The sequence below is a fragment of the Lissotriton helveticus genome, chromosome 3_2 (genome assembly GCF_964261635.1).
Source record: "Lissotriton helveticus chromosome 3_2, aLisHel1.1, whole genome shotgun sequence".
NCBI classification, from domain to species: Eukaryota; Metazoa; Chordata; class Amphibia; order Caudata; family Salamandridae; genus Lissotriton; species Lissotriton helveticus.
In genome coordinates, this window is record NC_136062.1 from 495,724,805 (window position 1) to 495,868,983 (window position 144,179).

At 46.3% G+C, this 144,179-nt stretch overlaps 1 pseudogene across 1 annotated transcript; it reads left to right on the plus strand.

Moving 5' to 3' along the window:
- Positions 1-14,612: 14,612 nt before the first annotated feature.
- LOC144826103 (uncharacterized) lies at positions 14,613-110,892 on the plus strand (annotated as a pseudogene). The gene is made up of 3 exons (XR_013609688.1): positions 14,613-14,745; positions 103,927-103,998; positions 105,359-110,892. The product of XR_013609688.1 is annotated as an uncharacterized LOC144826103 (transcript).
- The last annotated feature ends 33,287 nt before the right edge of the window (positions 110,893-144,179 follow it).

A 144,179-nucleotide genomic window follows, 5' to 3' on the forward strand; every position in this document is an offset into this window, starting at 1 on the left:
TCACGGCGAGGGGTACGTTTCTCACCTTGTGGGACACTGGTTCTGCTCCTGCTTTGAGTACAATCTTGTGCGCAAACTTCTCTAGTCTTCCCACTGTGCCTCCAAATACCTTGGGGTACTCCTTCTTCCACCGGTCTAGGTCCGGCCACCTTTCCGGTTCGGTGAGTAATATCTGAACTTTCCCTCCCAGGTCCAGTTTGATGCCCAGGTCACCCTGGTCCAACCATCCCAAAACCGATGGTCCCTTTTCTGAGACGTACAGTTTGCAGATGGCACTGCGTCCTCTGAATTCGAACTTTAATGGACTGAACCCTACCATGGGTATGCGATCTCCATTGTACGTGACAGGCCTTATGTCCAGACGCTCAAGTTCTGGGCCCAATTGTGGTTTAAATGTCTCATTCCACACCGCCCTCTGGACTATTGTGTAAGGCGATCCTGTATCTGCCACTACGCTTATTGGCACTCCCCCAATCGTCATGTCCAGCACCGGCTTGGTCGATCTCTTGGTGTCCACGCATAGCACTTGATCGTATATGCAAAGCACAGTGTCCTCCTCTTCGTAGTTGTTCTCCTCCAGGCCTTCTTGTTCCTGGTCTATAAATTTTACCCTGTTCCTGGCAGACTTCCAATGGCACACCTTCTCGTAGTGCCCTACGACCCCGCAGAACATGCATTTGACGCGAAACGCGGGACATTTCCTGTCGTGGGCCTCGTGTGCCAGGCTTCCGCATCGTTAACAGGCCTTCTTGCTGCTTCCCATCTGTTTTCCCGGAGGTCCTGGATTTCCCTGCCATCTGTTTGGACCTTTCTGTGCGATCCCTTTGTTCTTGCCGTCTCTTCGGGGCCCTTCTTCTTCTATTCTGTTTACCATCTGTCTGGCCAATGTCTCTTTCTTCGCTGCTTCCGCACATCGCCGTGCAACTTCCGCTTTTTTGACTATCACCATGACTTCCTTCATCATGGCGTCCCCACTTGCCCATAACTTGTCTTGCTCGTGGTGTGCATCACGATTTGATCTTTAATGAACTCATCCTGGAATGTGTCGTACCTGCACGTGGATGCTAGCTTCCTCAATGCCGCCACGTATTCTTCTACCGATTCCCCAGTCTCTTGCTTTCTCTGTTGAAAATTGTATCCATCAATTGAGACACAAACCGCAGTTCTGTAATGTTCATTCAATTCTTCAATTGCATGGGCATAGACATCATCGTCGGTACTCGCTCGTTGTTTGGGTACTAGGTTTTTGAAAACTCTGAGCCCCTCCGGGCCGAGGTTGTGTAACAGTATCCGTTTCTTCCTCTTGCTTGTAAATTTCTCCTCTTTTTCATCCTCTAGTACCTCAATAAAGTTATCTATGTAGTCTCTCCAGTCTTCCCACCTCATAAGGGGTTCACCTGGCTTAGGTAGGAATGGTACGGGCGCCGTTGCGGACGATGCCTGTGCGCACATGGTTTCGCGCCTTTCCGGAGGGGTGGTCCCACTTTGGCTCTTGGGGCTGCCCGGTGAGTTGTCCTCCTCCTGCTTCTTAGGCTGCCGCTGGGGACTTTTATTGTCTTCCCCTTCACTTTTCCCTGAGGTCGCCAGCGCTCCTGCCCTTGGGGTGTGCTGTGCTGTGGGGCGTCCCTCGCAGTCTTACCCCTTTGCGTGCCCTTTACGTTCTTCTCGGTGTGCTGTGTGGCTCCTATATGGGATAGTGGGCTCTGCCACGCCCTCTGATGTCCCTCTTCCACTGTGTGGCTGTGGCTCTTTCAAGCACGTCGTACTGACTGATGTTTGCTCCTGCCCGGGGTTCGATGCTTGATGTATCCTGTTGTGCAGTCAGTTTTTTTTTTTCATCCCAAGCTCGTCGCCATTGTAATGTTGCTAATACTTCCCAATGATGACAGGAGACTGCATGGAGGTTGAGGGGTTTTATTAGTAAGATTGCTGATCAGAGAGCGCCGAGCCAGTAACCTTCCGTGCTCCGGCACTCGCGCCTATATCTCTGCGCTGCGCGCGCTTCTACAAACTGGCCAGGGAGCGCGCCACGTCATTACGCGACGTGCGTCAGCTAGAGCGCTGACACTACAATTTCGACATCAGAGCGAGGCTTGGAACTAGGGACTCATTGCTGCCCAAGCGAGGCTTGACACTAAATTGGTGAGATTACAGCACGATAGCGAGGCTTGGGACTCGGAATTGAGTGGTGCTAAAGCGAGGTTTGACATCCGCCCCATTGTGTGCACCAGACCGAGGCCAGAAACGCGGAAGAGGAAATAGGACGGAGCCTAGGTTGCACCGAGCGGACCTCGATATGTAAAGCAGGTAGATGAAAGGAAGAGCATGATAGGAAGGAGATACACCTGCTACCGTTGAAGAGCAACCAATGGGGACCAAGGTAAGAAGGCTTTCAATATACAATGAAAAGCGGTTAGAAACCTAGCAGGCGGTTTCCCTACAGAAGGAGGACAGGGATCCTGCCCGAAAATGGGAGGGATAGTGCAGAACTCTGGGGAACCATACAAAATACTAACAGTGCCTCTGTATGTTTAAATCTCAATACAGAAGTGAAAACCAGTAAGGGACAGGAGGGGATTTTCACACCAAGGATCTGAAGGGTGTATGGACTATTGTAGAGCTATAAATCTAGCCTGGTAACAGATACATATATGCCTAGAGTGAACAGCGTTCCATACTCTTCATCATTTTTTAGAAGAGAGTAACTGAGTGATAACTCCACAACTAGAAGTAAGGTTGAATCTTCAGTGCAGCTCCCTGCGCCTTTTTAAGAAGAAAAGAACCCAACGGGACTGTTTTTAAGTAGGTATATGAGTGAGACCATAACGCTAAAATGAACCAGCAAGTGATGTTCATTTATGGTCTAGATAAAATCCAAACCTTAAACCTCCCTCGAGATAACACGAAAGGATATCGCAGAAGGGAAGTATTCGTCGAACATAAGCAATTCCTGACCAATCAGAGGAGAGTAAGGGAATTATCTGATAAAGCCGTAGATGTAGCATAACCAGAATGGCCATGAGAAATAATTCACAATAGTAATAATAGATTTTATTTGTGTTACAGAACCAACGTATGGTCATAATGGTCATAGAAATAAAAACAGGATGAATAAGAGATATGCAGCAAAATGATATGCGATAAGGTAAATAAATTAAGCTACACATTGCCTGTATAAACAGTCCCTGTGATTTAAATTAAAGTATCCACTGGGCACCCCATAAGGGGGAGGTGATTTTGACTGAAACTCTTATATGCTTAATCTTCAGAATGAGCATACAGGGTGTTTTGAGCATGTCCAAGAAGCCCATATATTAGAATTGGAAAAACATGACCGTATATGTGAATATTGGAAAACTGGTATTGCTTTTCTCGGAATAATACGCTCTTGGGGCAACAAAGTATTGATATGCAAAGAGGTGCACCAAGGATCCCCTAAATACCATTGAGAGGGTTAGATAAATAATTGTAATGTTAAAGATAAAAGATAACGTGAATGTGATATTTATGCAAAATACTCATGTAAAATATGTTTATCTACAGGTAATCTTTTAAGGGGCAACCAACCAGTGCCCTATAAGTAGGAGAGACTATTTTTTCTGTCTTGAAAAGATGGCAGAGTATTATTAAAAGCCATCGAAACGCGTTGACGCCCACACTTGCACAATCCAGGCACAAAGTCTATCCAGCAGACAAGATCAATTAAGCGGGTCCAGGATTAGTACTGTTCGAATATTGGATCTTCTTGATGTGCCAATTCTTTATGACAAATATAAGTGTCTGTCTATCCCTCCCATCTTTGTTTGGTTTTTAGGATTTAGTGTGAAAACGATTTTGTCGTCCGACAATTTTATTTGCCTGCAATATATTCGTGTAAATATGATAGGGATGATACTGTGTGTGTTTTTAATGAAATTGTATTTTGGTGTTTTTAAGATTTGTAGTACTGGTGATATGTGTTTTTAACTAAAAAAAATAGAAAACGTGATTTATAGAATCTTTTGTCTGTGTAGTGTATAGCGCTAGAGACCATAGCTAATATATGGGCTAACGTAAGTGAGATCAATCTAGTGCATGATTGATTTCTAGTGGTGTCCACCAAGGGATTTCCCCCTTTTTTTCACCACTTACTCATAGACTCGCCCAAGGCTATTTGTAGCTGGAAAACATCATGTTTAGTTGAACTTCTTCAGCACAGACTCGAGTTTCTTGTGATCAGCAAAGGAAGGGGATGTGAGCAAACAGCACGTGGGAGCAAGAAATGACAGAATGGCTATACATTGTGGGACATAGGTCAAATGTTTAGCTGATGTTCACAATGTAGGCTACAGGTTAACAACTCAATGTTATTTGAGACCTCAGCTCGTGCAGCTAAACATAATACATGTATCTCTCCCCAAGAGGGTATCAGCATCTTCTGTATGTTTTAACTGCTCCTTTTTGAACCTCTTGGTCAAAGTCCAATTCCTATTTATCGTTTTATCTCAGGTTGAACATTTGCCTTATTGTGTCTTTTACTATCCTGCGCTGTGTGTGATGTCTAACCTGTTCCAGCTCACGCCTTGACTGCTTGGCCTTACTACTTCAAGAGTCATTTACTCAAAGGAAGCAGCCTGGTCATTCAGTTGAAGTGCTGTAGCATTGGTGTCCCTGCGGAACACTGTGCCTGCCAGTAATACTGCCCCATCACCACTGACTGATCAAAGGACCCCAAGAAAAGGCATCTCCAGCCCCTGTACCTGACGACTCCTGCCTGAGAGTACCCAGGGGGTGTGCCCGGGACAGTGTTTTCAGCTATTCTGGTCAGCACTTCCTCCTGTGAGAGCTGAGGCGCCATATGATATATCTCCATCTTTGGAAGTCTCAGTCCGCCTGAAGTAGCGGCTTGGAGTTTGGACATGGCCAGTCCTGGGGTCTCACCTTGCCACAAGTATGTTTTAATGGCTGCGTCTAGTAGGCATAGTTCTGATGCCGGGACCATTATAGGCAGCATTCTGAAAATGTATTTAAACCTCGGGCTACCACCATGTTCACAGTTAGGACTCGTCTCCCGTAGCGAGAATTGTAGCTTGCTCCATTTAGTGAACTCCCTGTGCATTCGATCAGCCAGTGTAGTCGGTATACAACCTTTACAACGCAACTTTTACAACGCACTACCATTACAACGAAACTTTTACAATGCAAAATCTATTACAACGCATGCATTTACAGCGCAGTCATTACAACGCATGACACTACAACGCACACCACTACAACGCATACCATTACAACGCAGACATTACAACGCATACCATTACAACGCAAAACTAACCATCCAACACTTACCCTACTGTTGCACCCCCTGGAGTTAGAATAGTAATTTTAACCCCTACACTATCCAACACTTACCTTATATGCAATGTAATGTAATGCGTTGTAATGGTATGCATTGTAAAAGTAGTATGCGTTGTAGTGGAATGCGTTGTAAAGGTAGTTTCAAAGAATTCGTTGTAATGGTATGCGTTGTAATGGTGTGCGTTGTAATGGATGTTGCGGTGTAAAAAATGCGTTGTAAAAGTGTGCGTTGTAACGTCATACCTCCGTGCAGTCATATTGTCTTTGGTCATCATTGGAAAATCGGTAGTAATCTATATTCATGATATTTAGTTTTGGTGGGATTTGCTGAAGTGGATGCACGGAGGGCTTCACTCTTGGTCCAGTTCATTTTGTACCTGGTAAATGCTGTGAACTCTGATATGGTGTCATCGTGCTGGCCGTTGTCCACATGCAGCTTCATTCCCAGGTTGCGGCTATGATGTCCGTTTCCCAAAGGTCTTCAGAGCAGCTTATGGTGAATGTGAGGGGGTCCAGGGCCATCAGGAGGAGTTTGGATGAAAGAGGACATCCCTGCCTTATGCTTTGACCAATTGGTTTCTTTCCATCCCTTTCCCTTTTGCGCTTCTCCACTTCTTTTCTTGTCTGCCATCTTTTTGTTCTCATCCATGTGCACACGTCACGTTATGTGTTGTATCCATGCTCAGAAGTTAGATTTTCCTGAGTGTAGAGTCAAAGTCTCAAGTATTGTGCATTACATCCCCAGCTTTATCAGCTTCCACTTTGTTTTTAAATAGTGTTTATTCATTTTTCCTCTAACATTCATGGCCTGTGAGGCAGTGGAAGGTATGCACAATATGCCACGACAGCTTAGACAGCAGTACATTTCCACATCTGTTACAAATACACAATATGCCACGACAGCTTAGCCAGCAGTACATTTCCACATCTGTTACAAATATGAAGCTGGTGACCGTTCTGTCGCATTCCATTGCACCACTATTAAACATTGCAAACTTTACAGACTTGAGTCTGAACGTGCTTACAGTCATGAAGTGCCGCGTGGGTTTGTTGAATGGGCTGGTGGGGCGGTTATGTCTACGCATTCAGCGTGTTGTGGTGTGTCGGGTTGTGGGCTCTGTGTCCGAGTCATTGATATTATACGTGGGAGGGATTAGTTGGCGGTGTAGTCCTTTCGGTGCACGGGTAGCAAGACTGCTTCTCGCCCTGGTTTGGAGGAGGGAGAGGCGTGAGGGGGAAGACTTAAGTGCTGAAAGGGGTCAGTCCCAGTTAGGGGGGGCAGCGGGGGGACAGATAGTGGCAGGTTTGAGGAGTTGGATTCATCTTGTATGGGGTTGGTGCTGTGTTTGTCGTGGTGAAGTTTTGATTCTACGTATGTTAAATACTTTTGCCAGCCTGGAGAGTTAGTACTTGTGAGGTTCTTTTGTGTGTCGTCTTGCAGCAGCACCTGTTCTGCGATCAGTGCCCTATTGAGCTCTACAATCCATATGTGTTTCTGTAAATAAACTTTTATTTCCATGACATGCCTAACCTGCGTTTGGCTGGCCAAGTGCCAGGTCCAAGAACCTATTGATGTTTCACCGTCTAGTGTCGCGCTTGGTAATGCTCAAGAGTAAGTGTGGTCCTAGCGCTGCCACCATTGGGCCTCATTTATGAAAAGTGACGCATCGCTGCGTGAAAGCAGCCATGCGTCACTTTTCACTGCGTCCTCCTTGCGACAACAATGATGCGTCATATTTACAGCATGACGCATCATGGCGCAAGGAGTTACAGATACGTCAGTATTTCTGACGTATCTGTCTGGCGCAAAAGTGACGCATTACTGGAGTGTGGCACAAAAGTGACGCAACTCCAGCAATGCGTCCTTTCACATGGGGCAAGCCCCATGTGAAAGGGCTTGCGTCAGTCTTACGCCTGCTGTGAGGCAGGCGCAAGATTTTGACGCAACAGCGTCCTAAAAGTGACGCAGTGCAATCTCATAGATTGCACGGCGTCACTTCTACGAGGCTTTTTGCGGGTGAACGCCCCCCTTGCATACATTATACCTGACGCAGGTATAATGTAGCGCAGGGGTTTACAAAGTGACGCATCTGCCTAGATGCATCACTTTGTAAATAGTGCGCATCAGGAGGCATGTTTTACGCCGCCGATGCGTCACAAAAAGTGACGCATCGGAAGAGCAAAACTGACGCAAGGCCTCATAAATGAGGCCCAAGGTCTCTGTGGCCTCCGAAAGGATAGTTGCTACCTCATTCGTATAGTAGTAATGATTCAGGAGAGATTCCATAGTCTTCCACAAGTGTTGTAAATTCACAGAGAGTGGATTTGACTAATACGTCGCCCCAAGTCGTTAGGCCAGCGGAAGACAACTCCGCCATCTCCGGGCGTAACATCCCCACTTTTGAAGCTGGAATGATCCCACGAGAGGCAAATCTGGGGCGTAAGGTGGAGGTGAATGTCTAGTCCAGAAACAACAAAAAAAGGGGACCACCGGTCTACAAACCTTGAGACACAAGAGATTGAGCAGGAGATCGTGATACCTGGAATAACACACGCACAGCCTCACTGGGTTGAAATGAATCGCATCAGCCCACCACATGGCGGAACATCGTCATCTGGGAATGATCTTTCATTGTATGAACTAGTGCAGCCCACACCTGTACAGGGGGGAACAAAACGGCACTTGATTCATAACCAGTGATCGATCCAACCGAAGTGAAATCTCACTCAGTGGTGCTGGTGATATGCAGTGCAAAAGAAAAATATGAAAAAGTTAAAATTGACTACTAAGACACAGAAAAACTTTAATAAACGCTATCTTAGTGTCAAGGTTAAAAACACAAGCTGATAGTTTGAAAGAATAACTATCGACAGCAATAGGACATAGGTCGACATGTTTCAGCCTTGTAGGTGTCACTAACCTGGCTTTCGTCAGGACTAAGTGGTGATAACGCTACTGCAAAATTCTATAAAATTACATGCAAAAGTTGAGAAAAACCATCAAAATAATCGATACAGTACACCCTACCAGAACCTGCGATTCAGAGAATAAATTTCCGTTTTCACAGGAGGTGCGATTTATTTCCCAGCTTTATGTGGGAGTACTCCTCACCTCACCCGGCCACTGCTCAGTAGATGAGGCCCAGCTCTGTCCGTCGGTACCCCTGGCTGGAACCAAGACGAAAGGCTTGGTTCCAGCCAGGGGTACCAACGGACAGAGCGGCCGGAAATCTTTTGTAATCTAAGGTACATAGTCTGTCTAGCGTCTCCTTGCGTCTCCTTGTGTGACAGTCGGATTTGAGCTAGCGTAGGCGCTGTCTGTGGGTTAGTGGATCGCTGGCATTTGTGTCACCACATCTCATCCTCTAGGCCTTCTAATTCCCTGGTACGTATCATACGGGCCCCATATACCACTATTATCATATGCCAATGATGACCAAAGCATCTCATTCTAACCCGACATTGGATGCTGTATCCTCGTTATCCAGAAAGTATTCTGTGATAGTTTGTGTTAGTACGGCGGGCAGTGGGTCATCTTTTAGCGCTTCCAAGGGAAGGCGCCAGGTCGGGATGCTGGATCTAATTGGAGCCAATGACTGCCTTTGTTTGCTGGGGTTTGTGATCCGATAATTCGGTAAGGGATACTGCGGAGAGGCCCTAATGAGAGAAGTACGCCAGATCTATTCTCGTGTGTAGATCGTAAAGCCCAGGATAGTGGGTGACTCTCTATGGGTAGGATACAGGTCACGCTACGCATCCTGTAGGTGTGACATAGTAGCCCATGCCTGTATGTGCTGGGAGAGGCTAATAGACTGAGTGCCCTGTATTGGCGGGCATGAGCGAGCCAGTGCTATGTCCAGAATATAATTAAAGTCCCCTCCCCAGTATGTTTGTGCAGAGGGGTAGTAAGGCTGGTGTCAATGATTGCAGAAACTGGGCTTGGCCAAAATTAGGGGCATATAATGAGATCAGTGCTATTGGCTGGCCATCCTGTATCCCCTCTAGTATCGCATAGTGTCCGTTTGGGTCAGTGCAGGTGTGTTGTACCTCCATTGGAGTCCTGTGTGCCACCCATATCAAGGCCCTTCTTGCGTTTCCGGAGTATGTGGTCCCCACTATCGTGCCTCTCCATCTCTTGCGTATGGAGGCAAGTGTTTGTGTGTTCAGATGATGCGATAGTAATCCCTCTCCTCTGTAGTAATTGGTATACCCGTTGGCGCTTAGTACATCCCGCCAGCCCACGTTCATTCCATGTCAATAGTGTAATAGAGGTGTTCTGTGCATCCATTTACTTATGGTTGGTGTGGAGTATGTTCCACTGCATCAATGCTGTACCCACGGTCCACCCGTGAGTGTGTGTGCCCTTCCTAATGTACGGGTGATAGTGTTCGTTCGTAGTAATGGGCATCGTCGCAACTGATAATATTCCCCAACTCCCACTCGCAGGCCTCAGCGCCAACGAGCATCCGGCCATCTGCTCTTAGCTGCAACACAGTTAAACTTTAGCTTGAATGAATATAAGCAATACAGTGGAAAACTTCAGATAATAGCTCTGGAACAGTCACACAGTGTGAGTGGGAGGGCAAGGACTGCGAGATAGTTTTGGCGTGCCCGCCTGTATAGATTGTTTGTGGCCCTGGTGTGATATATATGTTAGCTTTCAGGCAGGGACGGTGTGTCTACCCTGCATGGCGCTCACATGGCTGTGTGCATCATGTAGCAAACCTGTATGTAGCATGTCGCAGCAGGTCGTCAGACATCGGAGGGGTGTGACATCTGGGCCTCCATACCCAACAGCTGCCCGCTGGGAGTCTGTCAGAGAAGGGGTGTCTTCTGCCGGGCTTTCGACTTTGGACCTTGATGATGAGAGAGAGTGAGGCGCCACGTGTCTTTTGGCATTTCTCACCGCCTGCACTCTTTCCTTTGCCACTTGGGCCATGGTAAGTCCCTGCAGTTGCCGTTTGGGCCATTGCACTCATCTCTGCGTTTGCCACCATTGTTGCGCTGCAGACACTGATTCCCTGCTCGTGGCCAGGCCGTTTTGTTATATCCAGTCCCATGCGGCCTCCAGGGGGTGCAGAAGTTAGTTTTACCAACGTGCTGAATTCTTAAGGTGGCTAGAAATTGCAGAGCATATTTCATATTATATTCTCTCAGGATCTTCTTTACTGCGAGGAAGGAGGAACTGCGTTCTTGTACTGCTAAAGTATAGTCCGTTTTTTTTTTGGATCGTGACATTTTCTATCATCCACCATACCCACAGTATGTGGTCCCTGTCACTGTAGTTGAAGAGTCATGCCACCACAGGCCTCAGCAGAGCTCCCGGGAAGAGGGGTACCAACGGGTACTGTATGAGCGCTTGCCACTGAGAAGAACTTGGATTACATGCCTTGCAGGATCGTGTCGGCAAACCATGTCTCCAGGTATAGTTCCATGCGTGGCCCATCCGCGTGTTCCGGTAGACCCACTATGCAAACGTTATTCCTCCGAGATCTACCTTTCTGATCTTCCACTCGATCCGGTAGATATTGAACTTCTTTTTGTAGGATCCTGAGTTGTTTGTCCGTCTCCTTTACCGTGGGCCTCAGGGCGGCAGGGTTAACTCGGAGTTCTCCATCCTGTCTTTTAGGTGCTTGTGATCTTCACACAGGAGGCCCAGCTCTATGCAGAGTGAGTCAATTTTGGGTTCTATGGTAGATTTGATGTCCAGGATGGCTACCATAAGTTAGTCAAAGCGGTGTGCGTGATCAAGTGGCGCTTCTGGCAGGTGTCCTGATGTTTGGGCTGTGTCCGAAGACCTTTCTGCGAGGTTGGACATACCCCCTGTTTGCGCCTGTGGTCTCTCCAATTTATTCATGCCCATATTGGCGGAGGGTGGGGCGGTTTATTTTGTGTCTGTGGAGGCCAGTGGCCGCAATGGTGCGTGCTTGGGCTAAGATACCGTTTTTCTTGGCGTGGTCGCCTTTTTAAAATATCCTCCCCTGTGTTGTCCGGCCGGATTAGCTGGCTGATTCTACCTCTTCCAGAATGTGGAGAGGGCACTTCCTACGCACTGTCCTGGCAGTGCAGAGTGTTGGGGACCTTTTGCTGCCTTGTTCAGGCCCCCCCGCAGCCCTCCTCGGCGGTGACTCTTCGAGTACACCCTGGGGTGTTAGGTATTCAGCGTCCCTGTGTGTCGTGCGTGAGGCCTTGTGCTTAGGAGGGATGCTGGCATATATGTTTCTTCTGGTCACCTTTACCAATTAAAAAATATTGTTGAAGGTACATACAGTCCAGCATGCGGTGTCTCGGGCCTGTGCATGCCCATGCTGGTGCAGTTCATGAGCTATCTTCAGGTAGCTGCCTCCAGTATTGGTGCCCCGGTGTTGATATGGGGGGGTCGCGTTCTTGTTATCTGGCGCTGATTATGTTGGACTGGTGGTATGTCTCCCTCTGTGGGCCTCCAGCTCGCTCCACAGCTGCTTTGCCCGCATATTATGTGCAGAGGATAAGGGGGAATTAGTTGCTTTCTCTCCCGATTGCACAGTTGTTTCTCGCTTCGGGTATCGTCCGAGTGTACCCCCCCTCGGTGAGGGGCGCGGTCTCACAGTATGGAAGTGGTGGGAAGGGATACGGCAGTTTTGCAGGGCAGTGGCATGGGCCTATTCGGTATTTTGGTGGACCTCACCCAAGGCCATGTTTGGTAGGCCATTGAGATTGGCGGCCCGCCCCCGCGATCGCTGTTCTCCACCTTGTTTTTGCTGCAGGAGCAGCTGTGTTGAGGATCCCCCGTTCCTGTAATTCAGATCGTGGTCTCTCTGGTGAAGGCAGCCTCAGATGCCTGAGTCCTGGGTCCCAGCGCAAGGCACCTCCCAGCCAGGCCCCGCTGCTGTAGCCAGATGCGGCAGCTCAGGTACCTTGAAACGCTTTGAGCAGGATCTCAGGGCCCCCAACGATAGTCATAGTGCCGTTGCTGGAGCGCATCTCAAAATTTCAGCATATTGTGGTTGGTCACGATGGAGCAGATTAATGCACATCTGCTCCGGTCGCCATCTTAGCCCCACCCCTCAGCATCCACCTGCCGGAAACTAGAGAAGAAATGACACAGCGAACAAAATCCGAACAACCGTGCAGCACACAAGGACGCCATCCGCAACCACCACCACCTCATCAGGGCCACCAAGAGAACCTCGTTCAAAGACCGCCTCGACTACAATGCACACAATAGCAAGGAGCTCTTCAACATCATGAAGGAACTCTCCAACACCAACGACATCCCGCCGTCACAAGCCCTGTGCGACTCCCTTGCCACCTTCTTCCACCGCAAAATAGCAGACATCCATGACAGCTTCAACACCCAAACAGACTCAACAGACAGCAACACAACAGAACCTCTGCACACCAGCAACCACGACCCTCTGCTAGCCTGTTCCAGAGTGAGCATCGATGACACCATCAAGACCATGAGCACAATCCACTCCGGGTCTCCGTCAGATCCCTTCCCGCACCACGTCTTCAACAAAGCAAGCAGCTCCATCGCACCTCACCTGCGCAACGTCATCAATCTCTCCCTCGAGTCCGCGACCTTCCCAGACAGCTGGAAACACGCCAAGATCAATGCCCTACTGAAAAAACCCAAAGCTGACCCAAGAGACCTCAAGAACTTCCAGCCCATCTCTCTGCTCCCCCTCCCGGACAAAGTCATCGAGAAAATCATCAACAGACAGCTAACCCGATACCTCGAACAAAACAGAATCCTGGACCCTGCCCAGTCAGGGTTCCGCAGCAACCACAGCACTGGGACCACCCTCATCGCCGCCACCGACGACATCAGGACCCTGCTGGACAACGGCGAGACCACAGCACTAATCCTCCTAGACCTCTGAGACAAGGCGCTAGAATGGACCACCTCCTTCCTCTCCGGCACAACCCAGAGCGTCAGACTCCCCCATTCCGGTCAGAAGTCTCCAAAATCATCTGCGGCGAACCCCAGGGGTCCTCCCTCAGCCCGACACTATTCAACATTTACAAGGCCCCGCTCGCACACTTTGCCCAACAGCATGACCTCAACATAATCTCCTACGCCGATGACACTCAACTGATCATCTCCCTCACCAAGGACCCCATCTCCACCAAAGCCAACCTCCACGAAGGAATGAAGGCCATCGCCGACTGGATGAAGACCAGACATCTGAAGCTGAACTCTGACAAGATGGAGGTCCTCATCCTCGGCTCCAACCCTTTAGCCTGGGATGACTCCTGGTGGCCGACGACACTGGGAGCAACCCCGACACCCACCGACCACGCACGCAACCTGGGAATCATCCTTGACTCAACGCTCTCAATGACCAACCAGGTCAACGCGGTCTTCTCCTCCTGCTTCAACACCCTCCTCCTGCTCCGCAAGATCTACAGATGGATCCCGACATATACAAGTAAGACAGTCACCCAGGCCCTCGTCAGCAGCAGACTCGACTACTTAATCGCCCGCTACGTGGTAGCCCCGACCAAGCTCATCAAACTACTACAACGTATCCAAAACACCTCAGACAGACTGATCCTTGATGTACCACGCCACGGCCACATCACCCCCTACCTGAGGGACTTGCACTGGCTCCGCTTCAGCAAGAGGATATCCTTCAAGCTCCTCATCCACGCACACAAGGCACTCCACAAGACCGGCCCAGCCTACCTCAACAGACGACTCTCCTTCTACATCCCCAACCGCCAGGTACGCTCCGCCGACCTCTTACTCGCCACCGTCCCACGCATCCGAAGAACAACCACCGGCGGGAGATCCTTCTCCCACCTTGCCGCCAAGACATGGAACACCCTCCCACTGAGCCTACGACAGACCCAAGACCTGCTGTCCTTCAGGAGGATACTCAAGACCTGGCTGTTCGATCAGTAGCATCGTCCCAGCTCCTTGAGACCCATGCAGGTATAGTGCGCTTGACAAATTATTGATTTATTGATCCACGTTAAACGCAGTTACAAAAAGTCTGTACTTCCCAGAGCCCTTTGGAATGCTTGAGTACAGAAAACTGCACCTGGTGCACCATCATGGCACACTAGATCTCAATCTCATAATTAGTCCTCTTCTCGGATAATGCACATTTAAAACAAGGTGCATAGGTTTTTCTGTTTTCAGTTTCTATGAGTTCTAAATTGTGGTGTTATTTTTCAGTTTTTTAACAACATTTTAAAAAATGTTTACTTTTTTTGCTCTGTAAAAATTCACAAAATGTTGAGTTTATTTCCTTCTCCTGTTTGTCCCTATTGCCATTCCTAATATCCATCTATCTTCTCCTAACTCTCTTTTTTGAGTTTGTTCTTTCAGGTAATGTTACAGTGTTTTGCTCACCTCCACACCTGTCTCATTTCCCATTGATCTCTTTCCAGCAGTCTAGTCCCGGGATGTGCAGGATGGAGGTATGTTTGCATCTCATTATCTCATAAATATTTGATTGCAGCTGGCGAAAGGTTAATGGTCTGCATTTAACACACATTGTGGAGTAGTGTGGCTCACTGGTTAGAGGCGGCAGACCCGGGAGCAGAAGTCAGCCCGGGACCAGGGTTTAATTCCCGACGCGGCAGGGTCAGCGGACTCGATAATTCTCGCTTCGGTGCTTACTCTAATCAGGGGTTCCACTCAGCAACTCTGGGCATTAGCTTGCCTAATCTCCACAACGGCCCCATCAATTCCGGGGATGCCTGGCTCCACCTTGGGGACTCCCAGCAGGGACCATCCCACAGGGAAAGCCAGGACGGGTTCCCCAGAGTTATACAGCGCCACGAAACCTACGGACGGGTAGCAGTGCGCTTTACAAGCTCAAATACATTTACATTCCCAATTGCTTTATTCTTCAAACAAATATTAAAGATTGTCTGAAATGGTGTTCAGTGCTGTGTTATTGGAAGCCATTGTCCTACTACTCAGTTCTTTATCTCAGAATACTCCTGGGCTATAATTGTATTATTACTGTCTGTTCCCGGTCTGTACGTGCTCTACCTGGTCATAGAAGAGAAGCTACTGAGGGATTAGCACACATGCTATTACAGACTCTTCGGACATAATGCAGTAACAATCCACTATCCAGCTACCTCACCTATCACTCGTTGACTTTAGCACCTTTTTAAAGATGGAATACTTTGGTGCCAGTAAGCGGTGCTGCTGTAGAAAGGAGCAGCTGAAATAGTAAAGACATTTGGTGGCCGGCAGCACTCTTTAGATCATTTGCCGGTGCGTTTCACTCCATGAATTCATTTTATTCTACATTGTTAAGCTGTACCTATGGGATTTTGTGTGTATTTGAAAAGCAGTGCTAAGCATGTGGGCCTTTGTAAAAGCTGTGTAGAGACTGCGTACTTGTCGGGCATGTGTGAGTGTTGCAGTAGGCATTCTATCTTTGTGCACAGTTGTGGTGCATTCTCCATCTTGTGTAAACAGTGAGCACACCTCAGTATTGTTCCATTAAATGTGGCCACACTGGTTTGTAAAGATTGAGTAGGAGGAGAGACCTATGGAAAGTCATGGGAAATACGTGGTTCAGAAATCTGGTTCTCAGGCTTTTGGCTGGAAAACTAATGTTGAAAGCAGGAATATGCTAGCGAGGTGCAGATGAATAAATGTAAGAACCGGTCCTACCTTTATGGATGAAAGCGTGGAGGGCAGCCGAGGTGTAGGACTTCTGGACAGAGCCATTTGACTTAAGAGAGGTTTTGAAGAGAGTGTTTCGCGTGCTGGGCTTGGTCCAGGAGTGAAAGGATGCTAACAGGCTTCGGCACACCATCCGTGCACTCGCTACACAGACGCACCACAGCTTTCAACTAGTAGACAGCCAGGCTGGTGTGCTATCTCACAAGTTAGAGGTGTGACAACTGCACAACAGACCAGCTCAGCTCAGTCTCCTAGTCCAGCCGGTTATCTACCACTCCAGCGACAAACTAAAAAAGCTAAAAAAATATTTGAGAAAAGTAAAACCACAAAGTGAATAAAATCAATAAATTGCTGCTCTACAGCATAATGTGGGAGTCATTTATTTATTCATTTAAAGATTTACATAGGCGAACATGACTCGAGAGGGTATCGGAGAGCTTTACAAATTATCAGGGTGCGAGAAAGAGGCAAGGCTGACAATAATTAACAATAGTAGCAATCACAGGAACAATAAAGAAAGTAGCAATATCCAAGCTGGGAGAACTCCTACTCGTCCAAAATAGCGCTACATAAACGATTAGGGTGAGAGAAACTGGTGGCGGCTGGCAAGTTCACCGATTGGAGAGGCGGGCAAATGGGTGGGGCATAAAATAAGTACAAAACATTAATACATTAAATACATTGTTGAAAAAAACAACTGCTTGCGCTGGTAGGTCCCCTTCACACCGGTCCTCTTCTTTTCCAACGTCACATCCAGGGCCCCACATAACCAATCCAGGCAGTGCTTTCAGCATGAGAGAAGCTCCAGGATTGGAGGGAGCAGCATCTCTTGGCGCTCCCGAGGACAGTAAAGGCGTGTGCAGGCTCTCAATCCATCTGTCTAAGAAGGCTGAGTTGAGAGGTTTATAGTGCTTATTTCAGGTTGCTTGTCGGTAGATGGCTGGCCAAAGGGACATGCGCACTGTGGTAAATAAATAAATTACCGATACTATTTTTCTATGCATTAAATGAAAAAGGATAGCTCAATAAATGAGAGGCAGAGTCCGTGATATCTGAGTCATACGGGCTTTAATTAAGTGGCTCGAGCCAATGGACATCGGGTTCCATCACCTACTAAGGTTCAGGAAGGGACATTCAACATTTCATTAACATCATACAATATATATAGTAAAACCATACAGTTGCATTGAATACAGTAGGCGTAACAAGTGAGAAAGAGGAAGATAAGAACATATGGGCGTAAAAGAAGGCGTGCACAGGGCGTGCACGGAGGTGTGTGATGTAGACGTCACAGAAGTGTCATAGGTGGGTAGACATATGGAGGGGGTTTCATGGGCAGCTGGAACCTTTAACCTACTGGTGCGCGCAAAACGAGTCATGACGTGTAACTGGGGAGGGCTGGGGGGCGCTGACTTCTAGCACTAGTAGAGGAGACTGGAGTCTGGGAGCCTGGGAACGACCTGTACCTATAGCGTATCTGATATCTTGTGTTTGGAGAACATGTTGCTTGATTCTAAGAGTCATCAGGGCAAAGACTACTTGTCACTAAAGGCTAGTGTATGCATATATATCTTTATGTATTGCATGGGCTATGATTCTTCTATGGATATTAATTCAGTAAATCACTTGCATGGAGACAGAAAGACTAGACTGTAGATGGATATGTTTATGCTGTTCATTAGCTAGGAATGTGATTCCGGGGAGCTGAACAGATAACTGTAGGCATAACATATTCTTGGCAGGCAGGCCAGGCTGAGCCGGGCACCGCGTTACTTGGCAGGAAGTAAGGGAAGGGTCAGGGATGCAGGCGGGGCTGCTTCTCTCGGAGTGGTTTCAGGAGGCTTGGGGCCTGGATCTCGTGTCCGGGCCCTGTGGAGCCTGAGGAACGGGTGCATCCCGATGATTTAACGTGCACCATGTAAAGACGTTGGCAACATAGGCCTAAAAGCCTAATTCACGTTGCTTTCACGGAGGACTGGATAACTGACATACTAATGTTGGACGCAACTGTAAATGCGTCTTTATTTTCGGCCATGGAAGGGAAATGCATAGAAATCATGCACATATACTATATAATGGGGAACACGTAGGGACACATAACAAGGCAAAATTCAATTTTCCTCATTCCCTCCTTGTTCCCTACTTTTCCTTCAGGAGACATCAATATTCATGAGACCATCTATCTGTTCATACAGTATCATTAGAGGAAAGGTGTAAATGTGAATCGAGAGGAGGAAAAAATACGTGTAACATACAACTTATACATATGATCGTAAGACTCAGAGCAAACATAAACAATAATGTAACGATGCATCTGCTTCGGAGATTTTTACAATATTTCATTTTCTTGAAGTTTCGTCTATCTCTCTCACTATGTGGGTCTATCTCATACATGTCAGAAACCTGTCTAACCGGTTCACCCGAGGGGGACTTAAACAATTAAACGCTGTCTGACTTACTAGACCTCAATTTGATTTTATACTCCTGCTGCGGAGTTTTCTCTAACAGGGGAAGTTTAGAGTCAGTATCGGGGCAGTCCTTGAAAAAAGTCTTTGGACAGGGTCCATGGAAACGCTTGATATGACTGGAATGGAGCCAGCCTTTTCTTCCTTCTAGTTTTACGGCGGTCCTTGTGGTCATCAGAACGAGTTTTGGCTCCTTCCAGCGGGGCTCCAGAGGGCTTGAGCGATCAAAATTCCGAACCAGAACTAGGTCTCCTGGAACGACCTCGTGCGGTTTCACCTGGGTGTTGTCTGGAAAGGCAGCCGCGACCTGTGAACGACAAGAGAGTAGTGCAGACATCAAGGAAGCTAGGTAATCTGTCAGCATGTTACTGTCAACGTCGGTCATTTTACGAGGCATAGGTGTGCCCCACATGTTTGGGGGACGACCAAAAATAACTTCATAGGGTGACAAACCAGATCTGGAGTGAGCGACCATTCGCATATAGAAGAGGGCAACCGGCAGGGCCACCATCCAATCTACACCTTTTTCTGCACAAACCTTCGCTAATCGTGTTTTCAGAGTTTGATTATGTCGCTCGACGAGGCCAGCTGCCTCGGGGTGTCGTACGCAGTGGAATTTCCACTGGTACCCTAACAGAAGTGATACCTGTTTCATGAGTTCGGACGAGAATGGCTGCCCATTGTCTGAATACACGACCCGGGGCAAACCATATCGAGGGAAGAACTCACGAACCAACTGCTTGGCAGTGGTCACGGCAGTATAATCTGAGACTGGATATGCTTCTGTCCATCTGGACAGAGCGCATACAATTACGAGGACATACTTAAATCCTCGACATCGGTCCATCTGTATATAATCCATCTGGAGGACTTCAAAAGGATGATCAGGAGGATGAAATCCACCTTGTTCCACGGGAACACCTTTACCTGGATTGAACTGACAACAGATCATGCAGGTACGCACTTTCTGCTTTGCTGCTGCTCGTAAATGCTTGTTAAACCAGAGGTTCTGGATGCTGTCTAACATGGCTCTTTCTCCTAAGTGTGCTGGACTATGTGCTGTATTAATAATGACTTGAACCATAGAGTCGGGGAGAAACCATGTGGCTTTTCCCTTCGTCAACCATCCCTGATCTGTTTGGACCCCTCCTTGTTCAGTCCATTTCTTGATTTCGTCTGGAGTAGCATGTGTCTGTATGTCTAGTACATCTTGTGTAGGGTCCTTGACTGTCATGCAAGTCGTCAGGACTGAAACGTCTGTCTTTGTCGAGTCAGCTGGAATGTCTGGAGTCTGAGCTGTAAGCTTGGCTGTTCGATCTGCCAGGTCGTTACCCTGGGAAATGGTGTCAGTGACTCTCGTATGTGCTTTGCACTTCATGATGGCTATAGCTGTAGGTAAATGTATGGCTTCTAACAGAGCTTGAATGAGGGGGCCATGCTGAATCTTGGCTCCATGAAAGGTCATAAAACCTCGTTCTTGCCAGAGGAATCCAAAGTCGTGAACGACTCCGAATGCATAACGTGAATCTGTATATATGTTTACTTTCAGGTTCTTGGCTCGTATGCAGGCTTGAGTCAGAGCGATGAGCTCTGCTGCTTGGGCAGACAGGGTGTCAATACGATGTGTTTCTATAACTTCAGTTTCGGTAGTCACTGCATATGCTGCTACTAACTCCCCTGTACTTGTTCTCATACATGAACCATCCACATAAAGTGTCAGGTCTGGATCAGGTAATGCAATGTCCGTCAAGTCTTGTCTTGGCTTCGTCATGGTGTTAATAACTTCCACACAGTCATGTGTTGCAGGGTTTGAAGTAATCGAGGGTAACAGTGTAGCAGGATTTAATATGTTGCAGCGTCTGATCTCTATGTGTGGCTGAAACAGTGTCAGTTCATATCCTGTCAATCGTGCTATGGTCAAGTGCTGAGTCTGTGTTCGGTTTAAAAGAACTTCCACGGAGTGTGGAACCTGTACTGTCAAAGGGTGTCCTAACACTATGGAATCACTTTGTCTGATAGCTAAAGCTGTGGTTGCAACGGATTTGAGGCACGCAGGCAAAGCCTGGGCTACTGGATCTAATGTGCTAGAAAAATAAGCACAAGGCTTGTGTTGTCCTGCTTGATCTTGTGTGAGAACAGATAATGCTGTACCATCGCGTTCAGTGACAAAAAGTGTAAAAGGTTTGCTGTAGTTTGGTGTCGTTAAAACAGGTGCTTGACATAAAGCTTTCTTTAATTCTTCGAAAACAAGTGTATGTTCCTGGGTCCAAGGGAGGACAGTCGATGTTGCTGCCTCCTGTGTTGTCAATTGTATCAGTGGCTTAGCTAGATATGCGTACTGAGGGATCCATTGTCTGCAGTAAGAAGTAAGGCCGATAAAAGCTCGTACCTCCTTCTGTGTCTTGGGCTGTGGAAGATGTGCAATTAACTGGATACGGTCAGGTGTCAGCTGTCTACCCCTCTTGGACAGCAAGTGTCCTAGGTATACCACTTGCTGGACACAGAATTGCAATTTCGAAGGGGACACCTTGTGCCCCATTTCTGCCAGAAAATACAAGACTGTCAGTGACGCACGTTCGCAGTCACGTTCTGTACGGGCTGTGATCAATAGGTCATCAACGTACTGGAGCAGGGCAGTGTCAGTCGGCATGTGAACACTATCTAGTTGTCGTTTTGTGGAAAAGTAAATTTTGCCATGTTCTGTGTCCCTACGTGTCCCCCATCTTATGCTATGTGTGCATGATTAATATGCATATGTATTCCCCATGTTTGATTAAAGACGCAATTACAGTTGTGTCCATCCCTAATATGCCAGTTTCCAGTTCTCGTGAAAGCTACGAGTATCAGGCCTATGTAAAGTTACATTGCCACGTTTCTCAGTGTGCACGTTATTTCATTGAAAAGTCCCCGTTTCTAGGCCTCAAAAGGGCCCGGACACCAGATTCAGCTCCTGTCTCCTGAACCCTCGCTGAGGAGCGATACAGCCCCCACCTGTATCCTCGACCCTTCACTTACTTCCTGCCTCGCAGTGCCCGGCTCAGCCTGGCTCTGCCTACGAGTCTGCCAAGAGTATGTTATGATTCTAGTTATCAGTCCAGCCCTCCTTCTCTGCATTCCTAAACTACTGAATCGCATCAATAGTTTCCGTCATCGTCTAGCCTTTACGTCTCCATGTAAGAGAAATACTGAATTAATGGTCATTTAATATTCTTCATCACGCACTACATGTAGAATAATGCATGCTCCAGTCTTAGAGTCTGTTAGCCTCTCCCCTCCTGACTCTTAGTTTATATCAACATGTCCTCTAAACATTAGATACTAGATAGGGTTTAGGTACATGTCGCCCTGACTCTCCAGACTTCAGTCTCTACTCCTAGCACAGAGTTCATAGCCCCCAGCTTCTCCTAGTAACACGTCATTGTCAGTTTGCGCGCACCATTAGGTTAGAGGTCCCGGCTCCTCAGGTAGCCCCCTCCATGTTTCCGCCCCATTTATGACATATTCTGTTACGTTTACATCACATGTCTATGTACACGCCTCTTGTTACACCTACTTTCACCCTTATCTTTCGCGACTGCTATTGACCACACCCACTGCTCCGCCTATCATATGTATTGTAATGCAACTGTTTTAGTATATATGCTTGTGCATTGTTATTAAAAGTTATCCTTTATCTTGATCCTGTCCCAGGCAGCGCTGCCATCCTGTTCCCGTGCAGGTTGTCCTGTTCCTGTCCTTTATGCTGTATTAAACCTGCAAACTCCTACTACCTCGAATCTTGACTCTTATTTATTGAGCTATCTGTTATTGCTATGTCCAGTAAAACCTAGATCCGGTATTATTTATTTATATACCACATAATGGCGCCCGAATAGGGACTTGCCCTTTCCCCACGCGCCGGTGAAGCCACGCCGGCCCCCTGACCCTCTGCAGCCGTGACGGAACCATACCGTGCACGTGCAGATATTTCTGCTTCAAGTATCCCTCAGGCCCACGGAGGAGACGGAGGTGGCGGTCCAGCATCCAGACGAGGCGGTGGAGGAACGCGGCGAGTCCCGACCAGAGCCCAAGCCGAGAGTCCAAGGTCCGAAATATCCGGAGGCCCACCCGTAACTGAAGTCCGAAGTTCGTCCGTCCGGCGTCGAAGCAGTCCAGTCCAGTCCGAGGCCTTCCGTTCTTGCTGCCCGGTGAGTACCGTTGCTGGGGTAGTATCTAGACAGGGTCAATTTAATTGACTCTGGTCCGTGGGGTTTGGTGGTACACAGATCCCAAAACGAAGTGTCCACTTCGGTGGATGCGGGTCCTGACGTGTCTCTTTATGAGACCGGTAAGTTTCGTACTGTTTTAGCAGTGCATCTAGTTTCTGTTCTAGTCAGTTCTGTTCTCGAGAAGATTCATGTATTTTGTTTTCCGTATCCCAGGTAGTATTCTGTTCGAACTGTTATTTTAAAATGTCACTCATGTATTTTAATGTCGTGGTACGAAAGTGGTGTAATTATCGTGTTCATTGTGTATTGTATTGTGTCTAGATTACAGTCCAGTCATGCCGCTATTTTCTAAACTACGTCAGTTGAAAACTAGAAAAGGTCTGTTAGAAACAGCAGTTCCTGTCCCGCCTAGGGACAGTCCAGGTCATTTTATGTATCAAAAGCATGGCATAAGTGCCATATTGTATCTAGATTTATGGGTAGAGTATACCAAACAGTTAGAAGAAAAGTATAGATGGCCCGTATCGGGCACATGGGATGCCGAGTGCATCATGCGAGTAGAAGAAGCATTATGGAAAAAGAAAGCCAGACAGTCACAGAAAGATGCCATCGAGTTATGGCGCAAAGAATCTCATAAAAGAACCGAAAAAGAAATCAGAAAGTCAGAATTAAGTAGAGAATCCTTAGAACGAGCCCAAGAAAGGGAACTAATCGAGATAGGTGAACGAGTCAAAACCGAACAGTCAGACAGACAGAGGCATGCCCTTATTAAGGGTATGTATCCTCTTCTTGCCGAGGGCTTGCCAAAAGCGACCCCGGAGGCATCCAGTAATTTTCCGCCACCCTTAGTTCCGACCAAGCTACGTCACAAACCGACCGCAGCTGATATTTTCATCTCGTCCTATTTGGACGACACAGTCCCGGAATATGCAAATCCTGTTCCGCCAGTCCCTGTAAATCAGGCAATTCCTGTTCCTCCAGACACCGGAGTACCTGTTACGGTACCCCTGGTCCAGCCTGCATTACAATTTCCCACTCTGCCAGCACGAAGAGTGTCAGTCGACGATTCCAGTTTAGGGGCCGCAGGAGGAGGTCCTCCTGGTACCCCGCCACCACACCAACGTAGAACGTTGGCCGAGTTACATGAATGTGCGTTACAACGTACGCCCAAATTTAAGTCCGTTGCAGATATCCGACGAGCCCTTACTGAATGCCGCTATGATCCGGTCGCAGGTGATGATAGTACAGTTATATATTCCATCCGTGTAAGACGGGTGACCGGGTATTTGGACACCCTACCGGATATGAAAGAAGATCTAGACAGAATATATTGTTTCATCCGTACAGGGAATGATCCAGAAAGTATTGGCGAAGCCATGTCTCAAAGGAAAGCTGAAATCCAGCTCATGATATTAAAGTTTCTGATTAATTGTTTAATAAGAGAACAAGATTACCCGACTAAAGATCCGGCCGAAATGAGAATCCTGACAAGGTGGAGTGATAATATAGCCGAGGGTAAACACAGAACTATCAGTAGTATAGAGAGTATGTACAAAAAAATCCGTAAAGAAATAATAAAGTTACACGAACAACGTAAAGCAGCACAAGTAAGCGAGAAAGAAAGAAGAGGTAGAGGACGAGAATACCGCCAGAATAGCGTATGTAGGAAAATGTAGATTTCCAGACCGACATTCACGTCTAGACTACAAGAAAACTGTTCCTCATCCGGCACCAGAACAAGGTTCTCTAGAACAAGTATTTCAAGCTACCGATCACATTCTGAAATCACGAATCGGTTATAGCGAGTTAAGTACTATGCATGAACAAGAACTAGTCCGATCAGCAGTCCGATGGACTACTGATTCTACCACTTTTCCAGGTGAAATAGTGGCACAAATGTTTCTGAAATTGCCCCCAACCGAGCAGCGACTGGTGGGTATGTATATGATCCAGCACCTCATTACTCTGTATGAGGGTCAACATTCTGATCCAGGTCCGTACACGATGTCCTGAACGAGTTACTCCAGTATAGATGGAAAGGTTTAGGTACCGATTTAATTAGTGTCATCCTAGAACAGCGCCACAAATATAGTACGTTTTTGAACTCGCATGTTGTTCATGTCTCACCCCCAGAAAGTAAACCCTTTTATATAGATAGACAGAATCCGTTACGAGAAGTACACCCAGTTAGGACAACGGATGGTGAAATGCAACGAGTGTTTGTTTACACTCCGATTACAAAGATGGAACTCTTAGAGATGAAGAAATTAATTCCCTGTCATGACAAAGATCCAGCAGGGTTCCACCGAGAATTAAAAGACATGCTCCGTATGGGAGAATACACGTATCCAGATATAATTAAAATGTTAAAGGTCCTGTTGCCCGCAGGCATATATGAAAGACTCAAGGAAAAAGATTGGGAGGTGGGAGAGAAAAAGATCGATTGGGCAGTTCTAGAAGCTGAAGATAAGATACGAGTACCAGGTACCGGTCTTGGAGAGAAATGTAAAGAATTACCAGAACTATTAATACAAGTTTTGCCAAGATTATTAACCACTAAAAAGGAAGACTGGGATGCAATCTCAGCCTGTAAACAGAAACCAGACGAAGACACTAGTGATTTTTATTCTAGATTTGAAAAGTGTTTTATTATTAACAGTGGCCTCAAGACAAGTAGCGAGTCATACCCTCATCTTTTTGTTACTAAATTAGTCGAGAATTCAAGTCCACAAGTTAAGAATCGAGTTTTGAAAGTCGAAAGTACCTGGCAAGCTAGTACCCCGTCCCAGATGTTACAGATGCTCCAGTACCACCAGAATAGAATCAGAGAAGAGCAAGATCATGAAAGAAAACGTATGAAAGACACGAAAATGAAAGTACTAGTTGCACAATCTGTTCCTCAAGACAGTCAGAAGAGGGGTACGAATCAAGCCAGTTATCCTGCAGTTCCCGTTAAAGGGACATGCAATTATTGTAAACAGCCAGGTCATTTTATAAACGAGTGTGCAGTTCTGAAACACAATATAGCTACTGGTAAGACTAAAGAAAGACCACGTCCGCCTAGACAAGAACAAGTTTCACAGACTTCTCAGCCACAGAATGCACAGCAGATAGTTACAGCACCGCAGCCTATTGCTGCAACACAGCATGTTACACAACAGATGTACCAGTATGCACAGTCCGAGTATCCAGAGTATCAGCCATATTCATGAAACAGCCTAGAGAGGGAGGTAGGCTTGCCTCTCATCGAGATACCTGTAGATCAAGAGGGTCCCTATGTTCATAGTCAAGTACTAGGGAAAGACAGAAAGTTTCTGATTGATACAGGGGCAAGTAGGACCACCATCAGCCACGCCGAAGTTCCAGGGGCTCCGCTCTCAGGCTCTAGAAATGTTTCCCTTGGATTTTCAGGAAAGCCTATTGTAAACGAGATATCTAAGCCAGTTACTCTAGAAGTAGGTCCATTGTCCCGCACTACTGATCTGTTACTTACGAAGTCATGTCCAGAAAATCTGTTAGGTATTAAAACACTGAAAGAATTAGGTGCAGTTATTTGCTGCTTCCCAGAGGGAATACGACTGTTTTTACGTGACTTCAAGGGTCACTATGTGTTACGAGATTTTGATCCGAGATTGTCCAATGTTCCGCAGCATCTATGGGCCCAAGGTCCAACTGATGTAGGTTATATGCAAATCACACCCCATCGTGTGACTCTCAAGCCAGGTGTAGTCCTGCCACGAATCAGACAGTACAGACTGCCACCTGAGGCTGTAGCAGCCTTATCCAAAATTATTGACGAGCTCATCGCTCAAGGAGTAGTTGTAGAAACTGACTCCAATGTATGTAATTCTCCGATCATTCCAGTCATGAAACGTACTGATCCAAATGCACCCCCAGTATATCGATTAGTGATTGATCTTCGAGAACTCAATAAATGTATTATTCCCCAGTACCCAGTTGTCCCAGATATCTCTTCCCTATTGACAGCCATTGATTCCGAAGCCTCATTTTTTACAGTCATAGACCTCAAGAACGCGTTTTTCAGTGTCCCCATTCATCCAGACAGCCAGTTTCTTTTCGGATTTTGTTTAAATGGAAGGGGCTATATGTTCACACGAGCTCCTCAAGGTTTCACAGAAAGTCCTAGTATTTACAGTCAAGCACTTAAAAGACAACTAGACAACATTCACCTGCCAACTGACACTGCCCTGCTCCAGTATGTCGATGATCTACTGATCACTGCCCGTTCTGAACGTGCTTGCGAGCGAGCATCACTTACAGTCTTGTATTTCCTTGCCGAGATGGGGCACAAGGTGTCCCCTTCGAAGCTTCAATTCTGTGTCCAGCAAGTGATCTATTTAGGCCACTTACTGTCCAAGAGGGGTAGGCAGTTGACACCAGACCGTATTCAGTTAATAGCGAGTCTTCCTCAGCCCAAGACCCAGAAGGAGGTACGTGCTTTTATCGGCCTTACTTCTTACTGCAGACAATGGATTCCTCAGTATGCATTTCTAGCTAAACCACTGATACAGTTAACGACACAGGAGGCAGACGTATCGACTGTCCTACCTTGGACATCTGAACATACACTTAGTTTTAATGAGTTAAAGAAAGCTTTATGCCAAGCTCCTGTTCTAGCTACACCGAACTACAGTAAGCCTTTTACACTTTTCGTCACAGAACGCGAAGGTACAGCATTATCTGTTCTCACACAAGATCAAGCAGGACAATACAAGCCCTGTGCTTATTTTTCGAGCACACTAGATCCTGTAGCCCAGGCTCTGCCTGCGTGCCTCAAGTCAGTTGCAGCCACAGCACTAGCTATCAGACAAAGTGATTCCATAGTATTGGGACACTCCTTGACAGTACAAGTTCCACACTCCGTGGAAGTTCTTTTAAACCGAACACAGACTCAGCACTTGACAATTGCACATTTAACAGGTTATGAATTGACACTGTTCCAGCCACACATAGAAATCAGACGCTGCAACGTTCTAAATCCTGCTACACTGTTACCGTCAGTTATTTCGAATCCTGCCACACACGACTGTGTGGAAGTAGTTAACATTATGACTAAGCCAAGACAAGATCTGACAGATATTCCATTACCAGATCCCGACCTGACACTTTATGTGGATGGTTCATGTATGAGAACAAGTACAGGAGAACTAGTAGCCGCGTATGCAGTGACTACTGACACTGAAGTTATAGAAACACACCGTATTGACACCCTGTCTGCTCAAGCAGCAGAGCTAGTTGCTCTGACCCAAGCCTGCATACACGCTAAGAACCTGAAAGTTAATGTTTACACAGATTCGCGCTACGCATTTGGAGTCGTACACGACTTTGGAGTGCTCTGGCAGGAGAGAGTTTTCATGACATGCCATTATGTGGTATATAAATAAATAATACCGGATCTAGGTTTTACTGGACATAGCAATAACAGATAGCTCAATAAATAAGAGTCAAGATTCGAGGTAGTAGGAGTTTGCAGGTTTAATACAGCATAAAGGACAGGAACAGGACAACCTGCACGGGAACAGGATGGCAGCGCTGCCTATTGCTGCAACACAGCATGTTACACAACAGATGTACCAGTATGCACAGTCCGAGTATCCAGAGTATCAGCCATATTCATGAAACAGCCTAGAGAGGGAGGTAGGCTTGCCTCTCATCGAGATACCTGTAGATCAAGAGGGTCCCTATGTTCATAGTCAAGTACTAGGGAAAGACAGAAAGTTTCTGATTGATACAGGGGCAAGTAGGACCACCATCAGCCATGCCGAAGTTCCAGGGGCTCCGCTCTCAGGCTCTAGAAATGTTTCCCTTGGATTTTCAGGAAAGCCTATTGTAAACGAGATATCTAAGCCAGTTACTCTAGAAGTAGGTCCATTGTCCCGCACTACTGATCTGTTACTTACGAAGTCATGTCCAGAAAATCTGTTAGGTATTAAAACACTGAAAGAATTAGGTGCAGTTATTTGCTGCTCCCCAGAGGGAATACGACTGTTTTTACGTGACTTCAAGGGTCACTATGTGTTACGAGATTTTGATCCGAGATTGTCCAATGTTCCGCAGCATCTATGGGCGCAAGGTCCAACTGATGTAGGTTATATGCAAATCACACCCCATCGTGTGACTCTCAAGCCAGGTGTAGTCCTGCCACGAATCAGACAGTACAGACTGCCACCTGAGGCTGTAGCAGCCTTATCCAAAATTATTGACGAGCTCATCGCTCAAGGAGTAGTTGTAGAAACTGACTCCAATGTATGTAATTCTCCGATCATTCCAGTCATGAAACGTACTGATCCAAATGCACCCCCAGTATATCGATTAGTGATTGATCTTCGAGAACTCAATAAATATATTATTCCCCAGTACCCAGTTGTCCCAGATATCTCTTCCCTATTGACAGCCATTGATTCCGAAGCCTCATTTTTTACAGTCATAGACCTCAAGAACGCGTTTTTCAGTGTCCCCATTCATCCAGACAGCCAGTTTCTTTTCGGATTTTGTTTAAATGGAAGGAGCTATATGTTCACACGAGCTCCTCAAGGTTTCACAGAAAGTCCTAGTATTTACAGTCAAGCACTTAAAAGACAACTAGACAACATTCACCTGCCAACTGACACTGCCCTGCTCCAGTATGTCGATGATCTACTGATCACTGCCCGTTCTGAACGTGCTTGCGAGCGAGCATCACTTACAGTCTTGTATTTCCTTGCCGAGATGGGGCACAAGGTGTCCCCTTCGAAGCTTCAATTCTGTGTCCAGCAAGTGATCTATTTAGGCCACTTACTGTCCAAGAGGGGTAGGCAGTTGACACCAGACCGTATTCAGTTAATAGCGAGTCTTCCTCAGCCCAAGACCCAGAAGGAGGTACGTGCTTTTATCGGCCTTACTTCTTACTGCAGACAATGGATTCCTCAGTATGCATTTCTAGCTAAACCACTGATACAGTTAACAACACAGGAGGCAGCCGTATCGACTGTCCTACCTTGGACATCTGAACATACACTTAGTTTTAATGAGTTAAAGAAAGCTTTATGCCAAGCTCCTGTTCTAGCTACACCGAACTACAGTAAGCCTTTTACACTTTTCGTCACAGAACGCGAAGGTACAGCATTATCTGTTCTCACACAAGATCAAGCAGGACAATACAAGCCCTGTGCTTATTTTTCGAGCACACTAGATCCTGTAGCCCAGGCTCTGCCTGGGTGCCTCAAGTCAGTTGCAGCCACAGCACTAGCTATCAGACAAAGTGATTCCATAGTATTGGGACACTCCTTGACAGTACAAGTTCCACACTCCGTGGAAGTTCTTTTAAACCGAACACAGACTCAGCACTTGACAATTGCACGTTTAACAGGTTATGAATTGACACTGTTCCAGCCACACATAGAAATCAGACGCTGCAACGTTCTAAATCCTGCTACACTGTTACCGTCAGTTATTTCGAATCCTGCCACACACGACTGTGTGGAAGTAGTTAACATTATGACCAAGCCAAGACAAGATCTGACAGATATTCCATTACCAGATCCCGACCTGACACTATATGTGGATGGTTCATGTATGAGAACAAGTACAGGAGAACTAGTAGCCGCGTATGCAGTGACTACTGACACTGAAGTTATAGAAACACACCGTATTGACACCCTGTCTGCTCAAGCAGCAGAGCTAGTTGCTCTGACCCAAGCCTGCATACACGCTAAGAACCTGAAAGTTAATGTTTACACAGATTCGCGCTACGCATTTGGAGTCGTACACGACTTTGGAGTGCTCTGGCAGGAGAGAGGTTTCATGACTTCTCATGGAACCAAGATTCAGCATGGTCTCCTTATTCAGGCTCTGTGAGATGCCATACACTTACCGACATCTATTGCTATCATAAAGTGCAAAGCACATACTAAAGTTACTGATACTATTTCTCAAGGTAATGATCTAGCAGATCGCACAGCCAAGCTTACAGCACAGACTCCAGACATTCCAGTTAATCCGACACAGACACATACTCCAGATCCGACTACATGTATGACAGTTAAGGACCCTACTCAAGATGTCATAGATATCCAGTTACATGCTACTCCCGATGAAATCAAGAAATGGTCCGAACAAGGAGGGGTCCAGACAGATCAGGGATGGGTAACGAAGGGAAAAGCCACATGGTTTCTCCCCGACTCCATGGTTCAAGTCATTATCAATACCGCACATAGTCCAGCACATTTAGGAGAAAAAGCTATGTTAGACAGTATCCAGAACATTTGGTTCAACAAGCATTTACGAGCTGCAGCCAAGCAGAAAGTCCGTACCTGTATGATATGTTGCCAGTTTAATCCAGGTAAAAGTGTCCCGGTGGAACAAGGTGGATTCCAGCCCCCTGACCACCCTTTTGAAGTCCTCCAAATGGATTATATTCAGATGGAGCGATGTCGAGGTTTCAAGTATGTCCTTGTAGTTGTATGCGCTTTGTCCAGGTGGACAGAAGCATATCCAGTCCCAGATTACACAGCCGTGACCACTGCCAAACAGTTGGTTCGTGAGTTCTTCCCCCGTTATGGACTCCCTAGAGTCGTATATTCTGATAACGGCCAGCCATTCTCATCCGAGTTGATGAAACATGTTTCCCTTTTGTTAGGGTACCAGTGGAAGTTCCATTGTGTACGCCATCCAGAAGCAGCCGGTCTAGTAGAGAGACATAATCAGACCCTGAAAATCCGCATCGCCAAAGTATGTAAAGAGAAAGGTGTGGACTGGCTAGTAGCTCTGCCAGTCGCTTTATTCTATATGCGCATGGTCGCACACTCCAGATCAGGTCTGTCCCCGTATGAAGTCGTATTCGGCCGCCCCCCTAACATGTGGGGTACACCTAGACCTCGAAGTATTACCGATGTTTCAAGTAATATGCTGACAGATTATCTAGCTTCCTTGATGTCTGCCCTCAACTCTTGTCGTTCACAGGTTGCCGCCGCATTTCCAGACAATACCGAGGTGGCACCGCATGACATCGTTCCCGGATGCATGGTTCTTGTCCGGAACTTTGATCGTTCAAGTCCGCTGGAGCCCCGCTGGAAGGAACCCCGACAGGTCCTCCTGGCCACCCGTACTGCCGTCAAGCTGGAAGGCAGGAAGGGCTGGGTCCACCTGTCACATGTGAAAAGATTTTTTGGACTAAAGCCTGTTTCTAAGAACATTACCGAGGATTTGAAAGACTGCCAAAGTACTATTCTTAAGGACTGTCCCGCAAAAGACAATGATATTGAACCCCCCCCGTTAGAGAAAACTCCGCAACAGGAGTATAAGCTCAAATTAAGGTCTAGTAAAATAAATCAGCAAGTTTGATTGTCTAAGTCCTCCCCTAGGTGAAACGGTTAGACCGGTTTCTGACATGTATATAATAGACCCCCATAGTGAGAGAGTTAGTCAAAACTCAATCCGATGTATCGTTTTTCTAAGTTTCATATTGTTTTTCAGCCTTATGTTTACCTGCACATGTTATGCATTTTATTTGTGTTTTCCAGTTTCTCATGTAAATAAGTCTGCTAATGCTACAGTAGAGCACACGTTTAGTGATCTGCCTCCTCATGAACTCTCATATCGTCTCGCTATGCGAAATAATTCCTTTATCCGCATGTTACATTATTCACACCAGACCAGCAATGCCACTAATTGTTGGGTGTGTGGTCGACTCCCCCCTTTCCAGACACCGAAGGGAGTTCTGCCACTCTTTCCTTATCCATTTTCACATAATGGTTTGTGTGAAGCATGGTCCACGTTAACGTCATCCTCAACAGATATGTCTTTTCTTAACAGTACATGTTTTCCAGACAAGCAAGGTCTTCCCCACAGAACAGGGTTAGATCTAGAAAATGAAGTTTATAATTTAGGTAATTATTCTTCGAATTTTATGGTCCTGAATGTTCAGTCTGATACTACTCCAGACTTCCCTGCTATATCAGTACTACCAGTCAAAGGTGAATTATGTGTCCGAAATAATGGTTCCGTACATGTAGGACATAGTGATTGTACTACTATTGTCAAGTATAGTGACAGTAGGAAATCTATTTTTAAAGCTTCACGTCATTCTTATTTTGTTTGTGGTCAGACCGCATATGTTCGTCTGCCCCTCGATTGGGAGGGAACCTGTTACATTGCCTTTCTACTGCCACCAGTTTTTCTAGCCCCACCTGACTATCATAGGAATTCCCACCTAGTACATACTAGACACAAGAGAGACCTCCCGATTGTCGATTATACTGAAACTGCTCTAGAGCAATATATAGATATCAATAAAGGTGTTTTCCCCTATTTAGGTACTGTTGTGAATAGTAAACTGATACGTAGATTAACCAGAACCCTCGAAGCAGTAGTGATTGAGACTACCTCTGCTCTAGGTAACCTAACCGAGGAGCAATCCTTTATGAGAATTGTCGTGCTCCAGAATCGTCTCGTCCTTGACGTCATACTGGCCGATAGGGGCGGGGCTTGTAGAGTCATCGGATCTAGTTGCTGCATTTTCATTCCTAATAACGTGCCGTCTGTTTATTCAGCTATTACCAGACTCCATAATATTGCCCATATGTTACACCAAGATCCAGGCACCTGGACATGGTCCGGTTGGTTCTGGAATATAATTTCCACCTGGGGATGGAAAGTATTGTCACTTCTAGGTATTGCAGTAGCGATCATATTCAGTTGCTGCCTCTGTATACAATGTGGCCCTGCGATTTGTGGCATTTGTGCTACCTCTTGTATTCCTAGTCCCAAGTCCCGTTCTAAATCCCGTTCCAAGAAAATCCGAGACGAGCAAATGATACTGTATGAAATGATAGATGGTATCATGAATATTGATGTTTCCTGATGGAAACGTAGTGACAAGGAGGGAATGTGGAAAAGTAAATTTTGCCATGTTCTGTGTCCCTACGTGTCCCCCATCTTATGCTATGTGTGCATGATTAATATGCATATGTATTCCCCATGTTTGATTAAAGACGCAATTACAGTTGTGTCCATCCCTAATATGCCAGTTTCTAGTTCTCGTGAAAGCTACGAGTATCAGGCCTATGTAAAGTTACGTTGCCACGTTTCTCAGTGTGCACGTTATTTCATTGAAAAGTCCCCGTTTCTAGGCCTCAAAAGGGCCCGGACACCAGATTCAGCTCCTGTCTCCTGAACCCTCGCTGAGGAGCGATACAGCCCCCACCTGTATCCTCGACCCTTCACTTACTTCCTGCCTCGCAGTGCCCGGCTCAGCCTGGCTCTGCCTACGAGTCTGCCAAGAGTATGTTATGATTCTAGTTATCAGTCCAGCCCTCCTTCTCTGCATTCCTAAACTACTGAATCGCATCAATAGTTTCCGTCATCGTCTAGCCTTTACGTCTCCATGTAAGAGAAATACTGAATTAATGGTCATTTAATATTCTTCATCACGCACTACATGTAGAATAATGCATGCTCCAGTCTTAGAGTCTGTTAGCCTCTCCCCTCCTGACTCTTAGTTTATATCAACATGTCCTCTAAACATTAGATACTAGATAGGGTTTAGGTACATGTCGCCCTGACTCTCCAGACTTCAGTCTCTACTCCTAGCACAGAGTTCATAGCCCCCAGCTTCTCCTAGTAACACGTCATTGTCAGTTTGCGCGCACCATTAGGTTAGAGGTCCCGGCTCCTCAGGTAGCCCCCTCCATGTTTCCGCCCCATTTATGACATATTCTGTTACGTTTACATCACATGTCTATGTACACGCCTCTTGTTACACCTACTTTCACCCTTATCTTTCGCGACTGCTATTGACCACACCCACTGCTCCGCCTATCATATGTATTGTAATGCAACTGTTTTAGTATATATGCTTGTGCATTGTTATTAAAAGTTATCCTTTCCCTTGATCCTGTCCCAGGCAGCGCTGCCATCCTGTTCCCGTGCAGGTTGTCCTGTTCCTGTCCTTTATGCTGTATTAAACCTGCAAACTCCTACTACCTCGAATCTTGACTCTTATTTATTGAGCTATCTGTTATTGCTATGTCCAGTAAAACCTAGATCCGGTATTATTTATTTATATACCACAGTTTCAGTGCTTGACTGTAAATACTGGGACTTTCTGTGAACCCCTGAGGTGCACGTGTAAATGTATAACTTCGTCCATTTAAACAGAATCCGAAAAGGAACTGGCTGTCCGGATGGATAAAGACACTAAAGAAGGCGTTCTTGAGATCGATAACAGTAAAGAACGCTGCTTCGGAATCAATGGCAGTCAATAGGGAAGAGATATCTGGAACCACTGGGTACTGGGGTATGATACATTTATTAAGTTCTCGAAGGTCAATTACTAGTCGATAAACTGGAGGTGCATTAGGGTCAGTACATTTAAGGATCGGAATGATAGGAGAATTACATACATTGGAGTCAGTTTCTACAACCACTCCTTGAGCAATGAGCTCGTCAATAATTTTTGATAAGGCTGTTACAGCCTCAGGTGGCAACTTGTATTGTCGGATTCGGGGTAGTACAATTCCTGGTTTCAGAGTGACACAATATGGTGTAATGTGCATATAACCTACGTCAGTTGGACCTTGCGCCCATAAATGCTGTGGTACATTCAGTAATCTTGGATCAAAATCTCTTAACACATAATGTCCTTTAAAATCACGTAAAAACAATCTCACTCCTTCCGGAGAACAACAAATCACTGCTCCCAATTCTTTCAAGGTTTTAATACCAAGTAAGTTTTCTGGACATGATTTCGTAAGTAACAAGTCTGTAGTCCGGGACAATGGACCAACTTCTAGGGAAACTGGTTTCGATACTTCATTAACAATAGGCTTTCCTGAAAATCACAGGGAAACATTTCTTGAGCCTGAGAGAGGAGCCCCTGGAACCTCGTCATGACTGATGGTAGTCCTACTTGCCCCTGTATCAATCAGAAATTTTCTGTCTTTCCCTAATACCTGGCTGTGTACATAGGGACCCTCTTGATCTACAGGAACCTCGATAAGAGGCAAGCCAACCTCCCTCTCCAGGCTGTTTCATGAATACTGCTGATAATCTGGATAATCTGACTGTGCGTACTGGTACATCTGTTGTGTGACGTGTTGTGTGGCAGCTATAGGCTGCGATACTGTAACTGTCTGTTGTGCGTTCTGCGGTGGTTGCGTATTCTGCGGAATCTGTTCCTGTCTAGGAGGACGCGGTCTTTCTTTCGTCTTACCAGTAGCTATGTTATGTTTCAGAACGGCACATTCGTTTATATAGTGACCTGGCTGTTAACAGTAATTACATGTCCCTTTAACAGGAGCTACAGAATGACTAGTCTGAGTCGTACCCCTCTTCTGACTATCCACCGGAACAGACTGTGCAACTAGTACTTTCATTTTCGTGTCTTTCATACGTCTCTTTTCGTGTTCTTGCTCTTCTCTGATTCGGTTCTGGTGATACTGTAACATTTGTAACATTTGGGACGGGGTATTAGCTTGCCAGGTACTCTCAACTTTCAGTACTCGATTTTTAACTTGTGATAAAGAATTCTCTACTAATTTGGTAACGAAAAGATGTGGATACGACTCACTACTTGTTTTCAAACCGCTATTAATAATGAAACATTTCTCAAATCTGGAATAAAAATCACTAGTGTCTTCATCTTGTTTCTGTTTACAGGCTGAGATGGCATCCCAGTCTTCCTTTTTCGTGGTTAGTAATCTTGGCAAGACTTGTATTAACAACTCGGGCAATGCTTTGGCTTTTTCCCCGAGACCAGTACCAGGAACTCGTGTTTTATCTTCGTTCTCTAATTCTGCCCAGTCAATCTTTTTCTCTCCCACCTCCCATTCTTTTTCTTTAAGTTTTTCATATATGCCCGCAGGCAACAGGACCTTTAACATTTTAATGATATCTGGATATGTGTACTCTCCCATTCGGAGCATGTCTTTTAATTCACGGTGGAACCCTGCTGGATCTTTATCGTGACAGGGCACTAACTTTTTCATTTCCAGTAGTTCTATTTTCGTTAAAGGGGTATAAACAAATACTCGTTCGAGCGCACCTCCCCCTGTCCGAACAGGATGCACTTCTCGCAAGGGATTCTGTCTGTCTATGTAAAATGTCTTCCTTACTGGGGGTGGAACAGGTACGAAGTGTGGAGTCAGGAACGTTCTGTATTTGTGGCGTTGTTCTAAAATGACATTAATCAAATCGGTACCTAGGCCTTTCCATCTATTTAGGAGTAACTCGTCCAATACATTATATAGGGGACCTGGGTCAGAATGCTGACTTTCGTATAGTGTAATGAGGTGTTGGATCATGTACATACCCACCAGTCGCTGTTCGTCTGGGGAAAATTTCAGAAACGTTTGGGCCACTACTTCGTCTGAAAATGTGCTAGAATTACTAGTCCATTGAACTGCTGATCGGGCTAGTTCCTGTTCATGCATGGTACTAAGCTCACTGTAACCTATTCGTTGTTTCAACACTCTATCGGTAGCTTGGAATAAATGCTCAAGAGAACACTGTTCTGGTACGGGAGGAAGAAAATTTTTCTTGCATTCTAGGCGTGTGGATCTGTCAAAAGGTCTCGCCCTACCTACGTATGCTATTCTATCTGGGTTGTCTGTGTCTGCATCCTCGTCCGAAGTGTCATTCTCTTTCTCGGGTTCTCTCGTTGCTTTTTCCCTTTCGTGTATGCCTAGAATTTCTTTACGAATCTTTCTATACATGGATTCTATACAACCTTGTTTACTGTGTTTTCCTTCCGCTATGTTGTCACTCCATTTTGTCAGGACTTTCATCTCGTCTTTGTTTTTACCAGGCTGGTCTTGTTCTCTTATTAAACAATTTATCAAAAACTGCAAGATCATATTTTGAGTCTCGACTTTCCTGTGTGCCATAGCCTCGTGAATACTTTCTGGTCTTTCCCCTGTTCTGATGAAATGATATATGTTGTCTAAATGTTCCCTCATTTCTGGTAAGATAGTCAAATAGTTTGTAACTCGTCGTAGACGTATGGAATATAATATCATCTGATCTTCGCCTGGCACTGGATCATATCTACAATCAGTAAGGTATTGTTTGAGGGCTGTGTATGTAGCCACTTTTGGCGTACGTTGTAATGCTGCGTCTCTCAGCGTCATTCGTTTTACTTGAGGCGGGGTGATAGGGATACCTCCCCCTGCTCCTCCTGAAATAGAATCGTCAACTAATACTGGATGTGCCGTCGCTGGTAATGTGACTGGTAAAGTAGGCATACTTAATGTGGGTTGGTCCTGGGTCACTGGCGGATTAAAAGGATTCCCGGGACCAGTGGCTGGAGGAACAGTAGTTGCGTTATTAACAGGGTTTTGAGGTTGAGCAGGCGGAGGAGGACGCGGATTTGTATATTCTGGGACAGTGTCGTCTAAATAGGAAGAAAGGAAAATTTCAGCTGCGGTAGGTTTATGACGTAGCTTAGTCGGGACCAATGGTGGCGGTAAATTACAGGGTGTTTCCGGGGTCGCCTTAGGCAGGCCCTCGGCGAGAAGGGGATACATGCCTTTAATAAGGGCAGTTCTTTGTCTGTCTAACTGTTCTGCTCTAACTCGTTCACCTTCTTCTAGTAGTTCCCTTTCTTGGGCTTTTTCTGATGCTTCCCTACTTAGTTCTGTCTTCCTGAATTCTTTTTCTGTTCTTTTATGGGATTCTTTACGCCACAACTCTATGGCATCTTTCTGGGATTGTCTGGCTTTCTTTTTCCATAATGCTTCCTCTACTCTCATGATGCACTCAGCATCCCAGGTTCCTGAAACAGGCCATCTATATTTCTCTTCCAGATGTTTGGTATAGTCTACCCATAAGTCTAAGTACAGTATGGCATCTAAGCCATGTTTATGATACATGAAATGTCCGGGACTGTCCCTAGGTGGGACAGGAACTGATTCTTCGAGTATCCCTTTTCTGGTTCCTATCTGACGTAACTTTGAAAACAGAGGCATGTTTAAACGTACTTGAACTTGAACACAAATGAACACAGTAATGAATAGCAAAACAAATCATTCATACCACAACATCGAAACACATTAAAAACAGTTCGAACAGATACTACCTAGTACATTGAAAACATAACATACTACTGGAAACCTCGAGAGACTATACTAGAAAACAGAATTCTGGATGCACTGCTAAAACAGTACAGAACATACCGGTCTCATAAAGAGACACGTCATACCGTATCCACCTAGGTGAACACGTCGGACCGGATCTGTGTACCCAGACCCGTCTGGACCGGGCACAAATTAATGAACCCGTCTAGATGCGTTCCCAGCAATGGTACTCACCGGGAAGCAAAACTGAAGGCCTCGGAAACTGGACTGGACTGCTACGGCGTCCGGTTACTGCTACGCACTACGCATGCGCTTCGGGCTTCGGAAACAGGTGGGCCTCCGGATACCTCGGACCTTGCTCTCTCGACTTGGGCTCTGGTCGGGACTCTCCGCCTTCCTCACCGCCTCGTCTGGATGCTGGACCGCAGTCTCCGTCTCCTCCGTGCGCCTGAGGGAGTTTAGCAGGAAAACCTGCAGGTGCACAGTAGAGGTCCGTCACGGCTGTAGAAGGGGTCAGGGGGCCTGCGTTACATCGCCGGCGCGTGGGGAAGGGGAGGTACCTATTCGGGCGCCATTATGTGGCAAATAAATAAATTACCGATACTATTTTTCTATGCATTAAATGAAAAAGGATAGCTCAATAAATGAGAGGCAGAGTCCGTGATATCTGAGTCATACGGGCTTTAATTAAGTGGCTCGAGCCAATGGACATCGGGTTCCATCACCTACTAAGGTTCAGGAAGGGACATTCAACATTTCATTAACATCATACAATATATATAGTAAAACCATACAGTTGCATTGAATACAGTAGGCGTAACAAGTGAGAAAGAGGAAGATAAGAACATATGGGCGTAAAAGAAGGCGTGCACAGGGCGTGCACGGGGATGTGTGATGTAGACGTCACAGAAGTGTCATAGGTGGGTAGACATATTGTGAGAAGTTGGCCTGATGTGCAGTGCTCACTATTCTAGTGATCACTATATATCAGTCCAAACAACCCTTATTGATGATTGGTTGTAAGTCAACCTTATAGACCAGCTATCCTAGTAGCATGGATACGAGCAGTCTAAGGCTAAGACTCTAGAGGGCGTGTTAAGCCAGCTGTTTTACCATCACATTACCCCTTGAACACCCAGTGAAAGGACACCACACAAGTGTTATGAAAATAAACAATGTATTTATTAGAATCACAACAACCCTGTACTCTTTATGAGGACAGGGTGCTAAGCACACAACAAAACTCTTACGAAAATACTTTTAAGTTAGCACGTTACACAAATGCCCGAGGGGCACGAAAAACCATATACGCTAAAAGTGGAATGCGAATTACTAGCAGGTAAGTAACGATTCTCAGAGGCTTTGGGATCGCTAGGACTGGACTACTGAACCTTTAGATTACTAGCAGGAGGCCTAGGGAACTCGGGTGCAGAGTGTGCACTCTCACGCGGGATGCGGGACAAAGTCTATGGAAGCTAGAATTCACAAAGTTAGTGTTCACGGGCGAACCCGACCTGGTAGGGAGAAAATGACAGTGGATCCTGACCCTTGGATAGTGAGGCTATGCTGGGACACCGGAGTGCCGAAGTTACCTAGCCCAGGGGCTGCAGCTGCATAGGTCTGAAAAGACGTCGGGGATCTCGTTGCCGGACCAGGAGCCTGGAAGGAAGAAGTTGCTGGCAGGCGACCAGTGAAGGAAAGTTCGATGGATCCAAGCCTGGATGCAGTCTTGGCGATGGCCGGTCCCTCGAGGTCTCGTCGCACCCACGGTTCTCAGCTGTGCTGTAGAGGTGGGTAGAGGTCAGAGGTGCCAGGGAAGCCGGGTCTCGTCGAGCTGGGCAGTCGGATTCCGGAGGAAGGACGTGCAGCAGACCGCAGTGTTCTTAGATGGTGCCTGCGGATGCAGGGTGACTACTCCTTAGTCACAAGGGAGAAATCTTAGGAAGAAGTCTTGAGTTCCTTTCGCAGAAAGTAGTTTCAGGATTCAAAGATGATCTGATTTGGAAGGGGGCCAGTCTCTACCTTTATCCTGTAAAAAGGGGCTGGCACGCGACTAAGTCCTGCCCTATGGGTGGGACTAGGAGGGGGGTGGTTACACCCACTTCCTTGGCGGGCTTTTCCCCAGCACAGGGTCTGGAGTGACCCTGGAACTGGTTCCAGCCAGCCTATGCACAGTGAGCACCGGGGTGCCACGTGCAGTCACCTTCCTCTAAAGCCCTGCCTACCTACAATACACAAAACCCTGTCTGGGACGGTGCTGGCACCGCCCCTGGCAGGAAACCCTTTGTCCTTATCTCCTGCTCTGGGAGGACTCCCAGCAGCAGGAGGGCAGACTTGTGTCTCGGTGGCAGCATCCATTTTGTGGATGCTAAGGCTCTGTCTGACTTTTAACCGGGTTATAGGTTACAGGCATGTCGTGTCCCTCTAGAAGGGTGGAATGCTAACCCCGTCGCCAGAATTGGCGAGGGGTTAGTATTCCAATTCGTATGACACCTTACTCGACATGTTTTGATAAAGCGATACCAGAGTTGGCACATAACCGCGAGGATTATAATGCACTTAAGAGTATATGGTATGCGATATCATGGAAACGGCTAAGGGATGGATCCCGAAAGCCGCAGACAGGCTCAGCTCGTGCCAGAGCACCATCTCACACGATTCCAAGCACTCTGCCTTCAGGATTGTTAAGGCCTGCCATAGGAGTGACTGATAGGAGATCTGTGTGTCCATTTTAGGGTTAGATATAGGTATACTATATCTAAAGCAAAGGGTGAGTACACCACCTTGCCCCAGCTGTCATGCAGCCAGTTGTGTCAGTTTTAGTTAGTCAATCCAGGGGTGGCACAATACATGCTTCAGCCCCTGGGAGACTTCTGGGTGCACCTCAGCCCTGGGTACAGGGACTTGGAGAGGGCCCAGTGCCAATTCAGTACCTGAGTACAATTTGGATAGAGAGAACAGCTAGGCTGTGGGTCTGATTAGCAGGCCCACAGCCAGGGAAAGTCGTAAACCAGTGCAGCAAAAAGCAAAAATCTGGGTGATCATAGGATTGCAGACCCTACTCTCCTACATGACCCCCCCCCAAACTTTGGGACAATAAGCTAACCTTGACCAGGTGAGTCTTCTTGCTCTAAGTGGAAATACCTGGAGAGCCCATCAGCATTGCTGTGATCAGTCCCAGGTCTATGCTCCACTGTAAAATCCATCCCCTGTAGGGAAATGGACCACCTAAGCAGTTTGGGGTTTTCATCCTTCATCTGATTTAGCCACAAGAGGGGCTTATGGTCTGTCTGAATGGTGAAGTGAGTGCCAAACAAGTAGGCCCTCAGCTTCTTCAGGGCCCAGACCACAGCAAAGGCCTCCCTCTCAATAGCTGACCAATTTTTCTCTCTGGGTGTCAACCTCCTACTAATGAAAGCAATAGGCTGATCATTACCATCAAAATTCAGTTGAGACAGAACAGCTCCCACACCCAACTCAGAAGCATCTGTTTGGACAATGAATGGCTTGGAGTAATCTGGACTCTTGAGGATAGGTGCTGTGCACATGGCCTGCTTTAGGTCATTGAATGCTTTCTGACAGCTTGCTGTCCACTGAACTTTCTTTGGCATCTTTTTGCTTGTCAGGTCATTAAGGGGGGTCACTATGGACCCATAATTTCTGACAAACTTCCTATAGTACCCAGTCAGGCCCAAGAAAGCTCGAACCTGAGTCTGGGTGATTGGAGGAGTCCAGTCCTTGATGGCCTGTATCTTACTCTCCAGTGGCTGAACCTGGCCTCCACCTACAAGGTGGCCCAGGTATACAACCTGTGACTGCCCTATCTGGCACTTGGTGGCCTTGATAGTGAGGCCTGCCTTTTGCAGGGCCTCTAACACTTTCCTCAGGTGGACCAGGTGATCCTCCCAGGTGGAGCTAAAGACAGCAATATCGTCCAGATATGCTGCACAGAAGTCATCCAGCCCAGTGAGGACTTGATTCACCAACCTTTGGAAGGTGGCAGGTGCATTTTTCAGTCCAAAGGGCATTACCACAAATTGATAATGCCCTCCAGGGGTAGAAAATGCTGTCTTGGGTTTGGCCTCCTCAGCTAACCTGATTTGCCAATACCCAGCTGTCAAATCAAATGTACTTAAGAAGTTGGCAGAAGCCAATTTATCTATAAGTTCATCTGCTCTTGGTATTGGGTGGGCATCAGTCTTAGTGACTGCATTGAGGCCTCTGTAGTCTACGCAAAACCTCATCTCTCTCTTACCACCCTGGGTGTGAGGCTTTGGCACTAGAACTACTGGGCTAGCCCAAGGGCTATCTGAGGGCTCAATGACTCCCAGTTCCAACATTTTCTGCACTTCAGTTTTGATGCAGTCTCTAACATGATCAGGCTGTCTGTAGATTTTACTCTTGACAGGCAGACTGTCTCCAGTGTCAACATCATGGGTACACCAATCAGTTTGGCTGGGTGTCAGAGAGAACATATGTCGAAAGGATTGCAGAACTTGCCTGCAATCCTGTTGCTGATGTTCAGTGAGGCTGCCACAAAAGACAACACCATCAACTGACCCATCATCAGGATTCTGAGTGAGCAGGTCTGGGAGAGGGTCACTCTCTTCCTCCTGTCCCTCATCTGTGGCCATGAGCAAGCTCATGTCCTTCCTGTCAACATATGCCTTGAGCCTGTTAACATGGAGCACTCTGAGAGGGCTCCTGGGAGTTCCAAGGTCCACCAAGTAGGTAACCTCTCCCTTTTGCTCAATGATGGTGTGGGGCCCAGACCATTTGTCTTTCAGAGCTGCTGGGGCCACTGGCTCCAGCACCCACACCTTCTGTCCTGGCTGGTACACAGTCAGTACAGCCTTTTGGTCATGCCAAGCTTTTTGAAGTTCCTGGCTGGCCTCAAGGTTTTTAGATGCCTTTTCCATATACTCAGCCATCCTGGAGCGGAGACCAAGTACATAGTCCACTATGTTGGTTGCAGGCTTTTTGAGAGGTCTCTCCCATCCTTCCTTCACCAAACACAGGGGTCCCCTTACAGGATGCCCATACAGAAGCTCAAAAGGGCTGTAGCCAACCCCCTTCTGTGGGACCTCTCTGTAAGCAAACAAGAGGCAGGGGATCAGGACATCCCATCTTCTCCTAAGAGGTTCAGGTAGTCCATGAATCATCCCTTTCAGGGTCCTGTTGAATCTCTCAACAAGCCCATTGCATTGTGGATGATAGGGTGTGGTGAACTTGTAGTTCACACCACACTCTTTCCACATGGCAGTCAGATATCCTGACATGAAGTTTGTACCTCTGTCAGAAACGACCTCCTTAGGGAAACCCACTCTGGAGAACACTCCAACTAGGGCTCTTGCCACTACAGGGGCTGTAGTGGTCCTAAGGGGAATAGCCTCAGGATACCTGGTGGCATGGTCCACCACCACCAGTATAAACTTGTGTCCTGATGCTGTCTGGGGTTCCATTGGACCAACAATGTCAATCCCCACTCTTTCAAAGGGAACCCCCACCACAGGTAGTGGTATGAGGGGGGCCTTTGTTGTGCCACCTGACTTACCACTGGCTTGGCAAGTGACACATGAGCGACAAAACTCCTTGGTATTCTCATTCATATGGGGCCAGTGAAAGTGTGAGACAAGCCTGTCCCAAGTCTTTGTCTGACCTAAATGACCTGCAAGGGGAATCTCATGGGCCAAGGTGAGAAGGAAACCTCTCAGAGACAAGGGGATGACCAGCCTCCTGGTTGCACCAGGCTTGGGGTCTCTTGACTCAGAGTACAGGAGTCCATCTTCCCAGTATACCCTGTGGGCACCTGTGGCATTCCCTGCAGCCTCAGCAGCAGCCTGCTGTCTGAGGGGTTCAAGGGAAGGGCAGCTCAACTGTTCCTTCCCCAGGTCTGCTCTGGAGGGTCCCCCTGAGCCCAGAAACTCAACTTGATCAAGTTCAAGCTCTTTAGGCTCAGTTTCCCTCAGCTCTTCTAGATCAGCCTCCTCAGAGACTTGATCCTCAACCTGGGGCAAGGGGGAAGGCAAAGCCTTACCCTTACTGCTCTTCTTCTTGGAAGGTGTCTGGTCCATAATTTCAGGATCCAGCACCTGTTCAGTGGGGCATTTTCTGGCCTGCGACCTAGTCACAGCAAGCACATGTGCTGGCAAGCCTAACATCTCCATGTGAGTCCTCTGCTCCACTTCTGACCATTGTGATGACTCCAAATCATTGCCCAACAAACAATCAACTGGGAGGTCTGAACTGACTACAACTTTCTTTTGTCCCTTCACTCCACCCCAGGAGAAAGCTACAATTGCCACACTATGACTAGTAGTGACATTGCTGGCATTGGTCACCAGGAAATCAGTACCTGGCATGATCTGTCCAGGGTCCACAAAGTTAGGTGTCACCATGGTGACACTGGCACAAGTGTCCCTATAGGCCTGAGCCATCTTGCCATTAATCAAAGGTGTCTGCCTGTATTTGCCCAAAGTATTGGGACTTATTTCAGGGGATATCCATATCCCCTGTACAGACAAGGACAGCCTGAGTGAGTGTGCCAACTAAGTTGTCAGACCCCTCAGTACCCAAGGTTAACCCAACTAATGCCTTGGGAGTGACACTACCACTACTGACTGTACTAGGGGGTGCAGTTGCTTTAGGAGCTGTAGTGGCAGGAGTTTGTCCTCCTCCTCTTTTGGTGCACTCACTAAACCAGTGAGACTTACTTTTGCAGTACTGGCACCACCTTTTTGACTGGCCTTCTTGAGTCTTCTTCTTCTGGGAAGCCTGACCCCCACCCTCTTTGGTTTGTTGGGGACCTGGTGAAGACTTCTGGTCATTTTGCTCATTCTTAACATTACCCTTCTGGTCTGCTTTCTTCTGACCACCCTGGTTCTGGTTCTGGTTCTGCTTGATCCTTGTCCTGACCCATTTGTCTGCCTTCTTTCCCAATTCTTGGGGAGAGGTCAGATCTGAATCAACAAGGTGCTGGTGCAGCAACTGGTTCTGACAATTGTTCAAAATTTGTTCTCTCATCATTAGATTATACAATCCTGTGTAATCTGTAACCTTGCTACCCAGCAACCAGCCCTCCAAAGCCTTAGTGTCACAATCCACAAAATCAGACCAGTCCTGAGACTGAGTTTTCTGGGTGTCTCTGAACAGCAACCTGTACTGCTCAGTGGTTAAACCAAACCCATCAACCAGTGTATTCTTCAGGACCTGGTAATTGTTAGCATCCTCCACTCTTGTAGTGAGGAGCTTATCTCTACCTTTACCATCAAAGGAGAGCCACAGTATAGCTGCCCACTGACTCTGGGGAATGTTCTGCACAGTGCAGGCCCTCTCCAGAGCAGCCATCCATTTCTGGATATCATCCCCTTGCTTAAAGGGGGGCACTATTTTAGTCAGGTGTTTAGTATCTAAACCCTTCTCTCTATCTCTTGGGAGATTGCTGCCACCAGTGGGAGCTAGCCCACTCATCTGCTGCTCTCTTGCCAGGGCAAGCTTCTCTTTGGCCAGGGCAATTTCTTCCCTTTCAATCCTCAGTTCAGCTTGTCTCATCCTAGCCTCATGCTCCTTTCTCTGAGGGGAAGTAAATCTCCTCTGTGGAGGATTCCTTCTCCCCTGAGAAGAGGCATTAGAGTGCAGAGATCTATTGGAGTCCCTAGAAAGAGATCTATCTCTCCTAACTCCAAGGTTAGGCCCACTTCGGGTTAGTACTGGGGGGCCCCCAGATCCTAGCCCAAGTAAGTCTAAGTTGGTCCTAGTTAGCCTTCTGACTACCTCAAGACCCTTGTCTACCTCATCCCCAGAGAGTACCTCCTGATCCTCCTCCTCAACTGCTGAATCAGTGTTGGGGAGGTCTGGATCCCCAGAGGTTCCCTCTAAGGCTGGCATGCTCTCATGTAACTGAGAGAGCTTTCTGGCATCATATGTCTCTAAGAGACCTATCAGAAAGGGAATGGTGGGGTTAGACCCCTGCTTCAGTTTCCTGGAGACACAAAGTTGCCTCATCTCCTGAAAATTGAGAGCTGCATATCTTGAAGTGACCTGTGGAGGGTCAACACTGACCAGGGGAGTCTCAGTAGAGTCCCCCTGAGTCGACATGCTTTTCTAGTGAGGTGTAAGTGGTGCACTTACCTACACTATATGTTTGCCTACTGATCCCTTGCTAGAGTTGTAGTTTAGGGTGTGCTAGGCCCTAGGAGCTACAACAGCTGGTTCAGTAGAACTCAGAGTATTCTAAGCTAAGTTATATGTACCTTTAGTACTTATGTGATCTTTCACAAGATATTCTTAGGGCATGTGTGGTAAAACAACAGCAAGCTCAAATCCCAACCGCTGCTCACCAATGTGAGAAGTTGGCCTGATGTGCAGTGCTCACTATTCTAGTGATCACTATATATCAGTCCAAACAACCCTTATTGATGATTGGTTGTAAGTCAACCTTATAGACCAGCTATCCTAGTAGCATGGATACGAGCAGTCTAAGGCTAAGACTCTAGAGGGCGTGTTAAGCCAGCTGTTTTACCATCACATTACCCCTTGAACACCCAGTGAAAGGACACCACACAAGTGTTATGAAAATAAACAATGTATTTATTAGAATCACAACAACCCTTTACTCTTTATGAGGACAGGGTGCTAAGCACACAACAAAACTCTTACGAAAATACTTTTAAGTTAGCACGTTACACAAATGCCCGAGGGGCACGAAAAACCATATACGCTAAAAGTGGAATGCGAATTACTAGCAGGTAAGTAACGATTCTCAGAGGCTTTGGGATCGCTAGGACTGGACTACTGAACCTTTAGATTACTAGCAGGAGGCCTAGGGAACTCGGGTGCAGAGTGTGCACTCTCACGCGGGATGCGGGACAAAGTCTATGGAAGCTAGAATTCACAAAGTTAGTGTTCACGGGCGAACCCAACCTGGTAGGGAGAAAATGACAGTGGATCCTGACCCTTGGATAGTGAGGCTATGCTGGGACACCGGAGTGCCGAAGTTACCTAGCCCAGGGGCTGCAGCTGCATAGGTCTGAAAAGACGTCGGGGATCTCGTTGCCGGACCAGGAGCCTGGAAGGAAGAAGTTGCTGGCAGGCGACCAGTGAAGGAAAGTTCGATGGATCCAAGCCTGGATCAAGGAAGAAGAAAACCTGAAAGCAGAGGGGACCAAGTTCTTGAATCACTAGCCAGTGATTAAGTGGGCACCAGGATGGCACCGGGCGAAGTCACCGCAGTCAGGTGAGTGGGCACTGCTGGGCTCTGCAGTCTCTCGGACCAGGAGGCGTTGTCGGCGACCAGGATGGAGGTGCGAGCTGTCCCACGAAGGTTGAAGTCGTCGGCGTCGAAGTTACCCAGGAGTGGGCAACAAGCCTTGGCTAATTCAAGCCCACGCGGTGGACTCAAAATGGCGTCTTGAGTGGACCAGGAGGGTCCAGGGTGCTCCTCTTCTGGGAGGGAGCAAGGGCCAGTCTGGAGCAACCAGACCAGCAGCAGAAATGTCGTCGGGCGTCGTCAGGAAGGCCACAAGCCAACGGGCTAGTAGCCAAACAACGCGGTGAGCAGCAGAAGGCAGAAGGGCCCCACGCCGATCGTGGAGATGCTGGGGGGCTGCTCTTCGGTGCTGGAGCTGCTCAGGGTGGGGGCTTCTCGGACCCCAAAGCACTCACCAGGAAATTACTCGGTGGGCTTGCTGTGCAGAAGTCGTGCAGTCTTGGCGATGGCCGGTCCCTCGAGGTCTCGTCGCACCCACGGTTCTCAGCTGTGCTGTAGAGGTGGGTAGAGGTCAGAGGTGCCAGGGAAGCCGGGTCTCGTCGAGCTGGGCAGTCGGATTCCGGAGGAAGGACGTGCAGCAGACCGCAGTGTTCTTAGATGGTGCCTGCGGATGCAGGGTGACTACTCCTTAGTCACAAGGGAGAAATCTTAGGAAGAAGTCTTGAGTTCCTTTCGCAGAAAGTAGTTTCAGGATTCAAAGATGATCTGATTTGGAAGGGGGCCAGTCTCTACCTTTATCCTGTAAAAAGGGGCTGGCACGCGACTAAGTCCTGCCCTATGGGTGGGACTAGGAGGGGGGTGGTTACACCCACTTCCTTGGCGGGCTTTTCCCCAGCACAGGGTCTGGAGTGACCCTGGAACTGGTTCCAGCCAGCCTATGCACAGTGAGCACCGGGGTGCCACGTGCAGTCACCTTCCTCTAAAGCCCTGCCTACCTACAATACACAAAACCCTGTCTGGGACGGTGCTGGCACCGCCCCTGGCAGGAAACCCTTTGTCCTTATCTCCTGCTCTGGGAGGACTCCCAGCAGCAGGAGGGCAGACTTGTGTCTCGGTGGCAGCATCCATTTTGTGGATGCTAAGGCTCTGTCTGACTTTTAACCGGGTTATAGGTTACAGGCATGTCGTGTCCCTCTAGAAGGGTGGAATGCTAACCCCGTCGCCAGAATTGGCGAGGGGTTAGTATTCCAATTCGTATGACACCTTACTCGACATGTTTTGATAAAGCGATACCAGAGTTGGCACATAACCGCGAGGATTATAATGCACTTAAGAGTATATGGTATGCGATATCATGGAAACGGCTAAGGGATGGATCCCGAAAGCCGCAGACAGGCTCAGCTCGTGCCAGAGCACCATCTCACACGATTCCAAGCACTCTGCCTTCAGGATTGTTAAGGCCTGCCATAGGAGTGACTGATAGGAGATCTGTGTGTCCATTTTAGGGTTAGATATAGGTATACTATATCTAAAGCAAAGGGTGAGTACACCACCTTGCCCCAGCTGTCGTGCAGCCAGTTGTGTCAGTTTTAGTTAGTCAATCCAGGGGTGGCACAATACATGCTTCAGCCCCTGGGAGACTTCTGGGTGCACCTCAGCCCTGGGTACAGGGACTTGGAGAGGGCCCAGTGCCAATTCAGTACCTGAGTACAATTTGGATAGAGAGAACAGCTAGGCTGTGGGTCTGATTAGCAGGCCCACAGCCAGGGAAAGTCGTAAACCAGTGCAGCAAAAAGCAAAAATCTGGGTGATCATAGGATTGCAGACCCTACTCTCCTACACATATGGAGGGGGTTTCATGGGCAGCTGGAACCTTTAACCTACTGGTGCGCGCAAAACGAGTCATGACGTGTAACTGGGGAGGGCTGGGGGGCGCTGACTTCTAGCACTAGTAGAGGAGACTGGAGTCTGGGATGTCAGAACGACCTGTACCTATAGCGTATCTGATATCTTGTGTTTGGAGAACATGTTGCTTGATTCTAAGAGTCATCAGGGCAAAGACTACTTGTCACTAAAGGCTAGTGTATGCATATATATCTTTATGTATTGCATGGGCTATGATTCTTCTATGGATATTAATTCAGTAAATCACTTGCATGGAGACAGAAAGACTGGACTGTAGATGGATATGTTTATGCTGTTCGTTAGCTAGGAATGTGATTCCGGGGAGCTGAACAGATAACTGTAGGCATAACATATTCTTGGCAGGCAGGCCAGGCTGAGCCGGGCACCGCGTTACTTGGCAGGAAGTAAGGGAAGGGTCAGGGATGCAGGCGGGGCTGCTTCTCTCGGAGTGGTTTCAGGAGGCTTGGGGCCTGGATCTCGTGTCCGGGCCCTGTGGAGCCTGAGGAACGGGTGCATCCCGATGATTTAACGTGCACCATGTAAAGACGTTGGCAACATAGGCCTAAAAGCCTAATTCACGTTGCTTTCACGGAGGACTGGATAACTGACATACTAATGTTGGACGCAACTGTAAATGCGTCTTTATTTTCGGCCATGGAAGGGAAATGCATAGAAATCATGCACATATACTATATAATGGGGAACACGTAGGGACACATAGCAAGGCAAAATTCAATTTTCCTCAGCACTATAAACTAGTGCACAGGAAGCCCACCACTGCTGCCACTCACCAGGCCCCACCCCTTCCTGAGTCTGACCGGGTTGATGAAAAATTAAATGGTAATTAATTATCTTCATTATCATGGTATTTTTCGTCTCTGGGGCTTTTCTGGGGGCATTTAAGTGGGGTGATGCTCCTTCCCTCCAACGGAGGAGACGCCCGCAGAGACACAGGTAAGACAGGCAATAATAAACAATAATGACCATCGCAACAACAGTATCAAGGGAGCTAAAGCAAGAATTTGTTCATCAGTAGCACTTTCTCTTATTTTTTTAAAGATCAGGTGAAGAGTTAATTCGGATTTCAGATGATAGCAAATTCCAGATTCTCGGGTCAATGCCAGAGAAGGCTCGATTGTACGTTTTCTTCTTGAATTTCTGCAGTTTCAACAGTAAAGACAACGTGTTTGTGCAATGTGCATCGGGTGCTGGAGTGTGTGGCTTTGTGTGTCATGCAGGCAATTGAAAATGTAATTCTTGCCTCGTAAGGGAGCCAGTTTCGTGATTTCAAGTAAGGTGTGATGTGGTTATTACATTTAAATCCAGTAAAAAGCCTTGTAGCTGATTTAAGGGAGGAGCTTTGAAAGAGTTGGGATGCTAGAGACAGGACGGAAGTTATTTAGATCAGTGTGCTCTGCCGTGGGTTTTCTAAGAATGGCGTTTATCTGTCTAGACTTGAGGCAGTCTGCTATACTGCCATGAATTAATGAATCGTTTACTATTTTGATCCAGAGTGGGAGAAGAGGGGTTTTAATCTCAATGAAGAGATTTGAAGGAAGTGGATCACTGAAGTGGTTTGACAGGATTTTTAGTATGGTAATTTCTTCAAAGGATTTGAATGAATTCCACACAGCAATATTTGTGGGGGTGTTTGCAGGACGCTCAGGCCACATGGGTGGGTGGGGGCTGACATGTGAAGGCGTCTGGAGGAGTTCCAATGATTTCACTAGTGTTAGTAAGGAACTAACTTCTTCACCCGTGACATTAAAAAAGAATTCTAAGCTCGAAGAGCTTCGGTCTTCCTGAAGGGGAGCTATGCCGTGAACGCCCTCCTCAAGGCCAAAAGCACGATAAATCGCGTCAATTGTACTGGTAAAGGGGCTCCTTATGCTCTCACATAGGGCCTGAGTAGGTGCTGGGATCGGAACTCCTTTAAAATAGTGAAAAGCTCCTGCGATGAGTTTTAGCTTCCATGATGCGTGGGCCTAGGTAGGATCTCTTAGCTGAATTACAGCTATTTAAGGATTCATACTGCTCCAACTTGGATTTCCTCCATTTTCTCTCTTTGGACCAACAGGAGGCCTTCTCTCTTTTTAGAATATCTGAGTACCAAGGGGCGGGCGCTGCCCTCTCCTGGATCTTTACCCTCTTAAATACCCAATAGTGCAATAGGGTCTAGGGCATTAATTATGGCGGCCTCAAACCTTTATCTGTAGTTCTTTATTAGTGTTTTTAAAATGTTCTTTAATTTGCTGCAATTCTCCTGGCTACTTTTTCTCATTATATCGCTCTTTACTCTCCGTCAGTTAAATGTGAGGTTTGATGTAGGATTTGTTGTTAGTGTCCCTAGACCATGTCCCAATCCATTTGTGCTTGATTTGTCCGCATGGGTTTTGTCCACACACTGGTCTAGGATGGGCCTTCTCAAGGTAGAAGGCGCTGTAATAGGAATAATAAATCAGACATATATGAAATTGTATATAAACAAATTTGTGCCTTTCAGTTATCAGGCACCACCAGACTCACATCTACAGATGTAATTGAGCACCAGACTAAAGTGACTCCTCCCTGTATAAGTATGTGCCATCAGTAATCGGGCTGATGGTTTCACTGATGCGCACAGTAAATACAGTTTCTGGGACAGCACGCATTGGCCTAAATTTTAATTGCTGAAGTTTCATGCAGTTTCGCTGATACGCACAGCTTATAAGGTTTGTGGATATTGCGCACTGTATGCAGATCACTGAAGTTCACCCTTAAGTAGTAACCGGGTCAAAACCTAGTACATACATCATACAAAATGCCACTGCCACTCCCTTCTTGTTGACATCTCCAGGAGTTCCTCCTCTCTCGTGGCTGAAGTGGAAGAAGATTTTCACACATTTTGCTTGTGTCTGTGGCACTTCCTTAAGCGCAGAGAGGAAAGCCTCATTTTTAATGCATTGTTTGGGCTCTGAGGGACAAGAATTCTTTGAACACCTTCCTGAGCTCTCTGATAGTGACTCTGACACTCTTAACCCCTTGCATGCTTGTGACGGAACCATTCCATCACAAGCCTCGGTGGGCTGTGCTGGTGACGGAGCGGTTCCGTCACGGCCCGCTCGACGTGCCTGTGCGACGCGAATTCCGCGCCTGCGCTGAGGATTCTATTGGGTAGGCGGGGCCTTGACGGAACCGGTCCGTCACAAGCACAGCCCTCCCAAGGCTCGTGACGGAGTGGTTCCGTCACGAGCATGGGAGCACCGCGCAGCCCCACCTCCCCCTTAGCACTGCGGCGGAATAGCCACCGCAGCTAAGGGGTTAATGAATATGAGATCTGCTTCAAAAAGTTGGACTTGCACCAGCTCCCCAAAGTGAGTACTGTCCTTTAACAATATCACTCTGAGAGAAGGATGCAAAGGCAGTATGAGTCAGTCGAACAGTCCATAACTACCTTGTGCAAATTGGCTTCCATGTGCAATTGTGGTGCAGGTTAGAGGAGCGCTTAAGAGATCAGTTCATGTTGGGGTGAGTCCTCGACAAAACAAGAGATGCCCTGTGGCAAAAAGACATGGCGTCGCTTCAAGAAGTGCTGACCATAGCCAAAAGTCAAGAGTGTAGTAGAGTAGGATCTGCTTCTTATAGTTACCCCCATTTTTAGCTGATGTTTCACTGTGTTCGACTTAGTCTGACTGGGGCCCTGCTATCCAGGACCCCAGCCTAGCTGCTTTCTTTTATAAACCGATTGCATGTACTTTAGGTACACTTCAGGTACGCGAACAACCCGGGAAACAACTCAAACAAGGGCCACTCGGTAAAACAACGCAACAAAGCCCACCCAGGCGGGACTGTATAAACAACGCATACCCCTCCTAACAATGCCTCTGGGTGGATTACTTACTGGTTTTGGTTTCCCTGGATAAGAACGGAGCCCAACCTTCAACAACTACCTACAGGAAGGGAAACTTACCATCCTTCGGAGGCTACAGTACTTGGACCAAATCAGCACTTAACCTGAAAATAGGAGACGATAGTTAGATAAGAAGAGTTAGGAAATAAGAGTTAGTGGAACACCTCACCAAGTTTCTACACATCCCGCTTCCACTTTGCCGGAGGGGAGTCCGTTTCTCCAGCCGAATCAGGATTCTCTGCTCCACCGTCACAGCTACACGTCTGTACTGTGATGAACTACCAGAGATCCAGAACCGAACTCCCCCTTAAGTACAAGTGGAAAAGTTTTTTCAAAACTTCTAGCAAGCCTCACCCCCTGTTCTCATCAGATTCCTGTACCACCCCGCGCTAAGGTCACAGCTTCAGCTAGCTAGGCGTCGGTTATGACTTCGAGGCAAAGTGAGCACATTCCTTCAATGTAAACCGATTCCTACTAGTATACGAAGTGCGAAAAACAAGTGAGAAGTAAAACATGACTCCTCACCCAGAAAGGCTTCGAAGATGGCGATAGCTTAGAAAATGGAGTCGCTCAAGCATAGGCCACGATTCCCGCAAAGAGCCCGAATTAATATGCAAGATGTCATCAGAGTATGCCAAAGCCAATAGGTAAGCCCTGCCTTTAAGCAAGATATAGTCAGGCATAGAAAGAACATTATCGAGTCCTATTTACAGCTAATCTATATTATGCGAACGTACTTAGCACTATATTAGAACAAAATATACTGAGATGGTAGTGGGCAATGGTTATAACCGAGCCAATTATCCATAAAAATGGCTCGATCACTACATTCCACCCATGACCATTGTCCAATTCCAACAAATGTATATAAACATTAAACAGAACGCAAATCATTACTAGAATAATATGTAACATAACTAACAGACCTAGATAGGGTACCAGGTCGAAACAAATTCAAGAAATTGGGTACACATTGGATACAACAACATATAGCAATAAGAAAAGAAATCACCAAGAGCACACCACCCAAGATAGAACGTAGAAAATTAAAATTAGGTAACCACCCAAAAAGCCAATCAAACCACCCTTGATTCAAATTTTGACGAACTTCCATGGACAAATTATGCAGAGCATTAATGTGGGAATAGCTAGATTTGGAATGGTCTGACAAACTAAAACAACAAAGACCCTCAAAATCAGAGCACCCATGATCATGCTTCAAAAGAAGAAAATCAAGGGCAGCTCTATTCTGCAAAATAGCCTGGCGCTCACCCTGTGCGTCTAATAAAATTTCTGATAAGGCAGTTGAAGTGTGGTTAATGGATTTGACCATGAGACACGCTAATTTACTAATAGCCCCGGAATTGTAAATGGAAAGTCCCGGGAGTCCGACAATTGAAGCAGCCAGGGTGACATACTCAGTTTTAGATAATAAATGCAAATCGGATTCATAATGTCCATCCAAAAGTGGTGCCTCACAAACAGTCTGCATTTGCATAGAAGGTAACAAGGGAAACATAGCCAGGTTGAATCTGGCTAAGGCGCAAGATCCACTGGAAATGTCCGCAGGAATAAAGGACTAAGATAAATTCCCGCAAGAAAATAACCAACCATTTGGTAATAGAACATGTCTATAATAGCTAACTGAAAGAATCGTCGTTTTACAGGACGTAGAGTTACGAACTGAAAGGCACATATGGGGTTTACGATTAAAACACAAAATCTGTATATGTCGAGAAAGCATGGAAACATTCTCCAATTTAGATTGAATTCATTTGCAGATCAATAGTGGATTGCACATAAATTCAAAGCAACTGTCACCTTCCGTAATGTTATAAGTGGTAATTGTAAAAGTTTGTGGCAGGTCAAGATCAGGTAACACTGTGCAAGAGGCTCAATAGTCGCATACCGACAGCCGACTCTTTACCATGTCAATATCATCATTGTTATCAATGTCTGTAACGTTGAAAGTCCGAAGTAGGACTGTTGTCAGAGTTGGAACTGAAACAAGGCACGTCGACAAGATATCACGGACACTTTTCTTATTCGTCATACAGAAATGGGAGCTCCGAAGAAGCGTGTGAGCCAAATTTTCCCAGATGTACGTTGTATCAGAAAGTGTCGAATCCGTCCTGCGTTCTCTGATGATCGTCTCGCTGTTGATCCTCCACGGCCCATCTCGGCCCCAAATGCACCATGCCGAAAGGAGTCCAGCGACGACACATCCCGCAGCGACAATCCATCCAATGATCTAAAGAAAACAGGTCAAAAACAGGCATTATTCATTCTCGAAGGTAACATTTGTCAGCGGGAACATAGTCCCACTTTTCCAGTCCCGGTTTCATAATCAAAATGGTGTTCTCACTGCCCGTGGTTCAGGTGGATTATTAGGCGACTGCACCCACACTCTAGCTCCTGGGTTTTTATCAGTTGAGCCAAACCCTTCTTCTCCACGTACAGTTAGGAGGGTTGGGGCAGTCCCTTTCCTCACCACCCCTCCAAGAACTGGCACTATAACCAACTGGGCAACTCAATCACCAGGTTGAACTGTCAAATCTAGATTGCCACTGCTCAACAAAACTATTTTAATTTTACCTTGATAATCAGAATTGATCACACCGCCCAGCACCTGGATGTCTTTCAGCGCTAGTCCAGAGCGTGGAGCGATCAGACCAAAGTGTTCCGTTGGTATTTGGACACCAATTCCAGTTTTGATAAGGACAATGTCTCTTTTCTTTAATACATGAGATTTCAAAGTGCAAAGGTCAAGACCAGCAGATTCAGGAGTCGCTCTGTGTGGAGCCAAGGCTCCAGGAGTAATTTCCCAATAAACAATGGTAGGCCCTGCTGTATGGGGTTGAACACTCACAGAAGGGGACAACATTTGCATAATAGGTGTCTCCGAATCATATACAGGTCTATTGTTAAGAATCTGTAAAGCATCATTCAGGTGAACTCTCCAATTGTGCAAAGAACCATCGGACAGTCTTTTCAATTGATCTTTTAAAAGGCTGTTCATCCTCTCGATGAGGCCTGAAGCCTGTGGGTGATAGGGAATGTGAAAGACCCATTCGATATTGCGCTGAGCACAATATTCCTGTACCATCCTTCCTTTAAAATGGGTAGCATTGTCTGAATGAATTTGTAAAGGGACCCCATAATATAGAGCAATCAAATCTAAAGTTTTCAGTGTATTTGCCTGAGTAGCGCATTTGTAGGGAGATGCGACCAAATATCCATAAAACGTATCAACCACTGTATTGACAACCTCTACATGTTGGCAAGGGACCTATGTAATCTATCTGCCAAATCTGTGCTGGTAACTTACCTCGGTGCAATTGACCTCTCACTATCTGTGGTACCTCACGTGGTCGGGAATGTTGGCAAATAGGGCATTGCAAAATTACTGTTTTATTTAAATCATGGGAGAGATGTATGCCTCTATCTGTTGCCCACCTGCTAGTTGTCTTCTCTCCGAAGTGCCCACACTTTTGGTGGGCCCATCTTGCCAATCCAACCAAGTTAGAATCCTGCGTTTCCACCTCTGCCTCAGAGATCTTAGCATTTTCGTCTGCAATGAGGTTAAACAATCTATCAAATGAATCAACAACAGAGTGTGCATCAACATGAAAAACAGTTACAGTACTCTGAGGAAGCATATCTTACATTTCTTTCCACAATTCTTTTCCCCATAACTCCTTAGTGTTAATCGACCAGTTGTGGGCATGCCATGTGTGAAGCCAAGTCACCAATCCATTAGCAGTCGACCAGGAATCAGTGTAAATATGGCAAACTCCCGGTAATTCTTGTTTCCAAGCCTCATAAACAGCTTAAAGTTCAGCAAACTTACTACTCTTTCCTTCACCAGTTGTACTCAACAATTTCTGGGTAGTGGGGTTATAGGATACTGCCTTCCATTGTCTCTTTGCTCCAACATACCAGGCTGAACCATCCGTAAACCATGCATGCTTCGTCTCCTCCACAGAGAGGTCGCTAAACGGCTTCCCCACCTAACAGGGCATTCCTGTGCTACAGGTACGTTGTGCTCCACATCAGTCTCCTCTATTGGCGCCTGCGCCACCTGCTCATGAAACATCACGGTGCCCTTAGGACCCACTTGAGCCCTATCTTGAATGTACCACTTCCACTTAATCACACTGGCTTCCTGTGCATGTCCCATTCTATGAGTTTTAGGCGAGCTCACAACCGATTGCATATTTGGAATCTCAGGTCTCAGATTAACATTGTGTCCCAAAGTTAACTGTTCAGTATCAACGAAAGCCCAATAACATGCAAGTAACTGTTAATCAAAATGTGTATAACGCTCACCGGCGTCAGGCAATTTCATAGTCCAGAACCTAGGGGTACTTTTGTCTTACCTTGTTTTTGCCATAAACTCCAATTTGCATATGAACCTTGTACAGACACATTCAAAATGACATCGCCATCACGTACTGGCCACAAATCTATAGCATACTGAATAGCCTCTTTCGACAATTCAAATGCTGTCTGCTGTGGCTCACCCACCCAAATGCATTTTTCTTCCTAGTAATTTTGTACAAAGGGGCCAGAATCTGACCCAAATGGGGAATGTGTTGTCTCCAAAACCCAAACAAGCCGATAAAGCTCTGAGTCTCTTTCCTGTTTCGGGGTATTGCAAACTCCTTAATCTTCTGTCTCACCTCTGGAATCACCTCTCGATTTCCCTGGTGCCACTGAATACCTAGAAATGTCACACTCTGTGCTGGACCTTGTAATTTATCCGGATTAATTACCCAAGAGTTACAATTTGGTCTAATTGTGTCTGAACTTGTTCCTGTGTTTCACCTTATATCAGTATATAATCAATATAATGACAAATTTGTACACCAGAAATTATCGGTACCTCATCTAAATCTTCTGCCATCAGCCGGTGACATAATGTCGGACTGTGTAAATAACCTTGTGGCGAACTTGGAAATGTCATTTGTCTGCCACCCCATGAAAAACTGAATTGTTCCTGACATTAAGGAGCTCTAGCAATGGAAAAGAAAGCATTGGCAATATCAATAGTTGCGTACCAAGTCCCTGGATGTTTCTGAATTCTCTCAATTAAAGTAACAGTGTCAGGGATAGCAACAGTCAAAGACGGTGTATGCTTGTTCAATTTGCAGTAATCATCTGTCATGCTCCATGGGTTATCAATTTTGCGCACCGGCCACACAGGATTGTTCCATGCAGAAGTAATCGGAACCACAACCCCGGCATCCATCACGTCTTGGATAGTAGCACTGATCTCATCATGCCCACCTGGAATTCTGTACTGTTTCATTGAGATTACCTTAGTCGCCTGAGGCACCTTTACAGGAGGAATTTTCAAGCGACCTACTCTCACAGTATTAGCTGACATATAGCGTTTCGTTCCAAAGTGGTAATATCCATCGTCTAAACATAGTGTCATTCCTTTTAAAATGTCACTTCCAATAATATGTTCAGAAAGGGGCACAATAAGTACACTGTATTCTTTTCTTGGTATTTGTCCGATCTTTAATTGGGGATTAGTTTGTACTGCAGGGGTCTCTTTACCACCGAATCCTGTAATTGTAAAATACTGTCCTCTAAATTTCTTGGGACTTCCATATATCAACGTGGCCTCCGCTCCTGTATCTACTAGGGCTCGGACCCGTTGCATGTTACGATGTTTCCAGAAAATCTCTATGTCTACATAGGGTCTGTGATCTTTACGAGCCCAATTCTGTACCGGAGCTTGACCTATTTCCTAGTCGTTTTTGTTCGTGTCCTGCGGCCAGGACAAATCAGGATATAAAGTTTTGTAGCGTTTAGGAAGTACGTCTTCCTCATACACTCTCTCTTCGTAATATGAATTTCTCATATTCCTGCCACTCTGTGATCCTCGATCGGGAGATCTGCCTCTCTCATTTCTCATTCTACGTTCTGAGGATTTACCTCTCTCGTTTCTCATTCTTGGTTCAGGAGATCTACCTCTCTCGTTTATGGCCCTGCGTTCTGAGGATTCTTCCCTCCCATATCGTGTTCTATATACTGGGGATTCTTCCCTTCTTCCCCTGTATAATTCATCATCACTTCCCCCTGAATATCTCATGATCTTGTTTATTAACTCTCCTGTTGTGAATGTATCTAGGACCCTAATTAAATATTCCCGATTCATGCCCTTATGTGGTTATAACAAAACATATCCTTATAAAGGCATAAGAATCATATCCATATTTAGTAATAGCCCATGCAGTCCAAATACGGCAAGGCTACTCCCATAGACTCCTAGAAAGTACAACGCGTTCTTTAAATAAACCAAGCCTCCATCAGCCCGGGAATTACCCCTGCTTTTGTTTTGATTTGCACAAAAACTCCTGGAGTCCAGAAAGAACTGTTAGTTCTTAGTGACGTCTTATTTCCAACCTTACGTCAAACTCGGCACCTTTCAGGTATAAATATACCAACATTGCCTTAAGCAAACACACGGTGGTTTGGAGCAGAGCGGCTATCTACTAGCCCGACGCCCAGCTGATGCGAGTGCTGAAGGAAGCCGACCCTCCCATTTGACGCACTGAGAGAGACGCCGTCTTTTCTCCTGCCAAGAAATTCCAGCTCCGGTGTTTCCAGTCACCCTTGCGGGTTGCTGGGAGATCGAGTCCTGAGAGAGAGATACAAGACCTCCTTCACTCTAGAACCAAGGTACGGAGCTGATTAAAACTCATTCAGATTCTTGGCAAAAAACCAACTTAACTTAAACTGCAACTTACTTACTCCTTCCCACGTATTAGGCTTAGGTCAGGTACACCACGGTAGGCGTATCTTAGAAGCACCAGTTGAGTACGTTACTCAATGTTTTTACGTATGTATATATTTTATCCGTTTTAAAGTATCATATGGCTAAGAAACCATATCAATGCTTTTACAGTATTATTTCATAATACTACTTTTACTGTACGCACTTTACTTCATGATATGTATTGCAATTGTGGCAACTCACTTCTCTTGCATGAGAAAGAAGACTGCTCAATAAATAACAACTTTTATAGAAAACGCCCGTCTCTCTATTTCTCTGCACTCTGGTGAAATTAAGCACGCACGATTGACTGAGTGAAATAGCTGTCTATTGTTTTCACACGACTCTAGAGAAATACTCTTTATTCTGAGGGAGCAAAGTTGTCATGTTTATGCGGTTGTCAGAAACTAATCCCTTCTTGTCTAATCAGGAGAGTTAACTCCTTCCTGAACATTCGAGAAAGTTTCTAGTGACCTCTGAGCTAGCTGGCAAACCTAATTAAGTCTAACATAGTCAGTAGAGACCTAGATGACCTCAGTCCTACGTCTAAACTGCTGTTTATGTTATTCCAATGCGCAGAGCCTATTGGGAAAATAGGAACTACACTGCAGTGTCATTCATTTTAATATGTCACTTCCAAGAATATATTCAGAAAGGGGAACAACAAGCACACTGTATTCTTTTCTTGGTATTTGTCCGATCTTTAATTGGAGATTAGTTTGTAATGCAGGGGTCTCTTTACCACCGAATCCTGTAATTGTAAAATACTGTCCTCTAAATTTCTTGGGACTTCCATATATCAACGTGGCCTCCGCTCCTGTATCTACTAGGGCTCGGGCCCGTTGCATATTACGATGTCTCCAGAAAATCTCTATGTCTACATAGGGTCTGTGATCTTTACAAGCCGAATTCTGTACCGGAGCTTGACCTATTTACTAGTTGTTTTTGTTCCTGTCCTACGGCCAGGACAAATCAGGATATAAACTTTTGTAGCGTTTAGGAATTACGTCTTCCTCATACACTCTCTCTTCGTAATATGAAATTCTCATATTCCTGCCACTCTGTGATCCTCGATCGGGAGATCTGCCTCTCTCATTTCTCATTCTATGTTCTGGGGATTTGCCTCTCTCGTTTCTCATTCTTGGTTCAGGAGATCTACCTCTCTCGTTTATGGCCCTGCGTTCTGAGGATTCTTCCCTCCCTATTGTGTTCTAAATACTGGGGATTGTTTCCTTTTTCCCCTGTATAATTCGTCATCACTTCCCCCTGAATATCTCTGTTCATGATCTTGTTTATTAACTCTCCTGCTCTCTTCTTTTCTATTTAAACCTCTTTTTCGATATATATTCCATAACTTCGGAGTAGGTTCCCCATCTATTTCTTCTTTCCTCATCCCGTCTTTCATTAGGGCTGTGAATAAATCTCGTCTAGTCAACCTGTTATTGTCTGTACGGACCTCAGATCTAGATGGTCTTTCTGTTTTCATCCATTCTCCCAGTTCGCCAAACTCACGAACTGCTTCAATCACTTGAGCTAATGTGTTTCCTGTCTGATTTATTAACAGTGTCATCATTACCTGCTTATAAGCAGGAGAGCAGTACGGATGATCTCATTCCTTACTGAAGTGTTAAGTAGTCCCTCCATTAATCTGTGTGCAGTGTCTAGGAAAATAGAGGTTTTCATGACCTCTTCCTTTAATCTCTGTGGCGCATCTCTCAATGTGTACCATGGCTTTTCATTCACTGGCCAATCTGATTCAGTTGGGTATTTATGACTGCATCCGGCCACAGACAATTGTAATAGGCTAATCTGATCGTCAAGCCCATAATTTCTAAAATGTTCCTGAATTTTCGGGTCTGTGCTTACACAGCACATCATTTCATCCCATACAACCTTTAGTCACCAGTAAGTTGAAAAAGAGCAAGGGGGAAATGTAATCAAACAAATAAACAAAGATACAAATATACAAATGTATTCAAAATGTCTAGTTACATTTTGTCTGTTTTTTAACATTACTATATGTATTTGAGAGGGTATACAAGACTCAAATATAATATATGTTATACTGTGCCCTATTTGGTTTTAATGAATGTTGAATACATTTGTATATTTTTATCTTTGTTTATTTGTGTGATTACATTTCCTCCTTGCTCTTTTTCAACTTACTGGTGTATAAAGGTTGTGTGTTATGAAATGATGTGCTGTGTGTGATATCTACCCGGAGGGGACTCTTTTTAAGACTTTCATCATTACCCTTTACCCAACATTACTAAAATGCTGGTGATTTGGGAAATACCGATGATTTGATATATCGCGGTACTAGAACCTGAGCCTCACTGGTTATTGGGTTGGCGGCCCGGGAGGATACTCGACTACTTATGCGTCAAAGAAATACTGGCTCGAACAAACTGGGAAGAGTGTGGACTTTGACCCAGTTGATGGAGGTATTGACTATGGCCCAACTGGGATAGAGAGGAGACCCTAATGCCAAGACTGCAGTTGGATGCAGGATATGATGGCACAGCCTTGTTTGCCCCAAGTCCTGATGATGCCTAAAATCTTGATAGGCTGAAACGCGTCGGCGTTTTTTTTTAAGGCACCCCTACAAAAGAATTTTGTTGAACACATGAAATAAATTGGAAGGAGCGCACATACAAGGAAAAGTTAAAAAAGGATTACACCTTTAGATGCTCCTTCGCTTATTGTTTTGGTGACCTGTTTATAAGGAATGTTCCTTTGTAATTAATTGAAAACATCAATGTTGATATTGGTGTGGGCAAAGAACCCTGAAAAAGGTTCTAGGATTTTTGGTGTTAGTTTGTACATAATAGGTTGTTTGTATATTGTATATATGTGTGTATATATATGTGTGTATATATATATATGTTAAAGTTTTGAACATATATATGTTAAATAGAGTATTAACAAAAAAAGAAAAGATAATCAATCCTTAAGAAAGAAATGGTTTATTAAATGAAGTATATAATCCAGTAATTATGATCTTTTTTTTTTTATTAGTTTAAAGTTGTGGATTTCAAACTAAACTCAAGATTCATTTCTCACAAGAATAATTGTTTTGAGGAAGAGATAATTAATGGTAGTTGATCCTAGAAAGTATATGTAAATGCTCCATAGCCATCACCTTCTTTACCCTTTGTATTGTTTACCCAGATGCCTGTTGGTTAATTGGGTTTCCCCTTTAATACTGGTGTTCTCTTGAGGGGGCAAGGCATTTTTATTCCTTGGACTTGACCGCCACCTATCACCTGGCCGGGCTTCACTCCTCTTCAGAACATTCAGAACATTCACTCCTCTTCCCAGGACCTTACCTCCTTTGTAGCACCCTTTGGTACCTTTAGATTTCTAAGAATGCCTTTTGGACTGATTTCTGCAGCCTCAGTTTTTCAGAGGGCAATGAAGGGCATTCTTGGAGGCCCTCAGGGTGTCAAGGTCTACCCAGATGATGTGCTCATCTTTGGTGTGGATTTTGAGGAGCATGATGGGAGGCTGAGGTCAGTATTGAAGAAGTTACGCGATCCTGACCTTATTGCTGACCAGTGCAAATTGGATTTTTTTATTTTTTTTTGTAATTTTTTTTTAAACTGTGTTTTTATTGCAGAATTTTAAATAATGTACAATCAGTTGTTCCGGGTGTCACAGCTCTGATACATGTCCTGCACCCCACTCAAATAAGCCTCACACAGCCATTCAGCCCACATCCCGGAGGTCGGGCGGCAGTAGCTAGTAAGCATCAAGCATAAGAACGGAAAAAGATGATAAGGACACCAATGCGACAGGATAATCCAGTATCTGCTTTTTGGTTCTCCCCATACCCCCTTCCAACAAAGAACCGGCCCCAATGCTGATGTGGTACCTACAGATGATCATTGCAGCACAAGTCAATGGCCTATCTCCAGCTATCTAGCCCATGTGGGTAACCCTCTCACGATAGCTGAACGCGGTGTGCCAACCCATAAACTGGGTGGCACCGCAACCATTCCTCCAACACTATTGTCTGCATCCGCAACATTGAACTTGGATTCCCCTCTTGCCCCAGCTATAGGCCCCCCTTCTATCCCACCCGTACCTTCCCCCCAAACTACTACAACCGGTGTGGGCACCATGTAGCTCTATCTATTCGTAGACTGAATATATCCGTAGGATCACTACTCTTACTTGAATGTACCACCTGGAATTCCATCTAAAACTGTCCCTCCTTAGTCCTCTCTGGCCTCTAGGCAGTCGCCCAGCGTGCGCACCAATCCTTCCCATGCTCGCGCCATCTCTAGACTCTTCTCATTCGCTGTCCTAGCAGCCAGTCTAAGCCTGACGGTACCTTCACTATGGGCCCATTTCTGTAGTTCGCTCGCCCATCTACTACCAATAGGACCCTCCCTCGACTTCCAATGCCATTTTATTTCTCTCTGGGCTAGGATGAGACCCAAATCAATGAATTTGCTAGTGATCTTCGTTTTTTTGGTGTGCGGAAACCAAAGCAGCAGACAAGCCGCCTTATCAAACTCCACCTGCCGATCAGTGACTTCGTTAAGAAGCGTCCCCACCTCAGACCAGTGAAGCCCTAGTTGTGAACAGTCCCACAACATGTGATTAAGTTCCACAGCTGGCATGGAGCATCTGGGGCACGCTGCATCCCGCACCCTGAAATATTTCCTGATCTTTCCTGGGGAAGGTAAGCTCTGTGCACTACAAAGAAATGTACTTGCTGAAATCTGGCATTCCTACACCCCTTCCACGTTCGTCTCAGGATGTGAGCCCATGTGGGGTACGGAATGGGCTTCCCCATGCTCTCCTCCCATTTTTGTTTCAGGATCGTGAGCGGTTCCAAACCCTCATGTAACATGCGAGAATGTAGGCACGTAACCGCCTTAAACGTTCCCGCTGCCATTACCACATATTGGCAAGCCATTGTGGTCTGGGCTCCGACTGCCCGGTCTTCCAGTGTTGCCGCATAGCTGTTGTGACAGCCCTGTGCAACAGGAAACTCCCGTCATGAAGGCCAAATTGGTCCTGTAACGTCCGAAAGAGTAACAACTCGCCGTCAGCGTAGAGGTCTCCAACCATATGCAGCCCCTTCTCTTCCCACTCCATGAGTGGGGACCAGTCCCCTCCATGTGGCAATGCTGTCAACATGCCCAGCGGGATCTCCGGTGCGTATGGATGCGCCACTCCCGCCCTTTTTTGGCTCTTATTCCAGCACAACCTCAGGGTCTTCTCCTCCAGCGTTAAGTCCCGGAGGTCCAGTCGTTGCTGCATGACGATGTACGAGAGAACATGTCTCTGCATGCCCGTCCCTCGATTCTGCTCAGGGCCCCTAAATTCTCCTGCTACATTCTGCGTCAGGATCTGCAGTTGCGCCGCCAGATAATAAAGTTCGAAGTTAGGTACCGCCAGTCCTCCCTCCGCCTTCGGCCTCAGCAACGTATCCAAAGCCACCCTACGTCGTCCATGCCCCCACAGAAAGTCTATGGTGAGCGTCCTTAGTTCCTTGAAAAACCGGGGAGGGATCCAGACTGGCAGGGTACGAAAATAATGAAGCCGTCGGGGCAAGGCCACCATCTTGAGCAACGCTACTCTCCCCATCACCGAGAGGGGGAGGGTTGCCCAGAACGCCACACAGCCCTTCAGAGCACGAATACAGCGCCCTATGTTCCCCTCTAGTATGTCATCCGCACTATGATAAATCCGGACTCCTAAATAGGTAAAGCATGAACACTCCCACACCAGATCAGCCGCCAGGTGCGGTTCGGGCACATCTGCCCGCAGCGGAAACAAGCAGGTTTTAGTCCAATTCACTTTAAGGCCCGACCTCTGTCCAAATTCCGACAGCATTTGTACTGCCCCCTGTAACGCCACTGTCGTGTCCTCCAAGAACAACAACAGATCATCAGCATATAGCGAAATGTAGTGGGGGGTACCGCCACATATGAGGCCCCTATACGCTATCCCTAGCCGTGCTCGGGCCGCCAATGGCTCGACTGCCAATGCGAACAGCAGCGGCGAAAGTGAACACCCCTGACGTGTTCCTCTTCGCACCAGATACTCTGCCGATATCTCAGACCCCAGTCGCACCCTGGCCGTAGCTAATGAGTACAGGACTTTCGTCCAGCGGCGAAATCGCTCACCAAAACCAAATTTCTCCAACACCTTATTCAGATATTCCCATTCCAAGCTATCAAATGCCTTTTCCATGTCCACCGACAATACGGCTGGCATCAAATCCACGTCAAAGGCATTCCCCAGTACTCGTATTAGGCGTCTGATATTGTCCGAGGTATTCCTTGTCGGAATGAACCCCGCTTGATCCTCATGGATTAGTGCAGTCATGTGGGGCAGCAGTCTCGTGGCTAATATGCGGCTCAGAATTTTATAATCCACTGTAAACTTGTAAACTTGGAGATTTATAGAGCGCAGTTGTTGCCCGAAGGCGTCCAAGCGCTAGGATAATCGTGACCTACAGAGAACAGGGGGGGGGGGAGAAGACAACGGTTTAGTAGGCAAATGTGAAAAGGTGGGTCTTCAGATGTTTGCGAAACGAGGTAAGGTTCTGGGGGGCTCTAAGATGACATGGTAGAGCATTCCAGGCCTTAGCTGCGTTGTACATGAACGTCCTTCTGCCGGTTCTAGATCTTTTTATTCTTGGGACTACTGCTAAAAGAGTCTGGCTGGAGCGAAGACTACGATTGTCAACATGGACAGGGGTCTATATGAGGTCACATCGCTACTTTCCCTCCCAGATTTTTTTTTTTTTTTTTTTATTTTTTTAAAACCTTTATTGAGAGACACGTATAAGTACAAGCGCAGGCCTACAACCACAGGGGCCGGCCGCAAAATCAGGAGATTCAAAAAGGAGCAACATCAATGTGTACGGTAGAATGAATACAGGATAGACGTGGAATAATGTCGTTACACAGTAAGCGCCAGGATAAGAAAGGTTTCATTTTATGATTTATAGAGGAGGCAGCGACCACGTCTACCAGGGCGTCATGCAACATATACAGAAAAAGAGGGGGGGCGGGAGGGATATAGCCCCCCACGCAATCAAATAACCACAGTAGGGAGAGGCCCAGAGACATCCTATGCCCATCAAAGGTTCAAAAATAAAGGACAAATCATAGCAAACAAGTAAATTGGACGCCACATAGACAGCCCTCCCGCCCCGAAAAAGGAGAAAGTGCAGACACTTACGAAACGAAGGAGTAAAAACAAAGGGACATAGCCCACCCCCTAGAAAAAGGCAAAAAGGGACCATAGAATAAAACAAACTAAAATAACAAACACCCCCCCACCCTACATCACTGTAATGGCTATGGCCTACCCCACTAAACAGCGTGCCTGTCGCCCAGAGTCACCCGAAATATAGAAGAGAGAGAAAGGGAGTAATAACGAAGAAAGAGAAAGGAGAAAGAGAGAGAAGGAGAGGAAAAAGAAGGAAGAGAGAGGAGAGGAGCCGGCGATCGAAATACAGAACACCACCCCACCCGCAACAACGGATCACTAATCGAGGTCAAAAAGGATACTGAGAAAAGCCTACACAAAGGATGAAGACAGGAACTGTCCAACTAATGAGGCCCGGAGATGCCATTTAACAAAACAAAGGTCCCGCAGGCACCCAGGCACAATCACCCCTGTCCACTTCTATGAAGAGCCGAGCTGCCAGACCCCGCCACGGCCAAGAAACAGCATGATACAGTAGGTCCATACCAGTCAGGGAAAGCAAGTGGGATCTTCGCGGAACACCGTCCCGGCCAACAAGAAGCAACCAGGAAAACTCGGCAGCAGTCAGAATGCAAAAGTACCTCAAAGATCCACGTGGCCAAGCACAATATCTGGGTTGTCCAGCACGAAGCAAAGAAATCAGGATGTAGGAAACACTGCAGCATCGGCACCGGGTCCACTTGATCCCATAGAATCGAACACCCAGCCGGAGATCCCAGCACAGCAGCTGGAGAAGTTTCAACCATACCAACTCGGGGAGACGACACCGCGTCACAAAATGGCGGAGCAACCATGGCGGCGATCCGCAATTCCAAGTCCCGGCATTTCAAGGACATGTCGATCCGCAGAGCAGCCAGGGCAAACAAGACAGCACTCCGTGTAGGGGCCGCCCGAATCAAACGAGGTTTGGGGAGAGCAAATGCAGCAACGACCCTGTCTCCAGGAGAAAGACACTCCGAGGGGCCATCCGCCATCTTGAGCACATCGCCCGCCGCCATTGTCGCATCCGCCTCCAAGTCCACCAGGAGCACCGGAGGCCCCAGGACACACAGCCGATCCGCGGCGGATGGCGCTCGGCGGAGAAAGGAGAGTCACCAGAAGAACGGGCGTGCTCCCCACAACACTCGGGGGAGCCCTGCACCGGATCCCAGGCGGGACAATCAACAGGAGTGGGCTTCTCACCCGAAAGGTGCCGGACAGCGCGGCTTCTCTTCTTCGGGCCGGCAGACAATCGGGCATGCGGGGTGGCCCACCATCGGGGGTGGGTCCGCTCCGGCGCTTCCGGCTCGCGGCTCTCAGGCTCCCACCATCGGGTCTCTCCACCGGTTCCGGACCGCCGGCACTCCGAACACCTCCGGGCAGGCACAGCACTCGAGGCCCCGGCGTCAGGGCCGGGAAGGCCAGCAAGGCGACAAGGGCAGAACGCAGAAACCACTGCACGCCAGAGCCCCGGAAAAGGACGGTAAGTGAAGGCTCTTCCTTGGTAACCGAATTCGGAACACCCCGAACAGGATTAAAGACAGGATAGGTGGCGGGGAGGAAGGGATCTCGGAGCGAGGCGTTTATGCGACTGTTCCGATCGCCATCTTGGCTCCTCCCCCTCCCTCCCAGATTTTAACAAGGGGACCACTAGCGCCTCTCTCATGGATTTCGGCAAATGGCCCTGCTCTACCGCCTCACCATATACTTCCACCAGGTGGGGCGCCAGGATGTCAATGTATTTGACATACAATTCTATTGGGAGACCGTCCACTCCTGGCGTCTTGTTCCTAGCTATCTGCTTGATCGCTCCCCTAATCTCAGACAGGGTAATAGCCTGACCCATTTCTTCGGCTACCTCTTCGTCCAAGTGCGGGAGTAGACTCCCCGTTAAATAGTCTTCTATGTCCAGCGTTGTCGCCTCTAAGTGACTCTGATAGAGTGCAGTGTAATAGCCCAAGAAGCGCGTGGCAATTGCAGCTTGGGAGTGGACCAGTTCTCCTGTCTCCATACGCACATCCAAGACCGGGCTCCCTCCCAGTACGGGGCTCGCCAACCGCGCCAACAGCGTACCCACCTTGTCCCCTTCATCGTGAAACTTTGCCAAATACTGTTTGTGATCATAGCTCCTTAACCTCTCCGTTTCCACCGCCACTAATTCCTTAGCTGCTGAAAGCTGCTCTTGCAGTGCCTCCCGCTCCGGCCTCCGCCTCTCTATGTCTCTCAGTGCCTCTTCCGCTTTCTTAACATCCCTTAACACCATTGTCCTCTCCCCCGAATGTTTACTAATGCACAACCCTCTCACGACTACTTTGAATGCATCCCATTCTATGGCTCTAGTAGACGCTGTGTTCCTATTCGCCCTGAAATAGCGTTCAATGCCTTCTCGGATTTCAGAGCAAAAGACCTGATCTTCCAGGGTTTCCGGACGTAGACGCCAAGTGGGGATCGCAGCCCTCCCATGCTGCCACCGAAGAGATATCAGCTGGGGATTATGATCGGATATGGTCCTAGCTAGGTATTCAGAATGCGTCGCTAGTGATGCCAACGAGGTGCTACATAAAATTTTATCAATTCGAACATGCAGCTCATGAAGCGCGGAAAAGAAAGAATAATCCCTGTCCTCTGGGTGGTGTTCTCACCATACATCAATCAAGCCCCACCTATCCTGCCAATCTGCTCTCTGCTTCGCTATCCTGCGGACCTGGGATTCAATCAGTGGTGGATGTGATCTATCCCCCGCCGTATCTGTGATCGAATTAAAGTCTCCCCCCAAGATAACCGGACCCGCCAGGAAATGTGCCAAAGTCCCTGATAGTTTATCCGAGAATCGGGGCTGGTCAGTGTTCGGGGCATAAATACTACAGACCACCACATCTCGTCCGTACAATCTCCCCTCCACCGTTACATATCTGCCCTCCGGGTCAATAACACTATTTGTGGCCTGAAAAGGAATCCCTGCCCTCACCCATATCAGTGTTCCCCTGGCAAACGCAGAGTAGGCTGTGCCAAATACCTGGCCACGCCATCGCTTCTGCAGCGCTGCGCATTCCTGTTTGGTAAGATGGGTCTCCTGAAGGAACGCTATCTGGATTCCACGTCGCACCAAATATGCATGCACCTTATGGCGTCTGGACATAGTATGTAATCCACGCACATTCCATGTGATACATTTCAGTTCAGGTAACGTGCCCAAAGTAACAATCTCTCAACGGTTCTACTTCCGAACTTTGCCGGCCCACACCAGAGCCGTCTAACCCCAAACCCTCAACACTCCGGATAACTCCCCCAACCCTCCCCCCCAGAACAGGACCTAATAACACATCATTAGACCCCATCCAAACTACCACAACCATTCACACAATACTATCCTGTAGTAGTTACCACAGGTTGCCTTAAGGGCAATGGAGGGGTGGTCGAGCCCCGACGGGTGGCAGCTCCGGCCCCAGCCCCCAGCCCCATAATCCCCCACTGCAATGTAACACAGCTACAACATTCAAACGTGTTACCATCTGTCCCAGCTCTGCCATATTCAGTCCGCCGACAACGGCCCTCCTGAAGGGTCATGCCATCTACAAGTCATCCGCCGATCTCGGCGTCACCTCCGGGCCCCTGATGCTGTCGACATCCGAAATTTCAGTTCCCGATAGCCTCCTTTCCTCATCAGTGTCCGATCCCCTACGTGAGTCCTCCTTCTGCGATCCCGTGATTGCTGCTGTTGCCGCCAGAGCCCCCTGCCTATCAGCCGCCAGCTGTGTGAGCTTTAAGGCCTGTTGGGTTTTGTTCCGTTTGCGGATACGTTGTGATTGGCGCATTCGCTGTTGTTTAGGCTGCCCTCGACCTCCCCCGCTCTTACGGTCTTTGCCCGCCCTGTACAATTCAAGCCAGGACCAGGCATCTTCGGGCGTCAAGAAAAACTGCGTTGTACCATCAAGTATCACCCTCAGTTTGGCCGGAAAGAGCAGCGAATATTAGATCACCTCGTGTCTGAGCTCCTTCTTGACAGAAAAGTACGTGGCCTTGCGCCGCTGTATCTCCTGAGTGTAGTCCGGGAAGAAAGTTGTGGTAAATAAATAAATAATACCCTATTTTTGAATGCATAAATGAATAACAGATAGCTCAATAAATAAGAGTCAAGATTCGAGGTAGTAGGAGTTTGCAGGTTTATTACAGCATAAAGGACAGGAACAGGACCACCTGCACAGGAATAGGATGGCAGCGCTGCCGGGGGCAGAATCGGGACAAGGAGGTGACCTTTTAATAACAGTGCACGATCTTATATACATAACGCAAACACATAGCATTACATTGCAATAGGCGTAGCAGTGGGTGGAGCAATAGGCGTGATGCGTAGCAGTCGCGAGAGATAAGGGTGAAAATGGGTGGAACAGGGCGTATACATAGACATGTGATGCAAACGTAACAGAATATGTCATGAATGGGGCGGAAACCATGGAGGGGGCTACCTGGGGAGCCGGGACCTCTAACTTGATGGTGCGCGCAAACTGGCAATGACGTATCACTAGGAGAAACTGGGGGCTATGAACTCTGTGCTAGGAGCAGAGACTGAAGTCTGGAGAGTCAGGGCGACATGTACCTAAACAGTATCTAGTATCTGATGTTTAGAGAACATGTTGATATGAGCTAGAAGTCAGGAGGGGAAAAGCTAACAGACTCTAAGACTGGAGCATGCATTATTCTACATGTAGTGCGTGATGAAGAATATTAAATAACCACTAAATGTAGTATTTCTCTTACATGGAGACGTAAAAGCTAGACAATGACGGAAACTATTGATGCGATTCAGTAGCTTTAAGAATGCAGAGGAGGAGGACTGAACTGATAACTGGAATCATAACATACTCTTGGCAGACTCAGAGGCAGAGCCAGGCTGAACCAGGCACTGCGAGGCAGGAAGTAAGTGAAGGGTCGAGGATACAGGGGGGGCTGTATCGCTCCTCAGCGAGGCTTCAGGAGACAGGAGACAGGAGCTGAATCTGATGTCCGGGCCCTTTTGAGGCCTAGAAACGGGGACTTTACAATGAAATAACGTGCACACTGAGAAACGTGGCAACGTAGCTTTACATGGGCCTGATATTCGTAGTATTCACGAGAACTGGAAACTGGCATACTAGAGGTGGACACAACGGTAATTGCGTCTTTAATCGAACATAGGGAATACATATGCATATTTAATCATGCACACATAACATATGATGGCTGACACGTAGGGACACAGAACATGACAAAATTTACTTTTCCACATTCCCTCCTTGTCACTACGTTTCATCAGGAAACATCAATATTCATGATACCATCTATCATTTCATACAGTATCATTTGCTTGTCTCGAATTATCCTGGAACGGGATCTAGAACGGGGCTTGGGACTAGGAATACAAGAGGTAGCACAAATGCCGCAAATCGCAGGGCCACATTGTATACAGAGGCAGCAGCTGAATATGATCGCTACTGCAATACCTAGAAAGGACAAGACTTTCCATCCCCAGGCGGAAATTATATTCCAGAACCAACCGGACCATGTCCAGGTGCCTGGATCTTGGTGTAACAGATGGGCAATTTTATGGAGTCTGGTTATAGCTGAATAAACAGACGGCGCGTTATTTGGAATGAAAATGCAGCAACTAGATCCGATGACTCTACAGGCCCCGCCCCTATCGGCCAGTATGACGTCAAGGACGAGACGATTCTGTAAAACGACAAATCTCATAGCAGATTGCTCTTCGGTTAAGTTACCTAAAGCAGAGGCAGTCTCATTTACTACAGCTTCGAGGGTTCTTGTTAACCTACGGATCAGCTTACTATTCTGGATAGGTCCTATAAAGAAGAAGAAACCTCTATTGAAATCTGTGTACTGTTCTAGAGCAGTTTCAGTATAATCGACAATGGGGGACTCGATCTCCCTTCTATGTCTAATGTGTACTAGATGTGTGTTTCTATGATAATCAGGTGGGGCTAGGAAAACAGGTGGCAGTAGGAAGGCAATGTAACAGGTTCCCTCCCAATCGAGGGGCAGACGAACATATGCAGTTTGACCACAAATAAAATAAGAATGGCGTGAAGCTTTGAAAATAGATTTCCCACTGTCACTATACTTGACAATAGTAGTACAATCACTATGTCCTACGTGTACGGAACCATTATTTCGGACACATAATTCGCCTTTGACTGGTAGTACTGAAATAGCAGGTAAGTCTGGAGTAGTATCAGACTGAACATTCAGGACCATGAAATTCGAAGAATAATTACCTAAATTGTACACTTCATTTTCTAGATCTAACCCTGTTCTGTGGGGAAGACCTTGCTTGTCTGGAAAACATGTACTGTTAAGAAAAGACATATCTGTTGAGGATGACGTTAACGTGGACCATGCTCCACACGAACCATTATGTGAAAAAGGATAAGGAAAGAGTGGCAGAACTCCCTTCGGCATCTGGAAAGGGGGGAGTCGACCACACACCCAACAATTAGTGGCATTGCTGGTCTGATGTGAGTAATGTAACATGCGGATGAAAGAATTATTTCGCATAGCGAGGCGGTAAGAGAGTTCATGAGGAGGTAGATCACTAAACGTGTGCTCTACTGTAGCATTAGCAGACTTATTTACATGAGAAACTGGAAAATACAGGTAAAATGCATAACTGGTGCAGGAAATCATAATGCTGAGAAATAATATGAAACATAGAAAAACGATACATCGGATTGAGTTTTGACTAACTCTCTCACTATGGGGGTCTATTTTATACATGTCAGAAACAGTCTAACCGTTTCACCTAGGGGAGGACTTAGACAATCAAACTGGCTGACTTATTTTACTAGACCGGAGTTTCAACTTATACTCCTGTTGCGGAGTTTTCTCTAACGGGGAGGGTGCAGTATCATTGTTCTTTGCGGGACAGTCCTTGAGAATAGTACTTTGGCAATCCTTCAAATCCTGGGAAATATTCTTTGAGACGGGTTTCAGTCCATAAAATTTCTTTACGTGCGAAAGGTGCACCCAGCCTTTGCGACCCTCCAACTTCACGGCTGTACGGGTGGCGAGGAGGACCTGTCGGGGCTCCTTCCAGCGAGGCTCCAGTGGACTTGAGCGGTCAAAATTGCGAACAAGAACCATGGATCCTGGAACGATTTCATGCGGTGCCACCTCGGTATTGTCTGGAAATGCGGCGGCAACCTGTGAACGACAAGAGTTGAGGGCAGACATCAAGGAAGCTAGGTAATCTGTCAGCATATTACTTGAAACATCGGTAATACTTCGGGGTCTAGGAGTACCCCACATGTTAGGGGGGCGGCCGAAAACGACCTCATACGGGGCCAGACCTGATCTGGAATGTGCGACCATGCGCATATAGAACAAAGCGACTGGCAGAGCTACTAGCCAGTCTACACCTTTCTCTTGACAAACTTTTGCAATACGGATTTTCAAAGTCTGGTTATGCCTCTCTACGAGACCGGCTGCTTCAGGATGGCGTACACAATGAAACTTCCACTGGTATCCTAACAATAGGGAAACATGCTTCATGAGTTCAGATGAGAATGGCTGGCCGTTGTCAGAATATACGACTCTAGGGAGTCCATAACGGGGGAAGAACTCACGAACCAACTGCTTGGCAGTGGTCGCGGCTGTGTAATCTGGAACTGGATATGCTTCTGTCCACCTGGACAAAGCGCATACAACTACAAGGACATACTTGAAACCTCGACATCGCTCCATCTGAATATAATCCATCTGGAGGACTTCAAAAGGGTGGTCAGGAGGTTGGAATCCACCTTGTTCCACCGGGACACTTTTACCTGGATTGAACTGGCAACATATCATACAGGTACGGACTTTCTGCTTGGCTGCAGCTCGTAAATGCTTGTTGAACCAAATGTTCTGGATACTGTCTAACATAGCTTTTTCTCCTAAATGTGCTGGACTATGTGCGGTATTGATAATGACTTGAACCATGGAGTCGGGGAGAAACCATGTGGCTTTTCCCTTCGTTAACCATCCTTGATCTGTCTGGACCCCTCCTTGTTCGGACCATTTCTTGATTTCTTCGGGAGTAGCATGTAACTGGATATCTATGACATCTTGAGTAGGGTCTTTAACTGTCATGCATGTAGTCGGATCTGGAGTGTGTGTCTGTGTCGGATTAACTGGAATGTCTGGAGTCTGTGCTGTAAACTTGGCTGTGCGATCTGCTAGATCATTACCTTGGGAAATGGTGTCAGTAACTTTCGTATGTGCTTTGCACTTCATGATAGCAATGGATGTCGGTAAATGTATGGCATCTAACAGAGCTTGAATAAGGAGACCATGCTGAATCTTGGTTCCATGAGAAGTCATGAAACCTCTCTCTTGCCAGAGCACTCCGAAGTCGTGTACAACTCCAAATGCGTAACGTGAATCTGTGTAAATATTAACTTTCAAGTTCTTGGCGTGTATGCAGGCTTGTGTCAGAGCAACTAGCTCTGCTGCTTGAGCGGACAGGGTGTCAATACGGTGTGTCTCAATAACTTCAGTATCAGTAGTCACTGCATACGCGGCGACTAGTTCTCCTGTACTTGTTCTCATACATGAACCATCCACATAAAGTGTCAGGTCGGGTCTGGTAACGGAATATCTGTCAGATCTTGTCTTGGCTTTGTCGTAATGTTAACTACTTCCACACAGTCATGTGTGGCAGAATTCGAAGTAACTGATGGTAACAATGTAGCAGGATTTAAAACGTTGCAGCGTCTGATTTCTATGTGTGGCTGGAACAGTGTCAATTCATAACCTGTTAAACGTGCAATTGTCAAGTGCTGTGTCTGTGTTCGGTTTAAAAGAACTTCCACGGAGTGTGGAACTTGTACTGTCAGGGAGTGTCCTAAGACTATGGAATCACTTTGTCTGATAGCTAGTGCTGTGGCTGCAACTGACTTAAGGCACACAGGCAGAGCCTGGGCTACAGGATCTAATGTGCTCGAAAAATAAGCACAGGGCTTGTATTGTCCTGCTTGATCTTGTGTGAGAACAGATAATGCTGTACCTTCGCGTTCAGTGACGAAAAGTGTAAAAGGCTTACTGTAGTTTGGTGTAGCTAGAACTGGAGCTTGGCATAAAGCTTTCTTTAACTCATTGAAGCTAAGTGTATGTTCAGATGTCCAAGGGAGGAGAGTCGATACGGCTGCCTCCTGTGTCGTTAACTGTATCAGTGGCTTGGCTAGAAATGCATACTGAGGAATCCATTGTCTGCAATAAGAAGTGAGGCCGATAAAGGCACGTACCTCCTTCTGGGTCTTGGGCTGAGGAAGACTCGCTATTAACTGGATACGGTCTGGTGTCAACTGCCTACCCCTCTTGGACAGTAAGTGTCCTAAGTAGACCACTTGCTGGACACAGAATTGAAGCTTAGAAGGGGACACCTTGTGCCCCATCTCGGCTAGGAAATACAAGACTGTAAGGGATGCTCGCTCGCAAGCACATTCAGAACGGGCTGTGATCAGTAGATCATCGACATACTGGAGCAGGGCAGTGTCAGTTGGCATGTGAATGTTGTCTAGTTGTCTCTTGAGTGCTTGACTGTAAATACTAGGGCTTTCTGTGAAACCTTGAGGAGCTCGTGTGAACATATAGCTCCTTCCATTTAAACAGAATCCGAAAAGAAACTGGCTGTCTGGATGAATGGGAACACTGAAAAACGCGTTCTTGAGGTCGATTACAGTAAAGAACATGGCTTCGGAATCAATGGCTGTCAATAGGGAAGAGATATCTGGGACAACTGGATACTGGGGAATAATACATTTATTAAGTTCTCGTAGGTCAATCACTAATCGATATACTGGAGGTGCATTCGGATCAGTACGTTTCATGACTGGAATGATCGGAGAATTGCATACATTGGAGTCAGTTTCTACAACTACTCCTTGAGCGATGAGTTCGTCAATAATTTTGGATAAGGCTGCTACAGCCTCAGGTGGCAATCTGTACTGTCTGATTCGTGGTAACACTACACCTGACTTGAGAGTCACACGATGGGGTGTGATTTGCATGTAACCTACATCAGTTGGACCTTGCGCCCATAAATGCTGCGGAACATTAGACAATCTGGGATCAAAATCTCGTAATACATAGTGACCCTTGAAGTCACGTAGGAGCAATCGTATTCCCTCTGGGGAACAGCATATAACTGCACCTAATTCTTTCAGTGTTTTAATGCCTAACAGATTTTCTGGACATGACTTAGTAAGTAACAGATCAGTAGTACGGGACAATGGACCTACTTCTAGAGTAACTGGCTTTGATATCTCATTTACGATAGGTTTTCCTGAAAATCCAAGGGAAACATTTCTTGAGCCTGAGAGCGGAGCCCCTGGAACTTCGGCGTGGCTAATTGTGGTCCTACTTGCCCCTGTATCGATCAAAAACTTTCTGTCTTTCCCTAATACTTGACTGTGAACATAGGGACCTTCTTGATCTACAGGTATCTCGATGAGAGGCAAGCCTACCTCCCTCTCTAGGCTGTTTCATGAGTACTGTTGGTACTCTGGATACTCAGACTGTGCATACTGGTACATCTGCTGTGTGACGTGCTGTGTTGCAGCGATAGGCTGCGGAGCTGTAACTGTCTGTTGTGTATTCTGTGGCTGAGGAGTCTGTGAAACTTGTTCTTGTCTAGGCGGACGTGGTCTTTCTTTAGTCTTACCGGTAGCTATGTTATGTTTCAGAACTGCACACTCGTTTATAAAATGACCTGGCTGTTTACAATAATTGCAGTTCCCTTTAACGGGAGCTGCAGGATGACTGGCTTGATTCGGACCCCTCTTCTGACTGTCTTGAGGAACAGATTGTGCAACTAGTACTTTCATTTTCGTGTCTTTCATACGTTTTCTCTCGTGTTCTTGCTCTTCTCTGATTCTATTCTGGTGGTATTGGAGCATCTGTAACATCTGGGACGGGGTATTAGCTTGCCAGGTACTTTCGACTTTCAGAACTCGATTTTTAATTGTGGACTTGAATTCTCGACTAATTTAGTAACAAAAAGATGAGGGTATGACTCACTACTTGTCTTGAGACCACTGTTGATGCTAAAACATTTCTCAAATCTAGAATAAAAATCACTAATGTCTTCATCTTGTTTCTGTTTACAGGCTGAGATTGCATCCCAGTCTTCTTTTCTAGTTGTCAATAATCTGGGTAAAACTTGTATTAATAATTCTGGTAATTCTTTACATTTCGCTCCAAGACCGGTACCTGGTACTCGTGCCTTGTCTTCGGCTTCTAGAACTGCCCAATCGATCTTTTTCTCTCCCACCTCCCATTCTTTTTCCTTGAGCTTTTCATACACCCCTGCGGGCAGCAGAACCTTTAACATTTTAATTATATCTGGATACGTGTATTCTCCCATACGGAGCATGTCTTTTAATTCTCTATGGAACCCTGCTGGATCTTTATCATGACAGGGAATTAATTTCTTCATCTCTAGGAGTTCCATCTTTGTAATCGGAGTGTAAACAAACACTCGTTCTAGTTCGCCACCCGTTCCTCTAACTGGGTGGACTTCTCGTAACGGATTCTGTCTCTCCATGTAAAATGGTTTACTTTCTGGGGGTGAGACATGAACAAAATGCGGATTCAAAAACGTTCTATATTTGTGACGCTGTCCTAGAATGACACTAATTAAATCGGTACCTAAACCTTTCCATCTATACTGGAGTAACTCGTTCAGGATATCATGTAACGGGCCTGGATCAGAGTGCTGACCCTCATACAATGTAATGAGGTGTTGGATCATATACATACCCGCCAGTCGTTGCTCGGCTGGGGGCATTTTCAGAAACATTTGTGCCACTATTTCGTCTGGAAAAGTGGTAGAATCAGTAATCCATCGGACTGCTGATCGGACTAGTTCTTGTTCATGCATGGTACTCAACTCACTGTAACCGATTCGTGATTTCAGAATGTGATCGGTAGCTTGGAATACTTGTTCTAGAGAACCTTGTTCTGGTGCTGGATGATGGAAAGTAGACTTGTGTTCTAGGCGTAAATGGCGATCTGGAAATCTAGATTTTCCTACATACGCTATTCTGTCGGGATTCTCGTCCTCAACCTCTTCAGTATCAGAGTTACTTTCTTTCTCGCTTACTTGTGCTGCTTTACGTTGTTCGTGTATCCTTATTATTTCTTTACGAATCTTCTTATACATACTCTCTATAGCACCAATAGTCTTGTGCTTACCCTCGGCTATATTATCACTCCACTTTGTCAGGGTTCTCATTTCGACTTGATCTTTGGACGGGTAATCTTGTTCTCTTATTAGACAATTGATCAGAAACTTTAATATCATGAGCTGGGTCTCAGCTTTCCTTTGAGACATGGCCTCGCCAATGCTTTCTGGATCATCCCCTGTACGGATGAAACGATATATTCTGTCTAGGTCTTCTTTCATATTCGGTAGGGTGACTAGATACTCGGTCACCTTTCTTACGCGTAATGAATATAAAACCATACTATCCTCGCCTGGGACTGGATCATAGCCACATTCGTTAAGGGCTTTTCTTATTTCTGCAACAGACTGATACCTGGGCGTACGCTGTGAAGCTTGCATATGTAATTCGGCTGTCGTTAAACGCTTGTGTGGCGGCGGGGTTTGAGGAGGACCTCCTCCTGCGGCCCCTAAACTAGAGTCGTCTACTGATCCTCTTCGTACTAGTGTGGCAGGAAATTGAGATGCGGGCTGAACTGGTATGGCGGGCTGGACCGGGGGGACCGTAACAGGTACTGCAAGGGGTGCCCCGGTGTCTGGAGGAGCAGGGAGTGCCTGATTTACGGGGACTGGTGGAGCGGGGACAGGATTTGCATATTCTGGGACTGTGTCGTCCAAATAGGACGAAATAAAAATATCAGCTGCGGTCGGTTTGTGACGTAGCTTGGTCGGAACTAGTGGTGCCGGAAAATTACTGGATGCCTCCGGGGTCGCTTTTGGCAAGCCCTCGGCAAGAAGAGGGTACATACCCTTAATGAGGGCATTCCTCTGTCTCTCTGATTGTTCAGTTCTAATTCGTTCACCTATCTCGATTAATTCTTTTTCTTGTGCTCGTTCTGAGGATTCTCTACTTAATTCTGACTTTCTGATTTCTTTTTCGGTTCTTTTATGAGCTTCTTTGCGCCATAACTCGATGGCATCTTTCTGTGACTGTCTGGCTTTCTTTTTCCATAATGCTTCTTCTACTCTCATGATACACTCGGCATCCCATGTACCCGATACGGGCCATCTATACTTTTCTTCTAACTGTTTGGTATAATCTACCCATAAATCTAGATATAATATGGCACTTATGCCATGCTTCTGATACATAAAATGACCTGGACTGTCCCTAGGCGGAACGGGAACTGCTTCTTCTAACAAACCCTTTCTAGTTTTTAACTGACGTAATCTCGAAAAGAGAGACATTGTAAACTTGAATCGGAACACAATACAATAGACGAGGAACAATAACAATTGGGAGAACAATTCAGGCATACCACGGCATTGGAAATACATTGAACAACATCATAACATAACAGTTCGGACAGAATATTACCTGGAATACTGAGAACAGAAACACAAGAATTTCTCGAGAACGGAACAGACTAGAGTTACTGGATGCACTGCTGAAACAGTACGGAACATACCGGTCCCATAAAGGGACGCATCAAGACCCGTATCCACCTAGGTGAACACTTCGTTTGTGGGTCTGTGTACCACCAACCCACAGACCAGAGTCAATTTAGATTGACCCTGTCTAGATACTACCCCAGCGACGGTACTCACCGGGCAGCAAGAACGGAAGGCCTCGGATCGGACTGGACTGCTACGACGACGGACGACGAACTTCGGACTTCAGTTACGGGTGGACCTCCGGATACCTCGGACCTTGGACTCTCGGCTTGGGCTCTGGTCGGGACTCGCCGCGTTCCTCCACCGTCTCGTCTGGATGCTGGACCGCCTCCTCCGTCTCCTCCGTGGGCCTGAGGGATACTTGAAGCAGAAATATCTGCCGGTGCGCAGAAGAGTTCCGTCACGACTGCAGAGGGTCAGGGGGTCGGCGTGGCTTCACCGACGCGTGGGGAAAGGGCAAGTCCCTATTCGGGCGCCATTATGTGGTAAATAAATAAATAATACCCTATTTTTGAATGCATAAATGAATAACAGATAGCTCAATAAATAAGAGTCAAGATTCGAGGTAGTAGGAGTTTGCAGGTTTATTACAGCATAAAGGACAGGAACAGGACCACCTGCACAGGAATAGGATGGCAGCGCTGCCGGGGGCAGAATCGGGACAAGGAGGTGACCTTTTAATAACAGTGCACGATCTTATATACATAACGCAAACACATAGCATTACATTGCAATAGGCGTAGCAGTGGGTGGAGCAATAGGCGTGATGCGTAGCAGTCGCGAGAGATAAGGGTGAAAATGGGTGGAACAGGGCGTATACATAGACATGTGATGCAAACGTAACAGAATATGTCATGAATGGGGCGGAAACCATGGAGGGGGCTACCTGGGGAGCCGGGACCTCTAACTTGATGGTGCGCGCAAACTGGCAATGACGTATCACTAGGAGAAACTGGGGGCTATGAACTCTGTGCTAGGAGCAGAGACTGAAGTCTGGAGAGTCAGGGCGACATGTACCTAAACAGTATCTAGTATCTGATGTTTAGAGAACATGTTGATATGAGCTAGAAGTCAGGAGGGGAAAAGCTAACAGACTCTAAGACTGGAGCATGCATTATTCTACATGTAGTGCGTGATGAAGAATATTAAATAACCACTAAATGTAGTATTTCTCTTACATGGAGACGTAAAAGCTAGACAATGACGGAAACTATTGATGCGATTCAGTAGCTTTAAGAATGCAGAGGAGGAGGACTGAACTGATAACTGGAATCATAACATACTCTTGGCAGACTCAGAGGCAGAGCCAGGCTGAACCAGGCACTGCGAGGCAGGAAGTAAGTGAAGGGTCGAGGATACAGGGGGGGCTGTATCGCTCCTCAGCGAGGCTTCAGGAGACAGGAGACAGGAGCTGAATCTGATGTCCGGGCCCTTTTGAGGCCTAGAAACGGGGACTTTACAATGAAATAACGTGCACACTGAGAAACGTGGCAACGTAGCTTTACATGGGCCTGATATTCGTAGTATTCACGAGAACTGGAAACTGGCATACTAGAGGTGGACACAACGGTAATTGCGTCTTTAATCGAACATAGGGAATACATATGCATATTTAATCATGCACACATAACATATGATGGCTGACACGTAGGGACACAGAACATGACAAAATTTACTTTTCCACAAAGTGACCGAACTGTTCTCCACCTTAAAAGGCCCCACGGAGCGCGCAGTTTGAATCAACAGGTCCCTATCTTTATAATGGAAGACTCTGGCCACCACAGGTCGGGGGGGACAGCCCTGCAACGGCGGTTTGGCGGGTAACCTGAGTGCCCTTTCGAGGGTAAAGAAGGAAGAAAGGCCCTCCAGGGCTACTTGCGTCCGAAACCAGTTCTCCAGATAAGCTATCATGTCCGTACCTTCTATTTTTTCTGGCAGGCCTACCACCCGCACGTTGTTTCACCGATTGCGACTTTCGGAATCTTCGGCCCTCTTTTCTAGGGTCGCCAGTCGCTGCAGCGCATCTTCAAGTTTGCGTTCCACTGTCACCACCGCAGGTTTCAACTCTTGGAGGGTCGTTTCATTGTCTTTGACCCTGTCCGCTAACTTGGCATGGTCCGCCCTCAGAAGTCCCAGCCCCGTCGCCACTTGGGTGATGTCCTGATGCAGTGATTCCTTTGTGGCTGCTATTGCTTCCAAAATTTGATCTAGGCGTTTGTTCATTCTGCGCTCGGATAGCGTGCCATCAGTTTCCGCACTGTCCTCTCGAGCGTCGTCCCGGTCCATCCCGCCCTCCTTCTGATCCTTAGGTTTCATGATGAGCCACGGAGCACTGCACCACACCTCAGAAAGGCGTCCACCAGCGCACCTATCTCACAGCCACTGTCGTTCCTGCTGGGCATGTGCACAGTACGGCAGTGGGCCGTTCCAGGAGTCTTCCGCTTGTGTTCTCCTAATGCCTGTTACACTGTCGCGCTGCAGAGATGGTATATGCAACACAGAGCACCCGGTATGATCACCACTTATGTGAATGCCTAGCTCAAGGCTCCCTTATTCGTGCAGCTGTGGGCGTCCCTCCCTCCGGCAAGGCCCCAGGGCCAGTGATCATGTAGCCTGCACTCGCCTCGCCAGCTGAAGGTCCGTGTTCGGTTCCCTCCCGTGGCAGCCCTCTGTAAGCATAGCGTCCACCAGGCTGTGGTCCATCAAAGGCCTCACACCCTGTGGCGGCGGGGATTGGGGGTACCGCCCTGGTATGGCTATCCTCCTTCCTGAGGGACCGCACCCAGGCTGTTTGCCTGGGTGATTTTTCTGCGGACTTCCGGAAAGTTCAGTGTGGGGTCCCCCAAGGTTCCTCCCTTTCACCTCTTTTGTTTAACCTCTATATTGCCCCCCTTATTTTTTCGTTGCAGCAAATGGAGGTCAGCGTATACAATTATGCGGATGAAATCCAACTTGTTTACAATCTGTCTTCTTCCTCTGCTTCCATTTCAAACTTCCAGTCTATTATGATTTTTATCCGGGACTGGATGAACTACAACCACCTGAAACTTAACCCGGATAAGACCGAGCTGGTGTTGACGGGTGGTTGCTCCAGTCCCTGGTCTCCTCTTTTCTGGCCCCCCTCCCTAGGTTCTTCCCCGGTCCCTTCTACCTCAGTTAAAACTTTAGGTATCAAACTTAATTCCCAGCTCACTCTTCACTCCCAGGTTAGTTCTGTGGTGTCCTCTTCTTTTTTGTCACTACGCACCATCCGCAAGATATCCCGCTTTTTTTCCTTTGATGCCTTGAAACTGATCATCTTGGCGATGGTTATTTCCCGCCTGGATTATGGCAACGCCTTATATGCAGGTATTCCTGCATATTGTTTAAGGCGCTTGCAGCTGATCCAGAACCAGGCGGCACGGTTGGTGTTTAATCTTCCAAAATCCCACCACGTAACACCCCTTCTTAAATCCTTACACTGGCTCCCTGTCCGTGAACGCGTCCAGTTTAAGCTTGCTTCTATCACCTTTCAAGCACGACTGGGCGCGGCTCCGGCCTTTATAACATCTGAGATCGTTCCCTATGTTCCAACTAGGGAACTACGATCATCCACCCAATCCCTGCTGTCAGTCTCCCGTTTCCGGAGGAAGAAATGGGGAGGATCGAAGTTCGCGACCCTTGCCCCAGTCCTGTGGAATTCCCTGCCTCTAGAGCTTAGATCTCTAACTCTTTACCCTCAATTCCGGAAAAAACTCAAAGCCCATCTATTTGCTAAATCTTTCAACTAGGTCACTTGTTGTTTTCGTTCTCTTTCTTTTTATTTTCTGTTACTCCTCCTCTGGGGATCTGTCTGTTGTAGCGCCATGAAACCGCTGGTGAAAGTGCGCTTTATAAATATTTTAAAACTCAAACTCAAACTCAAACCCAATGTCCTCTATTGTGCTCCTGTCCACTGCAAACCAAGAACCCTCCATCAATTTCCGTGCCCGTAATCCACTTCTCCCTAACAAATGTTTTATGTCAGGTCTGCCTGGGCTCGTATTCCACCGCTACCTGCTGGTAGGCGATATGCAGTTTGCATCTGCCACTCAAGCGCTCCGTCGCTGGCCCCAGGTATCCCGGCCGTGCAGCGCTAGCGGTCCGTCCCCGTTCCCAGCTCTGAGGCACCCGGGTGAGCTCTGCAGCCCCCTCCTTTGTAGGACCTCTGCTGTGGTCCCGCTGCTCACCCTGCAATTGGCGGCCGTTCCAGACGGCCAGCAGCGCACACCCCCTCGCTCAAAGTCAGAGACTCTGCGGTGGGTCCCGGTGCACTCCGCTAGGGGTACACATCATCGGTCACCGGCGCCGCGGCTACTTCGCGTCCTCCACACACAAGATTGGTCGTTATCCTGGCGGAAAGGGGAAGCCTCCATCCACCGTACGAGTTGCCCTCCTCCCTCAGTACAGCGGAGAACCTTCGCTGCTCCACTCTACTGCCGGAAGCCGCCCCTAGCCGTCCTCTTGCCCAGCCCCACTGCGGAGGTACCTTGCGGTTCTGCAGCACTTCTATCCCGGGGCCAGTGACCGCTGCAGCAAGGCGCCGTGATAGCCTGTCAAGGAGGGCAATGGCACCTGGCGTTCTCCAGTCCTGCAGTCATGCTCTGGGGGTGTACCTGCTCAGATCGCCCAGGACGCCGCAGCTCAGTCCTGGTGGCCGATCTGTGCCGCCATCTTGCCTTCACCTCGTCGGCCCGGCCGGAGATTTCGCCCACAGTTTCAGGGTATTTCTAGGTCTTCGTCAACCATCACATTGAGCCAGCTGGCTGCGCCAGTCGTTCCGGCATTCGTTGCCGTAGCTATAACTGCACCAGCTGCGATTTATCAGGATTCTTGAGGGGATCGGGCACGGAGCTAGTTGCTCACGCCGCCTCCTCCATCAGCGCCCAAACCACACCCCTCCAGTGCAAATTTGATGTCAAAGAATTAGAGTACCTAGAGCATTTTGTGTCCGCTGCAGGCATCAAATCCAAAGAGTCATTGGTAAACACCCTTTGTAATTTGCACACCCCTTTAAACAAAGAAGAGTTTACAAAGTTTCCGGGCATGACTTAATTTTATCACAAGTTCGTTCTGAACTTTGCAGGAATAAGCTCTTGTTTGAGGTCTCTCCTCCAGAAGGGAAGTACATTTGTTTGGTCCAAGTGCTGTGAGGAAGAGTTTGAGTGCATTAAGACATGTATGAATGAAACACCTTGTCTAGGACGTTTTGACCCTACAAAGGCATCTTATCTCATGACTGATGCCAGCTTGAAAGGGTTAGGAGCAGCTCTTTTGCAGAAGGTTGATGGGGAGGTTAAAACAATTCTTTTTGTCTCTAGCCCTTGAGGGGTGCTGAATGCAACTGTTCTGTTGTGGAGACAGATGCTCTGGGTATTTTCTGGGCGGTGCGCAAGCTGAGAAAGATTTTGTGGGGAAAAGGTTCAGAATTCTTACTGACCACAAACCTCTTAGAAAGGTCTTCTCCAAGAAAGGCATTGACTTTGTCTCCCATGGGATATGGAAGTAGGTTGTGGCTCTACGGTCCTGGCAGACTGTCTGTCAAGACTCGGGGGTGAGGAGTGTGACTCTTGTCAGAATATGGTGTTCAGTTCACAACCTTAGTCATGGAAGAGTTCCGGAGTTCCAGGGGGATCAAGCATAAGAAGTCGTCCCTGTACCATCCACAAAGCAATGGTGTGGTGGAAAGGTTTGTAAAGGTTCTTAAAGAGACTCTGCAACAAGCTGTTGCTTGTGGTGAAAGTTGGGAGTTGGCAATGAGGAAGAAGGTTAGCGAGTATAGGTTCACTTCTTGTTCATCCTCTGGTGAAACTCTATTTCGTTTATTTAAAGGAAGGGTCCCCAACATGAAGGTCACTCCGTTGTGGGTAATAACCAAAAGAACCTTAGTGGATTAAAAGGTGGTCAGTATGGAGGGCTGAAAAGAGAGAAAGGGGTTGATGAAAAAAAGAAAGATCTTGTATGATAAAAGGAGGGCCGTGAAGAGAACAGTGGTCGACGTGGGAGACAGGGTAACGATATAGGGGTCCATTAGAATGGCGGGTGGACTTTGCCCGCTTTTCTATCGTGCCATGGCGGCAATGAATTTTGCTCACACGTGCTGAAAGAATTGTCTGTTTATAAGCTGGCATTATTTATAGAACTACAAACTCTATTGCTTTCCAGTAACCGGGCTGAGCATAAATTGGCAGAATGTACTTCTTTTGGTCTTGATATTTTGTCCTTAAACTCAAACTTTCTAATTTTTCCAAAATGTTGAGTGTGGGAATAATAAACACTAACTGCTCAAGCAAATGCCTTATGTATTAGCGGAAACGCCGTGTTATGTCTACGTGGTCGGCAAAGCTATTTTTATCCGGACATAGTGAGTGTTTAAAGCTCCGCGTATTGTTTTGGGCTCTGCTTAGCGTTGCGAGGTCCTGGATGGGGGAATATATCTTTTTCTTTGTGCTACTGATACAAAACTCTTAACGAATTACAGGGGACGCCGTATTATAGGCAAGCGAACGGCAGAACTATTTACCTCCGGAGCTTGTAAATCCTTAAAGAGCGGCTATTGTTTTGCTGTCTAACCTGTTGCCAAATGTTGTGGGCTCTACTTGCCGTTACAGGGGCACAAATAAAATGCTGAAAGACTGCAGCCAGCGTTATCATAATTTCTAGACATTGGGGTCTACCTCTGTTGTCTCGGCTGAGTTCTGCTCATCTTGTTTGTTATTTTTTCGCGGGTGCGGAAAGACGTATCCTCGCTGTACTTGAACGCGAGGAATATGCATTGAATTCTGGGAATTGTAGTCAATACTTCTTTGCGAAAAGGCCATGCCATAAATACGTCTGTGATCTTAATCTCTCAGATTTGACACAATCGATCATCATGTAGCTGTCATACGATTTCCTGTATACATTGTTTGCCCATAGTTACTTCTCCCAAAGTCCAATAAAAACAAGCATTAGAAATGCAATCGGGCTCGGATTTAATTGAGTTTGAGCTAATGGCATTGTAAATGGCAATGTATTTTTGCTAAGTGTTATGGAGTGTGTTAATGTGGTGGTGGTGGTAGTGGTAGTACTGGTGGTGGTGGTACTGGTAGTACTGGCGGTGGTGTTAGTACTGTTGGTGGTGGTAGTGGTAGTACTGGTGGCTGTAGTAGTGGTAGTACTGGTGGCTGTAGTAGCGGTAGTACTGGTGGCTGTAGTAGTGGTAGTACTGGTGGCTGTAGTAGTGGTAGTACTGGTGGCTGTAGTAGTGGTAGTACTGGTGCTGGTAGTACTGGTGATGGTGGTGGTACTGGTAGTGGTAGTACTGGTGGTAGTGGTACTGGTAGTGGTAGTACTGGTGGTGGTGGTACTGGTAGTACTGGTGGTGGTGGTACTGGTAGTGGTAGTAGTGGTAGTACTGGAGGTGGTGGTACTGGTAATGGTAGTACTGTTGGTGGTAGTACTGTTGGTGGTAGTACTGGTGGTGGTAGTACTGGTAGTGGTGGTACTGGTGGTGGTGGTACTGGTAGCAGTAGCATTGGTGGTAGTGGTACTGCTGCCCGTAATACTTCTACCAATCTGCACTCTGCACTACCAATCTGCACTCTGCACTCTGCACTACCACTCTGCACTCTGCACTACCACTCTGCACTACCACTCTGCACTCTGCACTACCACTCTGCACTACCACTCTGCACTCTGCACTACCACTCTGCACTCTGCACTACCACTCTGCACTCTGCACTACCACTCTGCACTACCACTCTGCACTACCAATCTGCACTCTGCACTACCAATCTGCACTCTGCACTCTGCACTACCACTCTGCACTCTGCACTACCACTCTGCACTACCAATCTGCACTCTGCACTACCACTCTGCACTACCACTCAGCACTCTGCACTACCACTCTGCACTCTGCACTACCACTCTGCACTACCAATCTGCACTCTGCACTACCAATCTGCACTCTGCACTCTGCACTACCACTCTGCACTCTGCACTACCACTCTGCACTACCACTCTGCACTCTGCACTACCACTCTGCACTCTGCACTACCACTCTGCACTACCACTCTGCACTCTGCACTACCAATCTGCACTCTGCACTCTGCACTACCACTCTGCACTCTGCACTACCACTCTGCACTACCAATCTGCACTCTGCACTACCACTCTGCACTACCACTCTGCACTACCAATCTGCACTCTGCACTACCAATCTGCACTCTGCACTACCAATCTGATGTATGCTTCTTTACCGCTGTATATATTTTAAAATCAATATCTGCTAGGAAACGTATATCTCTGTAATTTTAACATCTGCAAATCCACATTTTTCAAATGTCGTTATGTGATGTACTGTATGCACTTTTATGATTATTTTTAAAATGATCGAATAAAGTTTTCTGAATTGAATTGAATTGAAAACCAGAAAATTTGTGTTGTCGCTACAATGTCTTTAGCAAACCAAACAGCAGCGCAGTCTGGTAGGGTGCGACCTAACAAAATCAGAAGAATTTGTGTCATGTCACTGTGGCGCTGAGTAGAGACACTACCTAGGGTTTGCCATATATCTCTCATCGGCTCATCTTTCATTAAGGATCAGCATAACCATAGAGGGGCAGAGGAGCAAGGGCTTTCAAATCAGTTCAGGCTGAACTTCAAGATCACAGCTGGGAAACGCTTCCTGGGTCGAACATGAGGGTGCCTGCTGAGAAACTATTTTACTGATGGCGAGAAGGGTGATTTTCCAAGCATTGCAGTTGATGAAAAAGTCTATGCACAGGAGAAAAACTTTGGTGTGGATAAAAGGGGGTCATGCCATTTTGAAGTAAACTCTAGCAATGTGCAGAGTAGTGGACAAGAGAATCCAAGCTTTGTCCTCTTACTGTCAGTGGAGGATATAGTCCAAAGATGCCGCACAGTGGTGCAGAGAAACTCAAGACACCAAGTATCACAAGCATCCCTTAAAGAGCGCTGCAGCAATGACAGCTAGTAAGGACTGCATAGTACAGTAATAAAGATTTTGGAAAAGGGGGGTGGTGATGGACAGAGTTTCTGAATGATGCAGAATACTCTTACCAAGTCAATAGATCATGGTTTTAATCCATCACCGTTTTTTAGCTCACTGCACCATCCCAGCTCAGAACCTGGCTATATGCAAATTAGTCTGTTCCTGTCCCAGTGCATGATGGGAACAGGGCAAACCAAACTACCAAGCCAATTCTTATACTGGGAAGGAAACAAGCTTCCGGGGACCGGTTTCTGGCATCACAGCCTTCTTCGGCCCGGCTTGCTTGAATCCTGATGGTGCAATGAGCAAGGGACTCACGTCTGAGTATACCCTCCCACACATAGTGTGGATAAAACCGATTTTGGAAAAGGGGGGTGGTGATGGACAGAGTTTCTGAATGATGCAGAATACTCTTACCAAGTCAATAGATCATGGTTTGAATTGAGCTAAAAAACGGTGATGGATTAAAACCATGATCTCTTGACTTGGTAAGAGTATTCTGCATCATTCAGAAACTCTGTCCATCACCACCCCCCTTTTCCAAAATCGGTTTATCCACACTATGTGTGGGAGGGTATGCTCAGACGTGAGTCCCTTGCTCATTGCACCATCAGGATTCAAGCAAGCCGGGCCGAAGAAGGCTGTGATGCCAGAAACCGGTCCCCGGAAGCTTGTTTCCTTACCAGTATAAGAATTGGCTTGGTAGTTTGGTTTGCCCTGTTCCCATCATGCACTGGGACAGGAACAGACTAATTTGCATATAGCCAGGTTCTGAGCTGGGATGGTGCATTGAGCTAAAAAACGGTGATGGATTAAAACCATGATCTCTTGACTTGGTAAGAGTATTCTGCATCATTCAGAAACTCTGTCCATCACCACCCCCCTTTTCCAAAATCGGTTTATCCACACTATGTGTGGGAGGGTATGCTCAGACGTGAGTCCCTTGCTCATTGCACCATCAGGATTCAAGCAAGCCGGGCCGAAGAAGGCTGTGATGCCAGAAACCGGTCCCCGGAAGCTTGTTTCCTTACCAGTATAAGAATTGGCTTGGTAGTTTGGTTTGCCCTGTTCCCATCATGCACTGGGACAGGAACAGACTAATTTGCATATAGCCAGGTTCTGAGCTGGGATGGTGCATTGAGCTAAAAAACGGTGATGGATTAAAACCATGATCTCTTGACTTGGTAAGAGTATTCTGCATCATTCAGAAACTCTGTCCATCACCACCCCCCTTTTCCAAAATCGGTTTATCCACACTATGTGTGGGAGGGTATGCTCAGACGTGAGTCCCTTGCTCATTGCACCATCAGGATTCAAGCAAGCCGGGCCGAAGAAGGCTGTGATGCCAGAAACCGGTCCCCGGAAGCTTGTTTCCTTACCAGTATAAGAATTGGCTTGGTAGTTTGGTTTGCCCTGTTCCCATCATGCACTGGGACAGGAACAGACTAATTTGCATATAGCCAGGTTCTGAGCTGGGATGGTGCATTGAGCTAAAAAACGGTGATGGATTAAAACCATGATCTCTTGACTTGGTAAGAGTATTCTGCATCATTCAGAAACTCTGTCCATCACCACCCCCCTTTTCCAAAATCGGTTTATCCACACTATGTGTGGGAGGGTATGCTCAGACGTGAGTCCCTTGCTCATTGTACCATCAGGATTCAAGCAAGCCGGGCCGAAGAAGGCTGTGATGCCAGAAACCGGTCCCCGGAAGCTTGTTTCCTTACCAGTATAAGAATTGGCTTGGTAGTTTGGTTTGCCCTGTTCCCATCATGCACTGGGACAGGAACAGACTAATTTGCATATAGCCAGGTTCTGAGCTGGGATGGTGCATTGAGCTAAAAAACGGTGATGGATTAAAACCATGATCTCTTGACTTGGTAAGAGTATTCTGCATCATTCAGAAACTCTGTCCATCACCACCCCCCTTTTCCAAAATCGGTTTATCCACACTATGTGTGGGAGGGTATGCTCAGACGTGAGTCCCTTGCTCATTGCACCATCAGGATTCAAGCAAGCCGGGCCGAAGAAGGCTGTGATGCCAGAAACCGGTCCCCGGAAGCTTGTTTCCTTACCAGTATAAGAATTGGCTTGGTAGTTTGGTTTGCCCTGTTCCCATCATGCACTGGGACAGGAACAGACTAATTTGCATATAGCCAGGTTCTGAGCTGGGATGGTGCATTGAGCTAAAAAACGGTGATGGATTAAAACCATGATCTCTTGACTTGGTAAGAGTATTCTGCATCATTCAGAAACTCTGTCCATCACCACCCCCCTTTTCCAAAATCGGTTTATCCACACTATGTGTGGGAGGGTATGCTCAGACTTGAGTCCCTTGCTCATTGCACCATCAGGATTCAAGCAAGCCGGGCTGAAGAAGGCTGTGATGCCAGAAACCGGTCCCCGGAAGCTTGTTTCCTTACCAGTATAAGAATTGGCTTGGTAGTTTGGTTTGCCCTGTTCCCATCATGCACTGGGACAGGAACAGACTAATTTGCATATAGCCAGGTTCTGAGCTGGGATGGTGCATTGAGCTAAAAAACGGTGATGGATTAAAACCATGATCTCTTGACTTGGTAAGAGTATTCTGCATCATTCAGAAACTCTGTCCATCACCACCCCCCTTTTCCAAAATCGGTTTATCCACACTATGTGTGGGAGGGTATGCTCAGACGTGAGTCCCTTGCTCATTGCACCATCAGGATTCAAGCAAGCCGGGCCGAAGAAGGCTGTGATGCCAGAAACCGGTCCCCGGAAGCTTGTTTCCTTACCAGTATAAGAATTGGCTTGGTAGTTTGGTTTGCCCTGTTCCCATCATGCACTGGGACAGGAACAGACTAATTTGCATATAGCCAGGTTCTGAGCTGGGATGGTGCATTGAGCTAAAAAACGGTGATGGATTAAAACCATGATCTCTTGACTTGGTAAGAGTATTCTGCATCATTCAGAAACTCTGTCCATCACCACCCCCCTTTTCCAAAATCGGTTTATCCACACTATGTGTGGGAGGGTATGCTCAGACGTGAGTCCCTTGCTCATTGCACCATCAGGATTCAAGCAAGCCGGGCCGAAGAAGGCTGTGATGCCAGAAACCGGTCCCCGGAAGCTTGTTTCCTTACCAGTATAAGAATTGGCTTGGTAGTTTGGTTTGCCCTGTTCCCATCATGCACTGGGACAGGAACAGACTAATTTGCATATAGCCAGGTTCTGAGCTGGGATGGTGCATTGAGCTAAAAAACGGTGATGGATTAAAACCATGATCTCTTGACTTGGTAAGAGTATTCTGCATCATTCAGAAACTCTGTCCATCACCACCCCCCTTTTCCAAAATCGGTTTATCCACACTATGTGTGGGAGGGTATGCTCAGACGTGAGTCCCTTGCTCATTGCACCATCAGGATTCAAGCAAGCCGGGCCGAAGAAGGCTGTGATGCCAGAAACCGGTCCCCGGAAGCTTGTTTCCTTACCAGTATAAGAATTGGCTTGGTAGTTTGGTTTGCCCTGTTCCCATCATGCACTGGGACAGGAACAGACTAATTTGCATATAGCCAGGTTCTGAGCTGGGATGGTGCATTGAGCTAAAAAACGGTGATGGATTAAAACCATGATCTCTTGACTTGGTAAGAGTATTCTGCATCATTCAGAAACTCTGTCCATCACCACCCCCCTTTTCCAAAATTAGTACAGTAATAAAGTCCATACAAATGTCAGATAAAATTGGGCTCGCTAACAGACATCATCTTATAAACAGACTAAGTGACACCCAGAGTACAATGCGGGCACATTCTGGCAGAACAAGAGCACAGGTCCTATGTCTGCATATCTAGGACAGGGGTGGCTAACAATGGAAAGAGCCATGCCTAACTTTCTGAAAAACTCTGGTTATGGAAATAATTCCCTTTAAGATGAAATGCATGCAGATTTATCTCATGTGAATAACCCAATACTTGTATGGGGCCAGCCTCCAAGGACCAGCATTGAAAACCATTTGTCTACGATTGGAGTAGCAGAGAAACTGGTGTCTTCGCATTGGTTTCTTTGGGGAGGAGGAGGAGGAGTGCCTCAACCTCTTAAAAAGAAGCACTGCCTTTTAGTTGTTAGGCCGAGCACAGCATCACATTTACAGAACTAGACAGTACTGCTGGTATACATATAACTTTTTTTTACATTTTTTTTTCTTTTTTTATTGGCATTTTGACAAGAGGAAACAGACAGCACGTGGTGCCAAATAATACAGATATGAAACGACTCTTTTAGCTGAACAAACAAAACTATTGGAATTCAGGAAATGCACTTGTTTGACTATCTGGGGTTTCTGACCGGGAGGTACCAAATATCAAAGACACCCCTGGGTACCAGAAAAGACCGAAATGCATCGAATTGTCACCTTCTTTTGCCTCCCAATCGCCCTAAATTATAAATGCAGCTCCAGGAAGACATTACTGGATCAGTAAGCAGAAGAAAAACATATCACTTACAGAAATTAGACAATTAATGAGGAAAAAATGCTTTCAGACCCACAAGTATTTATTTAAAATCTTAGCAGCTTATCAAAACCCCCATCCACACCCCCACCAGAGAACTGCAGATTTCCAGCGACCTGTAGTTCACCACATGTTGCATTCACAGAGTTGTGTCACCAACTGCTTACTTCTAGGAACATTTTGTGCTGCAGTGAAGTGCTTCGTTGTAATACTGCCCTATCGACTTAGATGAGGAAGTGAAGTGCGATGTAAAGATTGTGGGATAAAGTGTTTCTCAGACCTTGAAAAAGCACGTCCTGGCTGCGCACAGTTGCTCCCACTTTTGCTATAAAACCTTATGCTAGGTAAAAACGTATGGAGTTATAACTTGTGACCCGCATGCGCTAACAACGTTTGTGTTTCACAGTAGATATTAATTTCAACCTTTCTTGATTGTGGCAATTAATTAATATACATTAGATTTTATTTGGTCCCAATGTTCTCACCAACTCCTATGAGGAAGCCTTGACTGCTTAGCTACAATTACCACTGAAACGTTTAAATAAATTCACTGCAATCCTAGGAGACAAAATCCAGGCCCAGGAGGAAGATCATAAATAATCCGACATCTGTGACACCATATAGGGCGCACTAGCAAAAAAATTAACAGGATGTGGAGAAAACGTCTGTCAATTAATGTTTGGAGAAGTGTTACAGAAATACCAACGTTCCTTAGGTCAGGGTATTTCTTTCACAAACTTGACTAACAAGCACGAACGCGCACCACTCACTGCAGACTGGTGAACGCGCCCAGAACATCTGGATTCCATTACCGCGGCCCCCTGACAGCTGTAATTGATAATTAATTGCGCTCCCCTGCGCGTGACCGCACACAATATGCAGGAACTCTACATTGAGAAATTCCTACGGCCTATGGCGTGCTGCCTTACTATAACACAGCCTTGCCAGGACCTATTGCAAAGCATATGCCACAAAAACACCATGAAAATTCTCGCGCATAATGGAATGTCTGGCATTTTTCAACTGCTTTTCTGCAAACCCTCACAAGAGGGCTTCGAAACTCCGCCCACTTCTGACGAAGTGGCGCAGGCCTCGCCCTAAAAAGGGGGCGAATCATTCGCACAATCATTTGCCATTAGGTATTACATAGCACTATTACTACTCTAATAGATAAGTGAAACTATCGCAATCTAGTTCATGGTTGGAATCAAAATGTAGTGAACATGCGAGACAGAATCCCAGCACTTTTTTTTTACATGGAGCTTAATCGGCTGAGAATCCTGTCTTATTCAAGTTAAAAAATGCTCTTAAAAGAGGAATGATAGTGTTGATCTCATAATTTCTCTGGGAACTTGGATTGTGAACTCAAGATGTCTGTCACGATTATATAAGCGCAGTTCAGCCTTTCCTGTCACTTTACTGTTGTATAACCTGGGTACTCAGCAAAGGATGGTATCTTCTGTTCTCTAAAGCGTTATCCTCGCTGACCAAAAGAGAAGCAACACTGTTTATCAAATTCAACACGGCAGTCGATGGACTTAATGAACGTTCAGAAATGTACCATCTTTAATCTATATCACAATTACCACACACAGTTTCTGCAAGCATAGTGAGCGAGGCCACCATGAGTGTGGAAGGGTATGCTCAGACATGAGTCCCTTGCTCACTGCACCATCAGGATTCAAGCAAGCCGGGCCGAAGACGGCTGTAATGCCAGAAACCGGTCCCCGGAAGCTTGTTTCCTTTCCAGTGAAGAATTGGCTTGGTAGTTTGGTCTGCCCTGTTCCCATGATGCACTGGGCCAGGGACAGACTAATTTGCATATAGCCAGGTTCTGAACTGGGATGGTGCAGTGAGCTAAAAAACGGTGATGGATCAAGCCCTGATCTGTTGACTGGGAAGGAGTGTTCTGATTAACTCAGATACTCTGTCCATCACCACCCCCTTTTTGAAATTATTTTGGCCACCATGAGTGTGGAAGGGTATGCTCAGACATGAGTCCCTTGCTCACTGCACCATCAGGATTCAAGCAAGCCGGGCCGAAGACGGCTGTAATGCCAGAAACCGGTCCCCGGAAGCTTGTTTCCTTTCCAGTGAAGAATTGGCTTGGTAGTTTGGTCTGCCCTGTTCCCATGATGCACTGGGCCAGGGACAGACTAATTTGCATATAGCCAGGTTCTGAACTGGGATGGTGCAGTGAGCTAAAAAACGGTGATGGATCAAGCCCTGATCTGTTGACTGGGAAGGAGTGTTCTGATTAACTCAGATACTCTGTCCATCACCACCCCCTTTTTGAAATTATTTTGGCCACCATGAGTGTGGAAGGGTATGCTCAGACATGAGTCCCTTGCTCACTGCACCATCAGGATTCAAGCAAGCCGGGCCGAAGACGGCTGTAATGCCAGAAACCGGTCCCCGGAAGCTTGTTTCCTTTCCAGTGAAGAATTGGCTTGGTAGTTTGGTCTGCCCTGTTCCCATGATGCACTGGGCCAGGGACAGACTAATTTGCATATAGCCAGGTTCTGAACTCGGATGGTGCAGTGAGCTAAAAAACGGTGATGGATCAAGCCCTGATCTGTTGACTGGGTAGGAGTGTTCTGATTAATTCAGATACTCTGTCCATCACCACCCCCTTTTTGAAATTATTTGGCCACCATGAGTGTGGAAGGGTATGCTCAGACATGAGTCCCTTGCTCACTGCACCATCAGGATTCAAGCAAGCCGGGCCGAAGACGGCTGTAATGCCAGAAACCGGTCCCCAGAAGCTTGTTTCCTTTCCAGTGAAGAATTGGCTTGGTAGTTTGGTCTGCCCTGTTCCCATGATGCACTGGGCCAGGAACAGACTAATTTGCATATAGCCAGGTTCTGAACTGGGATGGTGCAGTGAGCTAAAAAACGGTGATGGATCAAGCCCTGATCTGTTGACTGGGTAGGAGTGTTCTGATTAACACAGATACTCTGTCCATCACCACCCCCTTTTTGAAATTATTTTGGCCACCATGAGTGGGGAAGGGTATGCTCAGACATGAGTCCCTTGCTCACTGCACCATCAGGATTCAAGCAAGCCGGGCCGAAGACGGCTGTAATGCCAGAAACCGGTCCCCGGAAGCTTGTTTCCTTTCCAGTGAAGAATTGGCTTGGTAGTTTGGTCTGCCCTGTTCCCATGATGCACTGGGCTAGGGACAGACTAATTTGCATATATAGACAGGTTCTGAGCTGGGATGGTGCAGTGAGCTAAAAAACGGTGATGGATCAAGCCCTGATCTGTTGACTGGGTAGGAGTGTTCTGATTAACTCAGATACTCTGTCCATCACCACCCCCTTTTTGAAATTATTTTGGCCTCTGTGACGAGCATGCAGAATCAAAGGCATTTAAATTGGAACATGCCTTCAGTCACGATGGCCCCACAGCCCAATACAGAATAGAACGCCAAATTCTTAACAAATTCAGGATTTCAACAAAATTCTTCAGTGATTAACAATGATTTTCCACAACTTCCACCTACACTAGGAGTTTCTTCTGGACTGAATCAGACACAATGACGGTGCCTGAGACGGGAGAAGGATTGCATGCTTGGTGCAGTCCTAGAGGTCACCCAGAGTGGCCCTTTTGTAGAAGAAGTAAATGGGAATCCGGCATCTCTTTTAATCAATAATTGTGCCTCCCGTTCCACAGTCAGACTGACGGGAGCGCCCAACCCACCCCTCTGGGAAACGAGTCCAAGTTGTAGGCATTTCTAATAAATAACTAATAAGCTGTCAGCAAATGTTCCCGTACAAATTGTGTCAATGATGAATGGCCACAAACTTAAACTGTGATTAAGATCCGGTTATAATGTTAGGGAATAACCTTGTGAACTGACTTGTGTAAATCACTGTGCTGTTACTGGTTTGGTATTCACACATAACGTGAAGACTCTAAATTATATTCGGCAACTCAAGAGTTAATTTGTTTCCAGGCTTTACATAAGAGTATTTAACTCCAGATTTAAATTGCACAGTAAATCAAGAGGCTTGGGATTTTACAGGAAAGAAATGTGAATTGATTGAAAGTGCAGAGCCAGCTTAAATCACGGTGAAACCGAATGCAGTGTGTCCACACTGTTGGACTTGGCCCATTTTCCCCCAAAAAATTTGCTTTTCACCCCCCTGTTTAAGATGTCTCCCCCATGGTAAAGAACACTGTATAGGCCATGTGTGGTTTGAGATGCCCTGTTTAATGTGAAAATGTCACGCAATGGTGTGTGCACTTATTAACCTCCCCCCATTGTGTAAATGTACCCTGGTAACATGCCGTATTTAAAATGGATGCCATGGCTATGTGTTGTGCCACCTGACTGCAGTAGGTTAGCGGTCTAGTTGTTTGGTACCCAGCCACCCCTGCTTTTGAAGGGAAAGCCTGTCCCCCAGGGTGCTCTACTCCTCCCCCTGAGCCAGTTAGACCCAGTTCCCCTGAGGATTCTAGAAGCTTATGGCACTGACTGGTAGGTGGGGTGGGGGGCATATAAATAAGGGGGCTGTGCCACCATGTGCTGAGATAGAGCTGGGACAGGAATGTGAGGGGACCTGCTGCCAGGGGATACCACCACTTGGGCCTGTGTCTGATTTAGCCCTACTGTACGAGCCCAACAGATCCCTTCGCTCTATGGGAATGGGTCTGCTTAAAACTTCGCTCGTAAAAAAAGCCAGAATGGGAGGTAAGTCCTTCCGCATTCTTGCGGCCAAGAAGTGGAACTCCCTCCCGATGACTATCAGACTAGAAAAAAATGAGGCTACCTTTAGAAAGCTGGTGAAAACCCATCTTTACACCCTCTAGTTGCTTGCATTATGTCTCTTCCACCTCTCTAGACTCTTTCTCCACAGCGCGGGGACACGCCGGGAGGCGTCACCAGGCGCTTTACAAACCCCTTTAATAATAATAAATAATAATAATGTGTGCTGGACCCTGCACCCATCTAGAACCCCTCTACTGTCCCCAGGGCTAGTGGAAGCCCCACTGCAGGAGTTCAGGCTGCTGTGTAGGAGGAGGGCCACGCTACAGTGGAGGATGGTGAAAGCCTACCGTCCTGTTTTGATGAGTTCCCACTAACTGCTGACCTGGCCCAGTAGTGCCTGCTGCTCCGTCCCCTGACGTAAGGAGGGCCAGCCTCGGTCCCTGAGGCCACTGGGACCTGGCGCCACACAAGCGCTGCGCCTAAAAGCACCTGGAAAGGAAGGAGCACCTTGGATTGGAACCCCCAGGAGGTGAGAAGCGTTACCCTGGGGGCCCTGGGGCTTGCTGCTGGGACTGTCTGCCCCCCAAAGCGCACAATCCTAAAGCGCTATGCCTAGAAGGAGCGCTGTGTGCCTGCAAAGCGCTACCTTGGTCCAGGACTTTTGTAGCCTGCTGTGCCCTTGCATCATGACCATCAAAGCACTGTATGTATAGCCTGCACTGTGCTATTTACAAGCGCTACAGCGCTGGATTCTGCCACTACGGTACCTACCTAGAAGAAGCGGGTGCCTACACCGCGATAGCGCCACCTTGGGAACTGCCTGTAATCACCGCCGCAGCCCGGGAGCAAGGAGGAGGCGAGGCCGCACTTCGGCATGATTATAAACTAAGCGGGTGCCTACGCAGAACTCACTGGCCGGGTCTCTACGGCCCCCGGAGCGGGCCACCGCAGCATCAAGGAGAGTCCGCTGGGAAGGGTTCAAGCATCGCCGCTGCCCCGGGCGCCAGAGAAGAGGAGCGTGTGAACGACGGACCTGCCTTGGTATTAGGAAGGCCCGGAACGGGCCTGTAAAGCTACAGCGGCCACCTCCATGTGACGGGACCTGCCTTGGTATTGGAAAGGCCCGAACCGGGCCTGTAAAGCTAAAGGGGCCACATCCATGTGAAGGGCACCGGCTGCGTTATCGGCCACGCCCCCCCTGCCGCTGTGCAGCCATTGGTGGAGGCTGTAACGCCCCTGGGAGCCGCGCTGCAATTGGCAGCTGCGGGCGCGCCTCCGGCCCGCTGTACTCTGAGTGGTCCCTGGGCTGGGAAGGACATCAAGGGGCCTGGGACCGTCAACGACCATCGGAGCAGGGGCTCCCAGGAGCGGGAGAGCCCCCCCGACACTGCCCCGATCAGGCCTGCAGAGTGAAGGCCTAAAGGAGGCCCCCAGCGAAGGCAACCCCCTCTGGGGTGGACGAGAGGCTACTGGGACAGCGGGGGCTGCTGAGGAGCCTCGGAGAATCAGAGCGGCAGCCCCACACCGCCCGTCCTCTCCAGGTGACTGCAGTTGGGCCTGGTATGCCCTAGTTTGCCCTGTGGTGGCCTGGTGGGCCTCGAAGGCCTAGAGTAGTGGTGGGACTAATTAGGGGCCTTAGGAACTAGGCTCCCGAACCATCCTGGTTGTCGCTGACATTGTTCAGGGTTATAAGCACTGCTACCTTTAGAGAACCGGTGCCTGTAGTGACCTAAATTTATGTTCCTGTGCCTCTGCTGAATTGTCGCAAAGTTCCCCTGGTGCAAGGAATGATTTATGTCGGAGGTGGTCTAGGAAAGTGTTGTTTTTAGATACTGCTGAGGCCCCATGTTGTTATTGAGGCCCTGTTGAGTTGTTTTGAGGAACCCTGTTCACCAGCAAGGGCTTGTCATGCCTGATGCCCAGGGCTAATGGGTTTGTGCAGCTAGGCTGTGGGTGCTAAAGAGAGATCTGTGTTCTGCCTATTCCAATGTGCCTAATGTTTCCCGGGCCTATGGTGAATGTCCTGTCAACAGGTTTGATTGCAGATGTCCCTGCCTAGGGTTCCCATGTTACCGTTTATGCATAATGTGCTTTCACGCCTAATGTTTTATTTCCTGCTTTCACGCCTAGTGTTTCTTTCCCTCACATTGATATCGCTGATATTTAATGTCATGTGATAGCGCCTTGTCTTTATTTCAGCCCTGGAAACTAACAGACTTACCTTTTTCTTGCTTTTCACATTTTCCCTGTAAATAATCCCCTGGTATACTTTGCCCTGGCGCCCGTTTGCACCCCATCGTGATTACTGTGTCTTACTTTTGCAGGTCGGAGACAATACATGAGTTATTCTTTTACATCCCAGCCGGTGTGGTGTCTCTTTTGTGGTGTGTCTGTGCGTACTGCGTGGGTGCTTCACACATGTCCTCAGGAGCTCTGCTCCATGCTGCCCTCGTAGAATTGGCAACCCCATTTCTAACACACACACTCCTCAGTACAACCATACACGTGAAGCAGAGGAAGGCATATACCTGTCATTGATAACATTTTAAGCAAGGCATTCTAAAAGAAGAGATATGGAGCCCATGTAACTCTACTATCAGGGGAATTAAATAAACAGGTAGAAAAAGGAGGATAGTAAAGGCCCTGAGAAAAATTCATACTATTGTTGTCCCATGTTGCTGTATTGGTTGGTAGAACAAGCAAGATCCAATGCCAATCTCCTGCTTTAAGGTGAAGAGTCATAATTAATTATCCATTTTGTAGGTGTGTTTTATACAATTACATTTAGTTGTGCTATGTTTTCATGAACATTCATTGGTTGTTGTCCTTTTTACCTCATCATGAACCATGTCAATAATGTCTTCTCTCTGTCTAAAAACTTATCAAATGTACTGGTTTAGGATATTTGCTGCAATTGTTTTATTTTACTCTTTTCCAAAATGCAGACTACATGCCACTTGTCTTACTGATTTTGTACGTCAGAACTTTTCCTTGATTTTGAACTAAGCAGATTCTATGTCAGTTTGCTATTTGATATTATAGAAAAAGGTTTTCTTATTTCTCAGCACACATTTGTTGTGGTGGTCTGTCTATTGACTTTACAGCTGGAGTTATATCTGAGTCTGGCTTTTGATATAATTTAGAGGTTAACTGTATGTGATCCTTATGCAAATATTATGATGATTATTTCTCTGACTAAGTAACCATTATTTTAAATCTTTGATATGGTCTTACTGCTTGCTGTAACTCCAAAGCTAAATGCAAGTGCCTTTACCAAGGGAACGGTCCTTTAAAGGCAGTATTGCCTGCTACGGCTGACTATAAAGTCATTACACTGTTTGCCCCATGAGGGCAGAATGTGTTAATTAATAAAACAAAGGTGTCCCAGAGACCGAGGGGGTTGAAACACCTCTTTGTTTCACAGTTGTTGCTGTGAATGTTAAACAGTTAACAGTCGCATGCAGGCCCACAGGGGTTAATTGTTGAACAGTCACAGCAATAGCTGTGAAAGGAGGCTGAAGTCAGACCTGGTTCTGCCTGTGCTCGGATAAACTGCTTTTCATCATTCAGTTGAGCCGGGGAGATGCAGGAGATGAGCAGAACTCCCCTCTTCCTGCGAGCTATGGGAGGAGGAATGGGGGAGGCTCCTGTGGGCCCTGCTGCAGGCTCCATCTTCTGCCTTCTCCTGCCCAATCCATATATGTCCGAGAGGCAGAGGCTGTGTATTAGGACATTGTAATGTTGAGAGCAGCGGGCCTATATCAGGTTGTATAGGCTGCTGCTGCTCCGTTGTCTCCAATGGAGGTCTAAACATTTCAATGTTCCAAGCTTTGTCTCGTGAAGGGTTTATTGATACTGACCCTCCGCATCATCCCTTCAGATAAGTTATAGATAAAAAGAACCAACACATTGATGCTTTGCTGCTTCCATTGCTCAGCATTCGAACTCTGCATCAGCTTGAACTTGAATTGCTGTTGCTCCGAGAGCATAGTTTGGACAGAATTATGTACAAGGACATTAACATACCTTTGCAAACCAGATTGTTTTGATTTGCAAGTTTCATGATCTGTAAATGGAAAGATGGGGGTTATGAAGACGTGGACTGGGTTGTTAGAGTTTGTTCTCTGAGACTGTGGGTGCACTCTATATTCACAGAGACCTTTTCCAGCAAAGGATCATGGCTCTTGAACCAAAAACAAATATGTATTCATAACCAGAGTTGCTTCACAATGGCGTCCAGACAACAAGAGACTCTTTTGTTTTGTAAGTTCAGGATGGTTATTTGTAAAATGTGATGAAGTGTGATAGTCGTCTTATGCAAAACCATTTCTTTACTTCCTTTCAAGATATTCTGGGATGACCAGGCAGTGCAGCGTGGCTGCCACTCTCGGAAGAACAAAATATAATATAACTGTCAGGTAAGGATTCCTATAACTCTAAGTTTCCTTTTCCCCTGTTTCTTCTTTCTCTATTCCCTTTCTTGATCTCTGTTTTTTTTTTGTCTCTTCAGCTTCAACATTTGACTCCCTCTCTGCGCTATTCTTGTTGTTATCAAACTTCTGATAATCACCGCTTGGATCCACATTCCCCCTGGTACATGTTGGGAGTGTAGTGCAGGTCCAATTCTTTTTAGGTCAGTTTTGCCACAGCAGTTCCTTAACAATTGGCACATTTGTCACCTCTTCCAGACCACATGACACCATCCTCTCTCTGTCTGTCTTTTGGCGTCTTTTCTCTCAGGATCTGACTTCCATCTCTTTGCGTCCTCCCATCCTGCCCTTTTTTGACCTGTATACTACAAGCAAAAGACACAGTACATGTGTGTGGACACACATGCACACAGGGCTTGCTTTAGGGTGGTGCGACCGGTGGAACTGCGCCTGGTGCTGACCTTGGGGGCACTGTATTTAAAAGTAACTTATGGGTTCACGAGCATCTGCAGAAGAGTAGGGATGGGCGGAATTTGAGTAGTTCGCTACGCGAAGCTTCGCGAAATGGTAAATAATCTCCGCGAGCACGCAAAAGTTCAGCAAACACGCGGAATTGCTTGTTCCGCCTGTTTGCGTTGATTTTTTCCTGTTCGCGAATGCTGTTTGCGTGCTCGGGGAGAAATATCTCGCAAACACGCATTTTGAAAGCGCGAACAAGCAGAAAATTCCGCGAAACCAAGGATTGCAGAATTTTTGGCAATTCTCTGTTCTCCGCAGAACGCAAAATTACCCAAATTCCGCAAATTCCACGAGCAGAACGGAATTTATCACCCAGGCCTACTGCAGAGTTTCCTGTGCTGGACCCCTGTGGTGAGAGTGGAAGATAGCCTTTTTTCTCCTTCCTCTGTTTTGTGTTTTTCTTTTCTTGATCCTTTTTGGCTTCCTTTACTGTTGTCCTGTTCAATAAAATGTCCCTTCCTAGATCACTGGAAAAAGGAATAGATTAACAGTCTAGGTGGGCAGGGGAGTAAATAACATCTAGTAATTAATCACAAGAATTACAAGTATCTCACTATGACGCCAGGCGTTGCCACTGAAATTGCAATTTGATAGTGGTGGCTGCTTCTGAGAATCTGTGTTTCTTTCTTAAATATTTACTTCTTTTGCTCTCACATCCTTGATTTCCAGTGATCCCAAGCTCCCGATCTACACGGTTTCACCACTATCAGAAATGCAACTCAAACTGATTTCCTTTCTTGTTTTTGTTAATGCTTTCTTTGTGCAAAGTATAAAGTCACAAATATTTTGTCTTTGTGTTCATTTACAATGTTTGACTCCATTTCTACAGGTGACAGAAGCATGAACAGAAAAAAGAAGGTTTAAATTTAGTGAAACACAACGAAAAGGATTATTTCAAGGAATGTTAAAACCTTCTCGAGCTCTAGAGAAGAAACACATTCTATGTGCCAGGAATGGTGAGGATGTTGGAGCGGAAGAAACTGGTGTATGTGAAAGTTGTCAAATCCTAAAGGAAAATTATCATAAATGTTTACCAAGTGTCAGTAACTGAGATTGAGGAGAACATTGGCCACAATTGATTCCCACGCAGTGCACTTGAGAAAACTCAGTGTTGTAAATTCTGTTTGATGGTTTATGAGAAAGGCTTTGGAGACCCAGCCCCTCCCCAACAGATCAGCATCCGTGGACGTGTTGTGATGCGGCAGAACCGTCAAAAAGACTAATATCCCCGGTTTACAAGTGCAAGCTTTTGACTGTGTCTCCTGTGATTCATAGGAGTGAAAAGACTGTTTAAAAGAAACAAATTGTAAATACTCTTTCTCAGATGTCGTTTCGGCAAAGATGCTGGATTATCATTTCCAATATAGGAAGATTTTCCCCCACCAACTCTGTCTCTTGGGTTGATCCGAGTAGTTTCAAAGTGTTCTGTAACTTACAAAGTCGATCATGTGCCTGTCTTAGCCACTGAACAAAAAACCATATACTGGCTCAGAAAGTATAAAAGGGGCCAGTGTTACGCTATTGATAATTCATAAACCACCCGGGCATGCCCTAATCATCTGTCCATTACTTGTATGAACAAACATACCTACCAGGCAAACACTAAAGCCCAAAGACCTAATCAGTGCTTTTAGAACTCCTAAATCAAATGTGATAAACTAGAATCACTAAATGAGACTAATTAAACTTGAGAGAATTCACCCGGGCATAACTTGGAGAAAATGAATCCATGAGGGCATCTTAATAAATACAAGGGGCTCGTTGGTGAAAGTTAATAAGAAAAGTTAGGTAGGTGCCTTTAAAGATAGGAAAATTATCTCCAGGTAAAAATTATAATTAGTTAAATACATATGTTAAGAAGAGCATCTGAAATGTATTTTAGAAGGTCATGCTGAGTTGTGACAAACAAGTACATGATCATAAATCAAATTCAGTCTTAAGATGACAGGTATCCAGGAACAAACCCAAATTGGAGGGGAAACAAACAACCCTAATAGGATCAATGACTGTGAGAACAGCTTTAGTTATCAATCTCACCTCACTAAACATGAGAAAAGTAGCGCTGGACGAAAACCCTATCAGTGTCGTGAATGCCAGAAAGGCTTCAGTCGCAAATCCAGCCTTATGGTACATGAAAGAACCCACACTGGGCTTAAACCTTATCAGTGCTCGGAAGGCTGTAAAAGCTTCAGTACCAAATCCAATCTCACTGTACATGGGAGAACTCACACTGGGCTTAAACCGTATCAGTGCTCGGAAGGCTGTAAAAGCTTCAGCACCAAATCCAAGCTCACTTTACATGAAAGAACTCACACTGGACAAAAACCGTATCAGTGCTCCACGTGCCAAAAAAGCTTCAGTTTTAGTGACAGTTTGATTCAACATCAGCGAACTCACACTGGACAAAAGCCTTATCAGTGCTCTGAATGCTCGAAAAGCTTCAGTAGCAAAGCCAATCTGACTAAACATGAAAGAGCCCACACTGGACAAAAACCGTATCAGTGCTCTGAATGCTCGAAAAGCTTCAGTCAGAAATCCACCCTTACTGCACATGAGCGAACTCACACTGGGCAAAAACCGTATCAGTGCTCTGAATGCTGTAAAAGCTTCAGTGGCAAATTCAATCTCACTTTACATGAAAGAACTCACACTGGACAAAAACCGTATCAGTGCTCTGAATGCTGTAAAAGCTTCAGTCATGAATCCACCCTTACTGCACATGAGCGAACTCACACTGGGCAAAAACCGTATCAGTGCTCTGAATGCTGTAAAAGCTTCAGTGGCAAATTCAATCTCACTTTACATGAAAGAACTCACACTGGACAAAAACCGTATCAGTGCTCTGAATGCTGTAAAAGCTTCAGTCATAAATCCACCCTTACTGCACATGAGCGAACTCACACTGGGCAAAAACCGTATCAGTGCTCTGAATGCTCGAAAAGCTTCAGTAGCAAAGACAATCTGACTAAACATGAAAGAGCCCACACTGGACAAAAACCGTATCAGTGCTCTGAATGCTCGAAAAGCTTCAGTCAGAAATCCACCCTTACTGCACATGAGTGAACTCACACTGGGCAAAAACCGTATCAGTGCTCTGAATGCTGTAAAAGCTTCAGTCGGAAATCCAGCCTTACAAAACACGAGAGAACTCACACTGGGCAAAAACCGTATCAGTGCTCTGAATGCTCGAAAAGCTTCAGCCAGAAATTCAACCTTACTGCACATGAGCGAACTCACACCGGGCAAAAACCGTATCAGTGCTCTGAATGCTGTAAAAGCTTCAGTATCAAATCCAACCTTACTGCACACGAGAGAACCCACACTGGACAAAAACCGTATCAGTGCTCTGAATGCTGTAAAAGCTTCAGTCATAAATCCACCCTTACTGCACATGAGCGAACTCACACTGGCCTCAAACCGTATCAGTGCTCCACGTGCCAAAAAAGCTTCAGTTTTAGTGACAGTTTGATTCAACATCAGCGAACTCACACTGGACAAAAACCTTATCAGTGCTCTGAATACTCGAAAAGCTTCAGTAGCAAAGCCAGCCTTACAAAACACGAGAGAACTCACACTGGGCAAAAACCGTATCAGTGCTCTGAATGCTGTAAAAGCTTCAGTGGCAAATTCAATCTCACTTTACATGAAAGAACTCACACTGGGCAAAAACCGTATCAGTGCTCTGAATGCTCGAAAAGCTTCAGTCAGAAATCCACCCTTACTGAACATGAGCGAACTCACACTGGGCAAAAACTGTATCAGTGCTCTGAATGCTGGAAAAGCTTCAGTCGGAAATCCAGCCTTACAAAACACGAGAGAACTCACACTGGGCAAAAACCGTATCAGTGCTCTGAATGCTCGAAAAGCTTCAGCCAGAAATTCAACCTTACTGCACATGAGCGAACTCACACTGGGCAAAAACCGTATCAGCGCTCTGAAGCTGTAAAAGCTTCAGTATCAAATCCAACCTTACTGCACACGAGAGAACCCACACTGGACAAAAACCGTATCAGTGCTCCTCATGCCATAAAAGCTTCAATTTTAGTGGCAGTCTGATTCAACATCAGCGAACTCACACTGGACAAAACCCGTTTCAGTGCTCTGAATGCTGGAAAAGCTTCAGTCAAAACTCCAACCTTACAAAACACGAGAGAACCCACACTGGGTATAAACCGTATCAGTGCTCTGAATGCCAAAACAGTTTCTATTACAAATCCAGTTTAACTGTACATCAGAGAATCCATACTGGCCTCAAACCGTATCAGTGCTCTGAATGCTGTAAAAGCTTCAGGCAAAAATCAAACCTTACTGCACACGAGAGAACCCACACTGGGCAGAAACCCTATCAGTGTTCTGAATCCCAGAAAAGCTTCAGTCATAAACTAACTTTCACTCACCATGAGGGAACTCACACTGGGAAAAAACCTGATTAGCTCTCTGAGTGTTGATAAAGTCGGAAATCTGGTCTCACTCAACCTGCGAGAACTTACCTGGAAAAAACCTCATCATAGCTCTAAATGCCTGGGAAGGGTCTGCTGGAGATTCCGTTTCATTCAACATGAGGGAACCCACAACGAGAAAGAAAATGATCCGTGCTCTCAATGTGAAAAAAACTTCAGTTGTAAATGTAACCTTTCTACGTAAGAGAGACAATGTGGGAGAATAAAAGGTGCTCACTGTCAACCCTGAGGAGGAGCTTTCAGCATCGCAAAACCTTTACATGAAGCAACCACAAAGACTCCACTCCATTGATTGTTCTACAAACTCTACTGAGAACAGCAAACAGCAAGGGATGGAAACGCTTCAATTAAACTCATTCCTTTGTAACTATTTGTGGCCTCATTCCATTCAGTGTGTCTTGCTCCCTGAGAGTTTAAAATGGCTCTGACCCTCAAAGGCTATTCGATACTGAACTTTGAGGCTACACTGCTCGATTCAGGAATCCACGTAACCTCAAACTGTTTCCAGCCTTAATGAGCATCACCAGGGGGCTGCAGCAGGAGTCCCTGGGTCGTAGGTCTCTATGGGACCAACATCTGTTCTGTGCCACGTAGGGCTGATCACTGAAAAAAACTAAAGACGATGGAAGGACTGCTGGTTAATCTCAGCAACACCCCACCACATCATTCTCTGGTCTTTGTGCAACTACAGACGAGGCCAGCCATATGCAAACCGTTCCTGGCTCCACTGTAAAGAGTCCGAATGACCTCTGTTCCAAGGGGACATGGCCTTGCATTACAAAGATCCACTTGAGTGACCTCTTTCTATGTCCTTTTTGCTACAAATGGAACCTGCTTCCCATCTGCTGAGGACAGTTTCACCAGCTTTACAATCTCATCAGATACACCCAAGAGAGTCTCACAGATAATCAGGCCTATTCATAAACTACTATAGGACGACTAAAGTACAACAAAATGCGATTCACAAAGTATGTGCTGTCGGTCTGCCTCTCCTATCCTTTTCTTTGTGGAGTTGCCTGCCTCGACTGCAGAGTTTCCGCACATGTTTATATACTTTTTGTAGTAAATGCGAGAGGGACAGAGTGGGAGTGGGTGTAAAATGGGAAATATTTATGAATAAAGGGGAGGGGCTAAGGGAGGAGTAAGGAGGGGGGTGTAGGGATGGACAAGCACTCACCTGCAAAGGAGTAAACCCATTGCTATTTACAAACCACACCTCTAAAGTCACAACAGCCATGATGTACCTAAAACAGTTGTAAATGTACCCGAGCTTAGAGTCCAACATCACACATGGTGATCCACTGGAACTAAAACACACATTAATAATAATGGAGGTACGGACATATATTAAAACGGCATTAAATTAAATATTTTAAAATAATTAAAAATCTGAACAAATGTCATTCAAGGCAAAAAATATCTAAAAAGAAAAACGTTTAATTATTTTACAATGTTTTAATAACATTTGTTGAACACTAATATAACATTTATTTTTAGTTAAGTATAATTACATATGTTATAATTAATGCCCAAAAGCAAATTTCAGGTTATTTCAGGCAATCAGGTGACACCACGTTGCAGAGATTTTCATATTTTCAATCCAAATAACAGACTAACATGTCCACCACTCAAATTAATTTCAATTTTCACTATACTAATTCACCACTAATCCTTTAATGGGTTCCGTAGTAGTGAGTTACTCTCCGAAAAAGCGCTTTGATGCCTCGTGAAGGGTAATAGGCACTATATACATGCAATTACAATACAATACATTTAAAAATTATTAATACATATTATAAATGTTAATTTAGGTGGGACATCTTTAATTAAACCTTAATACAAATATATCTTCTATATATTCTACTTGGGTGGAGTGTTCCCTGTGTAAAAAATATAAAGAATATTTAAATTGTTTATTACACTACAAATGTAAATGTTATAAACTTTAAATATAGAACAAATAAAAAAATTCTACAATAATAACTCACAGTTTACTTGGAGATTTAATTGATTTTAAATGTAAAAAAAAGTTTTCTTACAGATCTGTTCCAAAAATCCCAACAAGCTACAATCATCTGATTTTCTTATTATGTAATCTGAATTACTGATTTGCCTTATTCACCTCTATTTGGCGGGGTACATCCTTAAAAAATCATGTATAGAATTAATTGAAAGTATTTTTTAAAAGTTGCAATCACCGTTCCCTCTAAAGCGCGCGCGCACCGCTCCTGACCTCAGTGCGCACCACCTTGCGTGGAGTGCGCACACAGTCAGGACGTCGTGCCGCCGGCTGCTATGGAAGAAGCGAGCAACGCAAATGCGGCGGAGCGGTCGTGAGGAGTGCAGGTAAGGAGGCGGGGGGGCTGGTGGTGCTTGTGTGCTGTGAGGACGCGGGGCAGACTCTGGCCTTTTGTTTAAGTATTGCAGTTAATCAGAGCCCTTGAAGGGGCTCTGAAACGGCAATACTTAAACAAAAGGCCAGAGTCTGCCCCGCGCTTTACTAACAAAAGCGTAGACAATTTCCAAACGCAGCGTGTGCTAAAGTACGCGCTGTGTTTGGAAACTGTCTATGCTTTTGTTAGTAAAGCGCGGGGCAGACTCTGGCCTTTTGTTTAAGTATTGCTGTTAATCAGAGCCCTTGAAGGGGCTCTGAAACAGCAATACTTAAACAAAAGGCCAGAGTCTGCCCCGCGCTTTACTAACAAAAGCGTAGACAATTTCCAATTGCAGCGTGTGCTAAAGTACGCGCTGTGTTTGGAAACTGTCTATGCTTTTGTTAGTAAAGCGCGGGGCAGACTCTGGCCTTTTGTTTAAGTATTGCTGTTAATAAGAGCCCTTGAAGGGGCTCTGATTAACAGCAATACTTAAACAAAAGGCCAGAGTCTGCCCCGCGTCCTCATAGCAGACAAGAGCTGTGACACAGCAGGCCGAAGGGCACAAAAAAGAAGGGGAAAACAAATGAAACAGAGGGCAGGAGGGCACCAAAAAAAAAGGGGGAAACGAGTGAAACAGAGGGCAGAAGGGCACAAAAAAAGGAGAAAACAAGTGAAACAGAGGGCAGAAGGGCACAAAAAAGGGGAAAACTAGTGAAACAGGTCAGAAGGGCACAAAAAAAGGGGATAATGAGTGAAACAGAGGGCAGAATGGCACAAAAAAGGGGAAAACAAGTAAAACAGGGCAGAAGGATACAAAAAAGAAGGGGAAAACGAATGAAACAGAGGGCAGAAGGTCACAAAAAAAAGGGGAATACAAGTGAAACAGAGGGTAAAAGGGCACAAAAAGAAGGGTAAAACGAGTGAAACAGGACAGAAGGGCACAAAAAAAGGGGAAAACGAGTGAAACAGGACAGAAGGGCACAAAAAATTAGTGGAACAGAGGGCAGAAGGGCACAAAAAAAGGGGAAAACGAGTGAAACAGAGGTCAGAAGGGCACAAAAAAAGGGGAAAGCAAGTGAAACAGAGGGCAGAGGGGACAAAAGAGGGAAAACGAGTGAAACAGGGCAGAAGGGCACAAAAAAGAAGGGGAAAACAAGTGAAACAGGACAGAAATGCACAAAAAAAGGGGAAAACGAGTAAAACAGAGGGCAGTAGGGCACAAAAAAGAAGGGGAAAACGAGTGAAACAGAGGGCAGAAGGACACAAAAAAAAGGGTGAAAAGAGTGAAACAGGGCAGAATGGCACAAAAAAGAAGGTGAAAACGAGTGAAACAGAGGGCAGAAGGGCACAAAAAAGGGGGAAACAAGTGAAACAGAGGGCAGAAGGGCACAAAAAAGAAGGTGAAAACGAGTAAAACAGAGGGCAGAAGGGCACAAAAAAGGGGAAAACAAGTGAAACAGGCCAGAAGGGCACAAAAAGAAGGGGAAAATGAGTGAAACAGAGGGAAGAAGGGCACAAGAAAAAGGGGAAAACAAGTAAAACAGAAGGCAGAAGGGCACAAAAAAAGGGGAAAACGAGTGAAACAGAGGGCAGAAGGGCACAAACAAAAGGGGAAAACAAGTGAAACAGAGGGCAGAAGGGCACAAAAAAAGGGAAAACGAGTGAAATAGAGGGCAGAAGGGCACAAAAAAGCGAGTGGAACAGAGGGCAGAAGAGCACAAAAAACAAAGGAAAAACGAGTGGAACAGAGTGCAGAAAGGCACAAAAAACTATTGGAACAGAGGGCAGAAGGGCATAAAAAATGAGGGAAAAACGAGTGGAACAAAGGGCAGAAAGGCACAAAAAACGAGTGGAACAGAGGGCAAAAAGGCACAAAGAAAAGAGTGGAACAGAGGGCAGAGGGGAACAACAACGAGGGAAAAACGAGTGGAACAGAGGGCAGAACAGGCCAGGTTAACCAATTCATGTAATGGCATGCTTATCCAATTTGCAAACTGCCCTTAAGACCCTCATTGTGGCGCTGTATGTGTGAAAATGCACCATCTTTTCACTTTGTAAAGTAAACGTTTTGAGTGCCATTTGGCGCCGCAGACACGCGCGGTTTGGTTCATGGCGCACATAGCCATGGTTGCAGCGCACAGAGACCCTCCACTGCCGCACACAGAGGAAATAAATTAGAGAGAATATTTTTAAAATTAAAAGATTCATTTAATGCAATTTTATAACATTCTTTTGAAGGTGTGTGTATTTTTAAAATGCAAAATACATAATATTATTTTATCTTTATTTTCGAATGGGTTTGATTTTCAATTCTCTCTCCCATTATTTTCTATGGGAGGGCTTTGCATTACCAGTGGTTGGCTATTTATGGTGCTGCACTTTCTATTGCTCCACTTTGTCCGAAGTAAGTTACATTTGTCAATTTTACTCCACCTCTGTTTAAGCGTGTGCAGATGTGCAAGTCCACACTTTTGAGTAACTTTATCGTAATGGAGAATAGCTAAAACTAGCAAAGCTACTCATCCAGCATCCTTGTATGTATAGATAACTCACAGGTGTAAGGTACCTTTGTGAATAAGCTCGAGGTGTACAACTCAACCTGAGTGTTTCCTTTTTGTGGTAACTCTAAACTGGACGCGAGCAATTGAGATGGTCCTGCGCGAACACCAGAGCACTCGTCTGGTGTGTTTGTTTGGCTGGGGAACGGCAACGAATACCTTGAAGTAATTTTCCTGGACTTGCTACATCACTCGCCTCCTGAGGACATCCTGTAGCAGCAATTTATCATTACCGTAGTGGGATCAGGTCATTTCTCCATGGTCTTAACCATGTTATCGTGATTTGCTTTTGTATTTTCCCTTCTCTTCCTTTTACCTAATTTTGTTTGTTTCACCACAACATAAGCACGGAAATGTACTTTGCTTTTACCTGGTTCTGAGGTCTTATCCTTTGTATACATTTTTATACGATGAACACCTTCGCTGTACGGCTACAGTGTAAGCACAAAGAGCCCAAACCCCGAGATGCCTGCACCTTGATCTGCCTTTATTGGTATCCTTTCCACTTTGATAAGTGAGATATGGGTCCGCATCTCTGAACAACCTTTAAACCTGCTGTGATACACCTTGGCGGGAGACCTTTGCTGTTTGTTGCTTGTAGCTGCTTTTCTGCGGACCTGCTTTGGACCCTGTTAGCGCTTCACCACTTGCGGAACCCGCTTCGCGGGTCCCGCTGCGCCCCAGAGGTTGAGGGCATATTTTCCATCTGCGTGGGAGGACCAGGGCTGCGAGCGTGCGGGGCAGGACTTCCATTCCCAGAAGCCCCTGCACACCGCGCCTCTGACCAGCTGGCCGCTCTCCCTGGCCGTCACCACGCCCCGCCTTCAACCCTACGGACCTTCCATTTAAGTAAAGGTTACTACCCGCTACGCGGGAGCGTGCGGGAGGGTGCCGGGAGAAGCCCGGGACAAGGGCGGGACCGTCTGTGGCCGTCCGGGGCCGAAGGAGGCCGGGCTGGGCCACCCCTTTTCCATTTACAGGCTTGTGTTTGTTTATTATTTAGTTCACATTTGTCTCCCAGGTTCTGTTAGCTATCTGAGGTCATAAGGGTGTTAACAACTATGGCGAATACCTTGAATAGCTCTGTCCTAGTGACTTCTGTGGGGGATGCTGAAACTGCGGTGATGGGGCCTTTAGATTCATATTTTAAGCGTCTGCCCCAAGATATCGATAGGGAAATTGCCTTGGCGGAAAGACGCGCAGGTCGAAGGTTATCGATCGAACTGATGAAAAACCCCCTTGAAAAACATATCGGACAAAGTTTCCCTGCATTAGTCACCCCGTTATCATCTACAGTATTGCCATTGACACAGGATACATTGTATGATATATCTGCATGTAATGAGCTGTTGGGCGCCTCTCCTATAGATATAGTGGTTACCGCCCCTTCTTCAGAGCATTTAAAGGGTTCTAATATTGCGTGTATAGGACAGAATGTTACAGCTAAAGCAATTGTTCAGGTACACGCTGCCAAGTCCAAAGAATGCACAAAGAGGAAGAGGGTTACAACTTCAAAAAAATCAATAGTCCCTAATCCAGCAAGGAAGGTCAGGAAATTGGCAATTAAAACGCCCTTAACCGATGTCCGAGTTGAACAACTGAGTGGGGTAATAAGGGGGGAGGAACCGGCTATTGTAATAGACTCAGAAAATCCTAAGATTCCGGCACCACTAACAACAGAAATAACTCCCCCCATTACAGATTCTCCGGGGCAAATGAGGATTTATCCGGATCATTTATTGGATCTGGAAAAACTTATACGTTCCCTCTTAAGTCCCCTTGAGACCAAACTGGAGAAGTTAGTAAAACAACTTGACCATCTTGAACAAACCAGTTTGGATAATTTTTTCTCAGTAAAGTCATTAGTAAAGGCTCAGAATAAATCGGTCGAGAATGGGCGACAAAATAATCCAGTTGAGCAAACTTTGGGTGCTACAGGGGCTGAGTTGCCTTCCACTAAAGTAAGTGGGGTTTCTACTCAGCAGAAACAGAGTCTGAATAATAATAAAAAAAATCCTCCAGTACCCCGACCACCGGTAAAAAACAGTGGCCCTGAGTGTACTAATACCAACTGTACTAGTATCATGGCAAATAGTACTAAGGATAGTATGAGAAACGGTGCACCTGTGGCCCAGAAAAATAGCTCCCCCATGCCACCTACCATGGCCTGCGCCCAGGGGACACTGATAGACATAGTTAAAAACCCCGCTATAATTGTTGATGGTTCAAAAGGGCCGCTTGACGCCCAGTTAGTAAATAAGGGTGGCTATGTAGGAAATGGTAATCTCAAAACCGGTGGAAATAACGCTAGTTTGGCTTTGGGAAATAGTGCTCCTGTGAGCGTTGCTGCGCCAGATCACTGCCCTCTAAAATCTTATGCTAATAAATTTCCATCTCGAACACCCCCGGTCCAACTTACCCCTGATTCCTATCCATATGTGGCCATTCTTACCAATGTTCCTCCTCTACCAGATGGCCAAAGGGAGACGTATGATATGTTAAAAAACAAAGCCATGCATTGGCTGCGGGTAAATAGACCCCTGCCAGGTGATGTGGATGGATTGATCATTGGGGTTAGAAGGGTCAATTGGATTGGGAACACTTTTAAAAAGCAGGGGGGTGAGTGTATTATCATTAATTTTCAAGATCCAAGGGTAGTAGGGATAATTACAAAACCTGGATGGAACATTAGCTTTGGTGGGATTGGCGTCGTGGACTTGACCTTTTTCTATCCAAGATCTCAGCCATACTACCAAGGGGGGATTGAGCCACTGAGATGTATTTTGCCTCCACGGGTGGAGGTTAGCTCTTTCCCTGCTCCATTTTTGCGTCCACATGATGGCTATAATCAGGTTTATGGCCCTGATGGTGGCGCAGGGTACTTGAGACGGGGAAATTGCCAAAATTTACCAACGCACTACAACACAGCCCCTATTATGGATTTGGTTAACCGTTTTAATCCTTTATGTGATCTGAACATTAACGGTTGACTACCCATACTCCCAACGGCACCTACACTAGCTATACCCGAGAGGGTAACCTCTCTATCATGTTTATTTATGACCTGGAACGTTGCAGGTATAAGAGCTAAAAGATTGGACCCTACCTGGATACAATATATCTCTAAACATAAGGTCATAGCTCTGCAAGAAACATGGGATACTTCACTTTCTTTTCCCCTAGATGGCTTCCTAAGTTTTATAGTACCCGCTAGCACTAGTAATGCGGGGAGAGCAAAAGGGGGTCTTATTACACTTTTTTCTTTAGATTTAGTAGGAATTTTTAATTTAATGAATTCAGGTTCCCCAAACATTTTAGCGATAGAATGGATAGTCTCACCAAGCTGTACCATATTAGTAATTAACTTTTACAATGCTTGGGGTGGAGCAAATGAATTGGAGCACGTGAATTGCTTGGAGAACCTGATAAATAAATACAGTCAAAATTCAAATACTCATTTCGAAATTTTCTTAATGGGCGACTTTAATAGCCACAAATGTGATTTGCTTTGTCAATCACTAGATGCAGATAGCCCGGATGGAGCCTGCATCCCTCATTTTGAACACACTAAGATGGGGGAGTCTCTTGATTTATTGTGTGCTAATTTTAATATATATGAACCGTATAAAACTGCTTCTAATGAGAAAGTCCCCACTTTTAAAGGTACGATTAAGGGGACGATTATTGATTACATATTTATGTCCATAGGCTTAATCTCTAAGACAAGTGACTATAAGGTTACTGTCTCACCCCATAGTGATCACAACCCTCTGTCAACTGTAATACACTGGAGTGACTTATGGCGCAGACAGGTGGATCAGCCCCGGGTTTGTGCCGTGGCGGTGCCCAGTGATCAGGGCAGACGGCTTAGATGGGGTATGGCTATGGAGGAACGGTTCATGGAAACCTTACTCCCCAAAATTGAGCAACCGATAGAAACTTGTCTTAATCAGACTGCCTCGAATCTTCAGGTTATCACGGCTTTTAATAGTATCTGTGCACTAACCGCCAAGGATCTTTTAAAACCCAAATCAAAGTACCCTACAATGCCCCACAAATGGTTTGATAGCAAATGCTCAAGGTCATACAGAGATTTGAAATTGGCTCTTAAGGCTAAGGAAAGAGATAAAGAGCTAATCTCTCGTCTGAGACGGGCTTATAAAGCGAACGTGAGGGCAAGGAAAGGCGAGATTAAGAATAATGCATGGAATGATTTACTTAATGTAGATGTCCTAAAAGACAGTAAGCATTTTTGGGAAATTATTAACCACCCCTTTTTTATAGGGGAGAATAATCTGAATACAGACTGTGTAATTCCCGATGAGAGATGGGTACAGCATTTTAGTAACATTTATGGGGGTGAACCATCAGTTTGCCCAATGACTACTGAGGTGGCCCATTGTGCAACTACAGTGACATTCACGGAAGAGTGTGTCCTAAAAGCCATTATGGATACCATTAAAAATAAGGCCCCCGGCCCTGACGGTGTCCCGGCAGACTTTTTTAAATTCTGCCCAGTAATCTGGAGTAAAGTACTGTCCAGAGTGTTTAGGGCAGCAGCCGAAGGATTCCTACCTCAAACATGGGCAACATCCATAATAGTTCCCATCTTTAAGAAGGGAAATCGCGAGGACCCCGGGTGTTATCGCCCAATTTCCCTTATCGACTCTACTTTTAAAATCCTAGGTAGAGTCCTATTGGTTCAATTAAGGGAAAATTTAGAATTGAATGGGGGACTCACGAATATTCAATACGGCTTTCGCGAGAACAGAGGGACATTGGAACAATGCTCCAATCTTTATCTTCTAGTCTCCAGGTATACGGTGGCCGGGGAGGGGTCCGTTTACTTGGCATTTATGGACCTTTCCTCGGCCTTCGACCTGGTGAATAGGAGTAAGTTATGGACCATTCTATTGGAGCTAGGCATAGAGGAGTCCTTGGTGGCATTTATGGCAAGGTTACACCAAGATCTCGAGGCAAAAATAAGAGTTACCAGGGATGGAAGGTGCACGGAAAGTTTTAAATCTGAAAAAGGGGTGCGTCAGGGTTGTATCCTGGCCCCCCTTCTTTTTACTATTTATATAAATGGCCTGGGGAAACACCTAGAAACAGGATTGGCTGACGTCCCCCGCGTAGGAGAAGTGCAGATCCCAGCTCTCCTATACGCGGACGATGCCGTCCTGATAGCCCGCACTGGGAATAGTTTACAGACTCTTTTGGACCGTTTCGGTTCTTTTATGGAGAATCTAGACTTGAAAATCAATGTCTCCAAGTCCCATACTATGATTATTGGGCGCAAAGTAAATACGTGCCAGAAATAATCCTTTATTTGTAAAGGGGAGATTCTTTCTAGGGTCCCAGTTTTTCCTTATCTGGGAGTCCTTTTTGACCAAAGAGGGTCTTGGGCCCCCCAGATTAAGGCAAAAAGTCTTAGCCTGGCACGATCCTCATCAGCTTTGTTGGCCTTTGCAAAAAGATTGGGAGCCAAACCAATGGAGGCGCTTATCAAAATATACAATAGTAAGTGCGTTCCAATTGCCATGTATGGATCTGCTATTTGGGGCTATGTAGAAACGGTAAAGCTCCAGAGGATAGAAAATGGTATTATTAGGAATATTTTATCTGTCCCTGATTCCACACCCACTTTCTCTATTCGTGAGGAAATAGGTTTACCATATATCTCTAACAAATTAAAATTAGCCCCCCTCCTTTTTTGGGTCAAAACATGGCTGAACCCCGAGCTAACGTTAAACCATGCCATCCTTAAGGACGTCATTGCAAGGGATAACGCCATGAGAATCCCCTGGCTGAAATATATTAAATCTACATTATTAATGCTGGGGAGGCCGGAACTTTTTAATGACCCAACTAGCATTAGGCGAGAGGATGTCAGTTTGATCAAGCAGATGTTTCTGGAGAGGGTTCGTATGGATAGAGAAGAATTGGAATTGAGGAAACCGATGGTAAGGGCATATATTATTTTAACGACCTCGCCCACCATGGAACCCTATTTAAAAATTGTGACCAATCCTCTCCATAGACTTCTCTTAACTAAATTTAGGATGAACTTAATCCACTACTCTCTAGGAAACTTTCCGGTGTGGTCAAAACCTGATGATGGTCCACCATGTGGATGCGACCAATTTTCAGTTCAAGACACTCTTCATTTTATATTCTTTTGTGACTTTTATAGTAGCGAAAGGAAAAAGTATCTATTCCCTGTGTTGAAAGCGGCGGGCTTCTCTCAAGTTAGGCCAGCCTTAATCTTTCTTCAAATGCTAGCTGATACTTATACTATGTTTAGCGTTGCTTGCTTTTTAACTGCTGCATTTAGATCCAGGAAAAAAAGATTACCCCGGATAGACCTGTCTTAAACTTAAATTTGTTTTTAAAGGGAAATTTTAAACATTTGTAAACATATTTGTATTTTGGAGAAATAACCTGAGGAAATGTAATCACTAAGCAGAAAATTTTTGTAATGAGATGGAGTAATGTTTTAAAGAAATTGTATTTGTGTTTGCTTTATGTCTTTTATGATTTTAACAAAAATCGAATAAAGAGTATTTTGACTGACTGACCTTGGCGGTTACAAGTTTCATGTTTGAACCTCCAGCGCGAGCTCCAGTACGCTGCTTGTCTCACACCGCGTTCCATGCTTTGGCTCTTATCATCAACCTTGAACCATCTCCATAACTTGGAAGCTCCGAAGACTTCGCAGCTGTTATAACTGCCTGAAGTTTCATAGATTTTGATGGCCGTGAATTCAGGTTCAACTTGATGACCCAGCTCTACTCTGTGGGAATTTTGCACTTCATGACACTTCTGCGCATCTCGTCAGCTTCTGGAACTGATTGATCCCAAAACATTGCAATAAAATTCCAGTGTTGATCTTCACCAGAAATTGGACTTACCAGTGCCCTTCGAGCATGGCTAGCGAGGTCCCCTACTTTTTTGTATGTGACTTCCTCATTGATTCAGTGGATCTGCTTTTTTTCTTTATTTTTCTTGTTTGTGGTTTTGAACACACAACTAAATGAGTCCTTTATTTCCTTTGGGACAGTTGTTTTTGCTAATTAATAACCCTTAAACTACTGACCTGGTTTGAATTTTCACTCCTGAGTAATTATTAAATACACCTGTTTCTCTAAACTTTGTTTGAATTTCTTTGTCTCTTTTTTCTACATTGTATTGAAATTTGTGACATCCACTGTTTTGATTTACTTTCGAGCTTGGCCTCATTGCTCAAGCCACGTTACCAAAAGCGAGCTAGTGACATTTTAGTGGAAGACACATTTACCTTTGCCGACCATAGTAGGGAAAGCAAAGGAGGCTGATTCAAGGAAGCAGTACACCTACCTGACAAAGGTTGCTGTCTTAGGTGGAATCTGCACCCACTGTAGATGCAAAAAGTAAAGATTATGAGGGAAGCTGTTGGTAGATGTGCCCCCAGTATTTGAGACTACCACCCTCTCTCGAACAGTTGAAAGAGCTAAAGATGCACCCGTCAGACATTCATGTCTCAACAACTAAGACCACCCACTCATGTCATACAACGGTCACACTGTTTCCTGAGTCACTTTACACTGTGATGTGTACATGCATTTTACGTAACAAGTTGTGTTGTGTGTTGTGAACAGGCATCACCCCCTTTGTATGTAAATGAGATTCTGTCGCCAGACACCCCAGGCTCCCATCTCTTCTATTGCGGATGATAACGTGAGCACTGTAAGGTAACCACAATCAAGGGCTATATTGAGAAATAATCAACTTCCAGGTCACACAGCTGTGGTTATGTAGTTCTTTCTTAGTTTTCAATTTACGTTAATTTCCAGTAATTCTCCAGGTTAAATTTTTCTGAGTTTATCACTTTCTATCGCTCGTTGCGCTCCATCAACTAAACATTTGAGGTTTGTCGTAGGATATATTGTTAGTGTTCATCGACCTTGTCACAATCCCTTCATTCTTGATTTGGCGGCATGTGTTTTGTCCTCCTGCTGGTCTAGGACAGGCCTTCTCAATGCAGAAGGAGCGTTAATAGGAATACTAAATCAGGCGTATATGAAATTGTCAGAGCTACAAATTGTGATAGAAAAGAGCTGAAAATGCACCTCTTTAAAGATGATCACATTGTGATGCATTAAGAGTCGTCTCTCACTCTTAGAAACCATCTCTCCTCTAATCACATGGTGACTGTCTCTGACCATGTACAGAGCTCTGATGCCTCTCAGCATTAGTCACGGCATTCTGATAAGACATATATGTACGGTGAAATGTGTTCACACTTGAGTACGTTAATGGTAATGTTATTGGTATTTGTATAGCGCAACTGATACCCGGAGGTGTCCTGGCGCTGTGTGAAGGCCGACAGAGGATTGAAAGGCGTGGGAGAGGATGGCAAGATCAGTTAGTAAACAGCCATGTTTTCAGTGCCTTCCTGAAGACCAGAAGATTGGTCAGGCTTCGCAGATATAATGGCAGAGCATTCCATGCTCTGGCCACATTCCCAGTGAAGCTTCTTCCTCCCCAAGTGGCTTTTTGTACCCTCGAGAAAGTTAAGAATCTTGCCTCTGAAGGCCGCAGTGTTCTATGAGGCGTATACCAGCGTAATTATTGTTTTAAAAATTCTGGTCCGGTTCCCTGAAGGGCTTTAAACACCAGACAGAGGGACTTAAATTGAGTGCGCTTCCTAACCGGCGGCCAGTGAAGTTTTTTAATTTTGGCTGAGATTGAGTCGAACTTTGGCGTGCCTGTAAGGAGTCTGGCTGCTGCGTTCTGCAGTATTTGAAGTTTGTTTAAAGATTCTTCCTGGATTTTGAGATATAGACTATTGCAGTAGTCTAATCTGGACATAATTAATGCAGTGACGACTGTTTGTTGCGCATCTTTGGGTAGCACTCATCTCTCTTACAATGTTGGGCGGGGAGCTATGTTGTGCATACTGTTTCTTTTGTGATTTCCAAAGTCTCTGTGCTAAAACTTAGCATATGCAGCACATAGAAACCCTGTACATCGAGGTTCTTAAGATGGATCGCACAGCACACCTTCGCTCTGTGTTTAGCTATTCTCTATCACAGTTTTTCCCCAGTATGATACCAGTTTCTCAAGATGGATCACACAGCGTACCTTCTCTCTCTGTGTTTAGCTGTTCTCTATCACAGCTTTGCCCAGTATGATAACAGTTTCTCAAGATGGATCGCACAGCGTACCTTCTCTCTCTGTGTTTAGCTGTTCTCTATCACAGCTTTGCCCCAGTATAATAACAGTTTCTTAAGATGGATCGCACAGCGCACCTTCTCTCTGTGTTTAGCTGTTCTCTATCACAGCTTTGCCCCAGTATGATAGCAGTTTCTCAAGATGGATCGCACAGCGTACCTTCTCTCTCTGTGTTTAGCTGTTCTCTATCACAGCTTTGCCCCAGTATGATAACAGTTTCTTAAGATTGATCACACAGCGTACCTTCTCTCTCTGTGTTTAGCTGTTCTCTATCACAGCTTTGCCCCAGTATGATAACAGTTTCTTAAGATGGATCGCACAGCGTACCTTCTCTCTCTGTGTTTAGCTGTTCTCTATCACAGCTTTGCCCCAGTATGATAACAGTTCCTTAAGATGGATCGCACAGCGTACCTTCTCTCTGTGTTTAGCTATTCTCTATCACAGCTTTGCCCCAGTATGATAACAGTTTCTTAAGATTGATCGCACAGCATACCTTCTCTCACTGTTTAGCTGTTCTTCATCTTAGCTTTGCCCCAGTATGATAACAGTTTCTCAAGATGGATCGCACGGCGTACCTTCTCTCTCTGTGTTTAGCTGTTCTCTATCACAGCTTTGCCCCAGTATGATAACAGTTTCTCAAGATGGATCGCACAGCGTACCTTCTCTCTCTGTGTTTAGATATTCTCTATCCCTGCTTTGCCCAAGTATGATAACAGTTTCTTAAGATGGATCGCACAGCGTACCTTCTCTCGGTGTTTAGCTATTCTCTATCACAGCTTTGCCCCAGTATGATAACAGTTTCCTAGCCCCTTCGCTGCTAGGCCTTTTCCCCTCCTGTGCTAAGCCTTTTTTTGGCAATTTGGGGTAGTGCGCGCTTAGGCCCCTGTAACTTTTTGACCACGTAAGGTATCCACGCTAAATTTGCGTCCTTTTCTTCCAATATCATGGGGATTCTAAAGGTGCCCAGGGTTTGTGGATTCCCTTGGAGGGGTTCCAGAAATTGAGTAAAATACAGTGAAATCTTTGTTTTTTTCAGAAAAATGGGAAAAACGGGCTGCAAATGAAAGCCACTGGGTTTTTCCCTGCAAATGTTATCAAAAAAGGGTTTGTGGGGCTGAAATCTCCATTTTCTCAGCTTTTAGGGAATGACAGTCTTTTGTCAGAGAACCAACATGTTTCACACAGTTTTGGCATTTTTCTGGGACATAGCCTATTTTTGCTATTTTTAGAGCTTTCCACCTCCTTCCAGTTAATGGTAGAAATGAGTTTGAAAGCATAATGGAAAGCTGTACATTTTCAAAAAGTAGACAAAATTCTGAATTCAGAAAGGGGTCATTTGTCTACATCCATGAAGTTTTCTTTATAGAAACTAACAGTTAAATATTGGAATAATTGAAAATTTGTTGAAACAAACAGCCTTTTGTCTCAACGTTTTCACCTATAACTTCTTGTAAATTTGACAGCTCTTGGAAAGCAATGTACCGTTACATTTGTTAAACCTTCCTGGTTGTGGGGATATATAGGACTTGTAGTTTCTCCCAGAACCCGACGAACCGAGATCCAAAAACTGAGCAGCAACTTGCAATGTTTTTTTTTTATTTACTGGGTATAGAGCACTTATTCTTGGAAAATGTATATGTGGAAAAATCGGTATGAAAACACCTATGTATTTCTGAATTGGGTACAAATTATAGAGTTTAGAAACAGTATATAATTGCACATTTTCAAAATTGGGAATAGTCATACTAGCATGAGAATTATAGGTCATTTTTTAAAAAGATTTTTTTTTACACAATGTCTTTCATTGGGAAGCGAGAAATGCATGAAAACTCAATTGGTAATAACAGCTGATTTACAAATCTGAATTACCCTAAGTCTCTCGATAAAAACGGTACCTCACTTGTGTGGGTCGGCCTTGTGCCTGCGACAGGAAACGGCACAAAATGCAAAGTGGTCACACCTCAATTTTGCAGTTAAAAATTGACCCATTTATGGCAAAGTGCCTACCTGTAGTTTTTGCACCCTAGCTCTGCCGGCACCTAGGGAAACCTAGCAAACCTATACATTTTTGAAAACTAGACACCCAGGGAAATTCAGGATGGGGTGATTCGACTGCCTGCCACCAGGTTCTGTTACCCAGAATGCCTTGCAAAGCTAAGAAATTGACAAAAAAATGCATTTTCCTCACATTTCTTTGGTGGAAAGTTCTGGAATCTGCGTGGATCAACAAATTTCCACCCACCCAGCGTTCCCCAGGGTCTCCTGAAAACAATGCTACCTCACTTGCCTGGGTCTGCCTAGTGCCTGCGACAGGAAACAGTGCAAAACGCAACGTGGTCGCACCTCAATTTCGCAGTGAAATCGAGCCCTTTTTGGGGAAAGAGACCACCTATAGTTTTTTAACCCTAGCTCTGCCGGCACCTAGGTAAACCTAGCAAACCTATACATTTTTGAAAACTAGACCCCCAGGGGAATTCAGGATGGGGTGACTCGACTGCCTACCACCAGGTTTTGTTACCCAGACTCCCTTGCAAAGCTAAGAAATTGACAAAAAAACGCATTTTCCTCACATTTCTGTGGTGGAAAGTTCTGGAATCTGCGTGAATCAACAAATTTCCACCCACGCAGCGTTCTCCTGGGTCTCCCGATAAAAATGCTACCTCACTTGCCTGGGTCTGCCTAGTGCCTGCGACAGGAAACAGCGCAAAACGCAACGTGGTCGCACCTCAATTTCCCAGTGAAATCGTGCCCTTTTTGGGCAAAGAGACTACCTTTTGTTTTTGAGCCCTAGCCCTGCCGGCACCTAGGGAAACCTAGCAAACCTATACATTTTTGAAAACTAGACACCCAGGGGAATTCAGGATGGGGTGACTCGACTGCCTACCCCAAAATTCTGTTACCCAGAATCCCTTGCAAAGCTAAGAAATTGACAAACAAAAAGCATTTTCCTCACATTTCTGTGGTGGAAAGTTCTGGAATCTACGTGGATCAACAAATTTCCACCCACCCAGCGTTCCCCCGGGTCTCTCGATAGAATGCTGCCTCACTTGCCTGGGTCTACCTAGTGCCCGCGATAGGAAACAGCGCAAAACGCAACGTGGTCGCACCTCAATTTCCCAGTGAAATCGTACCCTTTTTGGACAAAGAGACTACCTTTTGTTTTTGATCCCTAGCTCTGCCGGCACCTAGGGAAACCTAGCAAACCTATACATTTGTGAAAACTATACACCAAGGGGAATTCAGGATGGGGTGACTCCACTGCCTACCACCAGGTTCTGTTACCCAGAATTCCTTGCAAAACTAAGAAATTGACAAAAAAATGCATTTTCCTCACATTTCTGTGGTGGAAAGTTCTGGAATCTGCGTGGATCAACAAATTTCCACCCACCAAGCGTTCCCCCGGGTCCCCCTAAAAAAATGCTACCACACTTGCCTGGGTCTGCCTAGTGCCTGCGAAAGGAAACAGCGCAAAACACAACGTGGTCGCACCTCAATTTCGCAGTGAAATCGTGCCATTTTTGGGGAAATAGACTACCTGTAGTTTTTGCACCCTAGCTCTGCCGGCACCTAGGGAAACCTAGCAAACCTATACATTTTTTAAAACTAGACACCCAGGGAAATTCAGGATGGGGTGACTCGACTGCCTACCACCAGGTACTGTTACCCAGAATCCCTTACAAAGCTAAGAAATTTACAAAAAAAACACATTTTACTCACATTTCTGTGGTGGAAAGTTCTGGAATCTGCGTGGATCAACAAATTTCCACCCACCCAGTGTTCCCCCAGGTCTCCCGATACAAAAATGCTACCTCACTTGCCTGGGTCTGCCTAGTGCCTGCGACAGGAAACAGCGCAAAACGCAACGTGGTCGCACCCCAATTTCCCAGTGAAATCTTGTCCTTTTTAGACAAAGAGACTACCTTTTGTTTTGTGCCCTAGCTCAGCCGGCACCTAGGGAAACCTAGCAAACCTATACATTTTTGAAAACTAGACACCCGGAGGAATTCAGGATGGGGTGACTCAACTGCTTCCCACCAGGTTCTGTTACCCAGAATCCCTTGCAAAGCTAAAATATTGTCAAAATAACACATTTTCCTCATATTTCTGTGGTGGAAAGTTCTGGAATCTGCGTGGATCAACGAATTTCCACCCACCCAGCGTTCCCCCCGTTCTCCCGATAAAAATGCTACCTCACTTGCCTGGGTCTGCCTAGTGCCTGCGACAGGAAACAGCGCAAAACACAACGTGGTCGCACCTCAATTTCCCAGTGAAATAGTGTCCTTTTTAGACAAAGAGACTACCTTTTGTTTTTGAGCCCTAGCTCTGCCGGCACCTAGGGAAACCTAGCAAACCTATACATTTTGTGAAAACTAGACAACCAGGGGAATTCAGGATGGGGTTACTCGACTGCCTACCACCAGGTTCTGTTACCCAGAATCCCTTGCAAAGCTAAGAAATTGACAAAAAAAACGCATTTTCCTCACATCTCTGTGGTGGAAAGTTCTGGAATCTGCGTGGATCAACAAATTTCCACCAACCCAGCGTTTCCCTGGGTCTCCTGAAAACAATGCTACCTCACTTGCCTGGGTCTGCCTAGTGCCTGCGACAGGAAACAGTGCAAAACGCAACGTGGTCGCACCTCAATTTCCCAGTGAAATAGTGTCCTTTTTAGACAAAGAGACTACCTTTTGTTTTTGAGCCCTAGCTCTGCCGGCACCTAGGGAAACCTAGCAAACCTATACATTTTGTGAAAACTAGACAACCAGGGGAATTCAGGATGGGGTTACTCGACTGCCTACCACCAGGTTCTGATACCCAGAATCCCTTGCAAAGCTAAGAAATTGACAAAAAAAATGCATTTTCCTCACATTTCTGTGGTGGAAAGTTCTGGAATCTGCGTGGATCAACAAATTTCCACCAACCCAGCGTTTCCCCGGGTCTCCTGAAAACAATGCTACCTCACTTGCCTGGGTCTGCCTAGTGCCTGCGACAGGAAACAGTGCAAAACGCAACGTGGTCGCACCTCAATTTCGCAGTGAAATCGTGCCCTTTTTGGGGAAAGAGACTACCTGTAGTTTTTTAACCCTAGCTCTGCCGGCACCTAGGTAAACCTAGCAAACCTATACATTTTTGAAAACTAGACCCCCAGGGGAATTCAGGATGGGGTGACTCGACTGCCTACCACCAGGTTTTGTTACCCAGACTCCCTTGCAAAGCTAAGAAATTGACAAAAAAACGCATTTTCCTCACATTTCTGTGGTGGAAAGTTCTGGAATCTGCGTGGATCAACAAATTTCCACCCACCCAGCGTTCTACCTGGTCTTCCGATAAAAATGCTTCCTCACTTGCCTGGGTCTGCCTAGTGCCTGCGACAGGAAACAGCGCAAAACGCAACGTGGTCGCACCTCAATTTCCCAGTGAAATCGTGCCCTTTTTGGGCAAAGAGACTACCTTTTGTTTTTGAGCCCTAGCCCTGCCGGCACCTAGGAAAACCTAGCAAACCTATACATTTTTAAAAACTAGACATGCAGGTGAATTCAGGATGGGGTGACTCGACTGCCTACCACAAAATTCTGTTACCCAGAATCCCTTGCAAAGCTAAGAAATTGACAAACAAAAAAGCATTTTCCTCACATTTCTGTGGAGGAAAGTTCTGGAATCTACGGGGATCAACAAATTTTCACCCACCCAGCGTTCCCCCGGGTCTCTCGATAGAATGCTACCTCACTTGCCTGGGTCTACCTAGTGCCCGCGATAGGAAACAGCGCAAAACGCAACGTGGTCACACCTCAATTTCCCAGTGAAATCGTACCCTTTTTGGACAAAGAGATTACCTTTTGTTTTTGAGCCCTAGCTCTGCCGGCACCTAGGGAAACCTAGCAAACCTATACATTTGTGAAAACTAGACACCCAGGGGAATTCAGGATGGGGTGACTCCACTTCCTACCACCAGGTTCTGTTACCCAGAATCCCTTGCAAAGCTAAGAAATTGACAAAAGAAATGCATTTTCCTCACATTACTGTGGTGGAAAGTTCTGGAATCTGCGTGGATCAACAAATTTCCACCCACCAAGCGTTCCCCCGGGTCTCCCCAAAAAAATGCTACCACACTTGCCTGGGTCTGCCTAGTGCCTGCGACAGGAAACAGCGCAAAACGCAACGTGGTCGCACCTCAATTTCGCAGTGAAATCGTGCCCTTTTTGGGGACAGAGACTACCTGTACTTTTTGCACCCTAGCTCTGCCGGCACCTAGGTAAACCTAGCAAACCTATACATATTTGAAAACTAGACACCCAGGGAAATTCAGGATGGGGTGACTCGACTGCCTACCACCAGGTTCTGTTACCCAGAATCCCTTGCAAAGCTAAAATATTGTCAAAAAAACGCATTTTCCTCATATTTCTGTGGTGGAACGTTTTGGAATCAGCGTGGATCAACAAATTTCCACCCACCAAGCGTTCCCCCGGGTTTCCCGAAAAAAATGCTACCACACTTGCCTGGGTCTGCCTAGTGCCTGTGACAGGAAACAGCGCAAAACACAACATGGTCACACCTCAATTTCCCAGTGAAATCGTGCCCCTTTTGGGCAAAGAGACTACCTTTGGTTTTTGAGCCCTAGCTCTCCTGGCACCTAGGGAAACCTAGCAAACTTATACATCTTTGAAAACTATACACCCAGGGGAGTTCAGGATGGGGTGACTCGACTGCCTACCATCAGGTTCTGTTACCCAGAATCCCTTGCAAAGCTAAGAAATTGACACAAAAAACGCATTTTCCTCACATTTCTGTGGTGGAAAGTTCTGGAATCTGCGTGGATCAACACATTTCCACCCACCCAGCGTTCCCCCAGGTCTCCCGATAAAAATGCTACCTTACTTGCCTGGGTCTGCCTAGTGCCTGCAACAGGAAACAGCGCAAAACGCAACGTGGTCGCACCTCAATTTCCCAGTGACATCGTGCCCTTTTTGGACAAAGAGACTACCTTTTGTTTTTGAGCCCTAGCTCTGCCGGCACCTAGGAAAACCTAGCAAATCTATACATTTTTGAAAACTAGACACCCAGGGGAATTCAGGATGGGGTGACTCGACTGCCTACCACCAGGTTCTGTTACCCAGAATCCCTTGCAAAGCTAAAATATTGACCAAAAAAAACGCATTTTCCTCACATTTCTGTGGTGGAAAGTTCTGGAATCTGCGTGGATCAACAAATTTTCCCCCACCGGTCTTCCGATAAAAATGCTACCTCACTTGCCTGGATCTGCCTAGTGCCTGCGACAGGAAACAGCGCAAAACGCAACGTGGTCGCACCTCAATTTCCCAGTGACATCGTGCCCTTTTTGGACAAAGAGACTACCTTTTGTTTTTGAGCCCTAGCTCTGCCGGCACCTAGGAAAACCTAGCAAACCTATACAGTTTTGAAATTTAGACACCCAGGGGAATTCAGGATGGGGTGACTCGACTGCCTACCACCAGGTTTTGTTACCCAGAATCCCTTGCAAAGCTAAGAAATTGATAAAAAAAACGCAATTTCCTCACATTTCTGTGGTGAAAAGTTCTGGAATCTGCGTGGATCAACAAATTTTCCCCCACGCAGCGTTCCCCTGGGTCTTCCGATAAAAATGCTACTTCACTTGCCTGGATCTGCCTAGTGCCTGCGACAGGAAACAGCGCACAACGCAACGTGGTCGCACCTCAATTTCCCAGTGACATCGTGCCCTTTTTGGACAAAGAGACTACCTTTTGTTTTTGAGCCCTAGCTCTGCCGGCACCTAGGAAAACCTAGCAAATCTATACATTTTTGAAAACTAGACACCCAGGGGAATTCAGGATGGGGTGACTCGACTGCCTACCACCAGGTTTTGTTACCCAGAATCCCTTGCAAAGCTAAGAAATTGATTAAAAAAATGCATTTTCCTCACATTTCTGTGGTGAAAAGTTCTGGAATCTGCGTGGATCAACAAATTTCCACCCACCCAGCGTTCCCCCGGGTCTCTCGATAGAATGCTACCTCACTTGCCTGGGTCTACCTAGTGCCCGCGATAGGAAACAGCGCAAAACGCAACGTGGTCGCACCTCAATTTCCCAGTGAAATCGTACCCTTTTTGGACAAAGAGACTACCTTTTGTTTTTGATCCCTAGCTCTGCCGGCACCTAGGGAAACCTAGCAAACCTATACATTTTTGAAAACTAGACACCCAGGGGAATTCAGGATGGGGTGACTCGACTGCCTACCCCAAAATTCTGTTACCCAGAATCCCTTGCAAAGCTAAGAAATTGACAAACAAAAAGCATTTTCCTCACATTTCTGTGGTGGAAAGTTCTGGAATCTACGTGGATCAACAAATTTCCACCCACCCAGCGTTCCCCTGGGTCTCTCGATAGAATGCTACCTCACTTGCCTGGGTCTACTTAGTGCCCGCGATAGGAAACAGCGCAAAACGCAACGTGGTCGCACCTCAATTTCCCAGTGAAATCGTGCCCCTTTTGGGCAAAGAGACTACCTTTTGTTTTTGAGCCCTAGCTCTGCCGGCACCTAGGGAAACCTAGCAAACCTATACATTTGTGAAAACTAGACACCAAGGGGAATTCAGTATGGGGTCACTCCACTGCCTACCACCAGGTTCTGTTACCCAGAATTCCTTGCAAAACTAAGAAATTGACAAAAAAATGCATTTTCCTCACATTTCTGTGGTGGAAAGTTCTGGAATCTGCGTGGATCAACAAATTTCCACCCACCAAGCGTTCCCCCGGGTCCCCCGAAAAAAATGCTACCACACTTGCCTGGGTCTGCCTAGTGCCTGCGAAAGGAAACAGCGCAAAACACAACGTGGTCGCACCTCAATTTCACAGTGAAATCGTGCCATTTTTGGGGAAATAGACTAACTGTAGTTTTTGCACCCTAGCTCTGCCGGCACCTAGGGAAACCTAGCAAACCTATACATTTTTGAAAACTAGACACCAGGGGAATTCAGGATGGGGTGACTCGACTGCCTACCACCAGGTTTTGTTACCCAGAATCCCTTGCAAAGCTAAGAAATTGATTAAAAAAATGCATTTTCCTCACATTTCTGTGGTGAAAAGTTCTGGAATCTGCGTGGATCAACAAATTTCCACCCACCCAGCGTTCCCCCGGGTCTCTCGATAGAATGCTACCTCACTTGCCTGGGTCTACCTAGTGCCCGCGATAGGAAACAGCGCAAAACGCAACGTGGTCGCACCTCAATTTCCCAGTGAAATCGTACCCTTTTTGGACAAAGAGACTACCTTTTGTTTTTGATCCCTAGCTCTGCCGGCACCTAGGGAAACCTAGCAAACCTATACATTTTTGAAAACTAGACACCCAGGGGAATTCAGGATGGGGTGACTCGACTGCCTACCCCAAAATTCTGTTACCCAGAATCCCTTGCAAAGCTAAGAAATTGACAAACAAAAAGCATTTTCCTCACATTTCTGTGGTGGAAAGTTCTGGAATCTACGTGGATCAACAAATTTCCACCCACCCAGCGTTCCCCCGGGTCTCTCGATAGAATGCTACCTCACTTGCCTGGGTCTACCTAGTGCCCGCGATAGGAAACAGCGCAAAACGCAACGTGGTCGCACCTCAATTTCCCAGTGACATCGTGCCCTTTTTGGACAAAGAGACTACCTTTTGTTTTTGAGCCCTAGCTCTGCCGGCACCTAGGAAAACCTAGCAAATCTATACATTTTTGAAAACTAGACACCCAGGGGAATTCAGGATGGGGTGACTCGACTGCCTACCACCAGGTTCTGTTACCCAGAATCCCTTGCAAAGCTAAAATATTGACAAAAAAAACGCATTTTCCTCACATTTCTGTGGTGGAAAGTTCTGGAATCTGCGTGGATCAACACATTTTCACCCACCCAGCGTTCCCCCAGGTCTCCCGATAAAAATGCTACCTTACTTGCCTGGGTCTGCCTAGTGCCTGCAACAGGAAACAGCGCAAAACGCAACGTGGTCGCACCTCAATTTCCCAGTGAAATCGTGCCCTTTTTGAGCAAAGAGACTACCTTTTGTTTTTGAACCCTAGCTTTGCCGGCACCTAGGGAAACTGAGCAAACCTATACATTTTTGAAAACTAGACACCCAGGGGAATTCAGGATGGGGTGACTCGACTGCCTACCACCAGGTTTTGTTACCCAGAATCCCTTGCAAAGCTAAGAAATTGATTAAAAAAACGCAATTTCCTCACATTTCTGTGGTGAAAAGTTCTGGAATCTGCGTGGATCAACAAATTTTCCCCCACCGGTCTTCCGATAAAAATGCTACCTCACTTGCCTGGATCTGCCTAGTGCCTGCGACAGGAAACAGCGCAAAACGCAACGTGGTCGCACCTCAATTTCCCAGTGACATCGTGCCCTTTTTGGACAAAGAGACTACCTTTTGTTTTTGAGCCCTAGCTCTGCCGGCACCTAGGAAAACCTAGCAAACCTATACAGTTTTGAAATTTAGACACCCAGGGGAATTCAGGATGGGGTGACTCGACTGCCTACCACCAGGTTTTGTTACCCAGAATCCCTTGCAAAGCTAAGAAATTGATAAAAAAAAAGGAATTTCCTCACATTTCTGTGGTGAAAAGTTCTGGAATCTGCGTGGATCAACAAATTTCCACCCACCAAGCGTTCCCCCGGGTCTCCCAAAAAAAATGCTACCACACTTGCCTGGGTCTGCCTAGTGCCTGCGACAGGAAACAGCGCAAAACGCAACGTGGTCGCACCTCAATTTCGCAGTGAAATCGTGCCCTTTTTGGGGACAGAGACTACCTGTACTTTTTGCACCCTAGCTCTGCCGGCACCTAGGTAAACCTAGCAAACCTATACATATTTGAAAACTAGACACCCAGGGAAATTCAGGATGGGGTGACTCGACTGCCTACCACCAGGTTCTGTTACCCAGAATCCCTTGCAAAGCTAAAATATTGTCAAAAAAACGCATTTTCCTCATATTTCTGTGGTGGAAAGTTTTGGAATCAGCGTGGATCAACAAATTTCCACCCACCAAGCGTTCCCCCGGGTTTCCCGAAAAAAATGCTACCACACTTGCCTGGGTCTGCCTAGTGCCTGCGACAGGAAACAGCGCAAAACACAACATGGTCACACCTCAATTTCCCAGTGAAATCGTGCCCCTTTTGGGCAAAGAGACTACCTTTGGTTTTTGAGCCCTAGCTCTGCTGGCACCTAGGGAAACCTAGCAAACTTATACATCTTTGAAAACTATACACCCAGGGGAGTTCAGGATGGGGTGACTCGACTGCCTACCATCAGGTTCTGTTACCCAGAATCCCTTGCAAAGCTAAGAAATTGACACAAAAAAACGCATTTTCCTCACATTTCTGTGGTGGAAAGTTCTGGAATCTGCGTGGATCAACACATTTCCACCCACCCAGCGTTCCCCCCGGTCTCCCGATAAAAATGCTACCTTACTTGCCTGGGTCTGCCTAGTGCCTGCAACAGGAAACAGCGCAAAACGCAACGTGGTCGCACCTCAATTTCCCAGTAAAATCATGCCCTTTTTGGGCAAAGAGACTACCTTTTGTTTTTGAACCCTAGCTCTGCCGGCACCTAGGGAAACTCAGCAAACCTATACAGTTTTGAAATTTAGACACCCAGGGGAATTCAGGATGGGGTGACTCGACTGCCTACCACCAGGTTTTGTTACCCAGAATCCCTTGCAAAGCTAAGAAATTGATTAAAAAAACGCAATTTCCTCACATTTCTGTGGTGAAAAGTTCTGGAATCTGCGTGGATCAACAAATTTTCCCCCACGCAGCGTTCCCCTGGGTCTTCCGATAAAAATGCTACCTCACTTGCCTGGATCTGCCTAGTGCCTGCGACAGGAAACAGCGCACAACGCAACGTGGTCGCACCTCAATTTCCCAGTGACATCGTGCCCTTTTTGGACAAAGAGACTACCTTTTGTTTTTGAGCCCTAGCTCTGCCGGCACCTAGGAAAACCTAGCAAATCTATACATTTTTGAAAACTAGACACCCAGGGGAATTCAGGATGGGGTGACTCGACTGCCTACCACCAGGTTCTGTTACCCAGAATCCCTTGCAAAGCTAAAATATTGACAAAAAAAAACGCATTTTCCTCACATTTCTGTGGTGGAAAGTTCTGGAATCTGCGTGGATCAACACATTTCCACCCACCCAGCGTTCCCCCAGGTCTCCCGATAAAAATGCTACCTTACTTGCCTGGGTCTGCCTAGTGCCTGCGACAGGAAACAGCGCAAAACACAACATGGTCACACCTCAATTTCGCAGTGAAATCGTGCCCTTTTTGGGGACAGAGACTACCTGTACTTTTTGCACCCTAGCTCTGCCGGCACCTAGGTAAACCTAGCAAACCTATACATATTTGAAAACTAGACACCCAGGGAAATTCAGGATGGGGTGACTCGACTGCCTACCACCAGGTTCTGTTACCCAGAATCCCTTGCAAAGCTAAAATATTGTCAAAAAAACGCATTTTCCTCATATTTCTGTGGTGGAAAGTTTTGGAATCAGCGTGGATCAACAAATTTCCACCCACCAAGCGTTCCCCCGGGTTTCCCGAAAAAAATGCTACCACACTTGCCTGGGTCTGCCTAGTGCCTGCGACAGGAAACAGCGCAAAACACAACATGGTCACACCTCAATTTCCCAGTGAAATCGTGCCCCTTTTGGGCAAAGAGACTACCTTTGGTTTTTGAGCCCTAGCTCTGCTGGCACCTAGGGAAACCTAGCAAACTTATACATCTTTGAAAACTATACACCCAGGGGAGTTCAGGATGGGGTGACTCGACTGCCTACCATCAGGTTCTGTTACCCAGAATCCCTTGCAAAGCTAAGAAATTGACACAAAAAAACGCATTTTCCTCACATTTCTGTGGTGGAAAGTTCTGGAATCTGCGTGGATCAACACATTTCCACCCACCCAGCGTTCCCCCAGGTCTCCCGATAAAAATGCTACCTTACTTGCCTGGGTCTGCCTAGTGCCTGCAACAGGAAACAGCGCAAAACGCAACGTGGTCGCACCTCAATTTCCCAGTAAAATCATGCCCTTTTTGGGCAAAGAGACTACCTTTTGTTTTTGAACCCTAGCTCTGCCGGCACCTAGGGAAACTCAGCAAACCTATACAGTTTTGAAATTTAGACACCCAGGGGAATTCAGGATGGGGTGACTCGACTGCCTACCACCAGGTTTTGTTACCCAGAATCCCTTGCAAAGCTAAGAAATTGATTAAAAAAACGCAATTTCCTCACATTTCTGTGGTGAAAAGTTCTGGAATCTGCGTGGATCAACAAATTTTCCCCCACGCAGCGTTCCCCTGGGTCTTCCGATAAAAATGCTACCTCACTTGCCTGGATCTGCCTAGTGCCTGCGACAGGAAACAGCGCACAACGCAACGTGGTCGCACCTCAATTTCCCAGTGACATCGTGCCCTTTTTGGACAAAGAGACTACCTTTTGTTTTTGAGCCCTAGCTCTGCCGGCACCTAGGAAAACCTAGCAAATCTATACATTTTTGAAAACTAGACACCCAGGGGAATTCAGGATGGGGTGACTCGACTGCCTACCACCAGGTTCTGTTACCCAGAATCCCTTGCAAAGCTAAAATATTGACAAAAAAAAACGCATTTTCCTCACATTTCTGTGGTGGAAAGTTCTGGAATCTGCGTGGATCAACACATTTCCACCCACCCAGCGTTCCCCCAGGTCTCCCGATAAAAATGCTACCTTACTTGCCTGGGTCTGCCTAGTGCCTGCAACAGGAAACAGCGCAAAACGCAACGTGGTCGCACCTCAATTTCCCAGTGAAATCGTGCCCTTTTTGGGCAAAGAGACTACCTTTTGTTTTTGAACCCTAGCTTTGCCGGCACCTAGGGAAACTCAGCAAACCTATACATTTTTGAAAACTAGACACCCAGGGGAATTCAGGATGGGGTGACTCGACTGCCTACCACCAGGTTTTGTTACCCAGAATCCCTTGCAAAGCTAAGAAATTGATTAAAAAAACGCAATTTCCTCACATTTCTGTGGTGAAAAGTTCTGGAATCTGCGTGGATCAACAAATTTTCCCCCACCGGTCTTCCGATAAAAATGCTACCTCACTTGCCTGGATCTGCCTAGTGCCTGCGACAGGAAACAGCGCAAAACGCAACGTGGTCGCACCTCAATTTCCCAGTGACATCGTGCCCTTTTTGGACAAAGAGACTACCTTTTGTTTTTGAGCCCTAGCTCTGCCGGCACCTAGGAAAACCTAGCAAACCTATACAGTTTTGAAATTTAGACACCCAGGGGAATTCAGGATGGGGTGACTCGACTGCCTACCACCAGGTTTTGTTACCCAGAATCCCTTGCAAAGCTAAGAAATTGATAAAAAAAACGCAATTTCCTCACATTTCTGTGGTGAAAAGTTCTGGAATCTGCGTGGATCAACAAATTTTCCCCCACGCAGCGTTCCCCTGGGTCTTCCGATAAAAATGCTACTTCACTTGCCTGGATCTGCCTAGTGCCTGTGACAGGAAACAGCGCACAACGCAACGTGGTCGCACCTCAATTTCCCAGTGACATCGTGCCCTTTTTGGACAAAGAGACTACCTTTTGTTTTTGAGCCCTAGCTCTGCCGGCACCTAGGAAAACCTAGCAAATCTATACATTTTTGAAAACTAGACACCCAGGGGAATTCAGGATGGGGTGACTCGACTGCCTACCACCAGGTTTTGTTACCCAGAATCCCTTGCAAAGCTAAGAAATTGATTAAAAAAATGCATTTTCCTCACATTTCTGTGGTGAAAAGTTCTGGAATCTGCGTGGATCAACAAATTTCCACCCACCCAGCGTTCCCCCGGGTCTCTCGATAGAATGCTACCTCACTTGCCTGGGTCTACCTAGTGCCCGCGATAGGAAACAGCGCAAAACGCAACGTGGTCGCACCTCAATTTCCCAGTGAAATCGTACCCTTTTTGGACAAAGAGACTACCTTTTGTTTTTGATCCCTAGCTCTGCCGGCACCTAGGGAAACCTAGCAAACCTATACATTTTTGAAAACTAGACACCCAGGGGAATTCAGGATGGGGTGACTCGACTGCCTACCCCAAAATTCTGTTACCCAGAATCCCTTGCAAAGCTAAGAAATTGACAAACAAAAAGCATTTTCCTCACATTTCTGTGGTGGAAAGTTCTGGAATCTACGTGGATCAACAAATTTCCACCCACCCAGCGTTCCCCTGGGTCTCTCGATAGAATGCTACCTCACTTGCCTGGGTCTACCTAGTGCCCGCGATAGGAAACAGCGCAAAACGCAACGTGGTCGCACCTCAATTTCCCAGTGAAATCGTGCCCCTTTTGGGCAAAGAGACTACCTTTTGTTTTTGAACCCTAGCTTTGCCGGCACCTAGGGAAACTCAGCAAACCTATACATTTTTAAAAACTAGACACCCAGGGGAATTCAGGATGGGGTGACTCGACTGCCTACCACCAGGTTTTGTTACCCAGAATCCCTTGCAAAGCTAAGAAATTGATTAAAAAAAACGCAATTTCCTCACATTTCTGTGGTGAAAAGTTCTGGAATCTGCGTGGATCAACAAATTTTCCCCCACCGGTCTTCCGATAAAAATGCTACCTCACTTGCCTGGATCTGCCTAGTGCCTGCGACAGGAAACAGCGCAAAACGCAACGTGGTCGCACCTCAATTTCCCAGTGACATCGTGCCCTTTTTGGACAAAGAGACTACCTTTTGTTTTTGAGCCCTAGCTCTGCCGGCACCTAGGAAAACCTAGCAAACCTATACAGTTTTGAAATTTAGACACCCAGGGGAATTCAGGATAGGGTGACTCGACTGCCTACCACCAGGTTTTGTTACCCAGAATCCCTTGCAAAGCTAAGAAATTGATAAAAAAAAGGAATTTCCTCACATTTCTGTGGTGAAAAGTTCTGGAATCTGCGTGGATCAACAAATTTTCCCCCACGCAGCGTTCCCCTGGGTCTTCTGATAAAAATGCTACCTCACTTGCCTGGATCTGCCTAGTGCCTGCGACAGGAAACAGCGCACAACGCAACGTGGTCGCACCTCAATTTCCCAGTGACATCGTGCCCTTTTTGGACAAAGAGACTACCTTTTGTTTTTGAGCCCTAGCTCTGCCGGCACCTAGAAAAACCTAGCAAATCTATACATTTTTGAAAACTAGACACCCAGGGGAATTCAGGATGGGGTGACTCGACTGCCTACCACCAGGTTTTGTTACCCAGAATCCCTTGCAAAGCTAAGAAATTGATTAAAAAAATGCATTTTCCTCACATTTCTGTGGTGAAAAGTTCTGGAATCTGCGTGGATCAACAAATTTCCACTCACCCAGCGTTCCCCCGGGTCTCTCGATAGAATGCTACCTCACTTGCCTGGGTCTACCTAGTGCCCGCGATAGGAAACAGCGCAAAACGCAACGTGGTCGCACCTCAATTTCACAGTGAAATCGTACCCTTTTTGGACAAAGAGACTACCTTTTGTTTTTGATCCCTAGCTCTGCCAGCACCTAGGGAAACCTAGCAAACCTATACATTTTTGAAAACTAGACACCCAGGGGAATTCAGGATGGGGTGACTCGACTGCCTACCCCAAAATTCTGTTACCCAGAATCCCTTGCAAAGCTAAGAAATTGACAAACAAAAAGCATTTTCCTCACATTTCTGTGGTGGAAAGTTCTGGAATCTACGTGGATCAACAAATTTCCACCCACCCAGCGTTCCCCCGGGTCTCTCGATAAAATGCTACCTCACTTGCCTGGGTCTACCTAGTGCCCGCGATAGGAAACAGCGCAAAACGCAACGTGGTCGCACCTCAATTTCCCAGTGAAATCGTACCCTTTTTGGACAAAGAGACTACCTTTTGTTTTTGATCCCTAGCTCCGCCGGCACCTAGGGAAACCTAGCAAACCTATACATTTGTGAAAACTAGACACCAAGGGGAATTCAGGATGGGGTCACTCCACTGCCTACCACCAGGTTCTGTTACCCAGAATTCCTTGCAAAACTAAGAAATTGACAAAAAAATGCATTTTCCTCACATTTCTGTGGTGGAAAGTTCTGGAATCTGCGTGGATCAACAAATTTCCACCCACCAAGCGTTCCCCCGGGTCCCCCGAAAAAAATGCTACCACACTTGCCTGGGTCTGCCTAGTGCCTGCGAAAGGAAACAGCGCAAAACACAACGTGGTCGCACCTCAATTTCGCAGTGAAATCGTGCCATTTTTGTGGAAATAGACTACCTGTAGTTTTTGCACCCTAGCTCTGCCGGCACCTAGGGAAACCTAGCAAACCTATACATTTTTGAAAACTAGACACCCAGGGAAATTCAGGATGGGGTGACTCGACTGCCTACCACCAGGTACTGTTACCCAGAATCCCTTACAAAGCTAAGAAATTTACAAAAAAAAACACATTTTACTCACATTTCTGTGGTGGAAAGTTCTGGAATCTGCGTGGATCAACAAATTTCCACCCACCCAGCGTTCCCCCAGGTCTCCCGATACAAAAATGCTACCTCACTTGCCTGGGTCTGCCTAGTGCCTGCGACAGGAAACAGCGCAAAACGCAACGTGGTCGCACCCCAATTTCCCAGTGAAATCTTGTCCTTTTTAGACAAAGAGACTACCTTTTGTTTTGTGCCCTAGCTCTGCCGGCACCTAGGGAAACCTAGCAAACCTATACATTTTTGAAAACTAGACACCCGGAGGAATTCAGGATGGGGTGACTCAACTGCTTCCCACCAGGTTATGTTACCCAGAATCCCTTGCAAAGCTAAAATATTGTCAAAATAACACATTTTCCTCATATTTCTGTGGTGGAAAGTTCTGGAATCTGCGTGGATCAACGAATTTCCACCCACCCAGCGTTCCCCCCGGTCTCCCGATAAAAATGCTACCTCACTTGCCTGGGTCTGCCTAGTGCCTGCGACAGGAAACAGCGCAAAACACAACGTGGTCGCACCTCAATTTCCCAGTGAAATAGTGTCCTTTTTAGACAAAGAGACTACCTTTTGTTTTTGAGCCCTAGCTCTGCCGGCACCTAGGGAAACCTAGCAAACCTATACATTTTGTGAAAACTAGACAACCAGGGGAATTCAGGATGGGGTTACTCGACTGCCTACCACCAGGTTCTGTTACCCAGAATCCCTTGCAAAGCTAAGAAATTGACCAAAAAAACGCATTTTCCTCACATCTCTGTGGTGGAAAGTTCTGGAATCTGCGTGGATCAACAAATTTCCACCAACCCAGCGTTTCCCCGGGTCTCCTGAAAACAATGCTACCTCACTTGCCTGGGTCTGCCTAGTGCCTGCGACAGGAAACAGTGCAAAACGCAACGTGGTCGCACCTCAATTTCCCAGTGAAATAGTGTCCTTTTTAGACAAAGAGACTACCTTTTGTTTTTGAGCCCTAACTCTGCCGGCACCTAGGGAAACCTAGCAAACCTATACATTTTGTGAAAACTAGACAACCAGGGGAATTCAGGATGGGGTTACTCGACTGCCTACCACAAAATTCTGTTACCCAGAATCCCTTGCAAAGCTAAGAAATTGACAAAAAAAATGCATTTTCCTCACATTTCTGTGGTGGAAAGTTCTGGAATCTGCGTGGATCAACAAATTTCCACCAACCCAGCGTTTCCCCGGGTCTCCTGAAAACAATGCTACCTCACTTGCCTGGGTCTGCCTAGTGCCTGCGACAGGAAACAGTGCAAAACGCAACGTGGTCGCACCTCAATTTCGCAGTGAAATCGTGCCCTTTTTGGGGAAAGAGACTACCTGTAGTTTTTTAACCCTAGCTCTGCCGGCACCTAGGTAAACCTAGCAAACCTATACATTTTTGAAAACTAGACCCCCAGGGGAATTCAGGATGGGGTGACTCGACTGCCTACCACCAGGTTTTGTTACCCAGACTCCCTTGCAAAGCTAAGAAATTGACAAAAAAACGCATTTTCCTCACATTTCTGTGGTGGAAAGTTCTGGAATCTGCGTGGATCAACAAATGTCCACCCACCCAGCGTTCTACCTGGTCTTCCGATAAAAATGCTTCCTCACTTGCCTGGGTCTGCCTAGTGCCTGCGACAGGAAACAGCGCAAAACGCAACCTGGTCGCACCTCAATTTCCCAGTGAAATCGTGCCCTTTTTGGGCAAAGAGACTACCTTTTGTTTTTGAGCCCTAGCCCTGCCGGCACCTAGGAAAACCTAGCAAACCTATACATTTTTAAAAACTAGACACGCAGGTGAATTCAGGATGGGGTGACTCGACTGCCTACCACAAAATTCTGTTACCCAGAATCCCTTGCAAAGCTAAGAAATTGACAAACAAAAAGCATTTTCCTCACATTTCTGTGGTGGAAAGTTCTGGAATCTACGGGGATCAACAAATTTTCACCCACCCAGCGTTCCCCCGGGTCTCTCGATAGAATGCTACCTCACTTGCCTGGGTCTACCTAGTGCCCGCGATAGGAAACAGCGCAAAACGCAACGTGGTCACACCTCAATTTCCCAGTGAAATCGTACCCTTTTTGGACAAAGAGATTACCTTTTGTTTTTGAGCCCTAGCTCTGCCGGCACCTAGGGAAACCTAGCAAACCTATACATTTGTGAAAACTAGACACCCAGGGGAATTCAGGATGGGGTGACTCCACTTCCTACCACCAGGTTCTGTTACCCAGAATCCCTTGCAAAGCTAAGAAATTGACAAAAGAAATGCATTTTCCTCACATTTCTGTGGTGGAAAGTTCTGGAATCTGCGTGGATCAACAAATTTCCACCCACCAAGCGTTCCCCCGGGTCTCCCAAAAAAAATGCTACCACACTTGCCTGGGTCTGCCTAGTGCCTGCGACAGGAAACAGCGCAAAACGCAACGTGGTCGCACCTCAATTTCGCAGTGAAATCGTGCCCTTTTTGGGGACGGAGACTACCTGTAGTTTTTGCACCCTAGCTCTGCCGGCACCTAGGGAAACCTAGCAAACCTATACATATTTGAAAACTAGACACCCAGGGAAATTCAGGATGGGGTGACTCGACTGCCTACCACCAGGTTCTGTTACCCAGAATCCCTTGCAAAGCTAAAATATTGACAAAAAAAACGCATTTTCCTCACATTTCTGTGGTGGAAAGTTCTGGAATCTGCGTGGATCAACACATTTCCACCCACCCAGCGTTCCCCCAGGTCTCCCGATAAAAATGCTACCTTACTTGCCTGGGTTTGCCTAGTGCCTGCAACAGGAAACAGCGCAAAACGCAACGTGGTCGCACCTCAATTTCCCAGTGAAATCGTGCCCTTTTTGGGCAAAGAGACTACCTTTTGTTTTTGAACCCTAGCTCTGCCGGCACCTAGGGAAACTCAGCAAACCTATACATTTTTGAAAACTAGACACCCAGGGGAATTCAGGATGGGGTGACTCGACTGCCTACCACCAGGTTTTGTTACCCAGAATACCTTGCAAAGCTAAGAAATTGATAAAAAAAACGCAATTTCCTCACATTTCTGTGGTGAAAAGTTCTGGAATCTGCGTGGATCAACAAATTTTCCCCCACCGGTCTTCCGATAAAAATGCTACCTCACTTGCCTGGATCTGCCTAGTGCCTGCGACAGGAAACAGCACAAAACGCAATGTGGTCGCACCTCAATTTCCCAGTGACATCGTGCCCTTTTTGGACAAAGAGACTACCTTTTGTTTTTGAGCCCTAGCTCTGCCGGCACCTAGGAAAACCTAGCAAACCTATACAGTTTTGAAATTTAGACACCCAGGGGAATTCAGGATGGGGTGACTCGACTGCCTACCACCAGGTTTTGTTACCCAGAATCCCTTGCAAAGCTAAGAAATTGATAAAAAAAACGCAATTTCCTCACATTTCTGTGGTGAAAAGTTCTGGAATCTGCATGGATCAACAAATTTTCCCCCACGCAGAGTTCCCCTGGGTCTTCCGATAAAAATGCTACCTCACTTGCCTGGATCTGCCTAGTGCCTGCGACAGGAAACAGCGCACAACGCAACGTGGTCGCACCTCAATTTC